The sequence below is a fragment of the Dendrobates tinctorius genome, unplaced genomic scaffold, assembly GCF_039654945.1.
Source record: "Dendrobates tinctorius isolate UK_male_01 unplaced genomic scaffold, ASM3965494v1 ptg000008l, whole genome shotgun sequence".
NCBI lineage: Eukaryota > Metazoa > Chordata > Amphibia > Anura > Dendrobatidae > Dendrobates > Dendrobates tinctorius.
The window spans coordinates 53,011,770-53,155,948 of NW_027361676.1; the positions used below are offsets into that span (position 1 = coordinate 53,011,770).

At 43.1% G+C, this 144,179-nt stretch overlaps 1 protein-coding gene across 2 annotated transcripts; it reads right to left on the reverse strand.

The window, feature by feature from the left end:
- Positions 1 to 12,992: 12,992 nt before the first annotated feature.
- Positions 12,993 to 104,417, reverse strand: HPGD (15-hydroxyprostaglandin dehydrogenase). 2 transcript variants are annotated; one of them, XM_073577577.1, is made up of 7 exons: positions 104,178 to 104,417; positions 81,853 to 81,976; positions 80,227 to 80,333; positions 59,380 to 59,476; positions 38,030 to 38,106; positions 18,409 to 18,572; positions 12,993 to 14,807 (listed from the first exon to the last, which is right to left on the reverse strand). In XM_073577577.1, the coding sequence occupies exons 1-7, from the start codon at positions 104,268 to 104,270 to the stop codon at positions 14,675 to 14,677; spliced, it is 795 nt and encodes a 264-aa protein (XP_073433678.1). In that variant the 5' UTR covers positions 104,271 to 104,417; the 3' UTR covers positions 12,993 to 14,674. The 2 variants fall into 2 exon arrangements, with proteins under 2 accessions (XP_073433678.1, XP_073433679.1); XM_073577578.1 differs by lacking the exons at positions 12,993 to 14,807; positions 18,409 to 18,572; positions 38,030 to 38,106 and adding an exon at positions 43,884 to 46,542.
- Positions 104,418 to 144,179: the final 39,762 nt, after the last annotated feature.

The window sequence follows — 144,179 nt, forward strand, 5'->3', positions numbered from 1 at the left end:
CATCTTAATTTAAATGACAATTTGTAACAAAGAAAAGAGATGGATTTGTTAAAAATTGGTATATACACCAAAATGTATCCAAAATACATCCAAATATGACAAAAATATATCCATTGTTTTAAATGGGTATTTCCCAAGTCACAGTGTAGTCTTATAATATAATGTACTAATATATTTATTCATCTATGTCTTTGTAACCCATTTTGTAATACACAGTTTTGAATGTATCAACCCCTATTGATGACTCTCTGAACACTATTTCTCCTTCAGTAGCCATTGGACTTGCCTTATAGTACCAGGGACCATGGCCAATCTTGTGCAGTGTAGCCTTTCTCATCTGGCATCCTACCAGCATTGCTGTACTTTGTTTACAAGAGAGAGAGATATACTGCAGAAATTGTCTATTTATATAGGGCCTGAGAGGAGAGAAATACAGAAATTTGAGGCTTTGTATATTTGTTGAGCTGTTTTTGTTGCCAGTGATTGAGAGTTCAGTGATATGAAACTGCAAATGCCGCTCTATTGATGCATACTGCAACTGAATCACCTTTTGTTATATGAATCAAATGAGCAGCATTTGCAGGAAACAAATTTGTCAGCAGCAGACAACAAACTCAACTCTGCACTGCCATTGTGGAGGAGTGCAAGACAATTGAACTCGGCTAATAATGTAACACCACCGCACAGAAGCTGTTCTGATATAGATTGCATCAGTCAAGTAAAATACTCCACAGAAGCAGAGAGTGCACAGCAGCATGAGATGAATTCTACAAATAGAGTAGCTACAGAGGTGCTGTTTGTCAGAAGCACAGAGGAGAGAGGTGTCTGCAGCACTGAGTGAAAGAAAATGCTCCTGGGAAATGTAGTTTATCCCCTTCGCCCCGAAGCTTGTTTTCGCCTTCCCGATCAGGCTAATTTTTACAATTCTGATCACTGTCACTTTATGAGGTCATAACTCTGGGACGCTTCAATTGATCCCACTGATTCTGAGAATGTTTTCTTGTGACATATTGTACTTCATGATAGTGGTCAAATTTCTTTGATATGACTTGCATTTATTTGTGAAAAAAAGGAAATTTGTTCAAAATGTTGAAAATTTTGCAGTTTTCAAATTTTTAATTTTTATGCCCTGAAATCAGAGTCATATCACACAAAATAGTTAATAAATAACATTTCCCACTTGTCTGCTTTACATCCGCACAATTTTTGAAACATAGTTTAATTTTGTTAGGAAGTTATAAAGCTTAAAAGTTTACCAGCGATTTCTCATTTTTACAACAAAATTTGCAAAACCATTTTTTTTAGGGACCACCTCACATTTGAAGTGACTTTGAGGGGCCTATATGACAGAAAATACCCCAAAATGGCACCATTCTAAAAGCTACATCTCTCAAGGTACTCAAAACCACATTCATGAAGTTTATTAACCCTTCATGTGCTTCACAGGAATTTTTAGAATGTGGAAGGAAAAAATGATCATTTAATTTTCTTTCACAAAAAATTTCCTTTAGACCTAATTTTTTTTTTACTTTTGCCAGGGTGACAGGTGAAAATTGACCATGTAATTTGTTGTGCAACTCCTCCTGAACATGCTGATACCCTATATGTGGGTGAAATCTACAGTTTGGCCACATGGCATTACTCGAAAGAGAAGGAGCGCCATTTCACTTTTTGAATGTAAAATTTTCTGGCATTATTAGTTTACGTCATGTCATGTTGGGAGAGCCCCTCATGTGCCTAAATCTGTATTGAGCACCTTTTCCCCACAGGTGCTTCACAGAAGTTTATAATGCAGAGCCGTGAAAAGGAAAAAAAAAATCACATTTTTCCGGGATAAACCTTTTTTAGCTCCAAATTTTGCATTTTCATAAAGGTAACAGGAAAAATTACTCCATACAATTTCTTGTGAAATTTCTCCTGAGTGCGCAGATACCTAATATATGAAGGAAAACAACTGTTTGGGTGCACGGCAGGGCTTGGAAGGGAAGGAGCACCATTTCACTTTTGAGGCTGGAGTCACACACAACAAATAAAAAATCGGTCCGATTTTAACGGTACAAAATCGCACAAAAAATTCTTGTCCAGGCATCCGTCTGTCATCCCATTTTCCGGCGAGGAACCGATTTTATTCGCATCTAAGCATCAAATTGACATCCAATGCCAATGCCTGATGCTCTTTCCTGTTGACCTGGAGAAGTCTTGCGATTTAATCGCAAGTCACACGTGTGGTGCGTTTTCAATGCGATTTTTAATCGCATCCATAGACTTGCATTGGCGAATCCGATCCGAAAATCGGTGACAATCGCAGTATGCTGCGATTGTCTCAGTCCGAGACACGGACCCGATAAAAAAACGCATGATGGGAGCAGCACCATAGAATAACATTGGGCCGAATGCAATGCGATTTTTTATCGCATTGCATTCGTCCGATTTAATCGCTAGTGTGACTCCGGCCTGAATGTAAAATTTGCTGGAATAATTAGCGGTTGCCATGTCGCATTTGGAGAACTCCTGATGTGACTAAACAGTGGAAACACCCAACAAGTAACACCATTTTAGAAACTAGACCACTTAGGGAAGTTATCTAGATGTGCATTGAGCACCTTGAATCCACAGGTGTTTCACAGAAGTTTATAACGTTAAGACGTAAAAATAAAAATATCACATTTTTCCCAGATAAATCTATTTTAGCTCCAAAGTTTGCATTTTCATAAGAGAAACTGGAAAAATTGCTCCATACAATTTGTTGTGCAATTTCTCCTGAGTGTGTAAATACCCAATATATGGAGGAAAACAATTGTTTGGGTGCATGGCAGGGCTTGGAAGGGAAGGAGCGCCATTTGACTTTTTTAGTGCAAAATTTGCTGGAATAATTAGCGGATGCCAAGTCGTGTTTGGGGAGTCCCTGATGTGCGTAAACAGTGGAAATCCCCCACACGTGACACCATTTTGGAAACTAGACCCCTTTGGGAACTTATCTAGATGTGTATTGAGCACCTTGAGCCCCCAGGTGTTATAGTGTTAAGCCGTGAAAATAAAAAAATTGCATTTTCCCACAAAAATCTTTTTTTGCTACACAATAACAGGAGAAAATGGACCCCAAAATTTGTTGTGCAATTTCTCCTGAGTTCACTGATACCCCATATGTTGTCGAAAACTACTTTTGATGCACAGTGCAAAGCTCAGAAGGTAAGAAACACCATATTGCAGTGCAGATTTTGCTGCACTTTTTTGAAAGTGCCATGTTACATTGGCAGAGCCCCTGAGGTGTCAATACAGCAGAACTCATTCCCTGCGCGATGCTCCTCTATGCCACTGTCACTATGGACAGCGGCTTAGAGGAGCATGGACCATGGACAGAGGCATCACAGGGGTTAAATGCCTGCTAACATTGATTGTGGATGTTGCTGTGGGGTGTCAGCTCTCACACAGAGCTGACACCCACACCCGAACGCAGCGGCACTCAGTGTGAGGGCAGTTTCACACGTCCAGATAATTCCGGTACCGGAAAAACCAGTACCGGAGCTATTCGTGTCCTTGTGGACATGTAGGCCATCCGTGTGTGATCTGCGTGCTATCCGTATGTCTGTATGTACCATCCATGTGTGATCCGTATGCTGTCCATGTGCTTTCTGTGTGTTCGTGTATTGAAAAAATTGGTCTCAATGTTAACTGTTATGAATGAGTCACCGGAGGAGGAAAAAACAAAAATGCAAGCTAAGTCCAGAAAAACGGAGAGGTTGGTAGCTAGCGGATTGCAGACCCCTGATGCTATTCACAACAACTAACAGTAGCCGTGGAGCGTGCCTACGGTGGTCCTAGAAGCCTCGTCACGGCCAGAGAACTAAATAAGCCTAAAGAAAGAAAGGGAAAATCTAAACTGCCCCAGAGCAGACCCCAAAGCAATAGACAGCCCCCAACATATATTGTTGGTGAAAACAGATGAAAACACAAACACAGACAGAAAGACAGGCAGAGCAAACGATGGGGCCCAACTAACTAGATAGGAAAGGACAGAAAAGATGCTGGCTGCAATCCGCAAAAACCCTACCAAAAATGACCCAACACGTCTGATAGGAAAAACGGCCCTGAAGTAACTAGACTTCAAAATCCCTATATGCACTCCAATATATTCTGAAGACAGAGCAAAAGAGATTTAACCAATCAGGGACAAAAATGGAAATTCAGCAAAGCCCCAGTCGGGGCTGGCTGAACACAAAACTAAGGAAATCAGACAAAATCTCATGGAACAATAACAGAGCAAAACTTTGCTATAGAAGACAGGAACTGAACTGGAGGCCAGAGCTCAGAGCAGAGAAATCACCAGCAACCCTACAGGGCGTCAGCTGCCTTATATCCACTCAGAGATTCGGATGTCCAATTGCAATTCACCTGCTCTGGTGACAGGTCTCTCCCATCCAAATCAGTTTCACGACCTCCCTTCACCAGCAGAGGGAGTTCATCAGACATCAAAGGTGAACGAGAAAATGAGCTCACAACAGTTATCCCTATGACTCCTAAAAACGCACACGGACGGCACAAAGATGCCATCCATATGCGGTTCATGTTTACACGGACCCATTGACTTGTATGGGTCCGTATGATCCGTGATGTTGCACAAAAATGGACATGTCAGCGTATTTTGCACACGGCCACACGGTTTGTGAAAGCTCGCTGACATATACATAGACACATTCATTAGAATGTGTCTATGTGTGTTAGTGTCTCCAGTACATGAGAAAACTGTCACTACATGTCCTGGAGTCACTGACGTGTGAACTGGCCTGAGACTGCGCAATCGTGCCACTTTACATGTACTACTGTTTGTGAGGACGCAGCTCCCGCAGAGCAGTACATGTACGGGATATGTTGGGAAGGGGTTAAGAAGATAAGAATAAGATCACTCAATCTGCTATGTAAAATGGATGCACCAAGCGACAGATATAGATGAAAAAATACACAAAGACACAGTGGCTTGCAAAAGTATTCTCCTCAAAGGGAAATTTTTTGTGCTTTGCTACCTCAAAACCTGGAATTTCACTGTTGTTTTGAGGGCTTGCATCAGTTCATGTAAAGAACATGCCTACAACTGGTTTTCTTTTTCTTATGAAGCAAGCAACAAACTACAAAATTACCAAAAATATAGAGCCTCCTTGTGTGGCAATTACAGCTGCAAGTCATTTCTATGAGCTTTCCACATCTTGCTACTGGGATTTTTTGCCCATTTCTCAAGGCAAAACTGCTCCTGCTCCTCCAAGTTAGATGGTTTTCTTTGGTGAACATCAATCTTCAAATCTGACCACAGATTCTCAATTGGATTAAGGTCTGGATTTTGACTAGGCCACTTCAAAACTTTTAAGTCTCCCCTTAAACCTCTCAAGTGTTTCTTTAGCAGTCTGCTTTGGGTCATTGCTTTGTTGGAAGGTGAACCGTCCTAGTCTCAAATCATTGACAGATTGAAACAGGTTTTGCTCAAGAATATCCTTGTATTTTGCCCCATCCATCTTCCCCTCAACTCAAAACACTTTACCTCTCCCTGGTGCTGAAAAACATTCCCAGAGCATATTGCTGAAACCACCATATTTCTCTTTGAGGATGATGTTCTTGGGGTGATGAGATGATGTGTTTTGCGCCAGTCATAGCGTTTACCTTGGTGGCCATAAAGCTCAATTTTAGTCTCATCTGACCACAGCACATTCCTCCGTACATTTTGGCAGTCTCTCACATGTCTTTTGGCAAACTCAAAACGAGCCTTACAATTTTTGTATTCAACTCCTTTCTGACCTTGGACGCAGTAGTGCGTCCAAGGTTAGATCCTCCGCTTTGATGAGGGCTCCGGCAGTGAGCCCGCATCAAAGCTGGGACATGATCCACCCACGCCTATTAAATAGTTAAATGCTACTGTCAAACATTGACAGCGGCATTTAACAAGCGCTTCCATCCGCCGGCCGGAAATACACGCATCGTCGACCCCTGTCACATGATGGGGGGGTCAGCTATGTGTTGGCATAACAGCCAGAGGTCTCTTAGAGACCTCTATGGTTGTTGATGCCAGATTGCTATGAGCGCCACCTGGTGGTCGGCGCTAATAGTAATGCTGTAATTCAGCTACATAAAGGCGATCGGCTCATCGCCTATATGTAGCAGAGCCGATCAGGCTATGGCAGCTTCTAGCCTCCCATGGAGGCTATTGAAGCATGCCAAAATTTAAAAAAATGTTTTACAAAATATGAAATTAATAAAAAATATAAAAGTTTAAATCACCTCCCTTTTTCCCCATCTAATATATAAAGCTCAAAGTGTGTATGTATGTGTGTATGTGTGTGTGTGTATGTGTGTGTGTATGTCTGGGATAGGCATCCGCACCGTCGCAGCTACAGCCATAAAATTTGGCACAGTCACACGTCTGGACCCCAAGAGCGTCCTAAGCTATGTTGTGAGGCGAAATTTTAACCCCGCCCGTTCCAATTCACCAAACAATTTTGCCCCTATCTACATACTAGGGGAAAAAGTGTGTGCGTGTCAAGCCCTGCCCCTCATTGTGATGTCATAATGCCCCTATTTGCATACCGGGGAAGCAGTGTGTGCGTATCAAGCCCCACCCCTCATTATGATGTCACAACGGTTGCCATGGTGACTCTGATGTCATCATAGGTTGCAAGCCCCGCCGCTGCTCATTATGATGTCATAATGGTTGACTATGGGATGGAGGATGTGTGATGGGTATATGGGCACTGGACTATGGGATGGAGGATATGTATGATGGGTATATGGGCACGGGACTATGGGATGGCGGATGTGTGATGGGTATATGGGCACTGGACTATGGGATGGAGGATGTGTGAGGGGTATATGGGCACGGGACTATGGGATGGAGGATGTGTGATGGGTATATGGGCACTTGACTATGGGATGGAGGATATGTTTGACGGGTATATGGGCACGGGACTATGGGATGGTGGATATGTATATGGGCACGTGACTATGGGATGGAGGATGTGTGATGGTATATGGGCATTGGACTATGGGATGGAGGATATGTATGACGGGTATATGGGCACGGGACTATGAGATGGCGGATAGGTATGATGGGTATATGGGCACGGGACTATGGGATGGAGGATATGTATGATGGGTATATGGGCATGGGACTATGAGATGAAGGATGTGTGATGGGTATATGGGCACTCGACTATGGGATGGCGAATATGTATGATGGGTGTATGAGCATGGGACTATGGGATGGAGAATATGTATGATGGGTATATGGGTACAGGACTATGGGATGGAGAATATGTATGATGGGTATATGGACATGGGACTATGGGATGGAGGATGTGTGATGGGTATATGGGCACTGGACTATGGGATGGAGGATATGTATGATGGGTATATGGGCACAGGCCTATGGGATGGTGGATATGTATGATGGGTATATGGGCATGGGACTATGGGATGGAGGATGTGTGATGGGTATATGGGCATGGGACTATGGGATGGAGGATAATTATAATTTGTTATAACTAACCACAGTTAGTTACTATGCCCGGGCAGCGCCGGGCTCTTCAGCTAGTTCAAAATAAAACAATAAAAATAATCACACATACACATATTAGGTATCGCCGTGTTCAGAATCACCCAATCTATCAATAAAAAAAGGATTAACCCAATCACTAAACGGCATAGCAGGAAAAAAAAATCTAAACGCCAGAATTTCGTTGTTTTGGTCGCCGCGACATTGCATTAAAATGCAAAAGCGGGCGATCAAAAGATCGTATCTGCACATAATTGGTCTCCTTAACCCCTTCCTGACCTTTGACACCACGTAGGCGTAAAGTTGGTGCCAATCCGACCTGTGACACCTATGTGGCATCATGGGGAGATTGCGTGGGTCGGGTGACCGCGGTCAATGAAAGGTCACCCGACCCTCAGGTACAGGGAGACTTGTACTTCACCCCGGGGGTTGCTTTGCGCCCCGTGGCTATGATCGCTCTGATTGACTGTTGAAAGTGAAACAGCCAATCAGAGCAATTGTATTATTTCACCAATGAAACTTGCTGCAATACCATCGGCCATGGCTGGAGACCGCGATCTGACCCCCCACGACTGACAGGGGCAATCTGCCCCTGCCACGAACTGATGATGGCAATCTGCTGCCATCAGTATTTGCTCCACCTCCCCTGCCCTCCACTCCCCCCACCTTCTGATACCCCCGTACCTCCTGCATCCTCCATGGGCACTGCCATCTTCCAAAATGGTGAGCACATGCATAGTGCGCCTGCCGAATTGGCCGGCAGATTCATTCATTCATTCCAGGCACATTTTGATCACTGTGATAAACCCTATTACAGTGATCAAAATAAAAAAAAAAAAATAACCCCCTCTTATCACCACCATAGGTAGGGAAAAATAATGAAATAAAGAAAATATATTTATTTTTATATTTCCGTTAAGGTTAGGGTTGGAATTCGGGTTAGAATTAGAGTTAGGGTTGGAATTAGGGTTGGGGTTGGAATTAGGGTTAGGGTTGGAATTAGTTTTAAGATTAGGGTTAGGGGTGTGTTGGGGTTGGGATTAGGGTTAGGCTTGTGGTTAGGGTTATGGTCAGGGTTGGGATTAGGATTAGGAATGTGTTAGGGTTAGTGTTGTGGTAAGGGTTAGGGGTGTGTTGGAGCTAGGGTTGAGTTAGAATTGAGGGGTTTTCACTATTTAGGTACATCAGGGGGTCTCCGAATGTGACATGGCGCCACCATTGATTTCAGCCCATTTTGCATTCAAAAAGTCAAACAGTGCTCCCTCCCATCCGAGCCCGGACGTGTGCCCAAACAGTGGTTTACCCCAACATATGGGGTATCAGTGTTCTCAGGAAAAGTTGCACAACTTTGGGGGTCTATTTTCTCCTGTTACCCTTGGGAAAATAAAAATTTGGGGGCTAAAAAATTATTTTTATGGAAAAAAAGGATTTTTATTTTCACAGCTCTGCGTTATAAACTTCTGTGAAGCACTTGGGGGTTCAAAATGCTCACCACACATCTAGATAAGTTCCTTGGGAGGGTCTAGTTTCCAAAATGGGGTCACTTGTGGGGAGTTTCTACTGTTTAGGCACATCAGGGGCTCTGCAAACATAACATGACGCCCACAGACCATTCCATCAAAGTCAGCATTTCAAAACATCACTACTTCCCTTACGAGTCCTGACGTGTGCCCAAACAGTGGTTCCCCCCACATATCGGGTACCAGCGTACTGAGGACAAACTGGACAACTTTTGGGGTCCAATTTCTCCTGTTACCCTTGTGAAAATGAAAAATTGCAGGCTAAAAAGTGATTTTTTTGAGAAAAAAATGATTTTTTATTTTCACGGCTCTGCGTTATAAACTTCTGTGAAGCACTCGGGGGTTCATCTAGATAAGTTCCTTGGGGGGTCTAGTTTCCAAAATGGGGTCACTTGTAGGGGAGCTCCAATGTTTAGGCATACAGGGGCTCTCTATACACAACATGGTGTCCGCTTACGATTGGAGCTAATTTTCCATTCAAAAAGCTTGCTCCCTTGCGAGCCCTTCCGTGCACCCAAACAGTGGTTTATGACTACATATGAGGCATCAGTGTACTCAGGAGAAATTTCCCAACAAATTTTAGGATACATTTTATCCTTTTGCCCATGTGAAAATGAAAAAATTGAGGCTAAAAGAAAACTTTTGTGAGAAAAAAGTACTTTTTCATTTTTACGGATCAATTTGTGAAGCACCTGGGGGTTCAAAGTGCTCACTATGCATCTAGATAAGTTCCTTAGGGGGTCTAGTTTCCAAAATGGGGTCATTTGTGGGGGAGCTCCGAAGTTTAAGCACACAGAGGCTTCTCCAAACATGACACGGTGTCCGCTAACGATTGGAGCTAATTTTCCATTCAAAAAGTCAAATGGCGCTCCTTCCCTTACGAGCCCTTCCATGAGCCCAAACAGTGGTTCTCCCCCACATATGGGGTTTTAGTGTACTCAGAACAAATTGGACAACAACTTTTGGGGTCCATTTTCTCCTTTTACCCTTGGGAAAATAAAAAACTTGTTGCTAAAAGATCATTTTTGTGACTAAAAAGTTAAATGTTCATTTTTTCCTTCCATGTTGCTTCTGCTGCTGTGAAACACCAGAAGGGTTAATAAACTTCTTGAATGTGGTTTTGATCAGCTTGAGGGGTGCAGTTTTTAGAATGGTGTCAATTTGGGTATTTTCAGCCATAAAGACCCCTCAAACTGACTTCAAATGGGAGGTAGTCCCTAAAAAAATGGTTTTATACATTTTGTTGTAAAAATGAGAAATTGCTGGTCAACTTTTTACCCTTATAACTTCCTAACAAAAAAAATGTTGTTTCCAAAATTGTGCTGATTTAAAGTAGACGTGTGGAAAATGTTATTTATTAACTATTTTGTGTCACATAACTCTCTGGTTTAACAGAATGAAAATTAAAAATTTGACAATTGCAAAATTTTCAAAAATATTTGCCAAATTTCTGATTTTTTCACAAATAAACAAAAAATTATTGACCTATATTTACCACTAACATGAAGCCAAATATGTCACGAAAAAACAGTCTCAGAATCTCTAGGATCCTTTGAAGCATTCCTGAGTTATTACCTCATATAGGGACACTGGTCAGAATTGCAAAAAATGGCCAGGTCATTAAGGTCAAAATAGGCTGGGTCATGAAGGGGTTAAAATGACAGCTCGGTGCGCAAAAAATAAGCCCTCACCCAACCCGAGATCACGATAAATTGAGACGCTACGGCTAATCGAAAATGGCGCAATTTTTTTTTTTAGCAAACTTTGGAATTTATTTTCACCACTTACATAAAAAAGAACCTAGATTTTTTTGGTGTCTATGAACTCATAATGCCTTGGAGAATCATAATGGCAGGTCAGTTTTAGCATTTAGTGAACCTAGCAAGAAAGCCAAACAAATAAGTGTGGGATTGTACTTTTTTTTGCAACTTCACCACACTTGGAATTTTTTGCCGTTTTTGAGTACACAAAATGCTAAAACCAATGATGTCGTTCAAAAATACAACTCATCCTGCAAAAAATAAGCCCTCAGCAAAAAAACGCAAAATAAAAAAAAACTCCGGTCATTAAGAGGTTAAGTAAAGGCTTTTTTGCCTACTGTTTCATAAAAGCCACTTCTATGGAGTGTATGGCTTTTTGTGGTCATATGGACAGGTACTCCAGTCTCTGCTTGTTAACTCTGCAGCTCCTTCAGGGTTACCTTTGCTCTCTATTCTGCCTCTCTGAGTAATTCCCTCCTAGCCTGGGCTGAGACTTTTGGTGGGCAGGCTTCTTTTTCACCAGGGTTTTTGTGGTACCATGCTCTTTCCACTTTGATTGATTTGATGGTGCTCTCGCGATCCTCAAAGATTGGGATTTTTTTTATAACCCAATCCTGATTTGTAGTTATCAACAACTTTGTTCCTTTTTTGGAGATGTCCTTTGTTTTCATGGTGCTGTTTGGTCAGTGGTGCCTTTTGCTTAATGGTGTTGTAGCCCCTTTGGCCTTTCAGAAAAGGAAAGGTGTGTTTATACTGACAGAATATGTGACACTTAAGATTGCACACCAGTGGATTTCCTTTCACTTATGAAGGTAATTGCCTGAACCAGAAATTTTGGGGAGCTTCATTGCAAAAGGGTGATTACATAGGCACATGCCAATTTTTAGTTATTTGATCCCATAAAGTTAATGTATTAAAATTTTATTTTTATATTTTTCTCCATTCACTTTACCAAACTATTTAGTGCTGATGCATCACTCAAAAATCGGATCGTCAGTCAATTGTGTAAATATCATGATGACTGGATGCAGCGGAGTTGCGTCTCCTGACAAGCTGGTTACAGTGGTGGGCCTGGTGTCCTCCGTGACAGACTGGTGACAGGGGTCGGTGTGGTGAGTTCATTCTCTGGTTCACCAGTTGTGAGTTCTCCTTCCAGACTCCCTCTGGTGGTAATTGGAGGTAGTGAGGCTGATTTGATCGGTGGAGATCTGCCACCTGAGAATGAGGATGACGAATGGACCTCACGAGTCTCAGATTGGATTTAAGACAGCCGACGCCATATTCAGTTGCTGGTGATTCCTTCTGGCTTGTCAGCTCTTGGTTTTCAGCTCTGTTCCAGTCATCTAAAGCTAAGTTTTTCTGCTAATGTTCACACTTGATTTTGTTGGTCTATTCAGTTTTTTGTGTGGTCAGCCAGCCCCGGCTGGGGGCTTTGCTGAATTTCCACTCTTATTTATCAGTATTTTGCCAATTTGCTTTTTGTCCCTTACTAGTTTGGTCTCTTTTTGCTCTGTCTCAGAATATTTCAGAGTGCTGATATAGTGGGAGAAGTCTAGTGACTTCAGGGTTAATTTTGCTATCAGATGTGTTGGACATTATTTTTGTAGGGTTTTTTGCAGGTTTCAGACAGTGTCTTTCCTTTCTAGTTAGTTTGGGTCCCATTGTTTGCTCAGCCTATTTTCCTGCCTGAGTTTGTGCCTTCATCTTGTTTCACCATCAATACATGTGTGGGGGCTATCTATTCCTTTGGGGTCTGCTCTGGGGCAGTTAGTTTTCCCCTTTTCATGCTTCAGGCTTATTTAGTCCTCCGGCTGTGACGAAGCGTCTAGGAACATTGTAGGTACGCTCCACGGCTACTGCTAGTTGTGTGGTAGGATCAGGGATCTGCAATCTGCATAGTTACCAACCACTCTGGTTTTCTGTGACTTAGCTTGTTTTGCTTTTTTCTCCTCTGTGACCCATTCATAACAGGTCGGATCTTCGAGACCCTCCGGCTGTTATCTTTGACAGCTGCATTTGTGATTCTATTATTAAAAGTGCCAAAGTGTGGATCTATTTTATCATTTATAAAAAATACATGTAGCCTTCTGTAAAACACAGATATCAGAATGACGTATTTCCTTAATGAGTTATGATGCAGAAACTACATGGACATAAGAGAGGAATGACAAATTCATAGACTGTACAAAAGAGCTGCCTTTAATTGAAACATAAAACATGCCATGTCTTTTCAACAAAAAATGCATAAATCAATGGTACAAGTGAGTATAACAAATGTTCTAATAAATCTTATTAGAGAAAAATGAGTTTTTCTCCACCTATAAGTAACTTCTTTTATCCTCTATCTCATTCCCTGCTCATAAACTGATATAATTTTCTCTAAAAAAAAAAATACCAAAATCTATCTTGGGAGCCAAAGTTTTTGCTGACTGAGGAATCAGGTTACATACAGACCATAAACATTTCTGAAAAATTGAGAGGGAAGAAAAGTGAGCTGCAAGAGAGAAAAAGTCAAGCCCATAAACAGATATGCTGTTTTCTCACCTCCAAGCTGGATTTACAGCTATACTGCTCAGTGATATCAGAGCAAATAGAAGATATCACAGCAGCAAATGTCTAAACACTAGTTTAGGGGAAATTAATAATGAGGGACATATTTTGCACAGAAGAAAACTGGTGACGTATGCAGGATGAATAAAAGAATAGTGTAATAATTACTCAATGTGCACACATACACACACGCCAGTTTGTTTGTAAAAATCACCTGGTAAGACTTATAGGATTTAAACAAGTACTTTACTTGCTGGTACTTTTTTCACTTGCTAAAAGAATTTGAACAGATTTAGTAATATGCATTATTTGCAGGACTGCATGTATATATTTGGCATTGTTTTACATATTTGTCAAGGTTAAACACTGTATCACACATTCCTGACATTTTGCCACTATAAAGTGTGTATTATGATAAATGAGAAGACAAACTGACAACAATCAAACGCAAAGAATTAAATTCACAATTAATATCACAGCATTTCACTTACAATCACGAAGAGTATAATTTAATTATTCACATTTGCTACATTGATTCACAATGAATGAATCAATCGACTAATAACATTTATGCCAGGGCGTATACTGCAGGTTTGAAAAGAAAATAGGTTGTGTGTGGAATACAAAAAATAGAAACCTGTGTAATAACTCACCTCATTTCACAGTTTATTCAAATCAGATTTTTAAAGTTTTCCAAATATTAACCAGTTGTAAGTGCAAAGGATGCACCAATGCACACGTCACATCTTTGGCATAAGTGTGACATATTGGGGAAATTGTTTTCATATTTAATTAAAGGGTAAAATGGTTTAGCAATCAATTTGGTTGAAATGAGATCAGCCATAATTCAAATTCACCTGTCCACACAGATTTCATTAGGAAATTCAACTTGCAGAGATGTTATTCTCTGTGAATTGAATGACCCTTACTAGTCTCTAGGGTCTCTCCATTCCCCAGAGCATAATAAATGTAAAATTAAAAAAAACTGACCCTTTTGTAATGGTTAAGCAAGTCCCCGTCTCTTTCACAACTAATGCATTGAAAGAGAAGGGGGCTGGCTTAGCTATAGAAACGACCAGTCAGCCAGCTCCCATCAACTAAGGTTATTCTGAAAAGTTGGAGATGTGTTATCAGAAAAGGTCTGATTGCCGTAAAAATAATTAGTACAGAATGTTGGATGGGCAATAAAACATTTACATTTCTTCTAACTTAATGGATTATCTTGAAGATTTTTCATTTTTATTCCTTGTCAAAAAAGGAGTATTCAATTCATCTAGAGTTCGACAATGAATAATCTTCTGTTCGCAGATTTACACTTTTGACTTTTGAAGGGCACTAAATTCTTCAAAATGAATTCCCAGAGATGTTGTAATTTTCATGACCGCGCCGTTTGCGGTTTCATCTTCTATAAGTCTGACGAGTCCTTCTGCAATTAGTGATGGGCTGTAACAAAGGATAGATAATTAAAATAACTAGATTACATTTTATAGGTAAATTAAGCTTACATGAGTTTTCCCATAAATCAGATTATTAACACATTTTAAAGCTTACGTGAAAGACAGAAAATTCATAATTTACTTGCTGTTAAAATTCTACCTTGTTCCTGAGCTTATTATTACGTGATCGTGCAAATTCAAGCTCCTCACGTCTTGCTAAAATTTGTTCAAAGCACAGAGTACAGAGATTTCCTATTTGTGCTTTCAATATAATGTAGCCTATCAGTCCAGCAAGATCGGCAAATAAGATGGGGGATCTGCAGTGTGCTTTGCTCAGAATGGTGATGTCATGGGGGGCATGGTCAAATTTTTGCCTCACAATGTGTAAGTATATGAAAATATCAAAACTCAGAGAGGCAGTGCAGGCTCCAAAGTAAAGTTAATCAGCTTGTGACTTTGACCAGAGGGGATGGTGGTAGGCGTTCCGGAGTCCTAAATTACATTATAATAGGTGAATGCATTCTATGACTCATTGCTTCCCTGTAGTACTTTGAGCCTATGTGGTGCTAGTCTCAGCACCTGTATATTGACTACAGGATAGTCTCAAGGCCAATTAGGATAGAGAGAAATCATGGTGTTATGAATGAGTCACAGGAGGAAAAAACAAAAATGCAAGCTAAGTCCAGAAAACCGGAGAGGTTGGTAGCTAATGGATTGCAGACCCCTGATCCTATTCACACAACTAACAGTAGCCGTGGAGTGATCCTAGACACCTTGTAACAGCCGGAGAACTACATAAGCCTAAAGAAAGAAAAGGGAAATCTAAACTGCCCCAGAGCAGACCCCAAAGCAATAGACAGCCCCCAACATGTATTGTCGGTGAAAACAGATGAAAACACAAACACAGACAGAAAGACAGGCAGAGCAAACGATGGGGCCCAACTAACTAGATAGGAAAGGACAGAAAAGATGCTAGCTGCAATCCGCAAAAATCCTACCAAAAATGTCCCAACACGTCTGATAATGAAAATGGCCCTGAAGTCACTAGACTTCAAAATCCCTATATCAGCACTCCGATATATTCTGAAGACAGAGCAAAAGAAATTTAACCGATCAGGGACAAAATGGAAATTCAGCAAATCCCCAGCCGGGGCTTGCTGAACACAAAACTAAGCAAATCAGACAAAATCTCATGGAACAATAACAGAGCAAAACTTAGCTTTCAGAAGACAGGAACTGAACTGGAGGCCAGAGCTCAGAGCAGAGAAATCACCAGCAACCTTACAAGGGTGTCGGCAGCCTTATATCCACTCAGAGATTCCGGATGTCCAATCACAATCCACCTGTTCAGATGACAGGTTTCTCCCATCCAAATCAGTTTCACCACCTCCTTTCACCAGCAGAGGGAGTTCATCGGACATCAAAGGTGAAGGAGAAAATGAGCTCACAACACATGGACAGCAAGTTATTCCTTTTCAGACTACATTGGAATCTATCTTTGTCCCCCAAATAGTTCTACATGAAGAGTGTGGCTCTACCGGAACTGTCACTACTTTGTTCTAGGACACTGGTCAGACAAGCAGTAATGAGACATGAATGCCATATTCTAGTTGTCCTATTTTGCTATATGAAGTTATAGCAAGGCATGAAATAAGCCATATTGAAATTATTTCCGCCGGATTGGCTTGTTGGTGATGGCGTGGTTCCAGTATTTTCATGAGCTACAATATATTTCAGTGACTTCTTGCTTGATATCTGTGTAAAAGAGGCAAACACCCTACAGGGTGTATATGTTGTCCAGGATACTCCCTAAAGGCAAAGCTCAGGAATAAGATACTATTCTTTACAGTGCACATAACTGAAGGAAGGATGAGATAAAGTTAGATAAAGAATATTGTGTAAACTTTGGATTCAAAGGGGATTTTTTTTTTACAGAAAATGTGAAGAAAAGTACATGTCAACATTTCATTATTTGTCTGCTCATTCTCCCACCGTGTGAACTTTTACATAGAAACAAAATACGCAAAATTGTAATAACTCTTCAGGTTTTAAAATAGACTTCCCTCAAGTCTATAACCAACTACAAATCAAGTGGAAAAGAGCCCCAAGGGAGGAAATGGCAATTGTTGTATGTGCCAAATAATGTAAAACAATATTCACTATTGCTGCACAAAGCTTGCCAAGTATACAATAAATAATGATTAATATACCATACATGCAGCAAACCATGCGGATACTGTGAATAAACATAACCCTGCCGCTTGTAGTAAGAAATATGCCCAGGTTAAGTGTTTAGAAGACTAAAGTGCTGTGATCAATATATTATTCTGCTGTTATAAAGACATCCCGCATATTAAATTATTCCACTGTGCACTATTAGCATATTAATAGTTTTTTTTTACCAAATCCAGTATAATTTATTTATTCCTATATATTCATGTTTCATACATAACAAATAAGGATACTGTACATATAACATGAGTAATTAACGGGAACCTGTTAGAAACACTACCCTGAACATTAAGAAGTAGTATGGATAGGGCAGTATAACAAAAATTATGAAATATACCTTCTAGGGCACGATCCACTGTGCTATTGCTCCTAAATGTAGCTTTCCTTGAAATGCAGATTAGATTTGCAAGCACAATGTTCATGTATCAGTGCACATACAGACTATGGCTCCTTTTCACTTCTCCCTGTAGCTGCTGCCCCTGTTTCTTAGTTTTTATGTCCTCACTAGTGATGAGCGAGTATACTTGTTGCTCGGGTTTTCTCGAGCATGTTCGGGTGATCTCCGAGTATTTTGGCATGCTCAGAGATTTAGTTTTTTGTCGACGCAGCTGCATGATTTGTGGCTGCTAGACAGGCTGAATACATGTGAGGAATGCCTGTTTGTTAGGTAATTCCCACATGTATTCAGGTTGTCTATTAGCCATAAATCATGCAGCTACTTAAACAAAAACTAAATCTCCGGAGGACACCCAAGCATGTTTGGGAAAGCCCGAGCAACGAGTATACTCGCTCATCACTAATTCTCACCTCTAATATCCACTACTGATCAAGAAACGGGGTGCTGGGTAAATCCATGTTGCTGTTTTAGAGAAATCCATAGTTGATACTGTATGCTAATGAGTAGAATGAAGTAAAAAAGATATGGGCTTTCAAAGCAAAGTCTGTTTTTCAAGGGTGGCTTTCCACTTTAGCTCATAAATGGGGATTTTCAAAGAGGATATAATTTCCATGATGTCCATTCCGCCTAAAATGGCACATGGACATGGTTGTCCTGGTGAACAATTAACAGAGCAAACTAATAAGTAACAGTTTATGGACAGGGCGTTGGCTCAGTGGTTAGCACTGCAACCTTACAGCACTGGGACTTGGGTTCAAATCCCATTAATGACAACATCTCCAAGGAGTTTCTATGTTCTCACTGTGTTTGTGTGGGTTTCTTCCAAAGACATACTGTACAGAAAGAGAAGTTAGATTATGAGCCCCAATGGGGACAGTGATGATAACGATGTCTGTAAAATGCAGTGGAAAGTAATGGATATATAAGAGAATAATATCAATACATATTTACTATATACAACTGTAATATTAATACTTACTCGAGTACTCCAAACAACTTCATCATGTCCTTAATGTTATCTTTGTATTGATAGTATTCTCCCATATTTTCTTCCTTGTCAATGGACTCCAGGAGAGGTGTGTCTACAAATGCCGGGCACACGGTATTTACCCTCACACCATAGTTTCCGATAGATGCCAAGGCCTGCAGAAGGAAACGGGATACATTTTAAGTTAAAACTCTAATGTTGGGTTATTATCATTTTTTATTTATATAGCGCCATTGATTCCATGGTGCTGTAAAAGAGAAGGGGTGACATCAAAATACAGATATGATTGACAGTAAACAAACAAAAAATGACAGACTGGTACAGAGGGGAGAGGACCCTGCCCTTGCAGGCTTATATTCTACTGGATGATTCGGAAGGAGGCAGTAGACTAGGGTTTGCAGTAGTAAAAAAGGGGAGAAGCCAGCGCTGCTTGTGGTCAGAACGCAATACATAAAGTGCATATGCACATATTAATTTCTAACTGTATTTCAAAATGAGACATTTAGCAAAAAATTCATCAATCATTTGAGCTACGCCGCCATGTCAAGGCAATCTCATATGGGGCAGTCCTACTCTACGTTTTTTATATTCGCTGTGCAATTGCGGCCTCCTAAATGTATTAAAAGCAAGACCATATCAAATGCACACTATACTTGAAGCGTTTCTGAATCACTCCCATGGAGCCAGAAAAGGTGAGCGCAGATAAAGGCCAGCCAGGTCCAGACAGACATTTCAGGTTTAACCTCCACACTCCCCTGACCAGCAATCACAGATGAAGGGTGATACAGGCCCAGACACAGGTGCACAATTAAATAGAGCCCTGGGGCAGGGCTAGATCAATCATAATGAATAAAGAAAAAACAGCGAACATAACCCAGCGCGCACGGCAACCGTGGTGGTCAGCCACAAACCAACATCAAGTTAAAAAGGGGAGAAGCCAGCGCTGCTTGTGGTCAGAACGCAATACATAAAGTGCATATGCACATGTTAATTTCTAACTGTATTTCAAAATGAGACATTTAGCAAAAAATTGATCAATCATTTGAGCTACACCGCCATGCCAAGGCATTCTCATATGTGGCAGTCCTACTCTATGTTTTTTATATTCGCTGTGTCATTGCAGCCTCCTAAATGTATTAAAAGCAAGACTATATTAAATGTACACATTAAATTGATCTAGGCTGCGGTGCACACACACAGCAGCCCAGCCCTGCCCCAGGGCTCTATTTAATTGTGCACCTGTGTCTGGGCCTGTATTACCCTTCATCTGTGGTTGCTAGTCAGACAAATGTAGAGGCTAGACCTGAAATATCTATGTCCGGACCTGGTCAACCTTTATCTGCGCTCGCCTTTTCTGGCTCCATGGGAGTGATTCAGAAATGCTTCAGGTACAGTTTGCATTTAATGTGGTCTTGCTTTTAATACATTTAGGAGGCCGTAATGACACAGCAAATATAAAAAACCTAGAGTAGAACTGCCCCATATGAGATTGCCTTGGCATGGCGGGGTAGCTCAAATGATTGATCAATTTTTTGCTAAATGTCTCAGTTAGAAATTAATATGTACATATGCACTTTATGTATTGCGTTCTGACCACAAGCAGCACCGGCTTCTCCCCTTTTTTTACTAGGGTTTGCAGTAGCTCTGGTGGTGTTTGGGAAGCGTGGTAGTCATTACAAGTTGTAAGATTTCTTTACGGTCTTATAAGTAATACTAGATTATGGCCCGATGCTATCGCATCGGGAGGATGCGATAGCATCACACCTCTTGCCATGTTAACCCTCAACACACACACTCCTCAACACACACTCCTCTCACCTTTCACCATCTCCACTCACTCTTTCACTCCACATACGACCCCTTCTCTCACTCCGTCTCTCATACTCACGCCGTCATCGCCGCTGCTCCACGATCCCCGACATCTTCTTCCGCCGGCGCCATCCTGGATCCAGACGTTGTCCACGCCGGCGACATGTTCTTGCGGCGACGCCATCTTGAGTATCGTGAAATCCCGCGATAGTCAAAATAGCGTCGCCGGAAGAACATGTCGCCGGCGTGGACGACGTCGGGATCCAAAATGGCGTCGGCGAAATCTCACGAGTTTTCGCCGACGCCATTTTGGATCCCGACGTCGTCCTCGCCGGCGACATGTTCTTGCGGCGATGCCATCTTGACTATCGTGGGATTTCGCCGATCCAAAATGGCGTCGCCGCAAGAACATGTCGCCGGCATGGACGACATCGGGATCCAAAATGGCGTCGGCGTAATCTCGCAAGATTTCGCCGATGCCATCTTTTTGGATCCTGAGTCGTCCACGCCAGCGACATGTTCTTGCGGCGACGCCATCTTGAATCTCGCGGGATTTCACGAAATCCAAGATGGCATCGCCGCAAGAACATGTCGGCGGCCTGGAGAACATCTGGATCCAGGATCGCGGCGGCGGAGGAAGATGTCGGGGCAGCGACGATGACGGTGTGAGTATGAGAAACGGAGTGAGAGAAAGGAACGTATGTGGAGTGAAAGAGTGAGTGGACGTGAGTGGAGGTGAAAGGTGAGAGGAGTGTGTGTTGAGGCGGTGTGGTGTGTTGAGGGTTAACATGTGCGTGTGTGTAGTGACGTCACCGGTTACAACTGGATGGAAGTTGTTACAACCGGAAGCTGCTTAGGGCATTTATTATTATAGATGATGAGGAAGAAGCCGTCTGTTGTTGGCGGTGATGGCGTGTAGAGGCTTCTTCAGCCAATGTAATAGATTTAGAGTTAGGGGATTCGTGTGTGAGACGACGGCGTTTATAAGCCTTAATCTTGTCAAGTCGATGCTGTTTTTCCTCAGGAGTCTCATTAGCACGGCGTTGTTTTTGTCGTAGTGCTAAAGCTGCTTTCCTTTCACTGGCATTGGCATACTGTGCATCGGTATTGAATGGTGGTATTGATAGGGCAGAAACAGATTGCTGATTAGTTATGTCAGTGAACGGCATATGGGATGAAGTGTAGCAGTAAAATGTTCCACATGCTGATGTGGAAGCATCCTGTTGTGAGTCTAATAATAATGATGAGGAAGAGGCCGTCTGTTGTCGGCGGTGACGGCGTGCAGAGGCTTCTTCAGCCAATCTTATGGATTTAGAGTTAGGGGATTCGTGTGTGAGGCGACGCGTTTATAAGCCTTAATCTTCTCAAGGCGATGGTGTTTTTCCTCAGGAGTCTCATTAGCACGGCGTTGTTTTTGTCATAGTGCTAAAGCTGCTTTCCTTTCACTGGCATTGGCATACTTTTTGTTATGACTCATGTTGGCACAGGTAAAGGAGTCTATTTGGCAGTTATCTGGCAGTGAAGAAGGCGTCCTGGAGTATTGTAGAGTAAAAAGATACTAATTGACCCTGTAATTGCCCAGCAGTAGTTATGAAGTGGTAGTGGCAAATTGGCCCTGTAGTTAGACACCGGCAGAGGAGCAAGGCAGCAGTAGTTATGGCGGTAGAGGCAAATTGGCCCTGTAATTAGACACCGGCAGAGGAGCAAGGCAGCAGTAGTTATGGCGGTAGAGGCAAATTGGCCCTGTAATTAGACACCGGCAGAGGAGCAAGGCAGCAGTAGTTATGGCGGTAGAGGCAAATTGGCCCTGTAATTAGACACAGGCAGTGAACAGTCAGAGGAGCAAGGCAGCAGTACTTATGGCGGTAGAGGCAAATTGGCCATGTAATTAGACACCGGCAGAGGAGCAAGGCAGCAGTAGTTATGGCGGTATAGGCAAATTGGCCCTGTAATTAAGACACCAGCAGAGGAGCAATGCAGCAGTAGTTATGGCGGTAGAGGCAAATTGATCCTGTAATTAGACACCGGCAGAGGAGCAAGGCAGCAGTAGTTATGGCGGTAGAGGCAAATTGATCCTCTAATTAGACACCAGCAGAGGAACAAGGCAGCAGTAGTTATGGCGGTATTGGCAAATTGGCCCTGTAATTAGACACCAGCAGAGGAGCAATGCAGCAGTAGTTATGGCGGTAGAGGCAAATTGATCCTGTAATTAGACACCAGCAGAGGAGCAAGGCAGCAGTAGTTATGGCGGTAGAGGCAAATTAGCCCTGTAATTAGACACCGGCAGAGGAGCAAGGCAGCAGTAGTTATGGCGGTAGAGGCAAATTGATCCTGTAATTAGACACCGGCAGAGGAGCAATGCAGCAGTAGTTATGGCGGTAGAGGCAAATTAGCCCTGTAATTAGACACTGGCAGAGGAGCAAGGCAGCAGTAGTTATGGCGGTATAGGCAAATTGGCCCTGTAATTAGACACCGGCAGAGGAGCAATGCAGCAGTAGTTATGGCGGTAGAGGCAAATTAGCCCTGTAATTAGACACCGGCAGAGGAGCAAGGCAGCAGTAGTTATGGCGGTAGAGGCAAATTGGCCCTGTAATTAGACACAGGCAGAGGAGCAATGCAGCAGTAGTTATGGCGGTATAGGCAAATTGGCCCTGTAATTAGACACCGGCAGAGGAGCAAGGCAGCAGTAGTTATGGCGGTATAGGCAAATTATCCCTGTAATTAGACACCGGCAGAGGAGCAAGGCAGCAGTAGTTATGGCGGTAGAGGCAAATTAGCCCTGTAATTAGACACCGGCAGAGGAGCAAGGCAGCAGTAGTTATGGCGGTAGAGGCAAATTAGCCCTGTAATTAGACACCGGCAGAGGAGCAAGGCAGCAGTAGTTATGGCGGTAGAGGCAAATTAGCCCTGTAATTAGACACAGGCAGAGTAGCAAGGTAGCAATAGTTATGGCAGTATAGGCAAATTGGCCCTGTAATTAGACACCGGCAGTAAACAGGCATAGGACCAAGGCAGCAGTAGTTATGGTGGTACAGGCAATGCCAAGCGTCCGCACAGCAAGTCGGCGTGAGGTAAATGACGCAATTTCACGAATGCAAGATGGCGTCGGCGAAATCTCGCGACATTTCGCCGACGTCGTTAAGGCTGTGTGCACACGCTGCGGATTAGGTGCGGATTCATCCGCGCGGATTTTGTAAAATCCGCAGGTGAAACCGCAGGTCAAAAGACCAGCGGTTTTACCTGCGGATTGCTCTGCGGTTTTGCCCTGCGGTTTTTCATCTCCTCAATAGAGGAGATGGCAAACCGCAGGAGAATCCGCAGAAAGAATTGACATGTCAATTCTTTCTGCGGATTGAAAACCGCAGATAATCTGCGCGGAAAATTCCGCACCGTCTGCACTGTGGTTTTTGATTCCCATAGGGAATCATGGTACTGTACACCGCAGCAAAAACTGCTGCGGGTCCGCAGCGGCCAAAACCGCTGCGGAACCGCAGCAAAATCCGCAGCGTGTGCACACAGCCTCACACCTCTTGCCATGTTAACCCTCAACACACCACACCGCCTCAACACACACTCCTCTCACCTTTCACCTCCACTCATGTCCACTCACTCTTTCACTCCACATACGTTCCTTTCTCTCACTCCGTTTCTCATACTCACACCGTCATCGTCGCTGCCCCGACATCTTCCTCCGCCGCCGCGATCCAGACGTTCTCCAGGCCGCCGACATGTTCTTGCGGGACGCCATCTTGGATTTCGTGAAGTCCCGCGATATTCAAGATGGCGTCGCCGCAAGAACATGTCGCTGGCATGGGCGACATCGGGATCCAAAATGGCGTTGGCGTAATCTCGCGAGATTTCGCCGACGCCATCTTTTTGGATCCCGATGTCGGCGGCCTGGAGAACGTCTGGATCCTGGATCGCGGCGGCGGAGGAAGATGTCGGGGCAGCGACGATGACGGTGTGAGTATGAGAAACAGAGTGAGAGAAAGGAACGTATGTGGAGTGAAAGAGTGAGTGGAGGTGAAAGGTGAGAGGAGTGTGTGTTGAGGCGGTGTGGTGTGTTGAGGGTTAACGTGCGTGTGTGTGTGGTGACATCACCGGTTACAACTGGACGGAAGTTGTTACAACCGGAAGCTGGTTAGGGCATTTATTATTATAGATAATAATAGGATTTGTAACATAAAGTTTTCTCTGAGTATTTAGATACAAAACTGAGCGGAAACTCACCAAATCCTCCTTCAATTCTCAAAACTCCTCAAAAACTTGAAGCTTATGATCAAATTCTGATCTGAAAACTCAGTAAAAAGACCCCGCACGCTCATACCCAAACACAGTCATAGACAGTATATCACAAAAGTGCATAATGGAAAGATAATGTGTAGACTAACATCAATGAAACATTGGGCAAAATAACGCATTTAAGAAAAAATTACGCTAAGTGCAAAAAAAAAATGAAAACCTTCATAGGCCAGGAAAACTAATGCATAAGATTTTTCATTTAGGCAGAAACAATGTTCAATCCCAGGGGAATAAGAATCTAGGGAAAACCTTATGTCTGCTGATTAAATATCATTATAGAACCTGCTCACAGGACTGTCATAAGGAGGTCTATGATACAACATGCTATTACAATATACTATATTTCAAGCTAATATATCTTCATACAGTAAGCTAATATATCTTCATACAGTTTGCTGACACTAACAAATGGCTCTCTCTAACGTGGATGGATAATGATTGATGGCCGCGCAGCCTAGATCTAAGATGAAGCTTAGGTGCTGCTTGCAGCTCGATGTAAAGGTCAAGCGCAGCCATGTTAAATCAAGCGAAGTGATGATGCAATCATGGTAAAAGGGGTCAAGGTTCGTCAAGGTTCCTTGGAATGTTTTATTCTTTTGCAGACACAAGTAAATCCCTGAATTGTGCTGCTGCTTGTCATAAGGTAGAATTAACACCTCCATAAAAGAACTAATTAGCATGAAGATATAGTGAAGGCAGTATTGTCACCTTTTGCATTATTTATTCTTTAATTATCACGCTATGTTTGACTGAAATATATCTCAGGATAGGTGGGCAGCACGGTGGCTCAGTGGTCAGGTTGTCCTGGGTTGGAATCCCACCAAGGACAACATCTGCAAGGAGTTTGTACGTTCTCCCCGTGTTTGCGTGGGTTTCCTCCGGGCACTCCAGTTTCCTCCCACACTCCAAAGACATACTGATAGGGAATTTAGATTTTGAGCCCCATCAGGGACAGTGATGGTAATGTGTGCAAACTGTAAAGCGCTGCGGAATATGTTAGCGCTATATAAAAATAAAGATTATTATTATTATTATGTCTATAGTGGTAAAAAAATAATATCATATTTTGGGCATGAATTCAATAGAAGTCTATTACTACAAAGGGCCTCAAAGTGTATCGACCATAGAGTCAATAACATCGAACAATTTCTCACAAGCTAAATGATAAAGCCAAATGTCTGGCTGCTCCCCGATGGCTACTGCTGTCGTGTGCCTTGTGTTACAAGAGAAAAGGTCATGGCAGACAGGAATATGTTTATCTCTGTGCAACTATTCCAAGAAAGGGTGAGTGTCTGTGAACGAGTCACGTGTACACCGTAATCTAAGACTTTGCAGGCAGAGAAGGCAACGCCTGTCCCTTATCATAGCATCTCTGAAAAATATTTACTTACATTAAATCTTTCTTACATTTAGTTCTGAGTGAATAAGATTATCTTATTTAAAGGGAACGTGTCACCATGAGAATGCCGTCCAATCTGCAGGCCTCATGTTATAGAGCAGGGGGAGCTGAGTAGATTGATATATAAATTTCAGACAAAGAAAATGGAAGTATATACCATAAAGATGAAAAAAGACTTTTTTATTGTGTTATAACAAACCAAATAGGTAAATATTAAAATAGTACTCATGAAGTGAATCAAAAACAGAGATACAAAAATGGCTGCCTGCAGCAGGATCACTGAAGACAGGACTTAGGGATAAGAATGCAAATAGCTGGTGCATACAGTATATCAACATAAATATGGAGAATTAGTAAAATTCATATAAATAATTAGGAATAAGCAAAGACCACTGAAACAGCATATAAAACTGTGATTGCTTTCCATAGGATCAGTTCAATTTTCCTAGAACAATTTATTTAAATGCAACCTCATGGATGTGTGATTTTGGAAATGTTTCTTCAGGCTGGCGACTTGTATACACATTATTCAATTGATAAGTTACTCTACTTCTTTTCTCTGTTTCTTAAGCTAGATTTATGCAAAAGCAGCTATTTTTAGGTTATGCTAAATTAAAACTGGTCACTATTGTACTTAATAGAGCCATGTGGTATGTTATCCTTTACATATACTACCATTCAAAAGTTTAAAGGCACTTTGAAATTTCCTTATTTTTGAAAGAAAAGCACAGTTTTTTTTCCAATGAAGCTAACATTAAATGATTCAGAAATACACTCTATACATTGTTAATGTAGTAAGTGACTATTCTAGCTGCAAACGTCTGGTTTGTAATGCAATAACTTCATAGGTGTATAGAGGCCCATTTCCAACAACCATCACTCCAGTGTTCTTATGGTACTTTGTGTTTGCTAACTGTGTAAGAAGGCTAATGGATGGTTAGAATATAATTGAAAACCCTTGTGCAAGTATGTTAGCACAGCTGAAAACAGTTTTGCTGATTAGAGAAGCTATAAACCTGACTTTCCTTTGAGCTAGTTGAGAATCTAGAGCATTACTTTTGTTGGTTCCATTAAACTCTCAAAATTGCCAGAAAAAAAGAACTTTCATGTGAAACTCGACAGGCTATTCCTGTTCTTAGAAATGAAGGCTATTCCATGCGAGAAATTGCCAAGAAACTGAAGATTTCCTACAATGGTGTGTACTACTCCCTTCAGTGGAGAGCACAAACAGGCTCCAACCAGAGTAGAAAGAGAAGTGGGAGGCCCCGTTGCAAAACTGAGCAACAAGACAAGTACATTAGAAGTCTGTAGTATGAGAAATCGACGCCTCACAGGTCCTCAACTGGCAGCTTCATTAAATAGTACACACAAAACGCCAGTGTCAACGTCTACAGTGAAGAGGCGACTCCGGGATGCTGGCCTTCAGGGCAGAGAGGCAAAGAAAAAGCCATATCTGAGACTGGCTAATAAAAGGAAAAGATTAATATGGGCAAAAGAACATAAACATTGGACAGAGGAAGATTGGAAAAAAGTGTTATAGACAGACGAATCCAAGTTTGAGGTGTTCAGATCACACAGAACAAAATTTGTGAGATGCAGAACAACTGAAAAGATGCTGGAAGTGTGCCTAACGCCATCTGTCAAGTATGGTGGAGGTAATGCGATGGTCTGGGGTTGCTTTGGTGCTGGTAAAGTGGGAGATTTGTACAAGGTAAAAGGGATTTTGAATAAGGAAGGCTATCACTCCATTTTGCAATGCCATGCCATACCCTGTGGACAGCACTTGATTGGAGCAAATTTCATCCTACAACAGGACAATGACCCAAAGCACACCTCCAAATTATGCAAGAACTATTTAGAGAAGAAGCAGGCAGCTGGCATTCTATCTGTAATGGAGTGGCCAGCGCAGTCACCAGATCTCAACCCCATTGAGCTGTTGTGGGAGCAGCTTGACCGTATGGTGCGCAAAAAGTTCCCATCAAGCCAAACCAACTTGTGGGAGGGGCTTCTGGAAGCATGTGGTGAAATTTCTCCAGATTACCTCAGCAAATTAACTGCTAGAATGCCAAAGGTCTGCAATGCTGTAACTGCTGCAAAGGAAGCATTCTTTGACGAAAGCAAAGTTTGAAGGAGAAAATTATTATTTCAGATAAAAAATCTTTTTTAGAACCTTGTCAATGTCTGGACTAGATTTTAAATTAATTTGGCAACTCATTTTATTAATAAAAGTAGGAGTTTTCATGGAAAACACAAAATTGTCTGGGTGACCCCAAAATTTTGAACGGTAATGTAGTCAAAACCAAATTCACTTGCATAGAGTGAGGTCGCACAAGTCTAGTTGGAATGTTGCCCGAAGTGTGTATATCGAACACTTGCGTTCACTTGACCACCCGGTCTCCTCGCCAGCACTAGAGTTAGTGTGCGCTGTGAGGATTTTGCAAGTCTGCAATCAAATTGAGTGACTGCTGATTTTCATGAAAAACCTGGAAACCCCTTTTAGCAGTAACTCTTTAACAATGGGAGGCAACTACACCATTCATTTCCCACAGGACCAGGATGAGAACAGACACTGATGTATGGTAAACTATCCAGTAGTGCTAAAAAACACATATTAGGTGCCTTATAACTCACAGTGAAAACATGGGGTGCAACATTCTCTTGTTAAGTTGCTAAAAATTCTGTTAAACAATTCAGTATTGCCACTATTACCATTTCCAAAGAAGTTGTTCTTCTGACAAATAGATTGGCCATCACTCATGGTTTAATTTTTTATTCTCGTTTAGGTTTAAAGAGAGCTGGTCATTGTTTTTTTGACACCAACCACCACCTTTTTTCAGAGCGTGTGCTGCATTACACAAACTTGTATATTATCTCCTGACTCCCTCTGTATACCACCAAATATACCTTTTGAATTTCTCCCGCACCGGATGTTCCGGTCCGATGGGCGCCATTGATGAGCAGTCTGTCCCTACTCGCTGCTGCTGATTTATGTGGCTGACACGTCTGCTCTCATCCACATGGCCCAGCTTAATCTTGCACCTGTGCTGGAACATTGCTGGATCGCGCAGTCGCATTTTGCCCTGCCCTACTGTGGGCATGTGGAGTTATGTTTTATGTTCTTTTGGCAGAACAGCAGAACAAAGTGCGCCTGTGCGGGCCAGCGCAGGTGCAAGATTTCGTTGGATGCAAGATGCATCATCTACATCAATTAAGGCTGGAGCACAGCAATTAGCAGCAAAGATGAGGGACAAACCCTGCAGCAATGATGCTCATCGGACCAGACAACCTGAGTGGATGCAAATCAAAAGTTATTTTTAGGGGTAAACAGGGGGAGCCAGGAGATAATATGCAAGTTTGTGGAATGCAGCCCAGGTGCTGATAAAGGTGGTGGAATTTATTCATACACTAAAAAACTGGTGACACGTTCCCTTTAAATGCCCTGCAAAGTGTTCACTTGACCAATGATATCTTATGTAATTGCCATAGAACAAGCTACTAATTTAACTGAGTACAGAATTTTCATCATAAACAAATTACAATCAGGTCATGAAGCATTCCTGTCCCTCTGTAAGTGTGCAGGAAATTGCACACATCACAAGTAGTTTACATCCGGCATAAATAAGCAGGATTCATTATAAACAGCATCAAGGCTGCAATTGTCTTTCTGTCAGGATGTGATGTGTATAAACATCAAGACACTAATTTGTGGGGAATCGATCCTTGCTGTGAGCTGTTACCTTGTTTCCAGAGCTAATAACTTTCCCTGGTTTTAAACACAGTAATCATTTACTTGTTCCGTGAAAATTTCTTTTTATTTGGCACAAAGCAATCAAACAAGGAACAAATTGTTCCCAGTATGACTCTATTTGCTCAGTGGATGACAATGGTTACATAACCTGCATTAAAATACACAGATAAAAGTCAGAGAGCATCATTATTATTAGCTCCATCCTGGAGAGGTTATTTCCGTCAGTGACACTAGAGGCACAAAGGCTCCTCTCATTATTAATCAACAACCAAGTAAGGATCCAAAAACAACTGCTTGTGTCATGTTCAAATGTACAATGTCAACTCAAAGGCATTGGGTCCACCAGAAAAAAAGATTCTGAGAGCCCATCCTCCAGCTGTGCCAAACAAGTTCATGCTTAACAGTTCATTATGTTGTTATCAGAGCACACATCTACCATGTACAGGAGCTTCTCACAAAATTAGAATATCATCAAAAAGTTCATTTATTTCAGTTCTTCAATACAAAAAGTGAAACTCATATTATATATAGTCATTACAAACAGAGTGATCTATCTCAAGTGTTTATTTCTGTTAATGTTGATGATTATGGCTTACAGCCAATGAAAACCCGAAAGTCATTATCTCAGTAAATTAGAACACTTTATAACACCAACTTGAAAAATGATTTTAAAATCCGAAATATTGGCCTACTGAAACGTACTGTATGTTCATTAAATGCCCTCAATACTAGGTCAGGGCTCCTTTTGCATCAATTACTGCATCAATGCAGCGTGGCATGGAGGCGACCAGCCTGTGGCACTGCTGAGGTGTTATGGAAACCCAGGTTGCTTTGATGGCAGCATTCAGCTTGTCTGAATTGTTGGGTCTGGTGTCTCTTATCTTCCTCTTGACAATATCAGGTCAGGTGCGTTTGCTGGCCAATCAAGCACAGTGATACTTTTGTTTTTAAAATAGGTATTGGTACTTTTGGCAGTGTGGACAGGTGACAAGTCCTGCTGGAGAATGAAATTTCCATCTCGAAAAAGCTTGTCAGCAGAGGGAAGCATGAAGTGCAATAAAATTTCCTGGTTGATGGCTGCACTGATTTTGGTCTTGGTAAAACACATTGGACCTACACCAGCAGATGACATGGCTCCATCACTGATTGTGGAAACTTCACACTAGACCTCAAGCAGTTTGGATTGTGGCCTCTCCACTCTTCCTCCGGACTCTGGGACCTTTATTTCCAAATGAAATGCAAAATTTATTTTCATCTGAAAACAACACCTTGGACCACTGAGCAACAGTCCAGTTCTTTTTCTCCTGGGTTCAGGTAAGAAGCTTCTGGCGTTGTCTGTTAGTCACGAGTGGCTTGACACTTGTATCCCATGTCCTGGATACATCTGTTTGTAGTGGCTCTTGAAGCAATGACTCCAGCAGCAGCCCACTCCTTGTGAATCTCCCCCAAAAGTTGGAATGGCCTTTTCTTAACAATCCCTTCCAGGCTGCAGTTATCTCAGTTGCTTGTGCACCTTTTTCTACCACACTTTTTCCTTCCACTCACCTTTTCATTAATATGCTTGGATACAGCACTCTGTGAACATCCAGCTTCTTTAGCAATGACCTTCTGTGGCTTACCCTCCTTGTGGAGCTTGTCAATGACTGCCTTCTGGACATCTGTCAAGTCAGCAGTCTTCCCCAAGAATGGGTAGCCTACTGAAACAGACTAAGGGACCTTTCTACATGCTTAGGAAGCCTTTGCAGGTGTTTTTTTTGCTAATTATTCTAATTTACTGAGATAATGACTTTTGGGTTTTCATTCGCTGTAAGCCATAATCACCAACATTAACAGAAATAGACACTTTAAATGGATCAGTCTGTTTGCAATGACGCTAATGATTTGTGTAATTTACTTTCTTTTGTTCCAGTATTAAGAAATTATTTCTCATATGACTGCCAAGCACAATATCCCTGTGAAAGTTACAGGAACTAAAAGTAATGCCGAGCTGGAATTTCAGGTACACATGAGGACGCTGTAAACTTTTGCAAGGACAAGGAAAGTCACAGCACACATCATGATGTCATGACGCTGTGACCTTGCAGCACGTGTGGTGGGGATCATAAGATGTTGCATGGACTAGACAGGTGGCGGTGCACAGTGGAGGGTAAGAAAAGGTGAGCAGTAAAGTGAGTATAAGGGTGTGTGCACACGCTGCGGATTCTGCTGCGGTTCCGCAGCTGATTTGGCCGCTGCGGGTCCGCAGCAGTTTTTGCTGCGGTCTACAGTACCATTATTCCCTATGGGAATACAAAACCGCAGTGCAGACGGTGCAGATTTTTCCGCGCGGTTTTTCTGCAGTTTTGAAACCGCAGAAAGAATTGACATGTCAATTCTTTCTGCGGATTCCGCTGCGGTTTGCCATCTCCTCCATTGAGGAGATGAAAAACCGCAGGGCAAAACCGCAGAGCAATCCGCAGGTTTTCCGCAGGTCTTTTGGCCTGCAGATTTACCTGCGGATTTTACAAAATCCGCGCTGCCAAATCCGCAGCGTGTGCACGTAGCCTTAATAACGATTTTATCATTTTTTACATATTACTTTTATTATGTTCTGGGGTTCGTGAGACCTCCCATAGCATAAAAGGGACATTAAATTCATAGAGAATATCTTCTCCACAAATTGAAATTCCAAAGAAAAATTGTGTGAACGGGAAAAATTGAATATCGCCTGATCCGCTCATCTGTAATTAGAACCAAATGAACCACTTAACTGTTAGAACCAGATTTTCATGTAAGCCTCTTGACTTCATCTCTCGTATTGTAGCAGAGCTATGCTACTGAGGTTTTATAATGTTTGATCATCCTTGTGACTGAGGGTCTACTATTCTGACAGAATTTTAACTACAGTATAGTATATACCTGAAAATATATATATACTGTATATATATATATCTCTATATATATATAAGAGGCATCGTGATTACTCGCTAATCCCGCCCCCATTACCACACACAATCCCACCCCCACCACAATATCACACACAATCCCGCCCCCCACCACATTACCACACACAATCCCCCCCACCACATTACTACACACAATCCCGCCCCCACACCACATCACCACGCACAATCCCACCCCCCCCCACCACATCACCACACATAATCCCGCCCCCAACCACTTCACCACACATAATCCCGCCCCCCACCACATCACCACACATAATCCCGCCCCCCACCATATCACCACACATAATCCTGCCCCCCACCACATTACAACACATAATCCCGCCCCCCACCACATTACCACACAGAATCCTGCCCCCCAAATTATCACACATAATCCCGCCCCCCATATTACCACACATAATCCCACCCCCCAACATTACAACACGAGGCTCTGTCCCCCCACATTATCACACAAGGCTCCATCCCCCCACATTACCACACAAGGCTCCGTCCCCACACATTACCACACGAGGCTCCGTCCCCACACATTACCACATGAGGCTCCATCCTCACACATTACCACATGAGGCTGTGTCCCCACACACTACCACACGAGGCTCTGTCCCCACACATTACCACATGAGGCTCCGTTCCCCCACATTACCACACAAGGCTCCGTCCCCCCACATTACCACACAAGGCTCCATCCCCACACATTACCACACGAGGTTCCGCCCCCCCACATTACCACACGCAGCACTTCCTTTCTATGTAATTCAACCACTTCAGCCAAGGTAAACGTACATTTAATTGTGATTACAGAGAAATTTTAGCTTAATTTACGTTTCGTTATGAAATTTGTTTAGATGCTGGAATGAATAAAAAACGCACATCTTACTGAATCCAGTATGCTTTTGATTTTACACTGTGAATAAAATGTATCATTAGTATTATTCAGATTTTTATGATTATTATTGTTATTAACTTCATTTTAATTTAATTTACCACCTGCGTAAGCGCTATTGAATGTTGTCATTATTTACTTTAATTTAATCACCAGCAGCGTTAAATAGATAGCAATGAGCGTGCCGAGCGTTAGCTGGCTGGAAACAGCTAGTATATATATATATATATATATATATATATATATACACAGTAGTATAGTATAAATATATATATACATATACACTGTATATATGACTTATATCATTATCACTGATGTCTCTCAATCTATTAGTGTGGTAAATGTGGTTTGACATCAGGTTTTAGGTAATAATCTTAATTTCTTGATGTGTCTCTTATGAAACGAATGGGCAAACCACAGATTGATATTTAATAGCAGAAATAGAGCCTTTTGTATGATTATCATAGTCAATGAATCTCATCTTTAGTTGTTCTAAAATGCTAACCGGCACATACTGCTGAAATAAATGTATGGAAGATGGAATGTGGCCGTTGTTTTGTTTTATGTAATTTCACACAAAAATTATGATAATTGCACAATTATGGTTTTGTAAAGGATATATTGATTTCTGGAAAATAATTTTTAGAGTCTTGCAATATACAGCAGAAATAGGCTGTCCACAGAGGGGAAAGGGAATAAGGCTGATTCTAAAATCAATAAAGTGTGAAATAGATAGATTGACTGGGGATCTAAGACGTATTCACTGCCATGATTTAGACAGAAATTCCTGATCAATGTCTAGAAATCCAAAGGGTTTGGTTAAATGTGAAGCCTACACAATAAATCAGTGTGTCTATCACTGCAATGTTACCAGCATCAATTTGACATAATATTGATCCTACCACCATGAGACATCACACAGATTTGGATAAAACTTTGCTATTAGATTAGGGAAGTGGACGAAAATGACCAAATTCCAGAGTGCAGCAAAAATAAGGAACGTTATACACAGACCTCCCCAACTACACTAACATAACCAACAGATCAAGGAACAAAGTAATAATCCAGCATGGGATATTTTTTATATTTCTTTTTTGCATTACTTTAGAGCTTGAAAATGTAGGCAAAAATATATTAGGCTCTGTTCACGTATTCACTTTGAGATTTTATTCTCTGTTCTGCTTATTGAACTGAGAAATGGAATTAATCCTTTGAGAAACGGGGATTTTTTCATTTTTCTTCTTTTTTTTTTCCACACCTTCCCAACAGCCATAACTTATTTATTTGCTTGTGGATATAGATGTACAAGGGATTGATTTTTGCAGAGCAAGTTGTAGTTGTGATTGACACCATTCATTCTGCCATACAAAATATAGAAAACCAGAAATAAAAACTCCAAGTGTAGTGAAATGATCAAAAAATGCAATTCGGCATTTGTTTGGGGGGTTTTCTTTTATAATGCTCAATATGCAGTAAAAATAACCTGGAAGCATGATTGTCCAGGTCAGTGAGGTTGCTGTGATACCAAAGATAATATCACTTAGGTGACTAAAAAAAAAAAAAATCTGAGGTTTGTAAAAAGAAATATTTTAAAGCGAACTAGTCAGCAGGATTTTGCTAAGTAAACTACAGACACTGTCATGTTGGTGCTGTTAAACTGATTAAAATAATACCTGGAGTGAAGAAATCCATCTTGTAGTTCTTGTGTAATCAGTGTTAGAAGTTTTCAGTTAATGATATGCCTGTGCTTTGGCGCAACTGTAAGCAGTGTCTTATCTTCCTGCTCTAAGCCAGGAAACAAAGGAAAGACCTGCCCACAGGCCCGCCCAAATCACAAACAAGTTCCTTATCATAGAAACAGACTGCGCTTCAGGGCAGTCATATGGGCAGACCTTTCCTTGGTTTCTCTGGCTTAGAGCAGGAAGATAAGACTCTGCCTACAGTCCCACCCCGAAGCACGAGCATCTCATTAACTGAAAACTTCTAATACTGATTACACAAGAACCACAGGACAGATTTCTTCACCCCGGGTATCATTTTAATCACTTTCAACACTGCCAACCTTACAATGCCTGTAGTTTACTTAGCAACATCCTGCTGATAGGTTTGCTTTAACTTTGTGTAGCCATTTTCTATGACCAGTAACAGTTTTTTATTTTTCTTTTGATGGAGTTGAGTGAAGGCTGGCTTTTGCATGGTGAGCTGACATTCTTATTGACACTAAAGGCCCTGTTACACGTATCAATGTCCTAGCGATGCCACCAACGATCCGACAAGGATGGGATCGCAGGGACATCGTTAGCTGATCGCTGGTGAGCTGTCACATAGGCAGCCCCTCCAGCGATCAGGACCAGCAAGCAAGCTGGTTTCCAAAGTAAACAGCAGGTATCTAAGAGCCACGTGGCTCTTAGTTACCCACTGTTTACCTTGGAAATCAGCATGCACGCAGTGATGCGCGCTGGCCAGTGGGAGGCCAATGATCAAAAAACGGCCCAGGATGTTCGAACGCGATCAGCGATACCCGGCAGGGGGGTCAGTCGCTGATCCATGTCACACACAGCGATGTCGCTGGTGAGATCTCTGTGGCATCACAAAATCAGCGATTTCGCTGGCGATATCGCTGTGTGTGACGGGGCCTTAAATTGGGGTAAAAACAAATTTTTCATCTCTTTTTATAGCAAATTTTTAGGGAGGTGATCAAAAGATAGATTTTTTTTTTTTGTTCATGGTGTTTACCATAGGGTCAAATATATTTCTTATTGTATATATTATAATTTCTTCATATTTAAGTGGAGTGATTTAAAGGTTTTTTAATACTATTTTTAGTCCCCCTAGAGGACGTGAACCTGCGATAGCTTATACTATATACAGCATTACCATGTATTGCAGTATATAGTGAAAATCAAGGTCTCCTTTGAAGCTCAGTTTTGGGTTCGTTTATACCAACATGTAAATCGGATGAGCACTATTCATTTTTTATCAGAAAGCATTCAGACCACTGTTATTTAAGACAGAATCTGTATGTGAAAAAACTACAGCATTCTGCGACTTCACTCTGAAATCGAATGAGTATGAGAAAACAATCAGATGACAAATGAAGACACAGTACGGCATCCGAGTTTTACAAAAACATTGCAATTCTGTAACATGTGAAACAGAAAATGGTCATGTAAATGATTAATAGCTGCTGAGTAAAAAAAGGACTGCATATGGACAGCACACAGATAACAGATGATAAAAAAGTACTACATTTCTGGATGAAAATCGGGCGGATTTTTTATACTGTTGTGTGACCCTCACCTCTAAGTTTCACAGGAGTACCAAGATGGCAGCGAAGAGAAAGTTCAGCAGGCCCTTAGCTGCCACTGTAACTATGAGATTGACAGCGGCATCTAAATGGTAAATAGCTGCGTCTGGAGCTAAGTCCGTGTGCTGTCTCTTTACATTACAGATTGCACATGGACAAATATAAGTCAATGGCAGCACAATTCAGACAAAAGCTTCTCCATGGAGATCCACAGTTCTTGCAGCATGCCTTCATAAGGATCAGATGGGCCTAGTTGTGTTGCTGTAACTCTAGACACCAGTGAAACAGGTTCCTCATGGTGTGCATGGAATGTTAATGTAAATCTGTCAGTAGGATCAACCCTCCTAAGCCATCTATATGGGCATGAAAGTCATAGGAAGCTGAATTTAATGATACCTTGATATCTGTGATCTAATGTCTTATTCCAGAGTAATGCACATTTTTCTTAAAATGTAAATGAACTGTTAAGGACTATGGGCCAAACACAAATCTGCATGAGAATCTGCCTCCAGAGCTTATTTTACATGAAAGGGGACGTTACCATTGTGAGACATGCAGATGAGGAGAGCAGACTGTCAGTCATTACATGTCTCACACTGGTAACAACTTCTTTCATTTAAAATAATCTCTAGAGGCAGATACACTCATTTTCTTCATTTTTCTTGTGATTTTCTCCTTATTTCAGTAAAAAATAAAGCAAATCTAAAAATAACATAAAAATTGTGTGGCACATATCACAAATAAAGACAAAAACTATTTTAATATCAGATTTAGGATAAAATTTAATGCTATTAAAATTAGATGTACAAAAAATAAAATTGTGCTATGACATGAGTGTCTTGAATTGGTTAAATAAATATTCTGGGTAAAACTGGTATGTCGCATTATGCCTGACGCAAGTAATAGTGGGAGGGGGTCGTGCATGACAAAAGGACTCAAGGAGCACCAAAAAAGAATCACTTTGTCACACACTGCCCCCTCAGGCCAGATCTAGACATAACACATTCTATCAGGTTTGACCTTTTTTTTCTTTAATCTTAAGGTTTCAGGGCAGAATATAAATAGTAAGGCTGGAATGAAATACAGATAACACTGTACTCAGCAAGCTATACTTACTGGTGACACCCCAGTGCACGGTGCATGCACTTGGAGAATAGTTATAAATATAAGAGAACGTTTTCATTAATGGTAATTTATATAGTATCATTCTACTCACCGCTATTGATCTTGTGAATCCAATTACGCCATGCTTGGAAGCACAGTACACTGGTTGGTAGGCAGCCGGCATCAGCCCTGTGATAAAGATAATACATATCACTTTGATCAATAAAATGCTAAAAAGAGACGAGTCTTGGTCAGAGTGATACAAGTGGATTACTGATATGCCCTGATCATGTCACATAACCTTGAATGGCTGCAGACGGCACATTAGCATTTTATTTAACCAGAAGATTGAAACAGCCATCCAAGATGATGTCCATGGCAGGGCAATTCACTAGTCTCAGTCACATGCACTGGAAATTTCATTGCCCTGAAAAATACATATTCGGCTTTCATTTGCACTTTAGCAACCAGTGAAGATGTAATTTTCCAGACTACATTATTCGGGAGGAAGGAAAAGGCTATTTCATTTTAAACTTGCACTGGGGGTTTGCTGTAGGAAGTGTTGTTTGCAGCTGATAAGATGTAAGTCATGTACTTAAGGCTTGAAATTGTGGTCTTCGCAAACATTGCAGGTACATAACAGTTCAGCGGGATCACGGAGGATTAGCGGATATTTGCCTAATATTTAGAGTGTATAACATACAACTGACAAAATAAACAGATAACAAAAATCATACATACACTTTCATATATACTACTATATGATGTTATTTGGAAAATAAGGGGTTAATCCCCAAAACTAAAGGTATACCTAACCCAAGATAACTTGCTTATCGCTGGGGAGCCCCGAGCATTCCCGAGATTGAGGTTCTGTTAGCCGGTGAACGTGACCTACACGTCGCCGAGGTGCCTATGTTCAGCCTCTGCTCCATTCTTTTGGTATGGGGCTGACTAGCACTGTGGTCGGCTATTTCCAGCAGCCATAGACAATAAATGGAGCAGCGGCCAAGCATGCTGCACCTCGGCTGCAATTAGCTCCAATCTCAGGCTTCCAAAGCCTCAATCTCGGATTTATTGGTGGTGACAGTGGTCAGAGACCCAATGATCAGCATGTTATCCCTTATCCAATGGTTAAAACTAAAAGAGAAAGAGCGCAATAGGGTCTTACCCAGGTAAAAGAGATACAGTTCAAGCTATTATACTCACCAATAGCAGGAGAGTTAGAGGCATAAAGGAATAGAGGTCAAAGCTACTGCACATCCAAATGGCCACGCCGTGACCATAGATCATCAGATATCAAAGAAACAATTTTCGGATTTAAACGTGCGCTGCTAGACAAAACGACTCCTTTCCAGATTGTGTACTTGTATACTTTTATTTTCCCAACGCGTTTCGAAGTCTCAAACTTCTTCCTCAGGGGATGACATGTACAAACAGACAGAGTAGCTCCCAGTTTTATACATACAAATTTCAAATATTGGCGCCAAAGGTCACATGTTACAGGGAAAGAATGTCAAAGGTCAACAGTAACAAAAAAATGTACAAAAAATGTTTGAAACTGTATTGTTTCCACCTTAATAAATTCTCTTAAAATATTTATTTGCAGGTCATAAAAAGAAGAATGGAAAAAAAAAAAAAAAAAAAAAAAATGAAATGAAATGAATATATAAAAGGATAGACCTGTGCTAGAACTATAAAAAAAAGGGGAGAAGGGAGCAGTAAATCACAGCTCAAACCACCATCCCAAATAGGCAGACGAAAGAGAAAGAGAAAAAGAAGAAAAGAAGAAAATAATGGATAATGAATTTACATATATATATATTAAAACGATTCTTTTATTCAATATAATAAAAATAATAATAAAAAAAAAATTATTATATTGAATAAAAGAATCGTTTTAATATATATATATGTAAATTCATTATCCATTATTTTCTTCTTTTCTTCTTTTTCTCTTTCTCTTTCGTCTGCCTATTTGGGATGGTGGTTTGAGCTGTGATTTACTGCTCCCTTCTCCCCTTTTTTTTATAGTTCTAGCACAGGTCTATCCTTTTATATATTAATTTCATTTTTTTTTTTTTTCCATTCTTCTTTTTATGACCTGCAAATAAATATTTTAAGAGAATTTATTAAGGTGGAAACAATAGTTTCAAACATTTTTTGTACATTTTTTTGTTACTGATGACCTTTGACATTCTTTCCCTGTAACATGTGACCTTTGGCGCCAATATTTGAAATTTGTATGTATAAAACTGGGAGCTACTCTGTCTGTTTGTACATGTCATCCCCTGAGGAAGAAGTTTGAGACTTCGAAACGCGTTGGGAAAATAAAAGTATACAAGTACACAATCTGGAAAGGAGTCGTTTTGTCTAGCAGCGCACGTTTAAATCCCTTATCCAATGGGTGAGGATGACCTGAATTTTTGGGAAATAACTTTCTAAAGGAATAAACCAAATAACTAGCAAGTAAATTAGTAGTAAACCTTTTTTAATACTTCTGATGCCGTATCATTATGAGTATTCCAGCCTGCACTGGGGATTCTAAAATGGGATGACATCAGGTGGCTGGCACTAAGGTTGCTGCCGCAGCCTCTATCCCCACCCTGAAAGGAAGTTTCACCAGAGATGTCCATTTCAAGGGCTGAGCTAGTCCTTTTTCTACTGAGCATTTGCAGGTTGTCAATTCCAAAGCCTGAATTTGTAAGAGAACTGAATCAAAATAATGTGAACCTGAGATTTACCTCAGAAATCCACGAAACTGAAATACCATTTCTGGATATAAGAATTAAAAAAGATCTGATGGGAGGTGTTTCTACAAGTATATTTTGTAAACCGACGAGTACAAATAGTCTGCTACACTGGCAGAGCCACCACCCAGTCCCTCTCAAGAGAGGCATTCCGAAGGGACAATTCCTCCGTTTGAGGAGGAATTGCTCTAGGAATGACCTTTTTCAGAAACAAGCTGGGGACATGTTTTACCGTTTTAAGGATAAGGGGTACCCGAAACATGTTCTAGACACAGCATATGACTTTGCAAGGAAAGCAGACTTAAACTGTTGCAGAAACGTGAGGTTGAGGACTCGGCAGAAACAATAAGGGTTATCAGGACTTTTGATGTTAAACATCAGGAGGTTAGAAGGGTCCTGTCAAAGCATTGGGACGTTCTCAGGGTGGATCCAGATTTGAAGAATGTGATTGGTGAGTGCCCCAACATTACGTTCAGAAAGGGTAAATCTATCAGAGACATGTTGGTCCATAGCCAATACAGGAGACCAGCGGTTGGTGGCACCTGGCTGGATAGGAGACCCTGTGGTTTCTTTAAGTGCGGGGATTGCAGTTTCGGTAAATATTTGAGACCGGGGAAGTCTTTTTGCAGTGCCAGTACTGGCAAGATGTTTTATCAACGAGACTTCTCGAACTGCAAGACCACAGGGGTTATCTATATGGCCACTTGCTCGTGCCCTAAAAATTATATAGGGAAGACCAGGAGAGAATTCAGAAGGAGAGTAGGGGAACATTTGGGGGACATTAGAAATCAAAGAGAGACCCCACTTGCAAAGCATATGTGGATGTGTCATAAAGGTGACCCCGGTGACATTAAATTCTGTGTTATAGAGGTCGTTAATGTGAACCCAAGAGGAGGGAATGTGGATAAGTTGATTCTCAGGAGAGAATGTGAATGGATATTCAGGATGGAGTCCCTGGAGCCGAGGGGGCTGAATGAGCAATTGTCGTTTGCCTGTTTCTTATGAGCCACAACTGAATAATGTTTTTTGAGGATATTGGCCTTTTAGGTTTTGTGTTTTGTTTCCCGTTTTTCTGGGATTCCCATGTATTATCATGGAATATTGCATATATAGAATCTCCCTTTTTACCGTCTTATATATATCCACTCTTTAAAGGACTTTGAGCAACTTTGGCTAATTTTAGCCTCAGAGATATATACAGCATTTTTTAATCACATATGCATGAAAATGAAGCTGCATGCTGACGCCTGTTCACACTGTTGGAGCTCTTGATGCGATTTACGCTTAGTTACATTTGAATCATCAGTGTGGAGCGTGTGTAGGGTATATGCTCAGACGCAATTGCTATGCGACTGAAGTGTGCAATCTGATCAATAACTTCAAGATCTCTATGTAATGGTCGCGTGTATGTATACACTTGATGGTGTCTTATTTGAGGCATACGTCTTCAATATGGGAGAGTGGAGCATTTGCTGTGGATGGCGTATGTGGGTGATGCACGTTAGACCCGGCAGGATGTCTTAGCCGCAGTGATTGGAGAGCGCTGTGAGACAGCCCGTCTGAGTACACGTGGTTGGCTACTCAGGAGTGACGCTGCATGCACGTCAGACTCGGCAACCAGTCTCAGCCTTGGCGATTGGAGAGCGCTGAGAGACTGTTTGTCTGAGGATACCTGATTGGTTACACGGGAGTGACGCTGCATGTTAGACCTGGCAGCTAATTGGAGCACCAGGGCCTGGATAGTGTTGCAATAGGCGCTCAGTGAGGCGGGGACGCCATGTAATTTGAGTGGGCGGACACCTGTGCTCTGTGCGGCGGGTTTAAAAAGAGGAGCTGGACTAATTATCGTTTGGCTATTACACCATCATGGGACACAAGATATCGCAGTATCAGGCCTCCTGATGAGCCGACTGAGGCGAAACGCGTTGAGGCGTTAACCAATTGATGGCAGGTGGCGATTAACACAGATGAGTATCGCTGTGGCAGTTCTGTGTTTATCTTCTTAATGGGATTTACTATTGATATCTGATCTCTGTGATACTAGTAATCAAAGCTGCTAGTATACTGATAATTCTCTGCATGAAGAGATCTTGTGCACGTGAGACCGAGGCATCACTGAATGTACTTTAAGTGTCCAGTTTTGAATCCCATTATTTGGTGCATGATGTCTCACTGTTCATATCTGTTGTGGGACACTGCAATTCAGTATCCAGTTAAACCACCTTATGCCATGTGTGTTCTATTTTTAACCTCTTTCTTTGGGACACAGGGCCCTCTATAGAGCAGATTGATCTCTGTCTAGAAATAGGGGTCCCCTTGATTATCGGGTAGAGGGGACCACTAGTGGCTGCAGGGTACATCAGGGCCCCTAGGGACAGCCATCGTTGAGCGGGGGCGCCATAACGTTCCCCCCTAGGGTGCCAACCTCCGCGGCCAGGCAGACTTAAGCTCAGGTATATATCAGGGATTCTTAGGTGTCACCTTAGTGTGGTCTCTGTTTGAACACTTTTTTCACTGGTGTTTTCTTTGGTGTGTTTACCACATTTGTGGTTTTTAACTAATAAAGTATCATTTTAGGGGACATACATAGATGCAATTCCAAAGCCTGCTCACGACCCTATATACCCGCACTGACACTGCGCTTCCTTGAGTCTGAAAAGAAATGATCAGCTGGCAAGAGAGAACACTTTAAAGTCATATTGAAAAGGAACGAATGTAGCAAACAGGGACAGAGGAAACAAGATCAGCCCTTAAATGGAAAGTCATCGGTGACGTCTATTTTCGAGGGCATACTTAATAAATTATGGGCGTCGTATTCTAGAGGAAGTACTCACTAAGACTGGCAGCAAAAAACAGTGTTTTAAGATGCAGTATGTTACATTATAGCATGTGATGCCCAGAGGCAAAAGTACGAGTGAGGAAACTGGTGGGGCAGTTACCCAAATTAGACGAATTGGGTGGTGCTATTGGTACCAGCATTCACAGATAATAATACCTTTTTAATCACGTGGTTAAATATTGTTTTGGCTTTGCACAGAAATGCCATGTATGATGAATGAGTTACAGGCAAACCTCTAACAGTGCCCGGCGTGGCAGGGCAGGCTGATTATTAACTTGCTGAACTAGGTCATATATTGCAGATGTTAACATTTCTTGATTTGTAAACATCAAACTGAATTTTTTAACAAAGATTAAAAAAAAAAGTCTAATCTAAGATCATGAAACTACAACATCATTTACTTTTTAATTTTGTATATGGAATTTGAGCACACTTTTTTTTTTTAATTTCCAAAAGATTTCTCACTATTCTGGACTTCAGGTCACATTATGCAAAACGTGTGATGGGCTTCCCCCTTACCTCTGGTTGTTATTATAATATCTGACTCAGCATTATATGTGTCTATGATTTTACACTGTATGGACTTTCATTAGTTTGTCTGCCACCGTTATACTTAACATTTTGCTCTGTACTTTCTTCACTTGCATGTATGTATTTTTGTCCCTGATGTCACATATAGATAGATAGATAGATAGATAGATAGATAGATAGATAGATATCATAACATACCATACGGTAACTTAAGTCATTTTTAACTTTGGTTTAGTCTAGGGTTCTTGATTTGCCCTGAAACCACAGCACTTTTTCTCCCTTACATTGTGTGGATTATATGTCATGTTTTATTTATATTTTGTTCTATAAATTTTTATAACTATGTACCAATTATTATTATTATTATTATTATTATGCATTTATATAGCGCCATTTATTCCATGGCGCTTTACATGTGAAAAGGGGAAATATAGGCAGGTACAATAAACATGTGTAAGACAAGGGACACACAAGTACATAAGGAGAGGGGACCCTGCCCGCGAGGGCTCACAGTCTACAGGGATAGGTGAGGATACAGTAGTAGAGGGTAGAGCAGGTCGTGCGGTGGTTCAGTAGACTGAGGATCATTGCAGGCTGTAGGCTTGTCGGAACAGGTGGGTCTTCAGGTTCTTCTTGAAGGTTTCTGTTGATGGTAAGAGTCTGATGTGTTGCGGCAGAGAGTTCCAGAGTATGGGGGAAGCACGGGAGAAGTCTTGTTTGCGGTTGTGGGAAGAAGAGATAAGGGGGGAGTAGAGAAGGAGACCTTGAGATGATCGAAGGTTGCGTGTGGGTAGGTACCTAGAGACCATGTCACAGATGTATGGAGGAGACAGGTTGTGGATGGCTTTGTATGTCATAGTTAGGGCTTTGAATTGGAGCCTCTGGGCAATAGGAAGCCAGTGAAGGGCCTGGCATAGGGGGGAGGCTGGGGAATAGCGGAGAGACAGGTGGATTAGTTGGGCAGCAGAGTGTAGGATGGACTGGAGCAGAGCCAGAGTTCTAGAGGGGAGGCCAGAGAGTAGGAGGTTGCAGTAGTCGAGGCGGGAGATAATAAGAGCATGCACTAGTGTTTTTGTGGTTTCGTGGTTGAGGAATGAGCGGATCCGTGAAATATTTTTGAGTTTGAGTCGGCAGGAGGAGGCAAGGGCTTGGATATGTGGTTTGAAAGAGAGCGCAGAGTCGAGGATCACCCCAAGGCACCGAGCGTGCGGGACTGAGGAAAGAGAGCAGCCATTGACATTGATGAATAGGTCTGGTGGAGGGGTAGAGTGAGATGAGGGAAAGATGATGAATTCTGTTTTGTCAATGTTCAGTTTGAGAAAGCGAGCAGAGAAGTAGGCTGAGATAGCAGACAGACATTGTGGGATTTCAGTCAGTAAGGAGGCGAGGTTGGGTCCAGATAGGTAGATCTGCGTGTCATCGGCATAGAGGTGATACTGCAAACCGTGGGATTCGATGAGCTGTCCCAAGCCAAAGATGGAGACTAGTAGGTCCTAGGACAGAGCCTTGAGGAACACCGACAGACAGGGGGCAAGGTGAGGAGATGGTGTGTGAGAGGGAGACACTAAATGTTTGGTCTGTTAGGTATTATGAGATTCAGGATAGGGACAAGTCTGTGATGCCAAGAGATGAGAGAGTCTGTAGCAGGAGGGAATGGTCTACAGTGTCGAAGGCAGAGGACAGGTCCAGGAGAAGGAGGACAGAGTAGTGTTGCTTGCTCTTGGCGGTTAGTAAGTGGTTAGTAACTTTAATTAGGGCAGTTTCAGTTGAGTGATGCGGTCAGAAGCCAGATTGTAACCGGTCAAAGAGGGAACAGGAGGAGAGATGGGAGGACAGTTCAAGATATACATGCTGTTCCAGTAGTTTTGAGGCGTCAGGGAGAAGAGATATCAGGCGATAGTTAGACACAGAGGATGGGTCAAGGGAGGGCTTTTTGAGGATGGGTGTGATTGAGGCATGGATGAAGGAAAGGCACCATTTGTAAATGAAAGGTTGAAGAGGTGTGTTAGAGATGGGATGAAGACTGTGGCCAAGTTAGGGATGAAGTGAGACGGGAGTGGGTCAAGGGCACAAGTGGTGAGGTGTGATCTTGACAGATGGGAGGAGAGCTGATCTTCTGTCATGGTGGAGAAGCAGGCTTTTGCAGAACAGGGCTGAGCGGCTAAGAGGGGCATTGGGGGCTGCGGGCCAAAGATTTGTCTGATCGTGTCGATCTTCTGCTTAAAGAAAGAGGCAAAGTCTTCAGCAGAAATGAGAGGAGGGGGAAGAGGTGCAGTGGGATGGAGTAGAGAATTGAAAGTGTTGAAGAGCTGTATAGGGTTGTGAGACAGGTAGGATATGGGAGATGCGAAGTAAGTTTGTTTTGCGGCAGAGAGCGTGGATTTAAAGCTGGCAAGGGACTGCTTGTATGCGATGAAGTGCTCAGTAGAATGGGTTCTCTTCCATCTCCGTTCAGTGGCCCTGGAAACCCGTCTCAGTTCTTTGGTCAGGCTGGTCAGACAGGGCTGCCTGTTGATTGTTCAAAAGCTCATTATGTTTTATAATGATATGTGGTCAAAGTCATGATTTCTTTGTGGGTTATCTGTTTCACATTTTGCATGAGGTCCTTTATAGGATTGTTTTCTGGACTACATTGGTGTTATTCCTGGTAGAGTTTGCACATAGCCAAGCCTCTTAAAATCTTCCAAATCTGATGCATCCAGAAGATTAAATGAGATGTTACTGCATCTAACAGAACCTTTGTGTCCAAATAAACATGGAGAGGGCGGCTGAAAATGAGTTGTGGTGTTGGTGTCGTAGATACAGTATGATATTATCTGAAACAGTCATTACCAGAAGTTGGTGAATATGGACCAGGGCGGAAAATCCCAACTTGTTGAGTCTATGTGATCAGAGACACCGATTTCAGTCATATATCACTTACTGGGCTGCTTGCTCCAGTTTTTTCTCTGCTGCAATCTACAAGGTCTTTGAATGTGGATTTCTGTATAACCCAGCCCACACCACTGATTGGCAGCTTTCTTTGTACACTGTGCATAGTCAGAAAGCTGACAATCAGTGATGGGGCAGGCTCATGAATATGAAGGACTACCTGGCCGCAGGTTTACTAGTCCTCTAGTAATAATCTCCTCCTGTTAAAACTATGATTTTATCAAAACCACAGGAAGCAGTGCAGTAAATGACACATTCAAGAAATAATGGTCGCTGTCCCTGATCATGCTGATATCAGACTGGGTGACAAAAACTGATGACAGATTTTCTTTGAATTTTGAAAGGAGAGATACATTGGTTAGTATTGAATATGCATTATTTGTTTCTTGCTTTTTATTTTAACTCATGAATATGTTTTGTCAATGCAAAAAACGCTATCTCAGTTCATCAAGCAAGCTACAGAATGCTAGGCATTAAGTGGGACCTTCTAGATCTGGAATTAAAACAGTATCAAGATATTTAATGCAAAATGGTTTAATCTATAAATGCATGACAATATTAAGACATTTCCTATTTTTTTTATTGCTGCTCTAACTGCAGTGATTTCCAAGGTCAATTTCAGTCCATATCAGAAGCAGCTGACAATTATTCAGAAAGTGACTAATACTTTTGTAATCTAATCCCAACAATCTAATACTTGGGAAAGTGATGACTTGTTTGCTAATGTAAATTAACAAGGCTAAGCTACAGTTCCCTATTAGGCCTCTGTCACAGATACAGTAAATAAAGAGCCATGCTGCCCATAGTAAGTAGAGATGAGAGAACAAGGCAGAGAGAATATCCCCATTTTCCCCTTGACCATTTTCTCTGTCCCTGCTGCCAAAAAATATCCCCAAAAGCATGATACTGCCACCACCATGTTTCACTGTGGGGATGGTATTTTTAGGGTGATGAGCGGTGTTATTTGGTGCCAGACATAGCTTTTACCTTGGTGGCTAAAAAGTTCAATTTTGGTTTCATATGACCACAGAACCTTCCTCCATATATTTGGGGAGTCTCCCACATGTCTTTTGGTTAAGTCAAAATGAGCCTTACAATTTTTGTGTGTAAGTAAAGACTTTTCTCTACCACGCTTTCATAAAGGCCACCTTTGTGGAGTATATGGTTTATTGTGGTCTTATGGACAGATACTCCATTCTGTGCTTGGGAACTCTACAGCTCCTTCAAGGTAACCGTTGATCTCTGTGTTCCCTCTTGGATTAATGCCCTCCTTGCTCAGGCTAAGAGTTTTGGTGGGCAGCCCTCTCTTGTCAGGTTTGTTGTGGTACCATGCTATTTCCATTTGATGATAAATGACTTGATGGTGAGCTGGGGGATCATCAGAGATTGTGATTTTTTTTTTTATAACCCAACCCTGACTTGTACTTCTGAACAACTTTGTCCCTGACTTGTTTGGAGATGTCCTTTGTCTTCATGGTGTTGTTTGGTTAGTGGTGCCTCTTGCTTAATAGTGTTGTAGCTTCTGTGAACTTTCAGAGAAGGTGGGTATATACCGACAGACATGTGACACTTACTGTAGATTTCACACAGGTGGACTTCCTTTCACTATGCACGTGACTTATAAAGGTAACTGCTTGCACCAGAAATTTGTAGGGGCTTCATAGCAATAGGGGTGAATACATATGGTCATGACACTTTTTAGTTATTTGAGCTCATAAATGTAATCTATGCCTGTATTTTTCTCACTTCACTTCACCAACTTAGACTATTTACTGCTTTAACATCACACATCAATTGCATCACAAACATTTTTAACACAGGATGTAATGTAACAAAATACATAAAAAAACAAGGCAGTGAATACTTTTGCAAGCCACTGTAAAGGATGAAAAATGGGAATAAAATGTTTTTGAAACATCTTGATGTATTCAATATCGAGTCTAAGCGCCACATGCAGAAATACTCTCACTTATCGCCTTTACAATTTATCAACAAGGTTATTAATGATTGCGTGAAGAATGTTGTGCCGCTCTGAATGCACCTGGGCTCGTAAATCAGCAAGATCCACTGCTGCCTACTCTTTTTGCAATTGTCGAACAATGACATCCCAGAAGAACTCAATGGAACACAAGTTCGTAGATCCTGCAGGCCATGAGAACACATTTAAGCCATGCAGGGTGCTCTGAGATGTTTTGAAAATCATAGTTTCATTTATGTTTGTGTAGCTAATGGCGCTCTATAAGTGAGTAAAATAAACAAATTAATGAACCTGTCTATTGATCCTGTGAGTTCAATTATTTCACAACTTTTTCTTTCTGATGTTTCAATTTTAATGTTGAGAAGCGTATATACAACTTTTGAGTATAAGTTTTTGATCTGAAAACTAATGTTCTTTCTACGTGACTTTCAAGAATGAGGATTCTTTACTGTATCAGCAGTGAGATTATTGACCTATCTGCCTAATAAAGTCATCAAAGTTATTTCACTAAAATAGATCAAAAGGGGCATGACAGGTATTTCTTGAGTTTAACAATGTTAGGTCACCTTCACATGTTCATGTTTGTACTATGTGTGCCATACTTTTTACATGGATGCCACGCGTACCCATTATAACTTAGGCTGCTGTGCTAGTGTCTGTGTTTTTACCCAGACTGTGACAAGTCTCCATGTTGTTTACACAGACACAGTTTTTTACCGGCAGCACAGATGACAAACACTAATAAAAGTCTATGGGTCCATGTAAAACACGTACACCACATTGGAGTGATGAGGAGGATTTGGTAATGGGACTCATCACTCCCACTCCCTCTCTAGTATGGGTAGTACTCAGGAGGATTAGCCAGCTCAGCTGAGAGAGGTCGTCTTATTGCAGACACAGAGAAGGCTAAAGGAAAAGCTTCATAGAGACACAGCTTCCAGACAGATATGGTGTATTTTCTGAGAAGAATATGTACTGAGGTTAAATGTGCTGAACACTGAGTTGCTGGAGAGCTAAGCCTGCACACATCCCTGGTAGCGTGAGTCAGAGATATGGTGTATTATTAGTGCCTAGATAGGCAAGTCTTTGTTATTTTTCAGTTGCTTTATTGTTTGCTGCATTTTGGCTGAAAATAAAATCCCCACGTTTCCTTTATATGGACTGTTTCCATCTTTGTCATGGCCAATCCGCCCTACAATTCCCCTAGCGTGTTACAACATGCATAACATAGGACTCTGATGCGCACAGAACTTAATAATATGCACTACATTTCTGGAGATGGGTTCCTGATCCAGGGATTTATTAGGAATCAGAATGAAATTATGTTTCTCATGATGGTTTTTGCCTTCTTCTGAATCAACATTACAAGTGAATTGTCTGAACTCACTAGCCTTGTGTCTTTTTATCTTACAAATTATGAATAAGCTATGAATAAATCAGGGAGGTTACGCAACATTTGTAGAGTCTCTAGGTGTTAGGGATTCTTCACATACCTTGATTTACAAATGTCTTCATTCAGTTACTGAAAATCCTATGAAGTTTTAACAGATCAAAATATTTACAGTATATGCCCCTTTCAATTTTCTGTTTATTAGATAATTTTCATAGGGGCAAAATATTAGACAAGGTGAACCTGAGTAGCCTAGAAAACATCTAAAAGCCCAATATACACGTGTGTGTACATACAGTAGGGAAAATAAGTACCGTATTTGATACACTGTCGATTTTGCAAGTTTTGGAGAGGTTTGTAATTTTTATCGTAGGTACACTTCAACTGTGAGAAAAAAAATCTTTAGAAAATCTATAAAATCACATTGTATGACTTTTACATAATTAATTAGCATTTTATTGCCTGAAATAAGTATTTGACACAATAGAAAAACAGAACTTAATATTTGGTGCAGAAACATTTTTTTGCAATTACAAAGGTCAGATATTTCCTGTAGTTCTTGACCAAGTTTGCCCACACTGCAGCAGGGATTTTGGCCTACTCCTCCATACAGATTTTCTTCAGATATTCCAGGTTTCGGATTGTCGATGGGCGAGATTGAGTTTCACCTCCCTCCAAACATTTTCAATTGGGTTCAGAGCTGGAGACTGGCTAGATCCCTCCAAGACCTTGAAATGGTTCTCATGGAGCCACTCCTTAGTTGCTTTGGCTTTGTGTTTTGGGTCATTGTCATGCTGGAAAATCCACCACGACCCATCTTCAATGCTCTCACTGAGGGAAGGCGGTTGTTGGCCAAAATCTTGGCATACATGATGCCATCCATCCTCTCTTCAATATGGTGCAGTCGTCCTGTCTCATTTGCAAAAAAAGTACCCTCAAACTATGATTTTTCCCCCACAATACTTCACAGTTGGGATGGTATTTGTGCAAGGAGGAACAGGAGGAGCACTGCCAGAGCCATGCAAAATGACCTCCAGCAGGCCACAAATGTGCATGTGTCTGCACAAATGGTTAGAAACCGACTCCATGAGGATGGTCTGAGTGCCCGACGTCCGCAGATGGGGGTTGTACTCACAGCCCAACACCGTGCAGGTCGATTGGCATTTGCCCGAGAACACAGTGTTTGCAAGATTTGACATTGACCCAGGTTCACACTGAGCACTTGTGACACACATGACAGAGTCTGGAGACACCGCGGAGAATGTTCTGCTGCCTGCAACATCCTCCAGCATGACTGGTTTGGCAGTGGGTCAGTAATGGTGTGAGGAGGCATTTCTATGAAGGGCACCACAGCCTTCCATGTGTTAGCCAGGTACCCTGGCTGCATTAGGTATCCATGCTATTTTAGAATTTTGGATAACTAGAGGAGGAAGACCTGTGAAGACTCAGATGTCAAGGTTAGATTTCAGAAAGGCAGATTTTAAGGGACTCAGAAAGAGAATTGGAGGGATCCAATGGCTGGATATCCTTAAGGACAAAAATGTCCAGGAAGGATGGGAAATCTTGAAAAATGAAATTTTCAAAGCACAATTGTTAACAATTCCGAAAAGAGAAAAGAATAGGAAGCGCTCGAAAACAGGATGAGGGCGCAGGATGGGGGGTGCACATGACAGGAAGGGGGCACAGGATGGGAGCAGCATATGACAGGATGGGGGCGCAAGATGGTAGCAGCACATGACAAGATTAGGGCGCGGGATGGAAGCAGCACACCCGGGCGTAGAATGGGTCCAATAGCTAGTATGTGTATATATATATATATATATATATATATATATATATATATATATGGGTGAAATAAGTATTGAACTCCAATTTTCTAAGTAAATATATTTATAAAGGTGCTATTGACATGAAATTCTATTGACCCATCCAATACACACAGGCAAATAAATTAAACAGTCTATAAATGATGTGTGTAACTTAATTACTGTATATATACACAATGCTGCAGGATTTCTGATTATAATTTTACTACTGGCCACTAGGCTTTATACTAGTCATACTTCGTGTTACAATAATAATGTCCCCCATCCTAGGCCCCTTACCCCTTCTAGTAAAAAATGTCCACCATACTAGGCCCCTCACTATGATAATGTCTCCCATTCTTCCTGTAATAATGTCCTCCATAATGGGTCACTTTCTGGTGTCATTTTCCCCATTCTAGGCCTCTTGTAGTAATAATGACACCCATCCTATACCCATTACAGTAATTATCCCCTATCCTGAGCCCTTCCCTAGTATAATGTCCCATTTTCTGCCACTCTTCTCCAACACATTTAAAAATAAATAAAAGATTCTCTCCCGTGCTGCCGTGATGTACGATATATATAGCCAGCACAGAGGCCGGCAGCTGACTTCGCCATGCCAGACCGCAGGGTCTCTGCTTCGCAATACATTTCAGAAGAATGTGCATCCTCAGACACATATAGAGCTGAGATAGGCACTGGCGTCGGTGGGCCCTCCTCCTGCAGGTGCCAGTCGCATTCTCTGCGACTGCATTCGTTATGCCCCTGTTCCCCCCTATATATTCACATGAAAGTAATCCATGAAATCATATGAATACAATGACCCTAATGTTACCATAAATCACATGCTAAAGTTACATAATATATATTCTAACCATTCCTCATAGCTGATTGACCTCTACTTACCGTATATATACCCATCCCAATTTTGTCAGTTGCTTATTTTCCTGACACACACTCATAACAGAGATATCTGACTTTGGGTGATGTCTAAAACACGTGTGATGCTGTAACGCAAGAACTACTGTTTAGTAATGTTGGCTTTGCTCCAAAGATATACGGTATGCAATATGATCTTATCTATGAGTGGAGCAACATGATAGAAGTTGAGATGAGGACCGTTTTAGAGAAAGAATGTAATTAGTGATAAAGTTACACTTCATAAAAAGCACTCACAGAAAAACATGTATGGATAATGGTTATCACGTCCATGACCTAGGATGCTTAACCACTGTTTTACTACTGGCAATAACTGTAGGCAGATTATCATATAGGCAGTTTGGATGGCAATAAGGATCTCCAAGGACCTTTGGCACCTAAATGGAAATCCACCACACCAGAGCTTATCTCAAGCTGACGCAGGCCTGACATAAGGCAGTAAACTCTTCAGGAGCCCAGCCACAAATATTAAAAAGGGGCCTACTGCCGTCACAGAAGACTGCAACTGTAGGTGAATGTTTTTTTCCTATGATTCTCATTTCCTCACTTGGCCCAATGAGACACCATTCCACCATCAGAGGCCTTGCTATTTTAGCTCACATCCTTATATCCTCACAGGGTCCCTGCCACCTTCTTCTCCTCCAACTCCACCCACAGTGCCCCTGTTAACTTTTGTCCTATCGTGTCTCATCTTGCTCTAGCAATCACTGCTATGTTGCCCCTCCCTTCCTATCTGCCAGTTACTGCACTGTTGTCCCTCACAGAGCTCCTATCCCCAACTTAAAAAAACGTTAATGGTACGTGCCCAAGATGAGGAATAGCAGCGTTTTTGATGCAGCACTCTGTGCTGCGTTCAAAATGTTGCATTGTACAGTGCAAGCACAGCTCATAGAATTTATAAAAATCCCATGCCCGCCGCGTGGTTTTACGAACCACAGCAAGTCTCCGCAAGAAAAATTTCCACAAGAGAAATGTATTGGATGTGGTAAATCTGCATTGTTCAGTGAACATATGTGGATTTACCTGCGTGATTAGAACCCAGCGCTTTGGACGCAGTGAAGATATGCTGAGTCCAAAGCGCTGCCACTTCCTGATCGTGGGAACATAGCCTAAAAGTTTGGCCATACTTATCGTATTAGCATTAGACTCAGATTTCCTGAAACATTAGATTGCATTTGGAACATTAATTGAAGTTAAAGCAGTTCACAGGCCGCCTCACACAGAGCTTACTGTGGGAACTGCTGCCTGTGACCTGCGGTAACCTTAAGTACGTCACCGCTCGTCACTGCAGCCGCATTCTCATGCTAAGCTCAGTGTGTCCCGGCTGGCTTGGTGAGCGGGTGAGCGGTCATGTTACGGATGTCACCGCTAACCAAATCATCTTGATATAGCAGAGTTGGGGATCATAGTGGGATCTCATCATTATGGATTAACGGCGGACAGTTGAGGAATGCTTTGAATTTTTATTTTTACATTAATAAATGTGTAAAAGAGGGTTGGAGTGTGTTTTTTTTAATTAAAGGTCTTTTCTCTCTGTGGGTGTGTCTTTATTAATTTTGACTACAGGGTTACTAATGGGGATATCTGATAGACACCACTTCACTACTAACCCTTGGGCTTGATGTTAGCGGACAGGCTGGGAAATTTTATGGCTATTGGCACCTTCCAAAAATCTTAATACCAGCCCCCAACTGTTTGCTTTCCCTCAGCTGGTTAGGAAAATTAAGAGGGACCCCACCTTTTTTTTTACTTATTTAATGAGTGCGATACATCACAGACGGTGGGTGCTGACTCCAACTTTCAGCAGCATTGGCTGGTCACGCTGATTGCAGGGAGACCAGTCGACAATGATGATTCAGCTGGATTCAGTGCCTGGAAACAGTGCTAACTGCACTGCTTTTCCCAGATGCCAGTACATGTCACACTGACGAAACACGGATCTGTCTGCCATTAGTGTGCACGTGTGTGGGATGTATTGCGGACCATGTTGCCAGCAAAGAACGGACATGTAAATGTGTTTTGCACACGGACACACGGTCCATGGAAAGACACTGACATGTGCACAGACCCATAGATTTGAATGGATCTACGTGTGTAAGTGTCTCTAGTATGTGTGAACACTATCACCACACGTACTGGAGATAATGAAGTGTGAAGGAGGCCTAAGTGTGCTACCATGGCCTGCAGTATCTTCAGACTTGTCTCTCATTGAGCACATCTGGGACATCATTGGTCACAAGTAGTGTTGAGCATTCCGATACCGCAAGTATCGGGTATCGGCCGATACTTGCTGTATCGGAATTCCGATACCGACTTCCGATATTTTTTCAATATCGGAAGTCGGCATCGGAATCGGAAGTTCAAAGTTGATTGACAGCCGAAATGACGTCATCATGATGCGTGGTGTGCGCGCATCATGATGCGCCGTCATTTCGGGCCTTCCGGGGGTCTCTGCCGGCCTGCCGGGGGGCTGTGCCGGCCTGCCGGGGGGCTGTGTGGACTGCCCGGGGTCTGTACCGGCCTGCCGGGGGGCTGTGCCGGCCTGCCGGGGGGCTGTGCTGATGTCCGGGGGTCTGTGCAAGCATCGTCCGATGGGACTACAAGTCCCATCTGGCGATGCCTGCTACCATGACAGTGATTGACACATTAGCCAATGATGGGACAGTAGTAGTCCCATCATCCGGCTAATGTGTTAAATGTTAAAAAAAAAAAAATACTACATACATACTACATACATACTACATGCATGCTACATACATACTACATGCTACATACATACCACATATATACTACATGCATGCTACATACATACTACATGCTACATACATACTACATATATACTACATGCATGCTACATACATACTACATGCTACATACATACTACATATATACTACATGCATGCTACATACATACTGCATGCTACATACATACTACATGCTACATACATACCACATATATACTACATACATACTACATGCATGCTACATGCTACATACATACCACATACATACTACATACATACTACATGCTACATACATAACACATATATACTACATGCATGCTACATACATACTACATGCTACATACATACCACATACATACTACATACATACTACATACATACTACATGCATGCTACATACATACTACATGCTACATACATACTACATATATATTACATGCATGCTACATACATACTACATGCTACATACATACCACATACATACTACATACATACTACATACATACTACATGCATGCTACATACATACTACATATATACTACATGCATGCTACATACATACTACATGCTACATACATACCACATACATACTACATACATACTACATATATACTACATGCATGCTACATACTACATGCTACATATATACCACATATATACTACATACATACTACATGCATGCTACATACATACTACATGCTACATACATACCACATATATAATACATACATACTACATGCATGCTACATACATACTACATGCTACATACATACCACATACATACTACATACATACTACATGCATGCTACATACATACTACATGCTACATACATAGTACATATATACTACATGCATGCTACATACATACTACATGCTACATACATACCACATACATACTACATACATACTACATACATACTACATGCATGCTACATACATACTACATGCTACATACATACTACATATATACTACATGCATGCTACATACATACTGCATGCTACATACATACTACATACATACTACATGCATGCTACATACATACTACATACATACTACATGCTACATACATACCACATATATACTACATACATACTACATGCATGCTACATACATACTACATGCTACATACATACCACATATATACTACATACATACTACATGCATGCTACATACAATACATACATAGACATACAGTACATATAACATAGAGTAACATACTTACCAATACTTGTCACATTGTTCCCCGAAGCCATCGTCTTTTACGGAATAAATATTAACATAACAAACCACAAAAATACTCACCCACGATCCGAAGCAGTCCACGAGTGTGTCCCACGACGATCTTGGGTAGAGAACTGCAGCATCAGCTGATGCTGCCGTTCTCTACGGGCTGCAGGAATCCAATAACGGAAGGTAGGTATCCTTCCGCACTGTATTCCTCCGCCACTTAAAAAAAAAAAGTCCCTAGTCTCACTTTATGCCATTGCTGCGTGGGAATTTCCCACGCAGCAATGGCATAAAGTGAGACTAGGGACTTTTTTTTTTAAGTGGCGGAGGAATACAGTGCGGAAGGATACCTACCTTCCGTCATTGGATTCCTGCAGCCCGCAGAGAACGGCAGCATCAGCTGATGCTGCAGTTCTCTACCCAAGATCGTCGTGGGACACACTCGTGGACTACTTCGGATCGTGGGTGAGTATTTTTGTGGTTTGTTATGTTAATATTTATTCCGTAAAAGACGATGGCTTCGGGGAACAATGTGACAAGTATTGGTAAGTATGTTACTCTATGTTATATGTACTGTATGTCTATGTATGTATTGTATGAATGTATTGTATGTAGCATGTATGTAGTATATATGTGGTATGTATGTAGCATGTAGTATGTATGTAGTATGTATGTAGCATGCATGTAGCATACAGTATGTATGTAGCATGCATGTAGTATATATGTAGTATGTATGTAGCATGTAGTATGTATGTAGCATGCATGTAGTATGTATGTAGTATGTATGTAGTATGTATGTGGTATGTATGTAGCATGTAGTATGTATGCAGCATGCATGTAGTATATATGTAGTATGTATGTAGCATGTAGTATGTATGTAGCATGCATGTAGTATGTATGTAGTATGTATGTGGTATGTATGTAGCATGCAGTATGTATGTAGCATGCATGTAGTATATATGTAGTATGTATGTAGCATGTAGCATGCATGTAGCATGCATGTAGTATGTATGTAGTATGTATGTAGTATGTATGTAGCATGTAGCATGCATGTAGTATGTATGTAGTATATATGTGGTATGTATGTAGCATGTAGTATGTATGTAGCATGCAGTATGTATGTAGCAAGCATGTAGTATATATGTAGTATGTATGTAGCATGCATGTAGTATGTATGTAGCATGTAGTATATATGTAGTATGCATGTAGTATATATGTAGTATGTATGTTGCATGTAGTATATATGTAGTATGAATGTAGCATGTATGTAGTATGTAGTATGAATGTAGCATGTATGTAGTATGCATGTTGCATGTAGTATATATGTAGTATGTATGTTACATGTAGTATGCATGTTGTATGTATGTAGCATGTATGTAGCATGTAATTTTTTTTTTTTTTTTTTTTTTTACATTCAACACATTAGCCGGATGATGGGACTACTACTGTCCCATCATTGGCTAATGTGTCAATCACTGTCATGGTAGCAGGCATCGCCCGATGGGACTTGTAGTCCCATCGGACGATGCCTGCACAGACCCCCGGAGCCTGCACAGACCACCGGCAGGCCGGCACAGCCCCCCGGAGCCTGCACAGACCACCGGCAGGCCGGCACAGCCCCCCGGAGCCTGCACAGCCCCCCGGCAGGCCGGCACAGCCCCCCGGCAGGCCGGCACAGCCCACCGGAGCCTGCACAGACCACCGGCAGGCCGGCACAGCCCCCCGGCAGGCCGGCACAGACCACCGGAGCCTGCACAGACCCCCTGGCAGGCCGGCACAGCCCCCCGAAAGGCCCGTACAGACCCCAGAGAGGCTGTACAAGGCAAAAACAGGGTTTTTCTTATTCCGATACCGGAAGTCCCATAGACTTGAATGGGACTTCCGGTATCGGAATCGGCGATACCGATACTTTTTTTTAAGATCGGCCGATCCATTCCGATCCGATACTTTGAAGTATCGGACGGTATCGCTCAACTCTAGTCACAAGTACAAAGAGAGCTGCCGACAGATTTGTGGGCCCAAGTGCACTCAGTGTAGCAGAATATTTCACACATAGCCATTAATAACCTCAGTGATAGCATGCCAAAGTGCATAAGTATGTGTATTTTTGTTCGTAATGCTCCTTTTTGAAACTGAAAAAATTTGAGCCTTTTTTGGACATTTTCTTTCCATTTTTCGTAATATGTGTATCACTAACATGTCTCTAAATTCTGTGATCTCCGTAACTCCACGACTTTTCCTTCTTGGTGTTGCAATATCAATGTTGATGAGTGTATTTCAATCTTTATGTAATTTTGTGTGATGTTACTAGTAAACAAATTCAATATTTTACCTGCCAGAGATGATATGTTTATTATGACTCCTCCTTGACCTCCATTCTTTTTGTTCATAAGTTCTAAGCCAATGTAGGTTCCTCTAATAACGGAGATCTGAAACAGAAAGCGTGGGATATGAGAATTGCAGAACAGCTCACTGTGAATATCTGATATGTTTTGATTTACAGGAATTAATACTTAAAGATTAAATAAAGATCACATCCATCTACAATAAAGTTCAAATGCATAAAATACCATTAAGTTGGAAAGACAACATGCCCTAAACCTGCCAAAGACATCCAGTTTCTTTAGGCATTATGGGGACAAATGTAATAATATGCAGATATTGCAACAATTAGCCAAATGCAACAGAACAATTATCTTTCACCCTAGTAACTAAAGTTTAAAACACTGAAAATGATCAAAATGAAATACATAATCTAATATTTTCAAACTCAATCAATATATTTTAGGTTTTAAGGGAATCTCGCCGCCAGCAGGTTTTTGCTATGTAATCTGAGTGCAGCAAGATGTCACTTACTGGGTTGCTTGTTGTTATTTTAATAAAATCATTGCTTTGCCAGTAGTAGATTATCACTATAGGACTAGTTGTCTCCTGGAATTTAGTCCTCCTGCTCTGTGTAACCACACCCCCCACCTCTGATTGGAAGCTTTCTGCCAATATGATGTGCACAGAGCTGCCAATCACTGGTGTGGGGGCGGGGTTATACAAGGCTCCAGGCTTGGACTGGTCCATAGGGTAACAGGGGAAACCCCCTGTGGGTCCCTGTGCAGTTAAGGGCCAACAAACCCCACTAAATGGGTAGTACTAGGCATAAGTCACATGAGGGAAGAGTCCTGAGGATGTCATTTGCATATTTCCAGTGCCTTCTGAGATAAGTGAAGAGTCTCCGTGAGCTCAACGAGCATTGGATTTTGGCCGCTGCAGCTGAAAAGAGGAAATCAGTAAACCGCACGACTAACGGAGCGCGAATTTTGGCTCATTTTTCATTGCATTGAAATCTCTTTGACAATATGGAAGAGGCCAGGAGCCATTTGGTGAGCTGCATTTCTTGCTACATGTTCACAGACTTACCAGTGGAAAAGCCAAACTTCACATGCCACAAATGCAAGCTTGTGTCCCTGTTGGTGGAAAAGTTGCAAAATCTCAAAGAGAGGTTAGCTACATTGAAGATCATTAAGGAAGGTGAAGAGTTCTTAGACAGAGCAGAATTATCTCTTCATGTTACAGAAAGAGAAGAAATTCGAAGTGCACCTGAAGAAACAGAGGAATGGAAACATGTGACCCAGAGAAGCAGTAGGATCGGGAGGGAGTCAGCGCCCATACTGCTAAGGAACCAGTACCAGGCTCTTACTCAGAACGATGAAGAAATAAATCAGGATAAGACTCTGCCGACAAACAGCAACCATGTACACCTTCAGAATCCTCCTGGATGGAGAAAGAAAAATGTTGTGAAGAAGAAACGGAGAGTGGTGGTCATGGACGATTCCCTGTTGAGACGAACAGAGGCCGCTATCTGCAGAATGGATATAACTTCAAGAGAAATGTGCTGTCTTCCAGGTGCAAAAATTAAAGATGTGTCTGACAGGATATCAGGACTCTTCAGACCTACTGATGACTACCCATTCCTGCTACTACATGTGGGGACAAATGACACCGCAAGAAATGACCTGGAAACCATCTGCAGTGACTTTGAAGACTTAGGCAAGAAAGTGAAAGAACTGGGAGCGCAGGTGATCTTCTCTTCCATCCTCCCAGGGGATGGCCATGGAACAGGAGGAGGAATCAGATTCTGCAGGTGAACAACTGGCTACGTCGATGGTGCCATCAGCAACGATTTGGATTTCTGGATCACGGAGTGAATTACCTATACGATGGACTACTTGCTAGAGATGGGGTGCACCTTACGAAGACTGGAAAACATGTATTTGGAAGTCGCCTTGCAGCACTCATCAGGAGAGCTTTAAACTAGAACAACATGGGAAGGGAAGCAAAAGGCCAGAAAAAGCCATACACCTGACAAATGCTATTGAGAACTCTGCTATTAGAAGAGGAAAGGAAGAACAAAGACAAAAGAATTTAAATAATAAAAGTATTGGAGAAAGAGAAACCAATCACAAACTAAAATGTTTCTATACTAATGCACAATGCATGGGCAACAAACAAGGAGAATTGGAACTACTAACGCAGGAAAAGAAATATGATGTAATTGGAATCACTGAAACTTGGTGGGACAATACACATGATTGGAATACAAGACTAGAAGGATACAACTTATTTGCAAGAAACAGACTTGATAAACGAGGAGGTGTCGCATTGTATGTTAGAAACACGTATGTCTGCAAAGAGATTGAAGCTTCAGAGACTGGGAGTTCTGTGGAAACTGTTTGGGTAAGAATACAAGGACAGAACAATGGAAAGGACACCATTGTAGGCATTTACTACAGGCCGCCTGTGCAAGCTGAAGATAGGGATGAACTCTTTATTCATCAAATGGCCAAGTTCTCCAAAAAATATGACATAGTTGTCATGGAAGATTTCAACTATCCAGACATTTGTTGGGAATCTCTCTCAGGCAAAACTATCAGCTCAAGGAAATTCTTATCCTCTCTTTCTGACAACTTTATCTTCCAAAAGGTAGGGGAGAAAATAAGGGGATCTGCTACCTTGGATCTAATCCTCATAAACAGGGAGGAAATGGTTGAGGAGGTAAAAGTGGCTGGGACCCTAGGAGGTAGCGACCATGCTATTTTAGAATTTTGGATAACTAGAGGAGGAAGACCTGTGAGGACTCAGATGTCAAGGTTAGATTTCAGAAAGGCAGATTTTAAGGGACTCAGAAAAAGAATTGGAGGGATCCAATGGCAGAAATGTCCAGGAAGGATGGGAAATCTTGAAAAATGAAATTCTCAAAACACAATTGTTAACAATTCCGAAAAGAGGGAAGAATAGGAAGCATTTAAGGAAACTAGGATGGATGAACACAGAACTTAAGCACATGCTAAAAAGGAAGAAAGAAATGTTTATAAAATGGAAAGAGGGAGGCAAATCTAAAGAAGAATATAATGCTGTATGCAGAACCTGCAGGGCACAAATCAGATTATTAAATCTGACAATGAATTAGGCTTGCAAGATACATCAAAAGCAATAATAAAGGATTTTGGGGATATGTCAAAAGCAAAAGAAAAGTCAAAGATGCTATAGGATTTTCACAGGATGAAAATGATGAAATGGTAAGACAGAAGGTTGAGAAGGCCGAACTTTTAAATTCCTATTTTGCATCTGTTTTCTCTCAGAAAGGAAATGTAACATTAACTGTTCTTCACTATCCTATTAAGGTAATAGAAGAATCCAGGATATCTACAGACAGAAAGATAGTGAGGAAACACTTAGCTAAGCTAAATGAATTCAAGTCTCCAGGTCCAGATGAATTACACCCCAGAGTACTGAAGGAGATAGCAGAAGAAATTTTTGAACCCCTCTCCATAATCTTTGAAAATTCTTGGAGAACAGGAGAAGTCCCAGAAGACTGGAGAAGAGCAAATGTTGTTCCTATCTTCAGAAAGGGGAAGATGGTGGACCCAAGTAACTATAGGCCGGTGAGTCTGACTTCTATACCAGGAAAGATCTTTGAACAAATTATTAAACAACATGTATGTAAATACCTGGATAAGAATGAAGTGATTAAACAGAGTGAGCATGGGTTTGTAACTAATAAGTCATGTCAGACTAACTTAATTTCCTTCTATGACAGAATCACTGATTGGGTGGATCAGGGAAATGCTGTAGATATAGTATATCTTGACTTCAGCAAAGCATTTGACAAAGTATCTCACACAATCCTTATTGAAAAAATGACTAAGTATGGAATGGACAAGGCAACTGTTAGGTGGATTCATAACTGGCTTAGTGATCGGACCCAAAGAGAGTCGTAAATGGCTGTACATCTAGTTGGAAGAATGTCTCAAGTGGGGTACCACAGGGCTCTGTCCTGGGCCCTGTATTGTTCAACATCTTTATCAACGATTTAGATAAAGGAATTGAGGGTAAACTGATTAAATTTGCTGATGACACAAAGCTAGGAGGGATAGCTAATACTAGAGAAGAGAGAGAGAAGATTCAAAAATATTTAAATAAACTGGAGCAGTGGGCAGCAACTAACAGAATGGTTTTTAACAGGGAAAAATGCAAAGTACTACATCTGGGCAATAAAAATGAAAAAAGCATATACAGAATGGGAGGAATAGGGCTAAGCAACAGCTCAAGTGAAAGACTTGGGTATGCTAATAGATCACAGACTGAATATGAGTCAACAGTGTGATGCAGCAGCTTAAAGGCAAATGCAATTCTAGGATGTATTAACAGAAGCATACAGTCTAGATCACGTGAAGTCATTATTGCCCTCTACTCCTCTTTGGTCAGACCTCATCTGGAATACTGTGTCTAGTTTTGTGCGCCTCATTTTAAAAAAGACAACAACAAATTGGAGCATGTTCAGAAAAGAGTGACCAGAATGGTGACCAGTCTGCAAACCCTGTCTTATGACTAAAGGTTGCAGGATTTGGGAATGTTTAGCTTGCAAAAGAGAAGACTGAGAGGAGACTTAATAGCTGTCTACAAATATCTCAAGGGCTGTCACATTGTAGAAGGATCATCTTTATTCTCATTTGCACAAGGAAAGACTAGAAGCAATGGGATGAAACTGAATGGGAGGAGACACATATTAGATATTAGAAAAAACTTTTTGACAGTTAGAGTGATCAATGAGTGGAACAGGCTGCCACGAGAGGTGGTGAGTTCTCCTTCAATGGACGTCTTCAGACAGAGGCTGGACAGACATCTGACTGGGATGATTTAGCGAATCCTGCTTTGAGCAGGGGGTTGGACTAGATGGCCCAGGAGGTCCCTTCCAACTCTACGATTCTATGATTCTATGATTTACAATGTGCAAAAAAAGCAGCACCTCATCATTCATTAACCAAACTACCTAGTTTAGTATTACATAGAGATATAGGTACATTTGTGAACAAGTGTAGTGTAATATTTGTATGCATCTGAAATGTGGGCCCCTCAAGGTCATTGTTACTGGTGGGCCCTTGGCACCCCAGTCTGACACTACAAGGCTCAGAATTCTGATCTCCAGAAGATTTGCAGTGGATAAAATAGCGGTATTATCAAAATGACAGCAAGCAGACCAGTAAGGGACACATCGCTGGAGTCCAGGTCTCTGTCCCTACATCATGTTGCTCTCTGGTTACATAGCCGAAACCTGCTGACAGATTCCATCCAAGTAGTTTTATGACAGTATTAAAAGGGGATATCTGGGACTTTATTAAAAAAAAAGGACACTAACAGGCAAGTAGCTGCTACCTAACTGTCTGGTGCAGTTCTCTGTCGATACAGAGCAGTTACAGACCGCTCCTGCTGGCAATGTAGCTGCTTTTGCTGACATCACTTTAATAGAGCAGAATTTTCTTTTCCGCTCTGCACTGTTTACAAGGCAGGTCTGCCAAAGTCATGCCTAATGACAGCCGGCTACCACTGCATAACTAGGGGAGCCGGCTGTCAATCAGCTTGATATTGGAAGTCCCGCCCCGTCGACATAGCAGCCTATAAAAGAAGACTCCGCCCTGTCAATATGACGTCAGCAGAATCACTGGTACGATCCTTCTTTATTTTGTGCATACGATCGGTCTGTGACCACTTTGCTTAGGCATTTTTTTTTTTTTTATATATACAAAGTCCCTGATATCCCCTATAGGAACATGAAAATTAATTGAATAGGTGACAACACAGTGAGTTTCCTTCTCTTCTGATGATTTTATTAGATATTTGAGACTCTAAAAATTAGACAAATAGGGCACATTTAGTGTTGACTTCTGATTTTTCTTTTTATGCTCTTTTTGATACCAATTTAATATGATATCTGTAAAGCGGTGTCGGTCATCTCAGGAACAAAAGTAATGAAATTTGTGAAAAAAATTCAACTCAATCTATTTACCTTGCCCCCAGGAACAAACGCTGAAAGAAGTGCGGCAGCCCCTGGATCTCTTATGGATCCAGGTGGTGGCTGGATTTAGCGTTATTTATTTTGCTGGGAAGTTGATCCTCCGTAGACACTTTTTAATGTGCTCTGACGATATCAGCAGTTAGCATGTTATATGGTGATGACGCAGTAGCCACCCAGTCTTGTGCAAGTTCCAGCTTTCTTTTCCTAAGTATTCTTATGACTACATGGTTATTAAAAATCACTCATGTCTGTCAGAGGCTGTCACAGATTGCCCAGGATTGGTAATTCCTTACGTGTCTGGACAGAATGTGTTTTTGGCGTGGTACCTTGTTGATACAAAGATTCAAGTATTTTAGAAACCTAATGACAGCACACAGATCAGCAATCATTCTATCAGGAATTTTCTCTTACTGGGTTAAAGGTAACTTTTTCAAATTTCATTCCCATCAGCAGTTTAACTATCTGCACCCCCCGCTGCGCTCTCCTAAAGAAGACCTGACTCTGCTAAATGACTTTTGAGCTAGTAACATATGCTGTCTACATTATGGATATATTAATTAGATGGAAACATTTGAGGAATCAATAACGAGCTTCTGTTGTTCAATGCAAAGTATCACGGTGAGTATAACCTTTATAGATTAACACCATCAAAGGAACGAGTCCATGATGACGATGAAGCTTTGTTGGAGGCATAACTGTTTGTCAGGGGAAACAGATTTGTAGACATCTCTGCTCAAATACATCAAAATTGCAAGCATAACTTGTAGACGAGTCTCTATGACAAAGTGATCATTTACACGGATGGACCAGTGGCACCATACGACCGCTGATCCATGGACCTTTACAACCGGTGGTCATTTAAATGCCTGAACAATGTAGATAACGAGCACTGAGTGATCTTCAGTAGCTCACTTACTGTGCATAGGCTGACATGCTTCTCAGCAGTGGGAGTCCTGCTACACAGTGTTATGCAAAGGTGAGAACGATGATCATTAGCGCTACACAAAAGATAATTTCACCTAATGATCAAGCAGTTTGCTCATTCATCAGGTGATCTGCTGCCTGCTTATACTATCAGATAATCATGAAATAAGCATCATTAAGGGGATTCAGTCTCTGAATCAGAGAGCAGCATAACATAGTGGCCGAGACCCTGAATCCAGCGATGGATCACTTAATAAGCTGCTGAGTGCAGTTTTGATAAAATCAGAGTTTTATCAGCAGGAGATTATCCTTAAAGGGTTAGTTAACCTGCTGCAATGTAGTCAAGCATATTCATAGGCCACACCAATGATTGGCTGCTTTCTGTACATGGGCAGAAAGTTGTCAATCTCAGCATTCAGAGAATTTGAAGATCTGCAGCAGATAAGCATGTATCTTATCAAAATTATATCAAGCATCGCAGTAAGTGATACATCACTGGAATCGGGATCTCTGCCCTTACATCACTGGAATCATTATCTCTGCCTTTATATTACGTTGCTTACAGAAGGGGTAGCAACAACCTGGTGACAGATTCCCTTTTAGGACATTCTTTCAGTGTAAATGTAGCTGAATACAAGGCAGTGACAACTTGTAACATCTGTTATAAATTTTATGCATTTTTCTAAATTTGGCATTTATGAGCTAAAGCTAAATCTATCACTATTTACCTCATTCTGCGAATCTATTCTTTCATTCAAAGTTTGTTTAAATAAATGCTAAACTATGAAAAGGTCAAAGGAGGAACTTTTCTTAACCTAATAGAAGGATAAAGCAAACATTGCAGATTAAAACAAACAAAAAAGAATGCCAAAAACAGCCATCTGGAGGCTCTGAACCTTTTGTAAGTATTCGGGCAATAAGTGAAGCAGTCATTAGTGTCAATGTTCCATCGCTAAATGTACTGATGCTTAACACCAATACTAACATACTTCCAAAATGTGTTACTAAATCACTGAGTATCTTCTATAAAGCAGCAGATAGAGTGGAGACGTGAAGGTGCGGAGAGGATGTGCTGGAAGTAAAAAGCAACAACAGTCTGGAGCTGAAAAGAGATCTTTACAGAACAGAAAGTAGCAGCCCAGCAGATGACTTGGGCCAAACTCATTAAAGCAATTTTGAAAGAATTCTGGAGTAAATTGCTTTGAAAAGTCTCAAATTTTTGCGTAACTTGTTTTCATTGGATGCTCTCCTAGCTCCGCCAAAATTGGTGAAATTGGGGTAGGAAGGGGTGCGTCGGGGCGCATTATTCTACAGATCATCTAATTCATAACGAGCTGTGGTGTTCCTTATGCCAGATACCTCCCTTCTGTCAATGACCAAAGTAAGATTTGTGGTGAGGTGTAAGGAGGTATGCGTCACTTGTTACACGCTGCAGATTCATGAAAAAGTGAGCGACTCTTAAAATAGGCAATAGAACTGGCAAGGAAATTTGCCAGGCTCGATGAATCAGGACCATGATGGCTCAAATGAACATTGAAAAATCCACTCCATAATGGGCTGTCAAGTGCTGCCCTCAGATTTTTCTGGCAGCCCATAGAGGATGATTGGAGTGGTGGTTGAGCTTCTGCCTTATCGCTCCATTTTGCAACGAGGATAAAATTTCACTGTCAGAATAAAAATTTCTGAATCTGGTGAACTCTGTCCCACCCTACCAGATTACTAAGTTATCACCTATGCTATAGTTAGGTGATAATTTGTTTTAACAGAACAATACATTTAAAGGGGTTGTCCGGTCCAAATCGATAAGTCTGAAGTCACTCTGTGTGACCGCAGGTTTATGAATCCCCCCCAGCTCAGGCACTGTGCGCTGCAGGGATTTGCCGATATCAGACCTGGGGACGGAGGTATGTATAAGTTAGACTTAGAGCCCTGTTACATTTAGCGATGCACCAGCGATCCCGACCATGATATGACCCGGTCAGGATCGCTGGTGCATCGCTACAGGGTCGCTAGTGAGCTGCCAAACAGGCAGATCTCACTAGCGATGCAGGAGCAGTCGGTGGTCGATACTTACCGTCAGACGCAGCGATGATGTCTTCTTCCGCCTGCGTCCATGGCTCGCTCGTCGGCGCCAGCAGGAAGTCGACGACGAGAAATGGACCAGAACGATCTTGCGCGATCAGCGATAGCCAGCGGGGGAGCTGGTCGAGGGTGAATATCACATGTAGCGATATCGCTAGCGGTATCGCTGCTGCGTCACAAAATCGGTGACGCTTTAGTGATATCGCTATGTGTAAAGCCCCCTTTACTCCTGGCCAGTGGGTGTGGCCTAGATTCCAATCACTTGTATGGAGCGAGGCCACGCCCATTGCCTGGGAGTATGTCTAACTCGCACGTACCCCAATCCAGACCTGAAACCAGCAAATTCATAAGTCTGCAGTCACACAAGTGGTCGGGGATTCCTATTTCTCATCCAAATTCGCATCATATACATATTCCCCTTATCTTGGAAAAGATAGATAAGATGTATGAAATTCAGGAAAGATGTTATCCACAGCGAAAGTATAATTTATTAAAGCAGCCCTCTCAAAGTTTTTATTCTTAATATATAGCAATCATCATATTATATAGCGCTGTGTTTTTACAATTGCTCATTTTGCCTTTCTACCTAGTTTATTCTTCTCTTTTATGTGCTCTATGTAGAAACAGGAAGTCTCTTTCCTGCAAAAATAATTCCTTTTCAACTATTGTTGCTCCCTTCTACCCCTTCTGGGACCGTTTGCAGCGGCTCATGAGTCACGCAGGGAAAACAGACCTCCTGTTTCTACAAACAGCTTAGAAGAATTCAGCTCGTCAATTTTAATCAAGTGTTGTCATAGAGCTAATGGAAAAGAGAAGAATTAGCTGGGTAGAAAGGCAAAATGTGCAATTGCAAGTAAATGGTGCTATAAAATATGATGACTGCAATATATTAAGGGGATAAAAACGTTGATGGGAGGTGTGCTTCTTTAAAGCCTTTGATAAATTCTGTTTTAAGGCCTTGATTTTTATGGAATTAAAGGCAGGTTTCGGTAGCGAGCCTGTCATATCCTTCCTAACCTGTTTTTCTCTGAACTCCTGCATCACTGTCTCTTACTGCATTAATCCTGCTTTGACTATTGCTTCACAGCTAATTTTCCACCCTAGAAATTTAAATAAGCTGTAAAGAATCTGGAAAAATAAAATGTATCCTAAAAATGTGATTCAAGGGATCAATATTTTTCCTAGGAGAAAATATGAAATATATAAATATAAAATATAAAAAATATATATATAAAAAAATATAAATATAAAATATAAAATAAGATATAAATATATAAAATATAAATATTAAATATATAAATATATAACACAGAATTCCAGGTATACTTGAAAAGAGAGGATACATTTAGTTTGAATGCTATATTGATATTATTTAAGTTTTGTATTAATAATCCACAAACAACACACCCTCAAAAACACTGCCCTGTTCCTCCTCTAAGGAAACATGTAAATCCATTTTACAAAAATAGATATCATATTATTTAATGTGATATATTTAATTACTATGTAATTGCCATGTATCCTTATTTCTAGGTAGTTTGAATTAATTACTTTTTGTACTAATACTTATTAATGGGGCTGTACCTATATATTTGCCACTTTGTACGATGACCAATACTAGAGGCAATCTTACTTGGAAGGTTCCCTGCTTTATCGTTATTATATAGGATATGTGATTAACATAAGTTGGGTACTTGCCTGATTTAATTATTTATTTTACGCACTCACTTATATAGCGCCATTAATTCCACAGCGATTTACACACATTATCATCGCTGTCCCCATTGGGGCTCACAATCTATATTCCCTAACAGTATGTCTTTGGAATTTGGGAGGAAACTGGGGAACCCGGAGGAAACCCACACAAACACGGGGAGAACATACAAACTCCTTGCAGATGTTGTCCGTGGTGGGATTTGAACCCAGGACCCAAGTGCTGCAAGGCTAACCACTGAGCCACCATGCTGCCCTGTTGCCACTTTCCTCTTTTTTTCAAGTTTTTTGCAAATCATAATGTCCTCCCTTTGTCAGCACCTATTCTTATTTGTTTTTAGAAGTTGTTTCACACCAATATCTAGTCATAGTTTCATAGTAACACCAAGTAACTGGTCTACATTTTTACATGACCTCTGTGGACATTGGTCTAAAAATAGGAAACCAGAGTAGAAATCTTTGAAACCCTTATTTCTAACGTGACACAAATTACACAGTTCTTTCCAATACTTCACTTTTACTTGTCCATGCACCATCTATAGATGTAGATTGTCAATCATCCCTGAATTTACAGTCTGCAAAAACAGGGCTTTTCCTTCGGCTGGTCAAAGTGTCCAACACAAAAAAAACGCTGTCCTTGATTTGATGTCATTTTCCCAAAGTTTGCATACTTTTGTCAAAACTTATCGGATAGTAGAAATGCATCCAAAGGTAGAGCTCAGGAGAAGGGAGGACAGAGCTCCAATCAGAGGGCCAAGAGTGAGAGGCAGAGACTGGTGAGATCGCTCTTCTGCAGCCTGTGGAGGTAAGGTAGCAGTAATGTGTCCTGCCTCAGCTGTCTCTGGCACTATATTCTAGATGGTGCTGTGATGGTGACGTCACAGTTGTCACCCAGTGCTCAAAAGTAGAGCGGCTGCTGTTTATATACAGGGAAGAGGAACTCGCTGCTGTGTGGGAAGCACAGAATGTCACACAGTTGGCTATATGTAGCAGCGTTTTAACATATTTGTATGAAGCTGTCCCTTCACCTTTAAGGCACATAAAAATGAGTGACTTGCAAAATCAGAAGATCCCCTAAAATATTGTGTTTAAGAGAAAGTCACCCATAATCAGTGGGAATCATGACAAACATGTAAAAGGACGGCTTCAATTAAGCTTCCATTTACAGTGACCGACGGGTGTCGCGATACAAGCGACGATCAGTAATCTTTTACCCACTGGCAGTCATTTAAATGCCTGTTTAGACAGGAAGACCAAACTAAAGGATGCACACTGAGCGGTCTATAGTTAATGTGCACTTAGGCTCCTGCTTACACAGGACGATGCACTGCTGAGAACGATTTTGTGATGAAAAAATAGAATTTCACCCGATGAACGAGCATTTTGTTCTTTATAAGGTGATCGGAACGCTGTTAACAGGGCAAAATAATGGTGAAACAAGGGTTTTTATGAACACTCGTTAATGATTAATTTGCAGTGTAAATGCCTCTTAAGTTTCAGGAATCCCTCTATATTGTGCAGCCTCTTATATCCACTGCCAGGGTCACACAATCATTCTAAATTCCATTATTCTGTTCCATATTAAGTTTCAACTTGTGGATCTATTATATGATGTACCCCACTAGTTAAAATAGGGTCCATGGTGTTTCTGCTAGTCTTTTCATAATTTACCTGGAATAATAGTGCTGCCAAAAAATGCAACTGGGCCTCCTAATAGAGGTATTTTACCTAATGAACGTTCCGGGGCAGATGTGAACCTAGGAACTTAGCTGCTCTTCACTACCGCTATATTCCACATGCTTGTATGGACATACTGACATTTCTCAGAAGTCTCCCATTTAAATTTTCGCTTGTTTCCTTATCTGCCTCCTTACAGACTATAGACTTTCTTTTTCAATAGCTAAATTTTTTTTAGGCTATGTGTGCACCGCAGGCGGATTCCAGCTGGAAAAATGCCGCAAAAGTGCCCCATAAATCAACATTGCTCTGCTCATGAACCATTTTTTAGCACCCTGAAACCCAGAAGCGGGTAAAAGAAGTGACATGCTGATTCTTCTTCATAATGTAGAATAAAATATACTGATGGCGAAGTCACAAGAAGAACGACGGCAAAATCACCAGAGAAGCCAGTTCAGGAAAATGACAGCCAGCCTTTTTCCCGAAGCGGCTTCAACTGGTAATATTCGGCGACTGCGTAAGTGTCAAAAAGAAGCTGTGCTTACATAGCGTTAGGCTGAAATTTTTGAACATGAGCTAAAAGTGGATCCAGCAGGAAAAATAAGTCATTCACTTATATTTCTCTTTCATTTTGAAAGGAAAACCTGACAGGTTCCCCGACTGTTCCAAATTTCTTCTATAGTGGTACACATAGCAAGTCTTTTACTTCAATAAGGTGTTTTATGCACCTTACTAAAAGAACAATTATTTAAGGGGAATCTGTCAGTAGGATCAATCCTCCTAAGTGTGAGACAGGTAGATCAGGAGAGCAGACTGTCAGCCATTACATGTCTCAGGCTGGTAATGCGCTCTTTCATTTTAAATAATTTCTGGAGGCAAATTCTCAGGGAGATCTATGTCCGGCCCATAGATATTAACAGCTCATTTACATATTAAGAAAAACATGGATTTTTAGCGAATAAGACATTGGATTTCAGGAAGCAAACTATCATTGTATTCAACTTTCTATGGTCCGCATGTACATATAAACGGCTAGGGGGGGTTGAGCCTACTAATAGATTCCCTTTGAGAAAGACTTTATTCCTGCACTGTTGCATATGGCTATGAGGAGGACAGACATCTCTTCCCTGGCTAGTCCTGCCTTGGATTTTATAACCATGTCTTACCTATAAACAGCATAACAAGGAGTATGTACGATGTAAGTCGCACACAAGGGGACATCATTAGAAGATCCTAGGTAGGACTAGTCCAGTGGGAAGAGATGCGCACTGAATTAGTCCTGTCTGATTAGCATGTCCAGAAAGAACACCGTGAGTACAATTCAAGATGGTGCTAAGGTTAGGTTCACAAACCGTTAAAGCAACAAATATGAACCTAGCACTCAACTTAAAGGTATTTGTAAGGTGGTTTATTGTAGTACACGAAAAAAGACGTTTTGGTCAATGTGACCTTCTTCAGTTACGTGTGGTAAGGAGAGGGGCAAACGTGCCTCCAGATGAGATGGCCGGTGGACACCGCATCTGGAGGCACGTTTGCCCCTCTCCTATATACTGACAAGCTCATTACCTTAGAGAGATCATTCTCCTCAATGCCTAAAGCATCATCGTCCTTTCTGATAGATGCCTATAAGCTCTACACAATCTATATACCACACGTAACTGAAGAAGGTCACATTGACCGAAACGTCTTTTTTCGTGTACTACAATAAACCACCTTACAAATACCTTTAAGCTGAGTGCTAGGTTCATATTTGTTGATTAGCATGTCTGACTCTGCATGATTAAAGTTCATTCTCGAATGCTTACTGTGAAAGTATGGCATATCAAACATCTTATTGGAATAAAGGAATTAGGTATTTACCAACATAATAGAGGTTGGAAATGACCAGGACCTGTTAGGTTCCCTTTCAAATCCATTTTTGACTTGGGGTCAAAAACTACATCAAAATACACGTGAAGCCTGCCTGAAAAGACGTGATTTGAAGGCATGGGCAAAGTGTATAGTTGTAAAAAAAGTTGGACTGTGATTTTTGGTTCAAGTATCCAGAAAATTTTGGAGAAAATGTTGCCAACCCTGCTAGAGACCAAGGGTCCATTTACATAAACCTAATGGCAACACGGTACGACCACCGACTGGTGAACCTTTATTGATCAGTGATCAAAGAAAATAATGCGCACTATGTGGTCTGTCGTAGATGCAGCCAGAATTTGTAGAGTTGTTACTAATTATGCTCTTCTGTAGTTCTTTTGCAGGACAAGCATACGCAGATATGTTACCTTTACTACATGCAGGAAACAGGGGGTTACGATAAGGCCGGGGTCAGACTTGCGAGAAACTCGCACGAGTCTCCCACTTCAATACCAGGCACTGCCAATGGCACTCGGATAGGAGCGTTCAGCTGCATGTATTTCTATGCCGCTGAACGCTCCAGTTCCAAGTGCCAGCGGCAGTGTCTGGTATTGACGTGGGAGACTCGTGCCAGTTTCTCGCAAGTCTGACTGCGGCCTAACGCTTATGCTCTGTAAGATGGGCGCGTGCACTAAAGCCGTGATGCACCAAAGGACACGGTATAGGGAGGCAGCACTGAGGACTGGTAGCCATATGGTTCTTACCGTGTTGCCGCTCAATGTATGCACATATGATGTCTTTTTCAGGAGTATGAGCTCTGTAACCTACCTGAAAAAGCGCTAAAGAAACAAAAATTGTTAAAATCAATTGCTGTGCATATGTGTTTAGTCTTTTGAGCTACTTTCAACAGCACATTACGTTTCCAAAGCCATAAAATGATAATCTTAAGCTTGGAAACTTCTCACTATTTTATACATACAAGCAAAAAGAATGCCAGCAGGAAAGCTGTAGTAAAAATGATTTGGGAAAACGCCAAAAAAGACACTTCAGGAGAAAAACAGGTTTTCCAGTAGCACCTTCTGCTTCAAAGACTTGGCAAGTTTAAAAGCTATTGTGTGCATATACGCTTAGAGGATACAATCCTGAGCTCACAGCTTCACACAACCCACGAATGACTATACCATATACAGCAAAGCAGCACTGAGGCCCTCAAAGCTTGTCCCTCAATAGGTTTTTTTCTAATCTTTGCTGTGGAGCTGCTAAGAGGACACAATCCTGAGCACAACGCTTCACACACATCTAGCAAAAGAATAAATATGGAAACTGAACAGAGAGAATGAAAGTAATTAGAGGCATTAAGGGACAGAGGATTACAGAGGGCTCATGAAAAAAGGGCGCTAGTGATATCCTACAAGACCACCCGTTTCAGACTTCCCTAAGTGAAATAATATCAGAGCTGCAGGGATTCAGTAAAACAAGAAACGAAGAGTGCTTCCAACACTTGGTTGGAGATTGGGAAAAACATTTGAAAGTAGGAATACCCCTTTAAGAAGCCGCGGTGTAGATTATCTGATATATGAGAAGCAGGAGAATGAGAAGACATAATTTAGGCAATTTACACAATTTATCCCAGAGGCTGCAGACTCTGACTGAAGGAGTGTCTATACTAACGTAAACTGAGCGAGTTGCTGAAGGCCCTGAGATTTGCATGCTTAAACATAATACAATGTTCTAGAGGACATTGACGCTGCACCATGGAGAGTAGGAATGAGCACATAAGAAAGCAACTGTCTTATGCTACTGTTCATCCTATTCCTGTGACATCTGTGCTGATTTGTGCCTCCTGTGCTTATGTTTCGTTGCTTGTGATGCATGACAGCACCAGTCTTATTTTTGTGCTGTTTTATATGTGAGCTATAGGGTTAATTTTTTTGTGTAGGCATTGATTATTCCTTCTCGAGAGCACTGGGCAGGGCAGTCAGCTATTTAAACCCCTGAAGCTCTGACTCCGCTGCAAGTCAATAGTATATTGCCGTCCTGGTGAATACTGCTGTGCTCTGAACCTGTTTGCTGTTCTGATTACTCCTCTTCTTTGACCTCAGCTTGAGTTCTGACTAGCCGCTAGATTTACGATTTTGTCCCTGACATGACCTCTTGGCTTTCACCCTGCATGACAACCCTTCTTGTCAGCTTGTACGATCAAACAGATGCTGACTCAGTGGCCCTTGCCCAGGGACCTATGTGTAAGTCCAGATCCATGTATACGGGTTAAAGGGTAAAGGGTAAAGGCCAGGGCAATCCTTTGGCTCTGGGAAACAGAGTACCTTGAGCCAAACCTGTTCGTGGTAGCCATTTTGGAGCTGCCAGGTGATTACGAACAATGCCCTTGTGACAATTCCAAAACCTAATAAAATATATCAATAATAGATGACTTGAACTCCATTCACCTTAGAAACAGTAAAGAGAGAGAGCCCAGTCATTGATGAACTACAAAAAAAGCAGCAAAAACAATCTGTATTTTTTTTTCAGTTTTATCACTCTTGTGGTCATGACTTTGAATAGAAACAGTCACCTTTAAAGAAGAATTCCCATGAAGCTTTTTTCCCTAAACCTGCATAAATGTACAGTATATGTAATGTAGTGAAGTGTGGTAGTATATTGCACTAACCTATCGCCATCTTCCCTGGTTTCCACTGCCGCTCCGGACCTCTTCTCACACACGGAGGATGGTATTTGAGCAGAAGACTAATTTACCATTTATAATGGTAGCCAGAAGTCTCTTTTACAATGCAAGCCTGATGCCGTAAGCAGGTAAGGACTGGGGCTGAAATTCAGCCCTGGCATTTGAAATCACACAGGCCCATGCTGTCCCCGTCCCCAAGCACCAGATGGGATATATTACTAATATTACCCTGGATTGAAGAAAGCAAGCTTCACTACAAAACCAATATTTTTATTAACACCCGTGACCTGCTGGGGTGTGACTGTGTGCTCCGTCACAACTCTTAACAGTATGGGTGTCTTGAGAACACCATTTCTGTTAACAATGTAGCAGACAAGGCAGCCCATGACAAGTCAGGCCTTTCTGGCATTTGCCAGAATTGCCAGATGGCCAGTCCAGCCCTGGCTGTAAGAAAAAGGCCCCATAGAATTACATTGTAAAAATGACTTCCGGATCACACATAAACCCAGTGTGATGTGGCAAGTTGGAATTGAAAATCGCGGAAGATAGCAATTGGTAAGTATATTAATGCATCTACACTACATTACATATACATTTACATAAGTTTAAGGCATAAGTTTTATGGGAGTGCTTTTTTAAAAATTGTCTTGTTTCTGCAATACGTGAAAAGCCTTGATAAATTGTCTTATGTGATTCTATTCTACATGACTTTCATCTAATGAATATGGGGCTTTCAGGATACATGGGGCTCTGTCACACTGTTCATTGTTTATACAGAAGTCTCATTGTTATTGCTAGTTCAAAACAATAAAATCTGTGATGGAGGTTCCTATCAGCGCCATGGTTGCAGGTGTGAACAAAGCCCTATTTACTGTGTAAAGAAGAAAAACACATTTGAATGTTCTTTACTTTTTCTGTCTCTTTTTATATTATTCTACAGAACCCATTCTATAGAACATGATATAAAATAAATAACAGCAGTACCATTGTTTGGCATAGGTAATAGCAGAAAATTCAAGTTATCACATTGTGTACATTTAGATTGTTCCACCAAATGCCTATTTACTTATGCAGCTTGTCTGGCCCTTACTGCACACTTTAAATATATACAGTCATGCCCGAAAGTGTTGGCTTTCTTGAAATTGAAAAGAAGTATTTCTCCCAGAGAATTATTTTTCGAATTACAAATGTTTATTCCCTTTGTGCCTATTGGAATAACACAAAAAAACTGAGGAAAAAAAGACAAATTGGACATAATTTCTCCAAAAAAAAATGGACAGGACAAAATTGTCAGGACCTTTCCGAAAATATGGGTAAACAACTTTGCTTCAAGCATGTGATGATCATTCAAATTTACCTCAGGCAAGTAAGAGATGTGGGCAATAAGAAAATCACACCTGAAACCAGATAACCAGATAGTGTGCGAAGCAGTAATCAAACCAAAAGGTGGCTACTTTGAAGAACCTAGAATATAAGACATATTTTCAGCTGTTTCACACTTTTTTGTTAATTATATAATTCCACATGTGTTAATTCATAGTTTTGATGCCTTCAGAGTGAATCTACAATTTTCATAGTCATGAAAATAAAGAAAACTCTTTGAATGAGAAGGTGTGTCCAAACTTTTGGTCTGTAATGTATATCCCATTGCTTTTGGGAAAAGGCACCCTTAATAATAATAATAATAATAATCTTTATTTATATAGCGCCAACATATTCCGCAGCGCTTTACAGTTTAACAGTTTCAAAACACAAGTCATATGTAACAACATTAACAATACAATAATTAAAGCAAAATTAGACGACCCTGCCCGTGAGAGCTTACAATCTACAATGAGGTGGGGGAGATACAGAGTACAGGTGTATTTACAATGATGGTCCAGTCATCTTGAGGGAGTGAGGGATGGATGGAGATAGTGAATGGGCTACTCAAACACACTTACACATAGAATGATTTTGATTAGTGAATGTGATAGGCCGCTCTGAATAAATGTGTTTTGAGGGAGCGCCTAAATCTATGCAAATTGTGGATAGTCCTAATTTCTTGGGGTAGAGCATTCCAGAGGATTGGCGCAGCACGGGAGAAGTGGGATGAAACTGAATGGGAAGAGACACAGATTAGATATTAGAAAAAACTTTTTGACAGTTAGAGTGATCAATGAGTGGAACAGGCTGCCACGAGAAGTGGTGAGTTCTCCTTCAATGGAAGACTTCAAACAGAGGCTGGACAGACATCTGACTGGGATGATTTAGCGAATCCTGCTTTGAGCAGGGGGTTGGACCAGATGGCCCAGGAGGTCCCTTCCAACTCTACGATTCTATGATTCTATGATTCTAAGTCTTGGAGTCGGGAGTGGGAGGTAGGGATTAGTGCAGAGGTTAGTCGAAAGTCGTTTGCAGAGCGCAGCGGTCGGTTAGGCCGATAGACAGAAATGAAGGAGGAGCTGTAGAGCGGTGCGGCACTGTGGAGAGCTTTGTGGGTGAGAACAGGTACTTTGAATTGGATCCTATAATGAATGGGCAGCCAATGTAAGGACTGGCGAAGAGCAGACTCGTCCGAGTACTGAATAGCCAGATTGATGACCCTGGCTGCTGCATTAAGTATGGACTGGAGAGGGGATAGTCGACTAACGGGGAAGCCAATTAATAGAATGTTGCAGTAATCCAGGCGGGAGTGGATCAATGCTACAGTGAGGGTTTTTGTTGTTTCCATGGTGAGAAAAGGGCAAATTCTGGAGATGTTCTTTAGGTGTAAGCTGCAAGAGCGGGCAAGAGATTGTATATGGGATGTGAAGGAGAGATTGGTGTCAAACATGACAGCGCGCCTGCAGCCGGGGTGTTATTATAGTGCCACCCACGGAGAGGGAAATGTCAGATTTAGGGAGGTTAGTAGACGGCAGGAGCAGAAGAAGCTCAGTTTTGGAGAGGATGAGTTTCAGATAGAGAGCGGACATGATGTTGGAGACTGCGGACAGACAGTCACTGGCATTCTGTAGAACAGCAGGGGTAAGGTCGGGGAATGACGTGTATAGTTGTGTGTCATCAGCATAAAGATGCTACTGAAATCCAAATCTGCTAATAGTCTGACCAATTGGGGCCATGTAGAGAGAGAAGAGAAGGGGGCCAAGGACTGAGCCCTGAGGTACCCCGACAGCGAGAGGAAGAGGAGATGACGTGGAACCAGAGAACAAAACACTGAAGGAGCAGTGAGAAAGATAGGAAGAGAACCAGGAGAGAGCAGTGTCCTTAATGCCTAGTGACTGGAGCCTAGAGAGTAGGAGATGGTGGTCAACAGTGTCAAAAGCTGCAGATAGGTCAAGTAGAATGAGCAGAGAGTGGTCACCCTTCAAATATGAGAGACCAGGAGCAATCTACAAAAGAAGAGTGGTCCAAAATTCCAGTTGAGTGTTATAAGAAGCTTGTTGGTTGCTTTGGTAGCAATTGATTGCAGTTATTTATTCCAAAGGGTTTGCAGCCAATTATTAAGCTGAGGGCGCCAACAATTTTGTCTGGCCCATTTTTGGGGCTTAGTGCGAAATTATGTCCAATTTGCCTTTTTTCAGTTTTTTGTTTTTTTTTTTGTTCCAAAAGGAAATAAACATGTGTGTAACAAAACATTTGTAACTGCAATAATTATCTAGGAGCAATACTTCATTTTCTGGAGCAATTTCAATGGTGCCAAAACTTTCAGCCATGATTGCATAGTCATTTTTATTTCTATAGTATTTGCAAACGTATGAACTAAAAAATGCATTTATACAACTTTTAGATGTTTCAACCTTACTATAAAATTAAATAGGGCACAATACTACAAGACTGCTAAGTTTCCAATGACTAATTTCCAGTTTCTGGACTTCTTAGTTTAATAGTCCCACTTCATTCATAAAACACAGTGTAAAACTCACCAAGTTAACTTCAATAGTCTTCTCCCAGTCTTTCTCGTTGTTTACTCCAGCATTGTTCACCAGGATGTCCAGTCTGCCAAAATGTTCCACTGTCTTCTGAAATGCGTCTGCAACATAAAATGTGTCACATAAAGAGAAATATCCAATTTCTTTGAAGATCTGGATGGATTATATGACACACGTACATAATTACATGTTTGCCAATGCTGCTACAACCCTGTAAATCATGGCGATGTATAATTTACTTCATCTGCTCCAGGAGCTGTGATTTTATGTGTTAGACTGATCTCTCATATTAACATTATCAAACACAGTCATATGATTTCTCCAATTAACGTATTGCTGAATTCTATGATTCCATCCAAAGTTGATTACAGAGTAACTTTTATGCCCTTTTTTAATTCTAAACTTAATGTGATGTTTGTATTAAACTACGGCTTCTAAGACTGAAATAAGTGCAAGTAAGAAATAATACCAATTGTCAACCAGTTAGAGAGGCTATGTGTTCTGGTCACCTGGTCCCTCACATAAATCCAATATTTTCTCACCTCCATAGTTCTTCTTCTCACTTTCTTTACATATGTGGTGTATATTACTTATGGGCTTCGTGTATCTACATTATATCTGTTTTGTGTGTAATCACATATTTGCATTATTCCCATTGCATTATACTGTAGCTGTATACCTATCTTAGAAGTCCTGATTGCGCCTAAAGCTTTTGCATTTTAGTAATTTGTTAAGGCTTGGTTCACATAGCGTTTTTCACTAACTTCAGCGATCCGTGAGGGGCTTATGTCTTACGCCTAAACCTTGGCAAAGCAGGATTCAGGCGTAAACTCCAGCAGTGCCAATGACTATAATGATGCAGACGGAGTTACCATGTGCTCTGTTGTGCATCATTTTCAGCCGAATAAGTCTACTGGAGACGGATAGCAAGGCATAGTCAACAGCGTCTTGTTATCTGCCTCCAACAGGTGTATATATGGCACCCCAGAGTCCGGTTGCCACGGTGATATTGCCTCCCTTTAAGGGGTTATGTCATGCCTGGAGGCGGTGGGGGGGGGCGGGTCCCCATGCCAGGTAACACAGTGTGGGTCCCCATGCCAGGTAGCACAGTGTACATGTCAATTCCTGCTCCAGGCCAGAAAGGAGAGCTTCCTTATAAATTGTGGCCAACAGGGCACACTGTGACTATGTCTACATCATTATAGTCAATGGCCCCGTTGGCGCATAATGGTGCAGACGGATTCACTGTGTGCTCTGTCTGACATCATTTTTGGTTCTATATGCCTAGTTGAGCCTGGCAGGAAGATGCAGTTGACTTTGCCTTACTGCCCACCCCCAATAAGCGTACACGGCTGAAAATGATAAACAAAAGAACACACGGTGACTCAGGTTGCATCATTTTTGTCAATCGTCCCATCGGAGCTTACTCCCAAATCCCATTTTGCGGGGGTTCAGACGCTATGTGAACTCAGTGTAATACATTTTAATATACTAAGGGAATGCATTTTATCTATCTGTGATAATTATAATTGCCAATTTTATATTCTCTGAACTCTAAGCTACTGTTACAGGGGACTGAGTTTGATTTCTTTAACATTCCCTCCCCACACTTATCTTTACCTCTCAGCTGTTCTTGGTTAGTGACGTCACACTGGATAAACAATGTCCGGTTACTGCCAAACTGCTCATCAAGAGAAGCCTTACACTGCTCACCGGCTATGCGATTTTGGTCCACCATTGCCAACTAGACAAGAAAGCACACGAGAAAACATGAGTAACACTACATGCATACATGTTTAGTTTCCATTATATCAGTAGATGTGATTCGTATATTGGCCAGAGCAGAACCCTCGATACTGAAAAGTGCCAGAGAACATTTAGTATATCAGCACTTTTGTGATACTGGAAGATCAATATCCTTATCACCAACATAAATAGTGAGATTTTACTACTGCATAATAGGACAGGAAGTAGATGTATAAATCACATTTTGAACCACAATTAGAATAAATTTAAATATTGGATGATGACCTTTGAAGTAACTCCTGAGTCCACCCCATGGTGAAGTGCTCTACAATGCCTACATACAGTAACCAAATGACAGCTCTAAACACAAAAGAGTTTAATAATAGTGCTAGAAATGTCTAAAATATACAGATAAAAAAAATATAATAAATATGTAAAACTTTGAAATTTTAAAACAACAAATTGTAAGTAAAAATTTGTCATCCTCGCTATTCTCCAAACATTGTCAGCAGGTCTATTCAGTGAGATGTCAGGTCTAACCAGTGACTAATAGAAACTACATGTTCCATGTTTTTATTTTATTTTTGTTGCGTTGCACAAGACTCTTGCTCACGATGCGTCCTCCTGCAGATATCACTTATTTAGAATAGCAGGAGGACCGAATCATACTTGGAGGAGCTCCACCACCGCACCTGCAGATGCTTACAAACATTGATGCTCGGAATTTATTAGCACAGACAAGGCCATATAATTCTTCCTACTAATGAAGGTAACTGGTTCTACAAGTAGAATTCCTAAGATTCAGCACAAAACTATCTATTTATAGTGTACATGAAATACGGTCCTCACAAAATAGTTTATACTGGATATTTATAACAGAAAAGGTTATGAACACATAAAATAGGAAAGCAAGAAAACTGAATAAAAAACATTAGGTATCTTTGGCTACAAAAATGCTTTTTTCACTTTGATTTGTCCTGAATTAAAGAGAATTGCATTGTGAGATTGAGGAAAGGAACTTGTGTGAATCGGAGGAATCTCTATACAGCGCAGCTGAAGATGCAGGCGCTATATACCATATGCAATGAGCAATAAATGTGTCAAATCAAACTGTTATGAGAATACATTAACATAGAGGTCAATACATACCATATATTGTTCTGCAGTAACGCATTCAGCTCTCAGGGTTTGTTCTGGAGTGTACACTGCTATCACTACATGTACACTTTATTATGTTTTGCTTATACAGCACTATCATATTCTGCAGCACTTTACATACTCTCCCCAATGGGGCGCACAATCTAGGAGGAAACCAGAGTACCTGGAGAGAGAATATCCAAACGCCTTGCAGATGTTGTCCTTGGTGGGATTTGAACCCAGGACCCCAGCGCTACAAGGCTGTCTTGGTGGGATTTGAACCCAGGACCCCAGCGCTACAAGGCTGCGGTGTTAATCACTGAGCCACCGTGCTACTCATAGGGCCTTATCACACATAGCTATCTCGCTAGCGAGATCGTTGCTGAGTCACAAGTTTTGTGACACAACAGCGATCTCACCAGCGAGATCGCTGTGTGTGACAGCGATCAGCGCCCGGCCCCCCTGCCGGTATCGCTGAAAGAAACCTCTGGACATTTTTTTTCGGCGCTGATCTCCTGCTGGCCAGCACACATCGCTGCGTGTGACAGGCAGGAGACCAGTGATCAGCTGTAAAATAATAAAAAAAATAAAAAATATTGTTATTCTCACCTTCCGACGTCCCGTGCAGCATTCCCGCCTCTCTCCACGCTCCAGGTCCCAGTAATCCTTTGGAAGAATGACCGCGAGACTTCGCGAAGCCGCGAGAACGGACGTCATCGCGGTAATTCTCGCAAAGGATTACTGGGACCGGAGCGTGGAGAGAGGCGGGAATGCTGCGCGGGACGTCGGAAGGTGAGAATAACAATATTTTTTATTTTAATTCTATTTTTGACATGAATATGGCATCAGCGCTAATGAACACAGCGATGCCGCGCGCGGCGTCGCTGTGCTAATCGCTGGTGAAGCTGTCTGTTTGACAGCTCACCAGCGATCATATAGCGACTTACCAGCGATCCTGACACGTTGATATCGTTGTCGGGATCGCTGGTAAGTCGCTATGTGTGACTCCAGCTTTAGATTCTACAGGATTGATAAGAACAGCTTGTCAGGAGCTGATAGGGAGGTGAACCGCTAACTGCTATAGAGAAATCAATGAGCCAAAAAGAGCTGACTAGTATGTTAAGAGTCAACTTTTCTCTGGCCTCATGCCTTGTAGTCCAACCACACCCCTTGCATTGATTTGCAACTTTATGTCAATATACAATGTACACAGAGGGCTGCCAATCAGTGGTGTCTGAGGTGTAACTGGTCATTCTGAGCTCAGTTTGATATGCAGCAGAGAAAAGTGGGATTGTGTCACAACTTATGCACCCATTAAACTAAGTGATATTTTGCTAGAATCAGGGTTTCTGTTCCTAGATCATACTACTGTCAGATCACATAGCAAAAACATGCTGGAAGATTCCCTTTATTGAATCAGGCGCATCTTATCAGTGACATGCGCCTCGGCAGAAATGTTACTCCAGTCAGGATCTGGAGTAACATTTCTGGAGTAAGAAATGCTGTCACTTTTCATGAATGTGACAAACAGGCATAGCCATGCCCATCCCAAGGTTCTCCCAGAAGACCATTTATGGGGGAGACGTATAGCACTGGTAATAAAATCATCAAAAGTTGTAAAATTTTTGTGCAACGTAAAAAATGTTATGATTTTTCAGAGTGTTTTAAAATTGAATTAAATACTTTGATGAATCAGGGCAACAGATGTTTGGACTCTTGAGCCTTCTCCCCAAATGTAACCAACAGGCAATGGTTTATGCAACATGGTTATGTAAGGACACGTAAAATAATTACTCATCCAGCTTACTACATACCGGAGCGCTTAACCAACATGATGTATGAGTTATTCATCCGCTAGTACTTGCATCTTGTCCTGCCAACAACAGATGAGCAAAAGCCTATGTATCTCACTTGAGCTGTATATTTACCTAGAGGCTCCCAGATCTACATAAAACACGTGGAGCATGATCACCTTCAAAAACATCAGTCAGCCTCGTCCGGTACAATATGTCCATCCCAACAACTCCATTACAGGCATTTGTCATATCTATCTTCTGATGCGTCTTCATACACAAGATAATTGTCTCTCAGATGTCTCATTACATTTCACTCCTAAATACGTGTGTTCATGCCAGCTGTGGATCTTTGTTGTCTCCTCGCTTGGTCATGTTGTCCTCCGGTTCCTCATAACTAGCAGATAATTCCACATTCCTTCCTGCAGCTTACTCTTGTCTTGAGGGCTTAGCATTTTGTACTAGCATGCTTCCAGATGTGATAACACGAAGATGACATGTATTTACTAAAGCAACAGGAAGCATAATTCAGTCTATGCAATGTTTGTCCTTTCAGCTTATTAGTGAGTCGTTTGGGTCGTTTCTGTATGGTTTTTCACAAACTCACTGATGAGCTTCCTCCACTGCTACTACTCTGAGAACAATTGCATCTTGAGTGGGTTAGTTAATGCTTGGCCTTTGGTCAATAAAAGTTACCGATTTCTACTTCCACTTCGATTTTTTAGTATAAAAATGTTTTTTATTTTAAGCTTCAGTACCATTTTTGACTGAATCTAGAGTGCACCCACACTGACGCCCAGTCCCCCATAAAGGGCCAGATTGTATCCTAGTCTATCTTATTCAATCAATACTTAGCTGACCAACCAAGGAGACTTAAAGAGTAACCATGGTTTAGATTTGTATTGCTTAGATTAATATTACACATGAAAATAAGCAACTTTGTAACATGTACTATAGGAGAAATCTGCTTCTTTCTCCGCCAGGAGATGACAGTTACTACTAAGTTTTTATGTAGGCACTGTAGCCTTGCAGCGCTGGAGTCAAATCCCACCAAGTACAACATCTGCAAGGAGTTTGTATGTTCTCCCCGTGTTTTTGTGGGTTTCTCCTGGGTTCTCCAGTTTCCTCCCACACTCCAAAGACATACTGATAGGGAATTTAGATTGTGAGCCCCATCAGGGACAGTGCCGATAATGTCTGTAAAGCGCTGTGGAATTAATGGCGCTATATAAATGAGTAAAATAAATAAATGTAGACAAAAGAGAAGGAAGGAGGCGCTAGAGGCAGAATTCCTACTAATCCTCTCCTCAACATAAAATGTTATCAGTAGTAGCTCTCATACCCTATCTCAGTAATGTTCAGGGCCCGTCACACTAAGCAATATCGCTATAATGTCACTGGTTTTGTGACACAGCAGCGATATTGCTAGCGATATCGCTATGTGTGATACTTACCTCCGACCGGCTCCCCCGCTGGTTATCACTGATTGCGCGAGAACGGCCTGGGCCGTTTCTCGTCGGCCGCTTCCTGCTGTGGCGACGAGTGACGTGTGGACGCGGGCAGGAGGACGTCTTCATCGCCTCGTCTGACAGGTAAGTAGCGACCGCCGACCGCTGTTATGTCGCTGGTGAGACCTGCCTGTTTGGCAGCTCACTAGTGACCACTTAGCGATGCACCAGCGATCCTGACCGGGTCATATCGTTGTCGGGATCGCTGGTGCATCGCTAAGTGTGACAGTACCTTTAGGGATCTTTCACATTGCGATAAGTCACCATTCGGTTGCCCTGTCGAAGCTTATGTCACACTTCCCCATAAAATGGGATTCGGATAGATGCCCCGACAGAGCCATATAAAGGTGATGGCAGAGCGAACGTGTGCTCTGATGTGCATCATTTTCAGGTGTGTATGCCTACTAGAGGCGGACAATTAGATGTAGCAGACTGCGTCCAAGTGTCTGATTCCAGTACTGTCTTTCACTATGGCTATAGTTGACAATGACTCCTATTTGTTGCCAGATCCAAACTATTGCTTGTCTCCATTAGTAAACTCTGCCTGACTTGACTGTTTGCATGACTTCAATGACTTGAACTCTGCATGTCCAGAATCCATTATTTCTGGCAGTTCTTTACAGATCTCATCTTGACTTGTCTTCTTGGTGTCCATCCTCTGCCAACTGTTGCTAAGGGTGTCTACTCGAAGTTAATAAAAAAAAACACAAAAAACCCAGCAGTTTGCTGTTAGGAAGTACTGGCCAGACTTGTTTCTCAGTGGTATACATTTAGAGGTGGTGACTATTTCCATAGTTCATTGATCCATCTGTTCTTAATTAGTTAGTGCTGGATCTTACGTTCCCTTAAATTTTCTAAGCTTTTGGCCCAGGAGAGGTATGTCTGATAGGAAAGGTTAGGGTCCCATCAAAGATAATTTGCTTTGTCAGGACTGATGTGCTCACATGAACTGGCCAACTCGTGCACCTATTTATTATTTATTATGTGTTGCTTTATATATATACACATATTTATATATACTAGCTGAAGAGCCCGGCGCTGCCCAGGCATAGTAACTAACTACGGTTAGTTATAACAAATTACAATGATTGCATGTATATATATATATATATATATATATATATATATATAAAGCTGAGTGTAGAGCTCCGCCCACTCCGCATAGCCACATTCACTATAATATCCCACATCATCCCGTCAGCCAGAGCTACCGGACAACAGCCCCAAATATCCCACATCGTCCCGTCAGCCAGAGCCACCGGACTACTACCCCTAATCTCCCACATCATCCCATCAGCCAGAGCCACCGGACAACTACCACTAATATCCCACATCATCCCATCAGCCAGAGCCACCGGACTACTACCTCTAATATCCCACATCGTCTCATCAGCCATAGCCACCGGACTACTACTGCTAATATCCCACATCGTTCCGCCAGCCAGAGCCACCGGACTACTACCCCTAATATCCCACATCATCCCATCAGCCAGAGCCACCGGACTACTACCTCTAATATCCCACATCATCCCGTCAGCCTGAGGTCAGAACCAGAGCGCTGAGTGGAACGGTCCTAATTTCCATACCGGGGATCCCTTTAAGAGAGGCCTGGTGTCAGAACCAGAGTGCTGGGTGGATTTGCTCTGACTTCCATACCAATGATCCTTTTAATAGAAGCCTGTGGTGAGAATCAGAACGCTGAGGGATTTACCATAACTTCCATACTAGAGATCCCTTTAAGAGAGGCCTGGGGTGAGTATCAAAGTGCAGAGTGGATTTGTTCTCACTTCCATACCAGGGATCCCTTTAAGAGGGGCCTTGGGTCAGAACCAGAGCGCTGAGTGGATTTGCCCTAACTTCCATACCAGGGATCCCTTTAAGAAAGCCTGGGATCAGAACCAGAGCGCTGAGTGGATTTGCCCTGACCTGACTTGCATACCAATGATCCCTTTAATAGAACCCTGGGGTCAGAATCAGACTGCTGAGGGATTTGCCCTAACTTCCATACCAGAGATTCCTTTAAGAGAGCCTGGGGTCAGTCCCAGAGCATTTGAAGGCAAATGCCCTGACTTCCATACCGGGGATCCCTTTAAGAGAGCCTGGCGTCAGAACCAGAGTGCTTAGTGGAACGGTCCTAACTTCCATACCGGGAATCCCTTTAAGAAAGACTGGGATCAGAACCAGAGTGTTGAGTGGATTTGCCCTGACTTGCATACCAATGATCCCTTTAATAGAACCCTGCGGTCAGAATCAGAGTGCTGAGGGATTTGCCCTAACTTCCCTTCAGGAGATCCCTTTAAGAGAGCCTGGGGTCAGTCCCAGAGCATTTGAAGGCAAATGCCCTGACTTCCATACCGGGGATCCCTTTAAGAGAGCCTGGCATCAGAACCAGAGTGCTTAGTGGAACGGTCCTAACTTCCATACCGGGAATCCCTTTAAGAAAGACTGGGATCAGAACCAGAGTGTTGAGTGGATTTGCCCTGACTTGCATACCAATGATCCCTTTAATAGAACCCTGCGGTCAGAATCAGAGTGCTGAGGGATTTGCCCTAACTTCCATTCAGGAGATCCCTTTAAGAGAGCCTGGGGTCAGTACCAGAGCATTTGAAGGCAATTGTCCTGACTTCCATACCGGGGATCCCTTTGAGAAAGGCCTGGGGGTCAGTACGAAAGCCCAGAGTGGATTTGCCCTAAATTCCATACCAATGATCCCTTTAAGAGACCCTGGGGTCAGAACCACAGAGCTGAGTGGAAAGGCCCTAACTTCCATACCGGAGATCCCTTTAAGAGAGGCCTGGGGTCAAAACTAAAGCGCTGGGTGGATTTGCTCTGACTTCCATACCAATGATCCCTTTAACAGGGAAGATGTGCCTATATGATGGAGGATGTGTGATGTGTACATGGGCACAGGAGAGGGGATTCATTTCTGTCATGTGCTCTGTGCTCCTTTTTAGGGGGCAGACAATGGCTGGGAGCTTATGTTCCCAGGGATGCTAGATTTCTCCCACCATGTCAGTGTCTGCTGAGGTGTTGTCAAGTGGGAAAACTTACTCATAGCAACCAATCACAGCTCAGCTTCATTTAACCAGCTCTGGTGAAATGAGAGATGCTTAGTGATTGGTTGCAAGGAAAACTGTTGCTCATAGCAACCAATCATAGCTCAGCTTCTTTTGAACAGCTCTGTTGAAATGAAAGATGCTTCGTGATTGGTTGGTGATATACAGACACACACATTCAGTTTTATATATAGAGATATCCATCATATTCCGTAGCACCTTACAGACATTATCATCACTGTCCCAATTGAGCTCAAAATTGTCTCAAAATATATTAATGAGCTTTTGCTTTTATTCCCACATAACAGATAAGACACGTAAATGATTTTATGTAACCTGTCAAATGCTTTTGATGTGGTAAAGTTCACTTTATATGCAGAAGCAGTATTTCTGAGAGTAGAACAATCTGCACTGTGCAATAGACAATGATACTATAAGGAGCATGGTTGCTGAGATCACATAATACACAAAACCAGAGTTGCTGAGGTCATTATAAAGTACATTCAGTAACAGGAAAAGTTGCTGATGTCATTCCATTGCTACTAGATAACCAGCTGTTCCCAGTGTAATTCCACAGTAGAAACAGTACCAGCGCAAGTGGGAAGGTTAATACACAATACAATGCAGGACTCAGTAGATAATTTCTGTGTGCAGAGCTAAAGCTGACCATACACATTAGATCGGCTGAACAATACTTCAACTGACCATTTGGTTGACAGGCATCTCAGCCGACTCTCTTGGAGGCAGGTAGGAGTTGGCTGAGCACTCCTTTGTACTCCATGAGATAGCTACTGGCTGATAAGATAAGATAAGATAATCCTTTAATCGTCCCACCATGGGGAAATTCAGAGCATTACAGTAGCAAGGCAGGAACAAGTACAGATACAGATGCATAAAGGCATTACATTGACAGTAGGTAGGTACATATATGGGGGAAAAAAAAAAAAAAATGTAACCGGACTGTCACAACTTTGGCTCTATCAGTTCACTGTTTGGGTCGTTCTCCGTTTTAGACAGTGCTGGTTATACATCCTAACTGCAGCAGGAAGGAAGGGGGCATCCTAGGACAGAGCTGGCCCTTCTAATCAGTTTGTCCAGCCTATTCCTATCCCTGGTTGATATGCCACTACCCCAGCACGCCACACCAAAGAAGATGACTGATGCCACAACAGAGTTGAAGAAGGATGCAAGGAGTTCCCCTCTAACTCCAAAGGCTCTCAGCCTTCTGAGCAGATAAAGCCTGCTTTGGCTCTTCCTGTACACTGCATCCAAGTGATGGGCCCAGTCAAGCTTATTATTGAGGATCACACCAAGGTACTTATAGGTGTCGACTATCTCAATGTCATTTCCCTGAATGTTCACCACTACTGGTGGATTTTTGCCCTTGCGAAAGTCCACCACCAATTCCTTGGTCTTCCCGGAATTAATCCTAAGGTGGTTCCTCTGACACCACTCCGCAAAAGCTTGGTTAGTATCTCTGTACTCTCTTTCATCACCTCCTGTGATGAGGCCTACTATTGCAGAGTCATCAGAATACTTCTGCAAGTAGCAGCTAGATGAGTTGCACCTAAAATCCGCAGTGTACAGTGTGAAGAGAAAAGGGGCAAGAACTGTACCTTGAGGTGCCCCTGTATTGCAGATCACCGTGTCTGACACACTGTCCCGAACCTTTACAAACTGAGGTCGGTTCGTGAGGTAGTTAAGGATCCAGGTGGAGAGTTGGAGGTCCACACCAACAAGGCCCAGCTTGTCTCTCAGTAGACCTGGCTGTATGGTGTTAAAAGCACTAGAGAAATCGAAGAACATTATTCTCACAGTGTTCCCAGGTTTCTCCAGGTGAGAGAGAGTCCTATCTAGAAGGTGGATAACGGCATCATCCACACCAATGCCCGGCCTGTAGGCAAACTGGAGAGGGTCCATATCCGAGCTCACTAGAGGACGGAGACGTGTGAGAACCAATCTCTCTAATACCTTCATCAGGTGTGATGTCAATGCTACAGGTCTATAGTCATTAAGGTCTTTCGGATAAGGTTTCTTCGGAACCGGTACCACACACGATAATTTCCACAGTTGTGGTACTATACCTATTCTCAGGCTCATATTGAACAGATATGTAATGATCTCACTCAGCTGATGCCCGCAGGTTTTGATTAGTCTTGCACTGATGCCGTCAGGACCTGAAGCCTTCAAAACTTTGATCTTAGTCAGTTCTTTTGCAACCTGGGTACTTGTGAAGAACAGACCCTGGCTCAGTTGACAAGTTGCAGCAGGGGGTGAGGTTATTGTAGCAGAGAGTTGTGAATGGTATGCAGGGGCAGGAGCAGCCAGTGTGTGATTAAATCTGTTAAAGAATAGATTAAGTTCATTAAGCCCCTCTTTATCTACAACCATCCTGGAGACAGTCTGTCTATGCCCAGATATAGACTTTAGACCCTCCCAGACTTCATGGATCCTTTTCTGTGACAGTTTCAGTTCAATTTTCCTCTTATAATTAGCCTTTCCCTGCCTGATTAGATTCTTCAGATCTTTCTGCACCTCTCGCAGCCATGCCCTTGTCACCTGATCTGAAGGCCAACTTCTTCTCTTTGAGAAGAGCCTTTATTCCGGGGCTGATCCATGGTTTGTTGTTAGAGAAGCACCTCACTACTATTGTGGGTACCGTGTTGTCTACACAGAAATTAATGTAGTCCGTTATACAGTGTGTGAGACCATCCATGTCATCACCATAGGAATCTTGCAGCACATCCCAAGTGGTTGTTTCAAAGCAGTCTCTCAGAGCATCATCACTCTCCTCAGTCCATATCCTCACTGTGCGAGTGACAGCAGGTTCTCTCTGTACAAGTGGCTTGTACACGGGTTGGAGGTGCACTAGGTTGTGATCCGATCTTCCAAGGGGCGGTAGGGCTGACGAGGCATATGCCCCTCTCACATTGGCAAAGAACAAGTCCAATGTTTTGTTGTCTCTAGTGAGGCAGGTAACATACTGTGTGCAACTGGGTAGTATGGATGCTGGAGACACATGATTGAAGTCATCGTATCATGGTATCATGGTATCATGATATCATGATATCATGGCCCCTGGCTTTCCTCAGGAGGAGAACAATGTGATCGGCAGTCTGAAATAGGATTTATAGCCAACATCCTCCCTCACCATAATTCGGTCACCTCCTTTGTACATATTAGACCGCTGGCTGAACCCGTTGATATTGGCGGGTTTATTTGAGAATAGTCTAATGAGTATGAGGACCTTTACAATATATCAGTAGACAATTGTAAATTTCAGCAATGATCATATAATGTGGCAGTCAGAAGTGTCTGCATTTTGCAGCCGGCTCAGGTACGGTGAAACTCACCAACCCCCAGATTTCAATTGTACAAATGAAGCTCTGACTGCCAGCACTTCCGAGTCAAGGTGTCAATAGCAGTGTGGAGCAGTGGGGATGAATGTGTGGGGAGACAGTAAAGGGAGGGATGTGAGGAGACAGTATAGGGTGGGGAGCAGAGGGGAATAGGTAGAGAAACAGTTTGGGGAGAGGTGGGAATATATGAGGAGACATATTGGGGGAGGAATATATGGTGTGAGAAATATCTGAGGGGACTGTATTGAAAAGAATAGTGTGAGCAGACAGTATGCGGGGAGAAAAGTATGAGGGGACAGAGTATCTTGTCTTTCAGTTACTAGTATGACTATTCCCTGACAATGACTCCTAACTGTTGCCAGTCCTGACCCATTGCTTGCCTCTATTAGTGAACTCTGCCTGCCTTAACCGTTTGCATGAGTTAATTGACCTCAACTCTATATGCCATGAATCTAGTATTTCTGGCAGCGCTTTCCAGATCTCATCTTGACGTGACTTCTTGGTACCCATTCTCTGACAACTGTTGCTAATGGTGTCTAGTCCGAGTTAAAGGGAATCTGTCACCCAATTTTCGGCCTATGAGATGCGGCCACCGCCATCAGGGGCTTATCTACAGCATTCTGCCAACAGGGCAGAGAAAGTATGTCTGCGCAGGAGCCGCGGCAGAAGTAAGAAAGAGGACGGCATCGCTAGAAGATGGGAGGTGCCGGACACCCATCGGACCGGACCGGACCCCCGAATGAGTGAGTATAATCTAACTCGTTTTTCTTATCTTTTAGGTTACATCGGGGGCTTATCTACAGCATTACAGAATGCTGTAGATAAGCCCGATGGCGGTGGCCACAGCTTATAGGCCAAAAATGGGGTGACAGATTCCCTTTAATGAAAAAACACAGCAGCTTGCATCTGTTCACACTTGGTTCATTGTGTTAAGTAGTGGCCAGACTTGTTTCTTTGTAGTATACAGAGACTGGGCAGAGTGGGGTGCAGTATAGAGAAGGGGCAGCATGGGGACACATTGAGAGAGCACAGCAAGGAGTAGACAGTATGCTGACGAGGGGGAGTGTGAGCTTGGGGTTGCACAGTACAGAGACTGAGTCTAGAATGGAAGGAGATGACAGTGTGGAGGATATTTTCCATATGAAGGACAATGTGGGAGTCATATTTTGTGCAGGGAGCAATTATTTATTCAGGGGCACAATGTAGTGCAGATATTTTTATTTAAGAGCATTATAATCACGCTATTATTAAGGGCACTGTGTTGGAATTTGCTGCAGAAGACAGCAGAAAAGACATCATGTCATCTGGACCAGATGGAGAAGAAAAGAAGAATGACTCCAATCAGAGATGTCAAGTAAAAAGGTGCCTGGATGTAAATGTCTATTTGTTATCCTGACCACGTATCATCACTACTGTGGTTCCTATATGGTCCACAATCTGATAATGGCTAATAACAACTCCCGACATTTCCTTACCATTGTGGTGGACATACTAGGAATTGTAGATTTAAGCGGTACAATTGTATATGGGCCTGACCTGACATTACAATTGATAACTGTAGCAAGCTTAGTGCTGAATTCATGTATAACAAGAATTACCAATAGTTCAGGGAACCATCACAAGTTTAACAAACTAATCCCTTTGCTGTATTCATGTACTAATGTATTCCTGTACTAATGTATTCCTATACTGTGGTGGTTCTGTTGATGTATTTCTGTACTGAGAGTGGTTCTTGTGATGTAATCATGTTCTGATAGTGGTTCTGGTGATGAATATCTGTATTGATAGAGGTTGTGATGCCGTATTTCTGTACTCATAGTGATTCTGGTCATGCATTCTTGTACTGACTATGGTTCTGGTTATGTATTTCTGCACTGTTGTGGGTTCTGATACTATTAATATTTTTTATCTTTATACATGAAATGTATCTTCTTTTAATCAAATTTAATAAAGGTTTCATTTAAAATAGTTAGTAATATAGTGTATTGAGTAGTATTAGGTTATATATATTGGTTCTGATCTTGTACACATGGAATAATTCATAATTTGAAAGATTACATGGCCATGTTAACAAGGTATTGTCTAGTGAAGAGCGAGTATACTCATTGCTTGGGTTTTCCTGAGCATGCTCGGGTGTCCTCCGAGTATTTTGGCGTGCTCAGAGATTTAGTTTGTGTCGACGCAGCTGCATGATTTATGGCTGCTAGACAGCCTGAATACATGTAGGAATTCTCTAACAAGGCATTCCTCATATGTATTCAGCCTGTCCAGCAGCCACAAATCATGCAGCTGCGTCAACACAAAACTACATCTCTGAGCATGCCAAAATACTCGGAAACCACCCGAGCATGCTTGGAAAAACCCGAGTAACGAGTATACTCCGCTCATCACTAGTATTGTAGTATTGTCCTCTGTGACAAGTTAAGGGTTAATACATTTGTATTTTTGTTAGGAGCGTTAAAATGGTTGTCCAGGTTTGTGATGAAAGTCTTCAGTCATTCTATGTGGCTGCAGAATTCACACACTGTTTGCACTGCACATTATCAGGATTCTCCAGTACTGACAGCAAGAATGGAAGGTCACGTAACCGCAAGTGTGCAATTTGCATATATGCAGTCATGTGCCAACTAGAAGTTTGCTACCTCGCTCAATACACTTGCATTGAGATTGCCTGCACACGTCTAGTCACAATTTGTCAGCAAAGCTCATACTTGTGGTCACATGACTGCCCACTCGGCATGTGAGAAAGCGGACAGCGTAAAGTGCGCAAGATGTGAGGATTCACATAGAGTGACTGTAGCCTTTCATCATAAAATTGGACAAACCCTTTTAATTATAAAGTTAAGAACTGTAGCATGCCCAATCCTAACAGCATGTAATATGCTCACTGTCAGGACTTAGCTCTGCTTGCCAGTTTCAGTGGTCATCACGTGGCCACTCATGATTTTCATACTGGTCACGTGCCCACTTATTCTATCAATGAAGCAGGGGTTGCAGTTTTTCACTGAACATTGAGAATTATGAAGGGCAGCTGGTCGGTACAAGACTAAGGGTGTAAATCACCCATGAGCGCTCACATGACGACTACTTAAACTGCTTAAGATGTGTATAGGAGGGGGCACCAAACTGAATTCTCGCCTTTGTGGCCAGAAAACCAAGATTTGCCTCTGACATTGGATAGGATTATTGAAGAGCTGAGGAATGTAATTATTTCTCCCCTGTATGTGCCCTGCTTGCTGAACACCTATCATTAAGACATTACCTGCTCAAGTCTATTGTTCCAAAACACGTAAATCTGTTAATGAGAATATGGCCACTGTCCATGGACTAAGCTGGCAATTTGCATTCCAAATAGCAAAGTTATTCATGGCAAAGAAATGATAAAAACAATTGTCAATTGTTAATCATCCAAACCTGTTTCCTTGTATTTCCCTGTACTGAAATAGTAAACTGCCACCCCAACCATGAAAGTATCAGAATAGTAAAAATCGTTGAGTCTTACATTTCCTCGCTAGTCAGTAATTTGTGTTATGGTTGCTCGGTACATATATTCAGTGGTGCACCACTACTAGCAGCAGACCATGCGGCTGCTGTGGGGTCCATGAGGCTGGGAGTCCGATAAAGTTGAAAGCAATGATGGAAGAGGGAGCAGTCAGCTGATACTCCTTCCTCCATCATTCTCCCCATGCGTCTGATGCCTCAGCAAAGAGGAGCAATAACATTATTACATTGTGACTACTATGCCAAGCAGTGCAGACCACATGCTGAAGACCAGAGCAGAGGCGGCTATTTGTTGTGCTCTCAAAATAGTTGAAGGGATATTTGTGAGGCCATCATATTATCATATTACCATCATACTATTTGGAGGACTTTGTGGGGGCCATCATACTATTTGGAGGGCTATTGGTGGGGGCTATCATACTATTTAGAGGGCTATTTGTGGGGGCCATCATACTATTTGGAGGGCTATTTGTGGGGCCATCATATTATTTGAAGGTCTATTTGTGGGGCCATCATACTGTTTATAGGGATATTTGTGGGGCCATCATACTATTTTGAGGGTTATTTGTGTGGTCATCATACTATTTGCAGGGCTACTTTGGGGGGGGGGTCATCATACTATTTGTAATGCTATATAGTGATCATTAGACTATGTGGAGGACCATCATTCTATTTAGAGGGCTATCTGTGGACCATCATACTATATGGAGTGCTATGTGGAGGTCATCAGGCAACTTGGGGGTCATGCCGCATCATGTTATGTAGAGGGCTACTTGGGTGCCATCATACTATTTGAAGGACTGTATGTGGGCCATTATACTGTGTGGAGAACTGTGTATGCACCAATTATACTGTGTGCAGTGTTGCATGAGGTCCATTATACTGTGTGCAGGTTTGGTGGTGTACAATATACTGTGTGGAGTGTTGTGTGGGGATTATTATACTATTTGAAGGGCTATGTGGTGGGCCATTATACTGTTTGGAGGGTTAATTAATGCAGGCCATTATACAGTAAGGAGGATTGTGTGGGGGCCACTATACTATATGAAAGGTCACTATACTTTGTGGAGGACTGTGTGGGGGCCATCATATTGTGTAGAGGGTGGTGTCAGGGCCATCATACTCTGTGTGGGTGATTATGGAGACCATCATATTGTGCTGGGGTCAATTTGGGGGTATCATGGTGTTATACCACGATACTGTAGGGACTTCATAATGTGCGTGTGCAGGGCACATTTGTTGGCATCTTACTTTTTGGTGTCAAGAAAGGGGTATCTTTGTGTTTGGGAACACTAAGGGTCTTCAATAGGGGCAAGATTACTTTGTAAGGGCTGCAAAGTTGTGGGATAAGCTCTTTTGTGGCCCCACCTATTTAGGGGTTTAATTAGAATTTTTGCTATGGAGCCCCATGATTTATGCTGCTTAGAAAAAGCATTTAAAATTAAATTACTGATTAAAACATTTTGTGTTTTTAGGAGGAATCTCTTATATAGGATTTCCATCTGAAAAAAAACAAGCAAAAAACAGAGAGCCACAAACTGAAACAAAACTGCTGGCGCAGAGAGAGACTATGGGTTTTGCAGCACTGACCCACTGAACTCAATAGGACAGCACTGCAATATCCAGCACAGGCTGACCACCACTGTTGCCGTGCACGCTGGGTCATGTTCGCCATCTTTTCTGTGTTTATTGTGATTGATCTAGGCTGCTGTGCACACTCACGGCAGCCCCGCCCTGCCCCAGGCTTTATTTATTTTTGCATCCATGTCTGAGCCTGCATTGCCCTTCATCTGTGTCTGCTGGTTGGGCAGTGTGTGGAGGTCAAACCTGAGATGTCTGTGTTCAGACCTGGTTGGCCTTCATCTGCACCTGCTCCATCTGGCTGCACGGGAGTGATGCAGATATGCTTCAGGTATGGATTGCATTTGATATGGTCTTGCTTTTAAAACATTTAGGAGGCCGCAATGGCACAGTGAATAAATAAAAATGTAGAGTAGGACCCCCCATATGAGATTGCCTTGGCGTGGCGGGGTGGCTCAATATATTGATCAATATTTTGCTAAATGTCTCATTTTGAATGCAGTAAGATATGTGCATATGCACCTCATGTTATGCGTTCTGACCACTGGCAGTGCTGGCTCTTCTCTTTTTTTATTGCAAATATCCAGCACAGATAGTACTGTATATATGGCATGTAGGTATGCAGAGGAGGACGCGGCAGTGCTCCCTATGTCCACGGCCACTAAGAATGGCTACTCATCGCACTTATTGGAAGTCTGACCCTTATCAGATATTGATGGTCTATTCGAAAGGCCCCGTCACACATAACGATCTCGCTAGCGAGATCGCTGCTGAGTCACAAGTTTTGTGACACAACAGCGATCTCACCAGCGAGATCGCTGTGTGTGACAGCAATCAGCGACCAGCCCCCCTGCCGGTATCGCCGATCGCTGTAGGAAACTGCTGGACATTTCTTTTGTCGCTGGTCTCCCGCTGGCCAGCACGCATCGCTGCGTGTGACAGGCGGGAGACCAACGATATGCTGGTAACTAACGTACACATCCGGTATCCAAGGGACGTGCGTCCCTTAGATACCCGAAGTGTACGTTACTTACCAGCGCGCTGATGCAGGGAGCTGGTAACTAACGTACACATCGGGTATCTAAGGGACGCACGTCCCTTGGATACCTGATGTGTAAGTTAGTTACCAGCTTCCTGCATCAGCATGCTGGTAACTAATGAACACAGCGATGCCGCACGCTCGGCGTCGCTGTGCTGATCGCTGGTGAAGCTGTCTGTTTGACAGCTCACCAGCGATCACCTAACGACTCACCAGCCATCCTTGTCGGGATCGCTGGTGTGTCGCTATGTGTGACTCCAGCTTTAGACTAGGTTCACATGCTAATATTAATTTTCATCTAGAAAAGTGGGGCAATGTTTTTTCTCACTTATCTGTATACAATCTGCTTTTATACTCAGCGGCTATTAATCTTTTACAGGACCATTTACAGTTTCCTGTATTACAGAATTGAAATGTATTTGTAAAAATGCCACACCCATGGACAGTGGCGAGCTCGGACAACAGGTTAATATATTCAACATGTTTTATATTTCATCTGTATGGGGTCCTTCCAACTCTTCCCCAACAGGTGATATTGAGGTGGATAAGAATCTGGCGTGTCTGATTTCAGACTGCCGATGTTTTTGTTGAGAAGAGAGACTTCTGGCAGCGACTCTCATACAGAACAAAGGCGTGTTAAGCTTAGCCGGCGCTCCTGTGTATGGAGGAATCGGGAGAATAACTGTCGGCACAACGATCCGCAGAACTGTCTAGTGTGTATGAGTGGCTTTAGTTATTGCAACTTTCTGATCAACTCCCCTGAAGATATTGGGGCTGATTCATCAAAGAAATGGGAAGTTGTGGAAAAACATGAGATTTTAGGCATTTTCTCATTTACCTGACTCAGTCCTGACAATATAGGTGGAACCGGGATAGAGCTGGGGGTCACCAGCCACGATCACGCAGTGCATGGAGGTGCCCGCCGCATACCAAATACTGAATTAATTCTTTAGCAAGACTGACGCAACTATGACGTAATTACATCGAGTTGTGTCCAGTGTAGAGAAGAATTGGCATTTAAATGGCTAAATAGATTGTAGACGATCATCTAACTAAATATTTCCAATGAAGCAGAAAAACAGCTATTGCTTGTCCTCATAATTTTAATAATAATTTTTATTTCCATAGCTCCAACATATTCCGCAGCGGTTTACAAATCAGAATCCCCAGAATATCCAGCTAGTTAAAGACTGGGGTATCAATGGTTTATTATTATCATTATTATTATTGTGTCTTCATCATTGTGTCTTTTTGCTTGCTTGTTGTTTTTTAAGAAAAGATGAATTAAAGAGCACAGAGACCACTCCATTCTCTGCACACCACTGTGGAATGTTACCTATAACCCTTTGTACCTATCTGTGCCTCCTGACTACACTGTGTCAATAGCAGTTTACAGCCCTATTGTTTTGTGATTAACTACTTAATACAAGACAGTCAAAGTCTAGAGGAGGGGGATGAGAAGAAGCCAGGAGAAGCCAGGAGAATTTATCAATGTGAAAGCTCAGGGTAAATGTGTTGCAGAAAGTTGTGTGACTGTCCTATTTATCAGTATGGAGCTTTATCCATGTCCATGCTGCAGTAACTACCCATAGTGAAGAATGGAGCCAATTACAAGTTGCTTATTATACCCAAACACAATATTAGGAAATGCAATGAAGATACATTTTCTAGGATTTGCTGAGGAGCGCAGCTTCTCACTGCATCCATCCACACTTTATCTTGAAACACTGAAAGCGAACACAGATTTTTCGGACAATATAATGTAGGGGGAACAATTTCCTACAATTCTCACACAAACCGGCAACGAGCTAATTGATGGACTGATGGTTTAAAGGTCGTTCTACTTTCACAATTGAATGAAACTTCCTTTGTGAAACCCCACACTGCCAATCTGGCCCTTATCCATCCTGGTAAATGATGTAAGCTGTTATAGAAGCAATGACTGTAATACAGGTACATGGAGATACAGTAGAGTTACTGTTTGATTCCCTGCTCTTGTCTTAATATTTTGCATCCAGTAGGATACTGTAGAGTAGACGTGGCCCAGATTTTCAGCTCTTTGTGAAGTGTTCCTGTTCCCATCTAATATGACATTTTGAGCTACAAGGCTCACCTGCTTGTAAGGGACTATAAGGCCACGTTCACACGAGTTTTTGGTGAGTTTTTGTTGGGGCAGATTTTCTGCACCATTTCTGCACCCATTAAGTAAAATAGGTTACTTGCATTTTTTTTCGATAATAAACAGCGTCAAAAACTCACCAGAAACCTCAGTCTTGGCCACAACCCTTGAAAGTGAACATATACAGTTGTGGCCAAAAGTATTGACACCCCTGCAATTCTGTCAGATAATACTCAGTTTCTTCCTGAAAATGATTGCAAACACAAATTCTTTGGTATTATTATCTTTATTTAATTTGTCTTAAATGAAAAAACACAAAAAGAATTGTCCTAAAGCCAAATTGGATATAATTCCACACCAAACATAAAAAAGAGGGTGGACAAAAGTATTGGCACTGTTCGAAAAATCATGTGATGCTTCTCTAATTTGTGTAATTAACAGCACCTGTAACTTACCTGTGGCACCTAACAGGTGTTGGCAATAACTAAATCACACTTGAAGCCAGTTGACATGGATTAAAGTTGACTCAACCTCTGTCCTGTGTCCTTGTGTGTACCACATTGAGCATGGAGAAAAGAAAGAAGACCAAAGAACTGTCTGAGGACTTAAGAAACCAAATTGTGAGGAAGCATGAGCAATCTCAAGGCTACAAGTCCATCTCCAAAGACCTGAATGTTTCTGTGTCTACCGTGCGCAGTGTCATCAAGAAGTTTAAAGCCCATGGCACTGTGGCTAACCTCCCTAGATGTGGACGGAAAAGAAAAATTGACAAGAGATTTCAACGCAAGATTGTGCTGATGTTGGATAAAGAACCTCGACTAACATCCAAACAAGTTCAAGCTGTCCTGCAGTCCGAGGGTACAACAGTGTCAACCGGTACTATCCGTCGGCGTCTGAATGAAAAGGGACTGTATGGTAGGAGACCCAGGAAGACCCCACTTCTTACCCCGAGACATAAAAAAGCCAGGCTGGAGTTTGCCAAAACTTACCTGAAGAAGCCTAAAATGTTTTGGAAGAATGTTCTCTGGTCAGATGAGACAAAAGTAGAGCTTTTTGGGCAAAGGCATCAACATAGAGTTTACAGGAGAAAAAAAGAGGCATTCAAAGAAAAGAACACGGTCCCTACAGTCAAACATGGCGGAGGTTCCCTGATGTTTTGGGGTTGCTTTGCTGCCTTTGGCACTGGACTGCTTGACTGTGTGCATGGCATTATGAAGTCTGAAGACTACCAACAAATTTTGCAGCATAATGTAGGGCCCAGTGTGAGAAAGCTGGGTCTCCCTCAGAGGTCATGGGTCTTCCAGCAGGACAATGACCCAAAACACACTTCAAAAACCACTAGAAAATGGTTTGAGAGAAAGCACTGGAGACTTCTAAGGTGGCCAGTAATGAGTCCAGACCTGAATCCCATAGAACACCTGTGGAGAGATCTAAAAATGGCAGTTTGGAGAAGGCACCCTTCAAATATCAGGGACCTGGAGCAGTTTGCCAAAGAAGAATGGTCTAAAATTCCAGCAGAGCATTGTAAGAAACTCATTGATGGTTACCGGAAGTGGTTGGTCGCAGTTATTTTGGCTAAAGGTTGTGCAACCAAGTATTAGGCTGAGGGTGCCAATACTTTTGTCTGGCCCATTTTTGGAGTTTTGTGCGAAATGATCAATGTTTTGGTTTTTGCTTCATTCTCTTTTGTGTTTTTTCATTTAAGACAAATTAAATGAAGACAATAACACCAAAGAATTTGTGTTTGCAATCATTTTCAGGAAGAAACTGAGTATTATCTGACATAATTGCAGGGGTGTCAATACTTTTTTCCACAACTGTAAGTCTCCTGCTGTAAAGGTTCCAGATACAAAGAAAGTAACTCAGCAGTGATAATCCGAGGAAAGAGCAAAAAGAGACTGGTGGGGACTACTCCAATCTGCAGCTACTCACATGTTCGGGAAATTTAAGTGTCAATAATCAGCTATGGAGGGAAAATACTATACGGTCTTCATCTTCTAAGAAAGCACAAGTCTCATCAATGAATTCTGAGAAGGTAATCCATAGCTGTTCACCAGAGCAACTACAAGTCTCCGTAATTAGATCTTTAAGGGAATCTATAGCCACACACCTGAGGGACATGTCTCATCAATCAAAAGTAAGGGCTTGTTTCAATGACTATATTCTGTCCGAGTGCGATTCGACAAAACATCAAATCAAAACATCAAATTGCACTCGGACCACTCGGACCAATGTTATTCTATGGGGCGGCGCACATGTCCAGTTTTCTCCTCGGACAATGGTGGAGATAGGGACAGTTTTTCTCCATCTTCTCCTCATCTGAGAGAATTGATCAGAATGGGATTAGCATAATTATCCTGATTCTCTCAGATGAGAAGATGCATATTCTGGTGTGAACCTAACCTTAAAAGAATCTGTAACTACTCACCTGAGGAACCACTAGTCTCAGTAATTAAATCTGAGAGAGAATCTGTAGCTACTAACTTCAGAGTCTACAATTCTCATGAATGATTTCGAGTCTAGAGCTAATCACATGAGGAACTACAATTCTCAGTGATGATACCTGGGAGAGAATCTGTAGCTACACACCTGAGGAACTACAAGTCTCATCAATAAAGTCAGAACTCTATGGCTCCTCAGCTTTGTGGGACTACAAGTGTCATATCCAACTCCCAGTAGACTAGTACATACAGCCAGTCATCCTAACCAGCTGATAAACACTATAATCACCAGCTAGAAAGCAGGGAGCATGGACAGCTATCTCCCTGGTGTAGAACTACAAGTCTCAGGTTATCATATGCTGTCTGCATATCAAACTTCTGTCCCTGAGAAACAAAAAAAAGCTTAAATTCCTCAAAGGAATTTACAAGTATAGGAGTAAAGGAACAGAGGAACTACAAGACTCATCAGTAAACCCTAGGTGTGTGATATATATATATACACACGAAATATGTCTCACCAGTATTGATGGATCTCTGGGGGAACCACAGGGCTCAGCACGCTAGCTCTGCAGGACACCACTAGGTCTGGGGGCTCAGTATACGGACTGGTGACCCCTGTACGGCCGCTGTCAGCACAGAACACACTGTCCGCATAGAGCACTCACCGCTGCTCCCTTGTTCAAAAGTTCCTCCACCATGGCTCTGCCAATCCCCTGTGCGGCGCCAGTGACCAGTGCCACCTTCCCATTGGCATACATGATGTCCCTGCAGATCCGTGCACTGAACCGCTGCGACTTCCAGTGTGTGCCGAGGCTGCCGTCCTGCCTGTGTGTCACCTCCTCCCAGGCCGGATCGATGTGGCTCTCTTCCCCCTTCTCTGCGAGAATCCAGTGTTATCTCTGCTTTCCTTCCCTTCAAACTCTTTACAAGGGGGAGGAACAAGTGCTGAATGCAGATTAGAGGTAACTGGCTGCTGCCTGCACTTATCTTTCTTACCTGCCCTTTAACTCTTGACTTGCCATAGATTAGCTTAACTAGCATGGTTAATACTATCTATCTATCTATCTATCTATCTATCTATCTATCTATCTATCTATCTATCTATCTATCTATCTCTATATCTTTCTTTCTCTCTGTAACTCCCTTTCTTTCTTTTAGTCTTTCTTTCTTTCTCTTCTTATCTATCTATTATCTATCTATTTATTATCTATCTTTCTTTCTTTCTGTATTTTTCTTCCTTTATTTCTTTTTTCTTTCTTTCTTTCTTTCTTTCTTTCTTTCTTTCTTTCTTTCTTTCTTTCTTTCTTTCTTCTTATCTATCTGTCCAGGCTCGGACTGGCCCATAAGGTAACAGGGGAATCCCCCGGTGGGCCCCTGTACAGATCTGGGCCCCCAACCCCACTGTATGAGAAGTACTTGGCATAATTCAATTGATTCTGTATAGAAAAAGACAACATCTATATATTATATAGAGATATAGGTAAATTTGTGAACAAGGGTAGTGTGATATTTGTGTGCAAGTGAGCTCCAAAGTCAGTGTCACTGGTGGACCCTTGGCACTCCTGTCCGACACTCTATCTATCTATCTATCTATCTATCTATCTATCTATCTATCTATCCCATATCTATCTATCACATTTATTTATCTTTCATTGCTATTTTTCATCTGACAATCTCAGCTCCGCTGCATCTGTATGTGTGAATTGAGAATATTGACTTTTCACATTTTAATGTTTCCCTTATTTTCATCTTAGCTGCTGTTTTTAGATTCTTGATGCTGCAAAACATCGGATTTATTTTACATCTTTCTGTTTTTCATGTTTCCTGTGATGATTGCAACAGAGAAAATCAGGCAGACTTCTCTATCCATAACAGATAATACACTTCTCACAGAGCGGTCCCAGAAATGTCTCCGAACAATGAAGTCAGACTACTTGCTCACCAAGTTCCAGAGACGCTTTGCGCTGCCCATGTCAATCAGCCCCCTATTATTCTGGGCTCCCAGCAATTACCGCTGAATGGTTACAAAGAGGCTGCATTTTTCTTTATGAATTCCTTGAAGTAATGGGATCAGGAGCTTTGCTATGGGGACAATTACTTGCAGGGCTGTAAGGAGAAGAGAGATCACTGTGATTTATGAGGGCGCTTGTGCACCAATATGTCATGTAGAAGTTCCCATATCTTCCACTGACTCCTGAATGTCTAATGTAAATGTTTCCCTCATCCTTTCTGGCAAAGCAATTGTCAGGACTGACACCTCTGACACCGCACACGTCCCTTTTACTATGGTAATGCAGAGTTCAGTCTAGGGGAAGCACATAGCAAAGTACCATTAATTACAAGGCGCTTCACACACATTTTCGGCACTGTCCCCGTTGTGGGTCACAATCTAATTTCCCTATAAGTATATCTTTGGAATGTGGGGGGAGCAAACCAGAGAGCTAGGAGGAAACTCTCGCAAACACGGGGAGAACATACAGTGGGGAAGAAAAAGTATATAGTCAGCCACCAATTGTGCAAGTTCTCCCTTTTAAAAAGATGAGAGAGGCCTGTAATTGACATCATAGGTAGACCACAACTATGAGAGTCAAAATGAGAAAACAAATCCAGAAAATCACCTTGTCTGATTTGGCAAGATTTATTTTGCAAATTATGGTGGAAAATAAGTATTTGGTCATTAGCAAAAGTTCATCTCAATATTTTGTTATGTATTGTTTGCTGGCAAAGACAGAGGACAAACATTCTCTGTAAGGGTCGTGTTACACATAGCGACGCTGTGGGTAGGAACCCCGCAGAGTGTCTGGGCCGGAACCAGGGGGACCGCCATCTAGGTTCCTAAGGAAACTGTACCCAGGGGGCGGAGGAGGAAGGTGGACAGCTGAGAGTGACAGAACAGCAAGGGGAGGGGCGAGTATAAAAGGGGCAGGGAGCGCGCAGGGGAGTCAGTTGGCAGAATGGCAGACACGGAGCAAGAGACTGTGGGGGTGTGAGAGAGCCATAGCAATGAACAGTGACCAGAGAGGAGACCAGCAACAGAGGGGAGATTTACAGTGGCCTTCGAGAAGGAGGGGCCGAGCTTACCGACCAGAGACTGCCGCTTCACTACAATCCACGGCCGTTGCCGCTGTGCTCCAGCCCGTTGGCGGCCTGTCCGCTGCCTCTTGCGGCTGCTGCCACTCCACTCCAGCCCGTGATTGCGGCCTGCCCACTGCCGCCCGCGGACGCTGCTGCCCCGCTTCAGCCTGCTGCTGTGGCCTGTCCATCACCGCCCACAGCTGCCATCACCCCGCTGCAGTCGGCAGTTGGGGCCTGCTCCTCGCAAACAGAGAAACTCTTTGCCCAGCCCCAGGGCGTGCACGCGGCCTACCAACCACCACTCCTAGTTACTGCGACACACCCCTGCTTGGGGACAGGAATCTCCCTTAACCCACTTATGAGCGGAACCCCGCTGTCTTTACAGGGGGTCATCTCATCAAAGGACTCACCCAGGGCCTGTTGTGCCCCTACCCTTCCTGGAACCTCTTTGTCCTTACAGGGGGTCATCTCATCAAAGGACTCACCAAGGGCCTGTTGTGCCCCAACCCCTCGTGAAACCCCGCTGTCTTTACAGGGGGTCACCTCATCAAAGGACTCAACCAGGGCCTGTTGTGCCCCAACTGCTCCGGGGCGCTGGGGTGCTCGAAGACTACGCCAGATCTTCAGCCGCTGGGCCCAGCGGCTGCAACGCCACAGCCACGTCATAGCGATGCATGTTTGACAAATCACCAGGCCCTGATGGCATTCACCCTCGGGTATTAAGGGAGTTAAGTAATGTGATAGACAGGCCTCTATTCCTTATATTTAAAGACTCTATAGAAACAGGGTCTGTTCCTTTTGATTGGCGGCATGCAAATGTGGTACCAATATTCAAAAAGGGGCGTAAAAGGGAATCTGGAAACTATAGGCCGGTAAGCTTAACATCTGTTGTGGGTAAAATTTTTGAAGGGTTTCTAAGGGATACCATTATGGAAAATCTCAATGTTAATAAATGTTTAACTTCATATCAACATGGATTTATGAAGGATCGCTCCTGTCAAACTAACCTGATCAGCTTCTATGAGAATGTAAACTCTCAAATGGACCAAGGACAATCATTGGATGTCATTTATCTCGACTTCTCTAAAGCATTTGACACTGTCCCACATAAAAGATTGGTAAGTAAGATGAGAAAGCTTGGGCTAGGGGAAAATGTGTGTGGATGGGTAGGTAGCTGGCTTACTGATAGAAAACAAAGAGTGGATATTAATGGTGCATACTCAGATTGGGCCATGGTTACTAGTGGGGTACCACAGGGTCCTGTATTGGGCCCCCTACTATTTAATATATTTATTAATGATCTAGTGGATGGCTTACACAGTAAAATATCAGTATTTGCAGATGATACAAAACTATGTAAGGTAGTTAACACAAAGGAGGACAGTTTGCAACTACAGACAGATTTGAGTAAATTGAAGAATTGGGCTGAAAAATGGCAAATGAGGTTTAACACAGATAAGTGTAAGGTTATGCACATGGGAAGGAGAAACAGATGCTACAATTACTTACTAAATGGGAAACTGCTGGGGAAATCAGACATGGAAAAAGACTTAGGCATCTTAGTCAATAAGAAGCTAAATTGGAGTGCCCAGTGTCAGGCAGCTGCCACCAAAGCAAATAGGGTCATGGGACACATTAGAAGAGGTCTGGGGACACGAGATGAAATCATAATTCTCCCTCTGTACAAATCACTCGTCAGACCACACTTGGAGTATTGTGTGCAATTTTGGACGCCAGTGCTCAAGAATGACATTACTGAACTTGAAAAGGTTCACAGGCTACTAAAATGATAAATGGAGTTGGTTCACTACAATACCAAGAAAGGTTATCAAAATTAGGTCTATTTACTCTAGCAAAGAGAAGACATAGGGGAGAATTAATACATATGTACAAGTATATCAGAGGGCAATACAGAGATCTCTCCAATGAACTGTTTGTACCAAGGACTGTGACAAGAACAAGGGGGCATTCTCTTCGTTTGGAGGAAAGACAATTTCTGCACCAGCATAGAAGAGGGTTCTTCACGGTAAGAGCAGTGAGACTCTGGAATTCTCTTCCTGAGGAAGTGGTGATGGCCAACTCACTGAATGAATTTAAGAAAGGAATGGATGCTTTTCTTATGAGTAACAGTATAGAAGGTTACGAATAACATAATATTATAGGTAGATGGTTGACCCAGCTTAGGGGAAGGAATTTTTTTCCCTATGGAGAAAATTGGCTTTTACTCTGTGGGTTTTTTGCCTTCCCCAGGATCAACAATGCAGAACAGCTGCACTAAAAATAGGCTGAACTAGATGGACATAAGGTCTTCCTTCAGCCTTCAAAGCTATGTTACTATGTTACTATGCTGGCCAGCGGGACACCAACGATCAAAAAATGGCCTAGGACATTCGAGCACGATCAGCGATATCACATCGGGGGGGACGGTTGCCGCTATGTGTCACACGTAGCGAGATTGCTGGTGAGGTCGCTATTGCGTCACAATACCTGTGACGTTTCAGCGATCTTGCTAACGATCTCTCTATGTGTGAAGTACCTTTAAGTCTTCACAAGGTTGGCACACACTGTTGGTGGTATGTTGGCCCATTCCTCCATGCAGATCTCCTCTAGCGCAGTGATGTTTTTTGGCCTACGGCTGGACTACATGGACGTTAAATCCATCCAAAGGTTTTCTATAGGGTTGAGCTCAGGAGACTGGCTAGGCCACTCCAGGACCTTCATATGCTTCTTACGAAGCCACTCCTTCGTTGCCCTGGCGGTGTGCTTGGGATCATTATCATGCTGAAAGAGCCATCCAAATTTCATCTTCAATGCCCTTGCTGATGAAAGGAGGTTTTACTCAAAATCTCTTGATACCATGATACATGGCCCCATTCATTCTTTCATGTACACGGATCAGTCATCCTGGTCCCTTTGCAGAGAAACAGCCCAAAAGCATGATGTTGCCAACCTCATGCTTCACAGTCGGTATGGTGGGCTTTGGATCCTACGTGCCTACAGTCTGCTCACGCTTGGCATAGTCGGCAGGATGCAGTCCACACGCACGGACATGGCAGACCAAGCATCTGGGGAGGGCCCTAGATCCAGTATCTCTCTGGGGGCAATGTTAAATAACCTTCTGAAGTTTAATGGGAATAACACCATGTTATGAGCTGGACTGAGCATGTAAAGAGAATGATGAGAATGCACAGTATGGTCCCTGGCTTGCAGACAGAGGTCGCCATGATGGCTTTAGGCTACTTTCACACATCAGTTTTTTGCCGTCAGGCAGGATCCGGCTATTTTTAGAAAAAACGTATCCGGCATAAATTTTGGAGAACTGTAGAAACGGATCCGTTTTTTTGCTGGATCCGTCTAGCAGGTTATATCTGTTCCTGGGGGCTGGCCAATTGGATCTGAGCATGCGCAGACTTAAAAAAACCGGATCCGGTGGCTGGATCCGTCTTTTTCTGGATCCGGCGCATTCCGGCGCCCATAGACTTTCATTGTAGCAAAAAGCTGGAAGCGCCGGTTCCGGCGCTTCCGGCTTTTTCGCCGGAGACAAAAAACGTTACAGTAGCCGTTTTTTCCAGACGCCGGAATGAGACAAGTTGCCGGATCCGGCAAAAAACGGATGAAACGCAATGCCATCCGGCACGATCCGGCGCTAATGCAAGTCAATGGGGAAAAATTGGATCCGGCATTGCATTTTGCCGGATCCGGTTTTACAAAAAAAAGCCGGATCGCGCCTGAAGGCAAAAAACTGATGTGTGAAAGAGGCCTTAGACGGGGAGGCGAGAGGTTCAGTTTTGTAGCACCCCCCTTCCCCCCCGGGATTGAGATACCCTTGATAAAGTATTACAAATACTGGAGGAGACTCACGGGGACCCTACAGACGCAGGAGAATTACGTAAGCGTCTGTTCAGGTGTATTCAAAGAGAGGGGGAGAGGGTGACCCAGTAAATGAACGCGCTGCAAGAAATTCACACAGCCATAGTCAGAAAAGACAGCATGGGAGTAGGGCCGACCAATTAGTGACCGGGATGAGAAATGCGTTGCTTAAGCAGGCCCTGCGAGAACATTTGTGCGTGAACCCACACATGACCTTTGCTGAGGTGGGAAGCGAGGCACGTGCGCGTGAAGAGGAACAGGGGGTGACAGTCTCGGCTGCAAAGGTCTGGAGCGTGGAGGCGGCCGTGAATGCAGCTGCTGAACCAGGATGGGTGGAAGATTTATAGAAAGAGATCCAAAGTAAGTCCGCAAGGACAGGGCCCACTCCCATCTGTACCAGTCTGTCATTGTAAATTTGTTTACTGTTATCTATAACTTTGTATGTAACCCTCTTCTCATATACAGCACCATGGAAATAATGGTGCTATATAAATAAATAATAATAATAGTAATGATCGTGGATCTGACCGAAACTAAAAGGAAGGTGACCTCGCTACGTACCCCCGGAAGCAAAACCCTCTCAGGACCACGACGGGGTGGAAGAGGATCTCGTCGGGAAGAGCCCCCAATTTGTTACCTCTGTGGAGAATTAGGACATATGGTCGGGGCCTGCCCGCAACGTGGGCGGCCACTACAGCATCGCCCATTAAATTAAGGGGCTCCGAGGCTGGGGGATGCCGCTCGGAGCCAGAACAGCCCGAAAGAAGCACCAAATGTCCCACCAATATAGTGTCAGAGAGTCCATTAGTATGGGCCAAAATCGATGGACGGGCCGTACGCTGCCTTGCAGACAAGGGCTCCCAATAGAGTTGAGCGAAACGGGTCGAAAAATTTCAAAAGTCGCCGACTTTTGGCAAAGTCGGGTTTCATGAAACGAAACCCGACCCTAGGATGAGGTCGGCCACGAGTTCGGCGACTTACGTGCCAAAGGCGCGTTTCAAAAGTTTGTTTTGCGCTCTTTTTCAGCCAATCAGGATCCACGGACACTGTGGGCAACGTGATGACATAGGCAGGGGTCACCACCATCTTTCAGAAGGGCATGCAAGTGATTGGCTTGCTTTGGTGGGCGTCACAGGGGGTATAAAAGGGCGTGCACGCCGACCGCCATGTTACTCATGCTGATCTCAGAATAGGGAGAGCGTTAGGCAGGTAAGAAGACACCAAAAACTGCTTCTGCTGCTAGCGATTTTGCCTGTACAACACACCAGTCACTGTGTGTGCAGTGCAAGGGGAGGCTATATTTTGCTGGATCAGCGGTGTTGGTTGTTAGGCTGCCTTCTAAGGCTTCCTGACGGCTGCATTGCTGTTTACCCACTGCTCTGCAAACTGCTTTTTTAAAAGCATTCCCAATTTTTTTTTTGTCCTGCTGAGGTACTGAGCGTGCGTTTTTCAGTGCGTAACTAGTATTATGAAGTTAATTAAGGTTGACAAGCTTAAGTAAGAAGAATTGTTGCTTTTGGCATTCAAATGGGCACTGTTGGTGTGTTTCCTGTCCTCTCACTGCCGACTATTATTCCCCATTGACTTACATTGGGTTTCGTGTTTCGGGACGACCCCGATCTTGCTCGACCCGACTTTTGGAAAAGTCGGGTTTCACGAAACGAAACTCGACCCTAAAAAAACAAAAGTCGCTCAACTCTAGCTCCCAAGTAACCATGATGCCTGAAACATACTTTAAAAGACACTTCCCAGAAGCCATAAGGCCTGAGTGGGGGCCAGTGATCAAGTTGACGGCTGCCAATCAACTGCCTATCCCAGTCGCTGGCGTGGCATGGATGCAGGTTAAGGTCTGCTGTAAAGACCAGGGCCGCATGGGAGTGGTGTTAACTGCGGGCGACCTTGTGCAAGGACATACTGTCACACTAAGAATTATGGGAGACAAGTCAAGTGATGCAACAGGCCATGATAGCATGTTTATGCCATGCAGACTGCTCACTAGAGATGAGCGATTATTTCAATATTCGGTTCGGATTACGTTTGCCGAATTTGCAATATTTGCTGATTAATTTGTCAAATATTCACCAAACATAACCGAATGCCATTCACATCAACAGGAGGCAAAAACAAATGCATGCACAACACCTTATAATGGCCCCAAATGCTGCCAAAACACATCAAATGAGGGACAGACACCAGGAAAGTGGCCTCAATTCAGCACAGTACAGATTTTAGCATGACACCGCAGCAATCAGCCTGGCATTAGTTATCGGGGTATGGGACAGCATTTACAGCATTCAATTGAATGTCAGAGTAAGACAAGGTGGGTTAGAGATCGGTGTAAGGCCGCTTTGCTGGGAGCCCTGATACCACATGCAACACCTCTACCTGCTTTCATACTGAGCAACACTCAGGTGGCACAAATATCAGTCTTCTAGACTACCATTGTCAGAAAATTTTAAGGATAGTAAATGGAGGCCTTACGGTCTCGCGGCCCTACTGCTACAGGCAACACGCATGAAGGAGACCCAACCAGGAGTCTACACATTTACAAAAATTAGTGACAGACACCAACAAAGTGGCATCAATTGCAATAAAGTAGAATTAGTATGGCGGGGACCGACACCTCTTCCACTACATCCAACTCAGCAGATGGGGACTGTAACGGACAAGGTGGAGAAATCATTGTCTCAGGGGAAGAATCCTGAGGAGATCATATGCATATTCCCAGTTCCTTCTGGGATAAGTGAAGAAAGAGTCTCCGCGAGTTCAACGATCACTGGATTTTGGCCGTTGCAGCTGAAAAGAGGAAAGAGTCCTGAGGAGATCATTTGCATATATGATCGGACCCAAAGAGTGGTCGTAAATGGCTGTACATTCAGTTGGAAGAATGTCTCAAGTGGGGTACCACAGGGCTCTGTCCTGGGCCCTGTATTGTCCAACATCTTTATCAACGATTTAGATGAAGGAATTGAGGGTAAACTGATTAAATTTGCTGATGACACAAAGCTAGGAGGAATAGCTAATACTAGAGAAGAGAGAGAGAGGATTAAAAAAGATATAAATAAACTGGAGTAGTTGGCAGCAACTAACAGAATGGTTTTTAACAGGGAAAAATGCAAAGTACTACATCTGGGCAATAAAAATGAAAAAAGCATACATAGAATGGGGGAATAGGGCTAAGAAATAGCACATGTGAAAAAGACTTGGGTATACTAATAGATCACAGACTGAATATGAGTCAACAGTGTGATGCAGCAGCAAAAAAGGCAAATGCAATTCTAGGATGTATTAACAGAAGCATACAGTCTAGATCACGTGAAGTCATTATTGCCCTCTAATCCTCTTTGGTCAGACCTCATCTGGAATGCAGTGTCCAGTTTTGGGCGCCACATTTTAAAAAAGACATCAACAAACTGGAGCAAGTTCAGAACAGAGCAACCAGAATGGTGAGAGGTCTGCAAACCCTGTCTTATGAGGAAAGGTTGCATGATTTGGGAATGTTTAGCTTGCAAAAGAGAAGACTGAGAGGAGACTTAATAGCTGTCTACAAATATCTCAAGGGCTGTCACATTGTAGAAGGATCATCTTTATTCTCATTTGCACAAGGAAAGACTAGAAGCAATGGGATGAAACTGAATGGGAGGAGACACAGATTAGATATTAGAAAAAACCTTTTGACAGTTAGAGTGATCAATGAGTGGAACAGGCTGCCACGAGAAGTGGTGAGTTCTCCTTCAAAGGAAGTCTTCAAACAGAGGCTGGACAGATTTAGCAAATCCTTCTTTGAGCAGGGGGTTGGACAAGATGCCCAGGAGGTCCCTTCCAACTCTACGATTGTATGATTCATACAGTTAACAGTTTGAATTTCACCATCTTCAATCTACTACTAATAATAAACTTTATTTATATATCACAAAGACATTACGCATAGCTTTACGAGTCAGCAGTTCAAATAAAACAGTCAAAGGTTATCAAGTTTAAGATAATCAGACAATTAAAGCAAAAATAATGACAACCCTATCCTTCAGAGCTTACAATCTACAATGAGGTGGGGGGGTGGGGGTGACACCAATAACAGGTGCTTATTTACAATGATGATACAACCATCTTGAGGAAATGGGGGGTAGATAAAGGCTGCATGAGTCTTTTGGGTACAGTTGAGTTTGATGGTGACTTATGTTCAGAGAAGTAGAGAATAAGCTATATATACAGGGGTTGGACAAAATAATGGAAACACCTGGAAACATCAACAAAAGTTAGTTTAATATGGTGTAGGTCCACCTTTTGCCGCGATTACAGCCTCAATTATCCGAAGTATGGATTCATACAAGGTGTGAATTGTTTACAAAGAAATTGTAGCCCATTCTTCAGTTAAAACACCCTCCAGTTCTTTGAGCGACGATGGCGGCGGAAATCGACGTCTAACTTGAATCTCTAAAATCGGACGTAAATGCTCAATAATGTTGAGGCCTGGGGATTGTAGGGGCCAGATGAGATGCTCAACTTCATTACAATGTTCCTTGTGCCATGCTTTAACGATTCTAGCTGTATGAATTGGTGCATTATCATCCTGAAAGATGGCGTTCCCCTCCGGGAACAGTGCTTGAACCATAGAATGCACTTGGTCGCCCAAAATGCCTAAATGATCGCGGCTGTTAATTCTTCCATGAAGGGATATCATTGGCCCGGCAGATCTCCACGAAATAGCACCCCAGATCATCACAGAACCTCCGCCATGTTTTACGGTTGGGAGAAGGCAGTCTGGATGGAATGCTTCTTTCGGCTGTCTCCAAACGTACACTCGGCCGGAGGTCGGAAATAGGGTAAACAATGATTCGTCTGAGAATATCACATGTTTCCACCGTGGACTCGAGGGACCTATTCTGGAGGTTTCTACACCACTCTAAACACTTGGAAACATTTGTCATTGAGAGCAGCGGTTTTCGAATTGTAGCTCTTCCGTGGAATCCAGATTTGTGCAGCTCCCTACGAACATTTTTCTCGGAAATTGGGTTCTGTAGGTGTTCACTGAGCTCAGCAGTGATTTTTGGAGCCTCTGGTCTTGCGATCCTCTCTCACAATTCGCTTTCGAGTCCAATGGTCTCTCTCATTCAACTTCTACTTTCGGCCGGACCTGTGCTTTGCTGCCGAGATTTTTCCTTCTCTTTCAAACGCAGTCATTACTTTGGAGACAGTACCTCTTGACACGCCAAGCATTCTGGCACTTTCTGTTACACTAGCGCCTGCCATACGAGCACCAACAATTTGGCCTCTTTGAAAATCAGAGAGGTCTGCCATTGGTATCAGGTTTTCATCAATGTTCTTACAATTCTGCAAAGCAAACAGTTATATATATATGTAGCAAAACAGCACATAGACCAGCTAACCTCCGAGCTCTGGATGGTAAATACCTGTGTCCTCTGTGTTGCACGGACCAAGACTGGGAACAAGTCCAACAATGTAGAAATCAAGCCAGAAAAGTCCAGCAAGCGGAAACTTCAGGTGGTATAATAAAATCCAAGAATTTTTATTGCAGATAATTTAAAAAATCCAGAGTTCAGTAACAAGATGCAGACATAATGCTGAACAGACTACGCGTTTCGGCGGTAGCAACTGCCGCCTTCTTCACGGTCTCAAGCTGCTTCTGGAATACTCCAACATTCTTAAGTAGAAGAAGCATTTCTTAGGGTAGTTTCACATTAGCTTTTACGGGCCGCAGCGATGGCCTGCGCAGTCCACCGCTAAGCCCAGCCCCCTGTCGCACCTCCTCCGGTAGCTCCGCCTACGGGCACATGACACTGCATGCATCCTGCGTCCCCTATCTTTAGCACTGGGGACGCAAGCCGTGCGCAGGTATGCATTTGGCGGCGCATGCGTCCTTTTGACGCTGCACCGACCAGCGCCAAACGCAACCTGTAGCAATTTGGTGCAGTCGGCGCAGCGTCAAAAGGACGCATGCGTGGCCAAATGCATACCTGCGCTCAGCCTGCATCTCCAGTGCTAAAGATAGGGGACGCAGGACGCATGCAGCGTCATGCGCCAGTAGGCGGAGCTACCGGCGGAGGAGCGGCAGGGGGCGGGGCTTAGCAGCGGCCGTGCGCAGCCCGACGCTGCGGCCGTAAACTCTATTGTGAAACTACCCTTAACCTCATAATCCAAGAAGTAGTAACAGGTGTAGATAACATCCTTCAATGTTAAAGGGGGTTTTACACATAGCGATATCGCTAGCGATAGCTCTATAACGTCACCGATTTTGTGACGTTATAGCGATAACGCTAGCGATATCGCTATGTGTGATACTTACCTCCAACCGGCTCCCCCGCTGTCCATCACTGATCGCGCGAGAATGTCCGGCTCCATTTCTCGTCGGGCGCTTCCTGCTGGGCTTCCTGCTGGCGCTGACGAGCGACACGTGGAGGCGGGCGGGAGGACGTCAGGATCGCTGTGTGTGAAAGGTGAGTATCGTGCGCTGCATCGCTGTGAGGTCTGCCTGTGTGACAGCTCACTAGCGATCATTTAGCGATGCATCAGCGATCCTGACCGGGTCGGATCGCTGGTGCATCGCTAAATGTAAAGGGGCCTTTACTCTATAGCTTCCAGAAACAAGTAGAGAAAAAAAGCATCAGTATGAACAGTACCTGCGCTAACAAAGTTATCTGACCAGGATAATGAAATAATTAAAAACACACATTATTACATTAGTACAACAGTATTATATAATGAAAACATTATGACTGAGATATGATAAAACTACTTGGAAAAACATGATATCAGAAATTATTTAGAATGTATTGCTAGATCCATTCTATTATTAAATCCACGCGGTAACCTTGTATCTAAAAGAAACATCCATTTGCTTTCTCTTGCAAGAATTTTTTTGTGATAATTCCCCCCCCTTTCTGTCTTTTTAACCTGTTCAATGCCTATAAAAGAAAAACCCTTGACATCACCCCCATGTATTTGTGAAAAATGTCGGGAAACTACAGAGGCTCCTGCTGGTGGCAAATTAACTGCATCAGAAAGATGTTTTCTGATCCTTTTTTTAAAGTATTCATAGTGCAACCTACATACTTTTTGTTGCAAATTTCACAATTAATTAAATAAATAATAATGGCAGTATTACAATTAATATATGAAAGAATATCAAAAGACTTATTATTGTGCATAGACATAAATGTTTTAGATTTTTTAGCATGCTTGCAACATTTGCACACATTAGCTCCACACCCATAGAAACCTTTGGTTTTTAACCAGTTGGTATCCTGTGAGTTAAGAGACAAGTGATCCCTGAAAAGGCTAGAAGATAAAAGTGAACTTAGAGTGGGGGCACGTTTAGCAACAAACAAAATAGATGCACTATCTACCAGTGTTTTTAAGATTTTATCTTGACACAGAATGGGCAGATGTTTCTTAATGATTGCAACAATATTATGATACTGGGGACTAAAAGATGTAGTAAAAGTAACTTTATTTGAACCATTACCAATATTATTGCATTTTGTCTTTTTATTTTTTGAGTACAACAAATGGGCTCTATCCATATTATCTACCAGTTTTTTTGCTCTTTCCAAATAATAACTGGGATAACCTCATTCACTTAATCTGGTGCAGGCTAAGTCCGCTTCTTTTTTATAGATGGATTCTTGTGTGCTATTTCTTTTTAGCCGAATCAGTTCACCAAGAGGAATGTTTTGAATAGTATGTTTGGGATGATTGGAGTTAGCCGTTAAAATACTGCTACAATACGTATTTTTTCTGTATCGTGAAATATTAATCTGATGTGTGATCAAATCACCTGTTAGAGTCAAGTCCAGAAAATTGGCCGAAAAATTATGTACTGAACTGGTAAATTTAACATTGTAGTCATTGGTATCTAGATAGTTGAAAAAATCACTAATAAAAGTATCTTTAAATGGTCTGGGTGAGGAGGTGGTGGTGGTTATAGGGGAAAATGAGGACGAAGAGGAGGATGCCTTTAGGGTTAACAATATCTCTAAGTTCAGGTCGGTCATCTTACAGGCAGTTGCCAAGGGAGGAACAAATGGAGAAGGACCGTGAAAAGGATGAGAAGGAAGAGGTGATGGACCCGCACCAGTTAGAAGATGAAGAGGAAACCGATTCCCTATATGTTGTATATGGTTACCACAAGGGGATAGAGGAAGAAAGCTTGAGTGTTATTCCGCCACCAACACACTGTGGAGTTGGATCTCATGAAAGAGACCGACCCATGTGTGCCTTCTTGCAGCACTATCGGCAACATGACTGTTACCCGTATAGTTATGAGTCGAAATAATGCTGACTTCTGGGTGTTAGTGTGTTCTATCCATGATACAAAAGTACATTTTGTCAGTTGCCTCCCCCCACTGAAAAAGAGATGTGTCTATTTTGCATTATCAAAATATGCTTGAAGACAATCTTGACAGTGGTTTTCTCCAAGACACACACACAGTGTATCACAGTGTTAAGCTTCCAACCACAGAAACGTTGAATTGTCATCGTAAAAACATTAGCAACCTTCCAGCGCTGGAATAATTTGTTCCAACCCCACCAAGGACAGCATCTGCAAATAGTTTGTATGTTCTAACCGTGTATGCAATGGTTTCCTCCTAGTACTTATTTTTCTACCCACACTCAAAAGACATACTGATAATAAAATTTGGTTGTGAGTGCCAATGGTGAAAGTGGCAGTAATGTCTGTAAATGTCTGTAAGGCCGGAGTCACACTTAACGTATGAAAAATTGGTACGATTCTCTAGGCCGAGAGTTGCATAAATGTTCTCTGTATGTCAATACGTGTGTAATGCGTTTGCAATGTGATTATGCTATTTTCTCGCACCTATGTATCCATATGACTAGAGATGAGCGACTTTTCCCTTTTTCGGGTCGAGTCGGGATTCATGAAACCAGACTTTCTTAAAAGTCGGGTCGGACGAAATCGGCCTACTATAGGGAAAAGTCGGGGTCCGACTGAAACACGAAACCCAATGCAAGTCAATGGGGAAGCAAAGTCGGCAGGGAGTGGAGGACAGTAAACACACCTACAGTGCCCATTTCAATGCCAACAACATCAATTCTTATTACTTAAGCTTGGCAACCTTAATTTACTTTACAATAATAGATACGCATTGAAAACTGGGGGTTATTTGGCTCAAGTTGTGGGGGGGTAGGGCTGGCGGCAGGTTTTCGTGCTCCCTGGGCCAAAGAGTGTCAGTGCGCCATTTTAACACATACCACAATTCATAATGCTACGATACGACACAGAAATATAGGTATAGTACAATGAAAAATACTTCACTGCTTACATGACATGACTGATATCTATTTTAAATTCTACAATAGCTTTAAAAAACGGACAGTATATTACTCAATACAGTATTATGGCCACCATCTAGTGCGCCATACAGAATAATGAGCCCCATATATTTCTCCATACAGAATAATTGGTCCCATATAATGTTTCATACAGTATATGATGAGCTCCACATAATGCTATAGTATAGGTTGGTCCCCATGGATGATGCTCCACTGTCTTATGGGCCCAAATAATGCTCCATCGAGTCCATATATAATGGGCCCCATTTCTAAGGCTCCAGTGTATAATGGGCCCTGTAAATGCTGCTCCAGTGTCTGATGTCCCCCATTTGGAATGCTCTAGTATATGTTGGTCCCCATGGACGATGCTCCAGTGTGTTATGGGCCCAAATTATGCTCCATATATAATGGGCACCATTTCTAATGCTCCAGTGTATAATGGGCCCCGTAAATGCTGCTCCAGTGTCTGATGTCCCCCATTTGGAATGCTCCAGTATATGTTGGTCCCCATGGACGATGCTCCAGTGTGTTATGGGCCCAAATTATGCTCCATATATAATGGGCCCCATTTCTAATGCTCCAGTGTATAATGGGCCCTGTAAATGCTGCTCCAGTGTCTGATGTCCCCCATTTGGAATGTTCCAGTATATGTTGGTCCCCATGGACGATGCTCCAGTGTGTTATGGGCCCAAATTATGCTCCATATATAATGGGCCCCATTTCTAATGCTCCAGTGTATAATGGGCCCCGTAAATGCTGCTCTAGTGTCTGATGTCCCCCATTTGGAATGCTCCAGTATATGTTGGTCCCCATGGACGATGCTCCAGTGTGTTATGGGCCCAAATTATGCTCCATATATAATGGGCCCCATTTCTAATGCTCCAGTGTATAATGGGCCCCGTAAATGCTGCTCCAGTGTCTGATGTCCCCCATTTGGAATGCTCCAGTATATGTTGGTCCCCATGGACGATGCTCCAGTGTGTTATGGGCCCAAATTATGCTCCATATATAATGGGCCCCATTTCTAATGCTCCAGTGTATAATCGGCCCGGTAAATGCAGCTCCAGTGTCTGATGTCCCCCATTTGGAATGCTTCAGTATATGATGGGCCAAATGGATGATGCTCCAGTGTATGATGGGCCCCATATATCATTCTCCAGTGTATATTGCTCCTTAAAAAATGCTCCCAACATTTAAAAAAAATTAAATACCTCTCCTCGCTGGGCACTGCTCTACTCTAGACTCCTCAGCATTGCCATTTTAAAGCTCTCTGCACTTGTACTGTTTCGGTAGAGGGCATACAGACATGATGTCATCACACTCTGTAATCTGAATGTCACTGTCAGGAAAGGCGGAAGACGTCACGGCGGTGGAGCAGGGAGAGGTAAGTATTGCAAGTGCTGTGGCCCTGAGCAAGAATGGGGGCCCACTCGTGGGTGACGGCACTGGCACAGGGTCCCTCATAGTACGACGGTATATCTGACGGCGAGTGGGCCCTCCCACCGGCAGAGACACTTTTGCGTACTTTGAGGGGTCCTGTGCCACTGCTGTCGCCCACAAGTAGGACCCCCCCAACCGGTCAGGGAACCGGCACTTTCATCTGCACCTTTATCTGTCACCGTGTAAGGTAGTATAGTATGCGGGAAGGGGCACCTGAGTTTCATCAGTGTCACATTCTGGCTCTGTAGAGTGAAAGGGGAATGTAGTGCTGTGGGTCAATGTACCAGCAGAATAATCTAGCAGTGGCTGTGCATCAGTGCACTCCATCTCCGATTCATGTTGAACTGGGGAATTCAGAATTTCACTTGATAACACAGGCATGGCCTGTGAAAAGAGCTCCATGGAGTAATCTGAAGTGTGGGCCGCCGCATCCTTCACTTTTAGTGGAGGTAAAGGAGAAGAGGAAAGGGGTGGTTCCTGACCAGAAGCCTGCTCTGATGACTCAGTGCTTGCATTTTTTTAAACTTCAGAAAAGGAGGCGATAGAGCTGGAGGCTTTTTCGGCAATGTAAGGCAAAACCAGTTCCTGATGCTTAGGCATTAAAAGCAGTTTACCTACTCCCAGAAAAGGGAGCCATAAAGGCCTACTTGTGCCAGCTGATGACGCAGGCTCAACACTTCCAGCCTTAGCTGCTATTGTGCTTTTGGCACTACCAGCAGATGCACCACCACCACCATCAGTACCAGCTATCCCCCCCACACCCACGTCCGCGGCCTCTTCCACCATACGTAATAATTTTTGTGAAAATGGACTCAAAATACCAGCAAATATATGGTACTGTTTCAGAAGTGGACAGCCCTATACAGTCTAGGGATAATTGTAAATTTCCGTATATATTTCATGAGTCAGACACAGATGGTCACAGGTTGAGTATGCATTAATATAAACATTTCCGAAAGGGTACAGTATCACTAGATACAAGGTATATATAGTATAGTTTAGGCTGGTTTCACACTTGCATTTTTTTGCGCTGCTTTTTAGTGCAAAAAAATGCATGCGTTTTTCCCCCTATACTTTAACATGGGTGCGCATATGTGCACGTATGCAATTTTTTGCAGTGTGCGCTCGGGTGCACAAAATGCATCCTGTTGCATTTTTTGTGCTTCCGACTTGCCCCCAAAAAACGCATGCGCACGCAATGCGTTTTTTTTACAGCAAAACACCCATTAAAGTCTATGGGTGCGCACGTATGAGCAAAAAAAGCATGCGTTTTTTTTTTAAAAATGCACCAAAACCCACAAAAAACGCATACAAATGAATGATGCGTTTTTTCATGCGTTTGTGTGCGCAAAATACGCTCAGCAAAAAAACGCAAGTGTGAAAGTAGCCTTAAACATACATTTCAGGAGGCAAACACAGATGCTCTCAGGCCCAGTATGGATCCGACAACAATATAGAAAGTTGAGAAAGGGTACTATGGCGCCCCTGAGGGAACGGTCACCATAGAGGTACTGCACCTCATCCAAAGGTGTGGTATCCCACCCTCAGGTAAGAAGGGATCACCACTCAGGACTCCTAACCCTGCACTCAGCACACACACTAGTTAGTCAGTGCTTTCTGGGTGTACCCGGCGGGAGGATAGCCTCATCCCAGACTGACTAGGAAAGGGTGTTGGGGGTTAGTGTGGAAGGTAGGTACAGTGGGAGGAGCTTAGGTAGTGGAGTGATTGTGGGCATCCAATCAGAGAGAGCAAGCTGTCAGTTGATGGGTGGAGCTAGTCTGAGGTAAATGGATCTTGCTAGAGAGTTGTCAGTCAGTGACAGGACAGAGTAAGAGCAGGATTGCTGTGAGAGGGCTAAGGGTCAGAGAAGAGAGAAAAATCTTGTCCAAGCTCCTAGACTGGAAGGAAGGGGTCCTTGGGGCACGGGAAGTGCAATAAGCCACCTTTGAAGCCCGTTTCTGGAGAAGGAAGGACCAGGCCTCATTGGGGAAGGTGGCTCCTGAAGGTAGTAGAGAAATACAAGGCTCATCTAGAAAGACGGAGGCTGAATTAACTTCAGGTGCCTCAGTCGCAGCCGCATTCAATACTCAAAAAGGCAGCAGTTGGAATAAAGGACCCTGGAGCCTGACCCACGTCGTCCGGTGTGATCCGTGGCTGCCGGCTTGGGACACTGTTTGCGAAGGCACACAGCAAGAAGGAAGGGAGAGATCAGCGCAGAGACACGGCCTAGAAAGGATACACAAGGAGAAGTCTTGAACAGGTGTTCCTGATCTACCTTAGAGATTGCCAGACCCCTCCCTCGGATGACACAGTACCAATCGGGTCATCTGGTGCACAAAACTTTTGAGGAAAAACTCAGAAAATACACCCAAGTGTGGCCTTGGTATCTTTTACAACTCGCCTGCTACACACGCTACACTCACTATCACCGTCAACGGCTCACAAACACCATCTCAACAACCCTGGGATACAGCTCTGCCCTTGGAGAGCTTCATCATCTTGGCTGCTTTAACACCGGCCCAGAGGATCTGCATTGCAGCGTCGGCTACCCTAGCCAAGTACCACGGGTGGCGTCATGATCCCCCTTTTCCAAATTAATTATCATACCATCTTCCCCCTCATCTGAACTGTCATCTTCTTAATTGGACACCCAGGGCCACGGACCGGGTCCCAATCACCACCATGACATACTTCCCCCTTAAAAGAGCCTGAAAGGCCCGGTACTGAGTAACCCCAGGCCCTGCATGGCACTTCATTTTAACACGAGTTACCAGGGATATATTGTATAGTTTCAACATTATAAATCTACATATATATTTGAGGAGGCAGACACAGATGCTGTCATGGCCAGCATGGATTCGACAACAATCTAAAAAGTAGAAAAAGGGTACAGTATCACCATATACAAGGTATATATAGTATAGTTTAAACATTCAAAATCTCTGTAGACATTTCATGAGGCAGACACAGACGCTCCCAGTTCCAGTATGCATTAGCCAAGAATATAAAAAGTATACAAAGTTTACTGTATCACCAGATACAAGGTACATATAGTATTGTTTAAACATTGTAAATCTCCCTATTTATTTCTGGAGGCAGACACAGACACTCTCAAGGTCAGTATGGATTACACAATATAAAAAGCAGTAAAAGGGTAATGGATCAGAAGCGTACAGCTATATACTGTGTAGGGGGCATTGTAAATCTCAGTATATATTTCCAGAGTCAGAAACAGACTCTCACTGGCTCAGTATGGATTACACCCGAATATAAAAATGAGAAAAAAGGGAAATGTATTTGAAACGTACACCAGTATACAGTGTTGGAGTACTTTGAAATCTTCGTTTATATTTCAGTGTCAGTCAGCCAGTCCAGACTCTCCGCTAGAGGAAGGTAGATGGATAAAAGAACAGGCATAAAGTCGAGTGATTTTAGATGTTTTGGAATTAGTAATCACGGGAAAACCTCCCGGGAGAATTCGCAGAGGCGATGTTGACCCTCAATAACTTTAACTGTGGATACAGCTAAAATTAGTGAAGAAAGGGTTGCTGTATCGCAGTAGTGTCGATCCCATCACCGTAACTCGTCTCCATCAAATTGTGATCACAGGGAGAGCTGTAGATATGGTCCTCACTGCCTATCATGATCTGTCTGGTCACTTTGGGGTGCAAAACACACAAGCCACAGGCCGTAGGGGATTCTATTGGATTGGCATGAGAGGAGACATTGAAAAATGGTGGCAGGAATGTCACACGTCTGTGACTATGAAAAATGTGAAAGGTGATCATAAAGCACCACTGCATCCGATTGGGAGTTGACGTCCATTACAAATGTTAGCCATTGGTAATCTGAAGGTAGAGGCCAGCAGGACAGGACATAGCTACATCTTAACCATCATCGATCAGTACACCAAATTTGCATTGGCCGTCCCTGTGACGGATTTAACTGGCCAGACTACACAGCGGTGGTCAGGGAGAGGTAAGTATTGCAAGTGCTGTGTCCCGGAGCAAGCGGGGGACCCACTCATGGGCGCCAGTACTGGCACAGGGCCCTTCATAGTACGCCAGTGTGTCTGACGGCAAGTGGGCCCCCCACCGTCAGAAACACTTTGTACTATGAGAGGCCCTGTGCCAGTGCTGTCACCCAAGGGTGGGCCCACACACCTGTTCAGGGCAACAGCACTTGCACGGGGCGGCAGGTGTTGACCCCGGGCCTGGGAAGGGGGGCAGCCCATTTAGTGTGGTTTAAGAAATGGCAGATGTTGATGTGTAGGCTGGACTTTTCAGCTGCTGTAAATGGAGGAATTGGAGAAGTCAGAGGAAGAGGAGAACAAAAGCGAGCCTTTTTCTGGCAACCTATGTGTTATCAGGGGAGGGTGGGACAAAATCTTTTGAAACCCATGCATGGTTCGTTTTAATGAAGGTTAGATCATTAACATTTTGGGTTGACAGACGGGTCCTTTTTTCTGTCAGGATTGATCCAGCGGCACTGAAGACTCTTTCAGATAGCATACTACCAGCAGGGCAAGCGAGCTCCTGTAAGGCTCCTGTAAGGCATATTGTGCCAATTCAGGTTATGTGTCCAGTTTTGAGGCCCAATAATCAAAGAGGAATGACCTATGAGGGAGAACCTCGATATGGGAGGAGAAGTAGTTTGTAAACATACTTGACAACTGCTGTCTCCTGTCACTTGCAATTGATTCTGTGTTAGCTGTCGTGTGCACGGGACTTGAGAAATCAGACCACAACATGGTCAGGAAACCTCTGTCTCCAACGCCAGTTCGGCTGTGTGCACCACGAACACCTCTTCCATTTTGCCCACTACGTCTCGTGGGAGAACCAGCTCCTCTGCTGTGTGCTGGGAATGCCTCAAACAACCTGTTTACCAGAGTTGCTTGTTTGTTAGCCAATATTAGTTCCAGGTTCTCCTGTGGCATGATGTTGTGTAATTTGCCTTTATAGCATGGATCGAGGATGCTGGCCAACCAGTAGTCGTCATCCCTCATCATTTTGGCAATGCGGGGGTCCCTTTTTTGAATCCGCAAGGCATAATCACACATGTGGGCCAATGTTCCGGGTGTCAATGCTGCACTGCCAGTGGTGGGTGGAGGAGCACTTTCTTGCAAATCCACATCCCTCCAGTCACACACAAACCCTGTACCTGACCTTGGCACGCCCACATGTTCTCTTGCCCCCTGAGAAGCATCCTCCCCAAAATAATCATCCCCCTCATCCTCCTCCTCATGTTCCTCTTCTTCCTCCACCTCGTCCACGACAGTTCCCTGACCAGACAATGGCTTACTATCATTAAGGCTTCCCTCTTCCTCCTCCTCCTGTTGCTCCTCAGCTGCAGACGCCTGAACCTTGATGTGCGTCAAAGTTTGCATGAGCAGATGCAAAAGTGGTATGCTCATGCTTATGATGGTGTCGTCTGCGCTTACCAGCTGTGTGCATTCCTCAAAACACTGAAAGACTTTACAGAGGTGTTTCAGCTTTGACCACTGCACACCCGACAACTCCACGTCTGCCCTCAAACTGCCTGCCTCTGTATCCTCCCACAAATGCATTACAGCCTGCCTCTGTTCGCACAGCCGCTCAACCATGTGCATGGTGGTGTTCCATCTTGTAGCAGCGTCTATGATTAGGCGGTGCTTGGGGAGGTTGAGTGATTGCTGCAGCTTCTGCATACGACTGGAGTGGACGTTTGAGGGACGGATGTGCGAGCACAGTCTTCGCACCTTATGGAGCAGGGCTGCTAACTCCGGAAGCACTGCACTACCAGGTTCAAGGTGTGAGCCAGGCAAGGTACGTGTGTGAGTTTTGAAAGGGCTATGGCTGCCACAAAATTCCACCCATTATCACTGACTACCTTGCCTGGCTCAAGATGTAGACTGCCCAGCCATAACTCAGTTTGTCGATGCAAGTAGTCGGCCAGTACCTCCGTGGTGTGTCTACTGTCACCCAAAGACATCATTTTTAAAACAGCCTGCTGCCACTTAGCACTAGCTGTTCAATAGTGGGACACCTCGTGTGCAACACTGACAGATGAGGATAGAGTGCTCGTGCGACTGCGCTCTGTCGACGAGCTTTCACTTCTGGAGGAGGAGGAGAGTCGAACGCCTACAGCCAACTGTTTCCTATACCTTGGGCTAGGCAGCACTGTTCCACCACCACTATCCCTGTGGAGCCTGCATCCACCACATTAACCCAGTACGCAGTGATGGACACGTAACGGCCCTGGCCATGCCTACTGGTCCATGCATCTGTTGTGAGGTGCACCTTTCCACTCACTGACTGTTTTAGTGCATGGACAATGTGGTCTTTCACATGCCCGTGGAGGGCAGGGATGGCTTTTCGAGAAAGGAAGTGCCGACTGGGTAGGCCATAGCGTGGGTCAGTGTAGGCCATGAGCTCTCGGAAAGCTTTGCTTTCTACTAGAGTTGAGCGAAACGGGTCGAAAAAATTCAAAAGTCGCCGACTTTTGGCAAAGTCGGGTTTCATGAAACGAAACCCGACCCTAGGATGAGGTCGGCCACGAGGTCGGCGACTTACGCGCCAAAGTCGCGTTTCAAAAGTTTGTTTTGCGCTCTTTTTCAGCCAATCAGGATCCACGGACACTGTGGGCAACGTGATGACATAGGCACGGGTCACCACCATCTTTCAGAAGGGCATGCAAGTGATTGGCTTGCTTTGGTGGGCGTCACAGGGGGTATAAAAGGGCGTGCACGCCGACCGCCATCTTACTTCTGCCGATCTCAGTATAGGGAGAGGTTGCTGCTGATTCTGTAGGGAGAGCGTTAGGCAGGGAAGAAGACCAAAAAACTGCTTCTGCTGCTAGCGATTTGGCCTGCACAACACACCAGTTACTGTGTGTGCAGTGCAAGGGGAGGCTATATAGTGGTGTATCAGTGGTGTTGGTTGTTGGGCTGCCTTCTAAGGCTTCCTGACAGGCTGGCATTGCTGTTTACCCACTGCTCCGCAAACTGCTTTTTTAAAAGCAATCCAATCTCCCTTATCCTCTAGTCACTTTGGTCACAGCTGTGCCATCGAGCCTGTCACATAGCGCTCAGATATTCATTGGGCCTCAAACTGTTTTTTTAAAAGCAATCCCAATTTTTTTTTTTTGTCCTGCTGAGAAGAAAAAAAAACTGCTTCTGCTGCTGATAGCAATTTGGCCTGCACAACACACCAGTCACTGTGTGCAGTGCAAGGGGAGGCTATATAGTGGTGTATCAGTGGTGTTGGTTGTTGGCCTGCCTTTTAAGGCTTCCTGACAGGCTGGCATTGCTGTTTACCCACTGCTCCGCAAACTGCTTTTTTAAAAGCAATCCAATCTCCCTTATCCTCTAGTCACTTAGGTCACAGCTGTGCCATCGAGCTTGTCACATAGCGCTCAGATATTCATTGGGCCTCACACAATCCAAAAGTGTCCAGTGTCCAAAAGTGTGTGCAGAGATTCAAACTCTCACTTATCCTCTAGTCACTTAGGTCACAGCTGTGCCATCAAGCTGGTCACATAGCGCTCAGATATTCATTGGGCCTCACACAATCCAAAAGTGTCCAGTGTACAAAAGTGTGTGCAGAGATTCAAAATCGCACTTATTCTCTAGTCACTTAGGTCACAGCTGTGCCATCGAGCCTGTCACATAGCGCTCAGATATTCATTGGGCCTCACACAATCCAAAAGTGTCCAGTGTCCAAAAGTGTGTGCAGAGATTCAAAATCTCACTTATTCTCTAGTCACTTAGGTCACAGCTGTGCCATCGAGCTTGTCACATAGCGCTCAGATATTCATTGGGCCTCACACAATCCAAAAGTGTCCAGTGTCCAAAAGTGTGTGCAGAGATTCAAACTCTCACTTATCCTCTAGTCACTTAGGTCACAGCTGTGCCATCGAGCTTGTCACATAGCGCTCAGATATTCATTGGGCCTCACACAATCCAAAAGTGTCCAGTGTCCAAAAGTGTGTGCAGAGATTCAAACTCTCACTTATCCTCTAGTCACTTAGGTCACAGCTGTGCCATCGAGCTTGTCACATAGCGCTCAGATATTCATTGGGCCTCACACAATCCAAAAGTGTCCAGTGTCCAAAAGTGTGTGCAGAGATTCAAAATCTCACTTATTCTCTAGTCACTTAGGTCACAGCTGTGCCATCGAGCCTGTCACATAGCGCTCAGATATCAGTGGGCCTCACACAATCCAAAAGTGTCCAGTGTCCAAAAGTGTGTGCAGAAATTCAAAATCTCCCCTGTCCTATAGACACCTTGTTTTACATACTATATAGTTTGTTGGATTTTGTCAACATTTCTACCAAAAATGAGGAAGGCTGGTGGAAGAGGCCGTGGAATTGGGTGGGGGTTGGCAGCTGGTAATGATGGTGTTGGTGGTGGATCTGATGGTAGTGGCAAGAGCAAAATAGGACCGAATGCAGGAGGTGTTGAGCCTGCGTCATCGTCTGGCTACATAAGGCCTCGAACGCTTAGTTTTCTAGGAGTTGGCAAACCGCTTTTAAAGCCAGAGCATCAGGAAAAAGTTTTGTCTTACATTGCTGACTCAGCCTCCAGCTCTATCGCCTCCTCTTCTTCAGTTGTAAAAAGTAAAAGCACTGAGTCGTCATTGGAGGCTCATGTTCATGAACCACACCTTTCCTTGTGTCCTTCACCCCAACCAAGATTGAAGGATGACGCAGGCCATACTACTGATTACTCCATGGAGCTGTTTTCACATACCATGCCTGGATTATCAAGTGAAATGGTGAATTACCCAGGCCAAGATGAATCTGACATGGAGTGCACTGATGCACAGCCGCTGATGGATGATTCTGCTGGTACATTCACTCAGAGCACTACATTGTCCTCGCAGTGTACAGAGCCAGATTCTGACCCTGATGAGACTCAGGTGCCCCTTCCCACACACTATACCACCATACACGGTGACACAGAGGAAGGTGCACATGACATAGAAGAGGAGGTGATGGATGACCCAGTTGTTGACCCAGATTGGCATCCATTGGGGGAAGAGGGTGCTGCTTCCAATAGCTCAGATGAGGAGCATCCACAGCAGACATCGACATCGCAACAGCTGTTATCTGGCAGGCCCGGAGCACTCCAAAGACAGGTTCCAAACATCAAAAGAGTTGCTGGACAGCTTGTCCAGAGGGTCAAAAGATCACAGCGTGCTAGGCCGCAAAATGTCTGCCAAAGTAGGAAGAGTGCAGTGTGGCAGTTTTTGAACAAAATCCTCATGATCAGGCCAAGGTTATCTGTAAGAAGTGCGCAAAGACCTTTAGCCGAGGGAAAAATCTGAAAAATTTGAATACCAGTTGCATGCTTAGACATTTAACCAGCATGCACTTGCAAGCGTGGACACAACACCAAACCTCAAGTGCCACATGTGCAACTGATCACAACGAAGGTAGTCAGCAACGCTACATTGTTTCCCCCACTGTAAGCCCACCGGTTAGCACAGCAGCAAATGTTGAGGTGTCGTTGCAAGGCCACAGCAGTCAGGGAATCCCACTGTTATATCAACGAAAGACTGATTCTAGGCAATCAGAAAGAACACCAACTCCATCACCATCATCAACCCTCTCTCAGTCCGCCCTGTCCACCGCTACTTCCACCATATGCAGCTCTCAAGTCCAGCTCACCCTCCCAGACACTATGAGTAGGTCAAGAAAGTACTCAGTCTCTCATCCGCGTACACTGGGTTTGAACGCCCACATTGCCAAACTAATCTCGTTTGAGATGATGCCCTTTCGGTTGGTGGAAAGCACAGCTTTCCGCGAACTCATGGCCTATGCAGTACCACGCTATGACCTACCCAGTCGCCACTTCTTCTCTCGCAAAGCCATCCCAGCCCTCCACCATCATGTGAAAGACCGCATTGTCCATGCACTCAAGCAGTCAGTGAGCGGAAAGGTGCACCTCACAACTGATGCATGGTCCAGTCGGCATGGCCAGGGCCGTTACGTGTCCATCACTGCGCACTGGGTTAATGTGGTGGATGCAGGGTCCACAGGGGACAGCGGTGGTGGGACAGTGCTGCCTAGCCCACGGTATAGGAAACAGTTGGCTGTAGGCGTTCGACCCTCCTCCTCCTCCAGAAGCGAAAGCTCGTCCACAGAGTGCAGTCGTACGAGCACTCCATCTGCAGCTGCCACTGTTGCACACGAGGTGTCCCCCTATCGAGCAGCTAGTGGAAAGCGTCAGCAGGCTGTGTTGCAGATGATGTGTTTGGGCGACAGACACACCGCCGAGGTGCTGGCCGAGTACTTGAAGCGACAAACTGAGTCATGGCTGGGCAGTGTACATCTTGAGGCAGGCAAGGTAGTTAGTGATAACGGCCGTAATTTTGTGGCAGCCATAGCCCTTTCAAAACTCAGCCACATACCTTGCTTGGCTCACACCTTGAACCTGGTGGTGCAGTGCTTCCTCAAAAATTATCCAGAGTTAACAGCCCTGCTCCAGAAGGTGCGAAGACTGTGCGCGCACATCCGCCGGTCGCCTGTACACTCCGTTCGTATGCAGAAGCTGCAGCGATTGCTCCACCTTCCCAACCACCGCCTCATTATCGACATTGCAACAAGGTGGAACTCCACCCTGCACATGGTGGAGCGGCTGTGCGAGCAGAGGCAGGCCATAATGCATTTGTGGGAGGATACACGGCCAGGCACTTTGAGAGCAGACATGGAGTTGACAGGTGTGCAGTGGTCGAAGCTGAAAGACCTTTGTAAAGTCCTTCAGTGTTTTGAGGAATGCACACGGCTGGTAAGCGCAGACGACGCCATCCTAAGCATGAGCATCCCACTTATGCGTCTGCTCATGCAAACTTTGACGCACCTTAAGGAGCAGGCGTCTGCAGCCAATGTTGATGAGGAGGAAGAGGAGGAGGGAATCCTTGATGACATTCAGCCATTGTCTGCTCAGGGACCTCTCCTGGACGAGGTGGAGGAAGAAGAGGAGGAGGAGGATGATGGGGATGATTACTTAGGGGAGGAGGATGCATCTCGTGGGGCAAGTGAAAATGTTGGCGTGGCAAGGTCTGGTACAGGGTTTGTGCGTGACTGGAGGGATGTGGATTTGCCAGAAAGTGCTCCTCCACCCAGCACTCGCAGTGCATCATTGACACCGGGAACATTGGCCCACATGTCAGATTATGCCTTGCAGATCCTAAAAAGGGACCCCCGCATTGCCAAAATGATGAACGATGACGACTACTGGTTGGCCAGCATCCTGGATCCACGCTATAAAGGCAAATTACAAAACATCATGCCACAGGAGAACCTTGACCTAATATTGGCTAATAAACAAGCAACTCTGGTAAATCGGTTGCTTGAGGCATTCCCAGCACACAGCAGCGGTGATGGTTCTCACACGAGCCGTACGGGCCGGGGGCAGCTTGGCAGAGGTGTTCGTGGTGCACACAGCAGAAGTGGTGTTGGAGACAGGGGTTTCATGACAATGTTGTGGACTGATTTTTCAAATACCGCTCACACAACTGGTAATACTGCATCGATGGAAAGTGACAGGAGACAGCAGTTGTCAACTATGGTAACAAACTACTTTTCCTCCCATATCGATGTTCTCCCACACAGGTCATTCCCCTTTGACTATTGGGCCGCTAAACTGGACACCTGGCCTGAATTGGCCCAATATGCCTTACAGGAGCTCGCTTGCCCAGCTGCAAGTGCGCTATCGGAAAGAGTCTTCAGTGCAGCTGGATCAATCCTGACAGAAAAAAGGACCCGTCTGTCAACCCAAAATGTGGATGATCTAACCTTCATTAAAATGAACCACGCATGGGTTTCCAAGGATTTTGTCCCACCTTCCCCTGATGACACATAGGGTGACAGAAAAATGGCTTGCTTTGGTCCACCTCTTCCTGGTACTTCACCTATTTCGCCTTTTGCATCAGCTGAATGTCCAACATCAACATATGCCACTTTCTAAAACTCCCTAACTGTGCTGCCTCCCCCCCCATGGCCGGGGTCACCACCTACCGCCCGACACCGTGCGAGTGCCGTTGCCCTGGACAGGTGGGTAGGCCGACCCTTGGGCTCGGGCACTGGCACAGGGTCCCTCATAGTGCAATCAAGTGTCTCTGACGGTGGTGGTGCACACCCGCCGTCAGACACACCGCTGTACTATGAGGGGCCCAGTGCCAGTACTGACGCCCACGAGTGGGCCCCCCTTGCTTGGGCAGGGCCCCAGCATTTGCAATCTTTACCTCTCCCTGCTCCTCCGCTGTGTAATCTGGGCCGTCAAATCCATACTGTGCCTGACACCATCTGAGCCTGCCTCCTGAGACATATATTTTGAATGTGTACGCTATCCATACATGTTATCCAGGGATACGGTACCCTTTCTCACCTTTGTGCAATCACGTGCAATCCATACTGGGCCTAACACCGTCTGAGCCTGCCTCATGCTGTATAGACATATATTTTGAATGTGTACGCTATCCATACATGTTATCCAGGGATACGGTACCCTTTCTAACCTTTGTGCAATCACGTGCAATCCATACTGGGCCTAGCACCGTCTGAGCCTGCCTCATGCTGTATAGACATATATTTTGAATGTGTACGCTATCCATACATGTTATCCAGGGATACGGTACCCTTTCTAACCTTTGTGCAATCACGTGCAATCCATACTGGGCCTAACACCGTCTGAGCCTGCCTCCTGAGACATATATTTTGAATGTGTACGCTATCCATACATGTTATCCAGGGATACGGTACCCTTTCTAACCTTTGTGCAATCATGTGCAATCCATACTGGGCCTAACACCGTCTGAGCCTGCCTCATGCTGTATAGACATATATTTTGAATGTGTACGCTATCCATACATGTTATCCAGGGATACGGTACCCTTTCTAACCTTTGTGCAATCACGTGCAATCCATACTGGGCCTAACACCGTCTGAGCCTGCCTCATGCTGTATAGACATATATTTTGAATGTGTACGCTATCCATACATGTTATCCGGGGATACGGTACCCTTTCTAACCTTTGTGCAATCACGTGCAATCCATACTGGGCCTTACACCGTCTGAGCCTGCCTCATGCTGTATAGACATATATTTTAAATGTGTACGCTATCCATACATGTTATCCGGGGATACGGTACCCTTTCTAACCTTTGTGCAATCACGTGCAATCCATACTGGGCCTAACACCGTCTGAGCCTGCCTCCTGAGACATATATTTTGAATGTGTACGCTATCCATACATGTTATCTGGGGATATGGTACCCTTTCTCACCTTTGTGCAATCACGTGTAATCCATACTGGGCGTGAGAATGGCTGGCGAGCTGTTAAGCAAGCTACAGCACCTGTCCAGACAAGTACAGGGATTCCCTAGCGAGGAGACTTATTTGATTGTTTTCAATGTTGGGACAGCAATTTTTGGGGAGCACTATACTCTGGAGAATGATAGATGGGGCCCACCATACACTGGAACATTCCAAAGGTGGACATCAGACACTGGAGCAGCATTTACAGGGCCCATTATACACTAGAGCATTAGAAATGGGGCCCATTATGTTTGGAGCATTATTTGGGCCCATAAGACAGTGGAGCTTCATCCATGGGGACCAACATATACTGTAGCATTATGTGGAGCTCATCATATACTGTTTCAAGCATTATATAGGACCAATGATTCTGTATGGAGAAATAGATGGGCCTCGTCATGAGATGTAAAAAGTGAGGTATTTTTCATTGTACTATACCGCTATTTCTCTGCCGTATCGGAGCATGATGAGTTGTGGTATGTGTTAAAGGGGCGCTCTTTCGCCCAGGGCACATAAAAACCTGGAGCCAGCCCTCCCCCCCCACAGTTTGTAGCCAAATAACCCCCATTTTTCAGTGCGTAACTTGTATTATGAAGTTAATTAAGGTTGACAAGCTTAAGAAAGAAGAATTGATGCTTTTGGCATTCAAATGGGCACTGTAGGTGTGTTTCCTGTCCTCCTCTCACTGCCGACTTTTATTCCCCATTGACTTACATTGGGTTTCGTGTTTCGGGACGACCCCGACTTTTCCCTATAATCGGACGATCTTGCTCGACCCGACTTTTGGAAAAAAGTCGCTCAACTCTACTTTCTACCAAATGGAAGGGCATCATCTCTAATGAGATCAGTTTGGCAACGTAGGCATTCAAAGCCAGTGTACGCGGATGAGAGGATGAGTACTTTCTTGTCCTACTCAGAGTGTCTGGTAGGGTGAGCTGGACTTGAGAGCTGCATATGGGGGAACTAGCATTGGACATGATGGACAGAGAAGGGGTTGGTGATGGTGAGGGTGTTGAAGGCCTAGATTCAGTGTTTCCGAGCGAAAATATCGTGATTGCCTGACTGCTTTGGCCTAGCGACGACACCTCAACATTTCTTTATGGTGGTGTGCTTAGCGGTGGCCTTACAGTGGGGGAAGCAATGGAGCGTTGCCCGCTAACTTCAGATGGAGCTGGTGCCCATGTGCTATCTGAGGTTTTGTAGTCCGTCCACGCTTGCAAGCGCATGTTGGTTAAATGTCTAAGCATGCAACTGGTATTCAAATTTCTTAGATTTTTCACTCTGCTAAAGGTCCATCGGCACTTCTTACAGATAACCTTTGCGTCATCATTAGGATTTTGTTCAAAAAAGTGCCACTCTGTACTCTTCCTACTATGGTACAAATTTTCAGGGCTTGCATGCTGTGCTAATTTGACCATCCGGCCAAGCTGTCCTGCAACTCTATTAGTTTTCTTGCCAAGTTTTTTGACAGCGACGAGCCTGCCAAATAACCGCTGCTGCGATGACGATACCTGCTGCGGATCCTTCTCCTGTTCTGACCTATTGTCACCAGCACCCTCTTCCCCCAATGGATGCCAATCCGGGTCAACAACTGGGTCATCCATGACCTCGTCTTCAATGTCATCTGCACCTTCCTCTGTACCTTCCTCTGTGTCACCGTGTAAGGTGGTATAGTTTGCGGGAAGGGGCACCTGAGTTTCATCAGGGTCTGATTCGTGCTCAGTAGACTGCGAGGGCAATGTAGTGATGTGGTTGAATGTACCAGCAGATTCATCTAGCAGTGACTGTGCATCAGTGCACTCCATGTCAGATTCATCTTGGACTGGGGAATTCAGGATTTGACTTGATAACCCAGGAATGGTATGTGAAAAGAGCTCCATGGAGTAATCTGAAGTGTGTGCTGCAGCATCCTTCACTTTTGGTGTGGGTGAGGGACTCAAGGAAAGGTGTTCCTGACCAGAGGCCTGCACTGACGACTCTGTGCTTGCAGTTTTTGTAACTTCAGAAGAGGAGGCAATAGAGCAGGAGGCTGTTTCAGCAATGTAAGCCAAAACCTTTCCTGATGCTCTGGCTTTAAAAGCGGTTTACCTACTCCCAGAAAAGGGAACCTTAAAGCCCTTCTTGTGCCAGATGATGTCGCAGGCTCAATACCTCCTGCCTTAGCTGCTATTGTGCTTTTGCCAGAACCAGCCGATGCACCACCACCACCACCATAAGTACCAGCTGCGCCCCCCCGCCCACGTCCGTGGTCTCTTCCACCAGACTTCCTCATGTTTGGCAAAATGTACCAAAAATACCAGCAGAGAAATGGTACTGTATGAGTAGCGTACAGCTGTGTAAGGTGTATGGAAGAAGTCACAGACGCTCACCTAGTATGTATTTCAAAGTAATTCAACAAGCAGATATACGGTACTGTATCAGAGGTGTGCAGCTGTATATGTTGTTGGTGAAACTGTCAATCTCAGTATATGTATTTACGGAATGTCACACACACACGCTGACTCTGTGTAGATGTGACCGTAATAAGAACACCAGATATCCGATACTGTTTGAGAATTGGACTGCTCAATACGGTGTATAAAAAAATGGAAATGTCCGTATATGTATTTATGGAGTGTCACACACACGCTGACTCTGTGTAGATGTGACCGTAATAAGAACACCAGATATCAGATACTGTTTGATAATTGGACAGCTCAATACGGTGTATAGAGAAATGGAAATGTCCGTATATGTATTTATGGAGTGTCACACACACGCGCTGACTCTGTGTAGATGTAACCGTAATAAGAACACCAGATATCCGAGACTGTTTGAGAATCGGACACATCTATACGGTGTATGTATGGAAAAATGTTAATCTCCGTGTATTTTTTTACGGAGTCACACACATATAGCATGTATTTGTCCGTGATACCAGCCGGTAGACGGTAGTGTGTGAGGAGGGTACACCTCTATACGGTGTGTGAAAAAATTTACGCTCAGTGTGCAGAAAAAAAGGAATAAAAGGATTTTTGCTTTTAAAAAAGCAGTCTGCACTGCAGTGTGCAAACAGCAATGCAGCTATCAGGGAGAATTATAAGGCAGCCTAATAACCAACAGAGCTGCTGCACAAAAAAGTGTCAAAAAATGAGCGATTGGTAACTGTGCAGAGAAAAGGAATACAAATATTTTTGCTTTTAAAAAAGCACTCTGCACAGCAGTGTGCAAACAGCAATGCAGCTATCAGGGAGCCTTATAAGGCAGCCTAATAACCAACAGAGCTGCTGCACACAAATATATCCTCCCCTGTCAATGCACACTATACTGATGTGTTGTACAGTTACATTCGCTATCAGCACAAGCAATTTTTTTTTTTGCCCTGCCTAAATACTCTCCCTATTGAGAACAAGCAGTAGCAACCTCTCCCTATGCTAAGATCGGCAGAAGTAAGATGGCGGTCGGCGGTCACGGCCTTTTATAGGCACTGTGATGCCACACAAAGCCAGCCAATCACTTGACTGCCCTTCTCTAACATGGTGGGGGCTGCTGTCTATGTCATCGCTTTGCCCACAGTGTGCGTCATTGATGATTGGATGAGAAAAGGCGCTGGAAGCATTTTGGGTAATGCGACTTTGGCGCTCAAGTCGGTGACCTCATGGCCGACCTCACGCTATGGTCGAGTTTTGGTCAGCGAAACCCGACTTTAGACAAAGTCGGCGGGTTCTGAATTTAGCTGACCCATTTCGCTCAACTCTACATATGACGTCCGTATGGCTTCATATTTCTCACTGATTTTCCCCATTGAATTTAATGGCTCAATGGGCTGCTATGAAGAAAATGTGTGCGTATTTGTCGCAAGCTACATGGATGGTCCGTGTGGTGTCACACAGGAATGGTTTCTCACTTAAACAGACCATCCAGTTTATATAAACACAGCATAAACCGGATAGAGTGCAGTCTGTTCTGTTACATCCATGAAACATCATAAGACACCAGTCTGTTCATGTAGAAGATACACCTCTCTGCCTTCTTGCAACCCCCTTGTCTGAGGTTACCTTCCTGGAGCTCCGCTCCACATGCTGACTTCTTGTCAGTCCTGGCTTCCAGGGATCACTGTCCTGGATGATGACTTGCTTGACAGGTCAAACCTGACAGTTCCAGACCCTCAGAAGGACAGTAGCTTCCCCAACACAGTTAACCATCACAGGCTCTGCAGGTACATGGCCTCACCATGTGCTATTCAGGAAACCTGTCCTCTTGCAGGACCTTCCAACACAGAGACCATGTGACCAAACCACAGTCTTAATATATCACATGAGACACACCCCTTGATGGGAGGTGTGTGGTAAGCCAGTCCCATACAGCTCTCTGGCCAACCCTTTAAGTCCAGCCCCTTATAAGCTAAACAAAGCTCATGGAACTGCAGGTCCCAGAGCAGCATTTCAGGCTTAAAGCGCAGAGGACCTCCTCTGTCTCACAAATAGCAAAAACTTTTTTTGCAGCATTTTTCCACTTTACATTTTTTTCTATTGGAGAAAAATTGCCACAAAAATGCTGAAAGTAATAACATGCTGCAGATTTCCAAAATGTTGCGGTGCTCAAATTCAGTCTGGAAATAAAACAAGTATGTGCATGCGATTTATGAAACCTCCTAGCTTTTGCTGGTATTGTAAAAAAAAACAAACACTTTGAAAATGTGTGGAAGAGGGGTGTTGCTAGGGTTGCTAGGCTCCAAGCCCCAAAGTACGTGCATTTGTCATCAGACAGGTTTTGGGAATGCTATCTCTTTATGGTATGTGTTTTTTTTATTTTTCTATGTTAGCCGTTTTTTAAATTAGTGTTAGGGCTCGCAAGCATGAGGACCCCTGACATTGGGTTGCGAGCTTATCTATTTTGGCCAAAATATTAACCTATTAACCTATACCTCATTTTATGAATTTATCATATGCATTAATTTTTTCTTACTTTTTATCATTTTTTGCAGGATGCAGCTAGGCCCCTTTTTGTTAGCTTGGTTTATTAGGGCATCTGTCCCTGTGGGGTGCATATATATAGTGCTGGGCAGCATGCCTGATAATATTATGGGCATCATCAATAGATCAATAGGCTATAAGCTGGACACTTTGCATCGTACATACCTGTGTGACTGATGTTCTACGCAAGCCCTATTGGTGTGAAATTTTTTCTACTAGTCAGCCAACCCCTCTATAATCTATTAGGTGTGGGGGTGGCTGTTTTTATCAGTAGTTTGCACCTGTACTGCCCCTGCGTTTATTAGTGGGGGGCTGCTGCATCCTGCTAGAAGTACATTTGTCATCAGGTTTTGGGAAGGCTGTATCCTTGTGGTATGTGTTTTATTGAACTTTTCTATCTTAGCTGTACTTGTTTTCCTATACAACTTCCCCGCCTCTTAAAAGAGGATTTATAAATATACCATATTTTTTGGATTATAAGACGCTCTGGATTATAAGACACACCCCAAATTTTGAGGAGAAAAATAGGAATTTTTTTTTTAATAAAATGGTGGTGCTTCTTATAATCCATGCGTCTCATTGCTTACCGGGGGGGGTTGTGGCTGTGGTGAAGTGGGGTCCCAAGGGTTGCTGCTGGAGGAGGCAGGAGTGGAGTGATGCTGCAGGCCACAGGCTGGGATGAGGGGGTGTTCCGATGTGCGGCGCGGGTGTCCGGTGCTGCAGGGGTGTCTGGCGGCATTGCGGGGGGTGTCTGGTGCTGCTGCATGTGTCTCTCGCTGCGGGGGCTCTGCCTACATTTTCTGAAAGGCCAGAGATCATACAGTTCCATGGTTTCCTATGCGGTGGACTCATCTCAGCGCTGAGAACTCATCTCCTGAGATCTTGGTGCTGAGATCTCCATTTGCGCATGTGCCGCTCCCCGACGTCCATTTTCCCGGAGTCCACCACATAGGAAACCATGGAACTGCGGGCGCTGGCCTTTCACAAAATGTCGGCAGAGCACACCATTGTTTTTCCTGTGAAATTCTCAATAAGTTTAATGTATCACATGACCCTTTTCCATTGGGAAAAATAAAGTTAGATCCAAGATGGCCAACTTCAAAATGGCTGCCATGGTCACCACCCATCTTGAAAAGTTTTCCCCCTCCCATATACTAATGTGCCACAAACAGGAAGTTGGTATCTCGAACCATTCCCATTTTATTTAGGTGTATCCATATAAATGGCCACCCTGTAGTATGATGGCACCCACAGTCCCATATCTACAGTAATGATGGCAACCACAGCCCCTTATATATAGTATAATGGCACCCACAGTCCCTTATCAATACTATGATGGCACCCACAGCCACTTATCCCACAGTCCCTTATCTATAGTATGATGACCCCAGAGCGGAGCATAGTGAGGAGGAGCTGGTGATCCACAGTGTCGAATGCTGTAGAGAGATCCAGGAGAATCAGCAGTGAGCAGTGACTATTAGATTTAGCTGTTGGTTGATCATTAGAGACTTTAGTGAGGGCATTTTCAATAGACTGTAAGGAGCAGAAACTAGATTGTAAAGTGTCAAAAAGAGAGTGATCTGAGTGATAGCGGATTAGATGGGAGTGGACCAATGTAACAGTGTGAACCACAGAGCCACAGTTCTGCCCTCATTAAAATTCTTACTTTATCGAACTCCTTCAATGATTTTTTTTTTTAACTAAATCTGTGTATATCTGTCTGCCTCTGTTTTTGGGGAATGTGGCTTACACTCTTATAGGGCACTGACTATGACTGACAGTATTATGGGGTCAATGACTGTGGCTGCAATGTGGAGCATCAGAATGTAAATGCGCGCTGTGAGAGTTCACAAGTTTGCAGTCACATAGAGTGAACGCTAAGCCTGAAGATCCCCTTCAAGTGTCAGTAACTTGCTACAGTCCAGATTATTCCTGGTTATGACACATGTGACATATTACGATATAAGAAACAGCTTGGTGAGAACTCACATGCCATAAAATATGTCAGCAATTAAGGGTAGACTCCCTGCGTGTATTATGAAAAAGGCGTTTCCGATCCTGTAACTATAAACATTAGTTACTGCTCTCGCCTAATAACATCGCTGAATATAAATAGATCTTTCTAAACCATACTGATCATTTTAGTTGCTCCACCTGTATATGTTGATGACAACTTTTCTTTTTCTAATCCTTAGGGCACTACTTTTTTTTAGTTAAAATGCTTGTCCTTTCTGACGCACTGATTATAATTGTTGTAATTGCTGCCAAAACTAACGCCTTAAAATGAAGCCAATTCTTATAGGCAGTGTTGTACCTTTATAACAACTTGTATCACCTGTGTTTCAAGTAATCAGGTATGTCTCACCCACGAATTACACAATTGCTGCATAAACGGAAATTATTACAGCAGTTACCTACAAATAATAAACTAAAATAAATTAAAATGAGAAGCAAAAATAATTTTATCATTGATTTAAATTTATATTAAGTTTTAATTCTCTGCAAAGATGCATACATAGTAGATTTACCCAGCTGTGCAGCAATAAGGAAAGGTCCATGCACATTTAACTCCTTAGCCAAATTTTTGAAATCTGACCAGTATCATTTTATGTGGTAATAACTCTGGAGCGCTTCAGCATATCCCATTGATTTTAAAAATGTAGCAGTAATTTTTCACTTTTTCAGGAATAGAGACTACTATTTTTCTACCTACTCGACCATAGGTATGGGAGTGATGTCACTAATCTAATTTACTAAGCGTTGTTCACCACTCGGGTCAACCGGCAGTGAATTCCACTGTGCTTGCCACTGGCCAGGGCCGCGTTTGTCTGTTTGGAATGACTACTTAGCCCTTTTGAACTTTTTACGTGGCTCTCCAACACATCTCCATGTATCCCATGGTCCAACGTGTCCTTTCATCCAGGATCCACTCACTATGGCACCCTTGGAGATTGCCTTGACGTCCATATACAGACCGCAACTACAGTCTACAGTTGTGGCCAAAAGTATTGACACCCCTGCAATTCTGTCAGTTAATACTCAGTTTCTTCCTGAAAATGATTGCAATCACAAATTCTTTGGTATTATTATCTTCATTTAATTTGTCTTAAATGAAAAAACACAAAAGAGAATGAAGCAAAAAGCAAAACATTGATCATTTCACACAAAACTCCAAAAATGGGCCAGACAAAAGTATTGGCACCCTCAGCGTAATACTTGGTTGCACAACCTTTAGCCAAAATAACTGCGACCAACTACTTCCGGTAACCATCAATGAGTTTCTTACAATGCTCTGCTGGAATTTTAGACCATTCTTCTTTGGCAAACTGCTCCAGGTCCCTGATATTTGAAGGGTGCCTTCTCCAAACTGCCATTTTTAGATCTCTCCACAGGTGTTCTATGGGATTCAGGTCTGGACTCATTGCTGGCCACCTTAGAAGTCTCCAGTGCTTTCTCTCAAACCATTTTCTAGTGCTTTTTGAAGTGTGTTTTGGGTCATTGTCCTGCTGGAAGACCCATGACCTCTGAGGGAGTCCCAGCTTTCTCACACTGGGCCCTACATTATGCTGCAAAATTTGTTGGTAGTCTTCAGACTTCATAATGCTATGCACACGGTCAAGCAGTCCAGTGCCAGAGGCAGCAAAGCAACCCCAAAACATCAGGGAACCTCCGCCATGTTTGACTGTATGTTGATGCCTTTGCCCAAAAAGCTCTACTTTTGTCTCATCTGACCAGAGAACATTCTTCCAAAACGTTTTAGGCTTTTTCAGGTAAGTTTTGACAAACTCCAGCCTGGCTTTTTTATGTCTTGTGGTAAGAAGTGGGGTCTTCCTGGGTCTCCTACCATACAGTCCCTTTTCATTCAGACGCCGACAGATAGCACGGGTTGACACTGTTGTACCCTCGGACTGCAGGGCAGCTTGAACTTGTTTGGATGTTAGTCGAGGTTCTTTATCCAACATCAGCACAATCTTGCGTTGAAATCTCTTGTCAATTTTTCTTTTCCGTCCACATCTAGGGAGGTTAGCCACAGTGCCATGGGCTTTAAACTTCTTGATGACACTGCGCACTGTAGACACAGGAACATTCAGGTCTTTGGAGATGGACTTGTAGCCTTGAGATTGCTCATGCTTCCTCACAATTTGGTTTCTCAAGTCCTCAGACAGTTCTTTGGTCTTCTTTCTTTTCTCCATGCTCAATGTGGTACACACAAGGACACAGGACAGAGGTTGAGTCAACTTTAATCCATGCCAACTGGCTGCAAGTGTGATTTAGTTATTGCCAACACCTGTTAGGTGCCACAGGTAAGTTACAGGTGCTGTTAATTACACAAATTAGAGAAGCATCACATGATTTTTCGAACAATGCCAATACTTTTGTCCACCCTCTTTTTTATGTTTGGTGTGGAATTATATCCAATTTGGCTTTAGGTCAATTCTTTTTGTGTTTTTTCATTTAAGACAAATTAAATGAAGATAATAATACCAAAGAATTTGTGTTTGCAATCATTTTCAGGAAGAAACTGAGTATTATCTGACAGAATTGCAGGGATGTCAATACTTTTGGCCACAACTGTACCTCCGGTGCGATGCTCCAGCAGGACTCGCAGGACCGTGCCTTCTTTCCTATGTGTGCTGCTCCATGATGGTTTGAGCAATAATGCACATACTTTGGGCATACTCACCTGCATGCATCAATGGCTACTTCAACTACT

Coding starts and splice junctions, on each gene's coding strand:
- HPGD (XM_073577577.1), bottom strand. CDS start 104,270: ATGTATGCCAATGGGAAGGTGGCACTGGTCACTGGCGCCGCACAGGGG. Junction 38,107..59,379: donor AAACATATCATCTCTGGCAG/GTAAAATATTGA, acceptor TCTTTATCACAG/GGCTGATGCCGGCTGCCTAC. Junction 14,808..18,408: donor AAGTTGTTTGGAGTACTCGA/GTAAGTATTAAT, acceptor CCTTTGTTACAG/CCCATCACTAATTGCAGAAG.